This window comes from Rattus rattus, chromosome 11, assembly GCF_011064425.1.
Source record: "Rattus rattus isolate New Zealand chromosome 11, Rrattus_CSIRO_v1, whole genome shotgun sequence".
NCBI classification, from domain to species: Eukaryota; Metazoa; Chordata; class Mammalia; order Rodentia; family Muridae; genus Rattus; species Rattus rattus.
Genome location: NC_046164.1, coordinates 23,108,662 through 23,252,840, shown reverse-complemented (window position 1 = coordinate 23,252,840; position 144,179 = coordinate 23,108,662). Strand labels below are relative to the sequence as shown.

Here is a 144,179-nt window from a genome sequence, read left to right as displayed (position 1 = left end):
GTTCTTTGCATACAATCCATTTAGACCTCCCCTGGGCCATTTAAGAGCAACAACTGCTATGTATCGAAAACATAGTGTGGCTGCAAAAACGTAGTGTGACTGCAGGGAGTAGCTCTGTGGTGGAGGGCTTGTCTAGCAGGTAGGAAGCCCTGGGTTTCAGTCCTCCACAGTAAGGGGGGAAAAGCCTCTGTCTTTCTGCGAGTGTGTGTGTGTTGTTACTCAGTCCTCACAGTGAGCAGACAGGCACTCCCACCAGCAGTAAGTCGAGACTTGGAGAAGATAATTTTAATTCACTAGAGAGGGAACTCACTGTGCTGCTTTGGCTGTGCTGGAGCTTGCTGTGTGGACTAGGTAGACCAGGCCAGTCTTGAGCTAGTAAGTATTCTCCTGCCTCAGCCTCCGGAGGGCTGAGACTAATGACACTGGCCACCACACCTGGCCAAAGGCTATCTTTTTTTTTTTTTTTTTATAGCACCTTTAATCTGTTCCTCATCTGGGTGCAGGCAAAGGAGCCATGGCTTCAGTAGCATGGAATAGTGAGAAGCCACAAAAACCCTACCTCTGTCACATATTAGAAACATGGAGAAATCGCTGATGGCCTCAGTTCCTGAATCTCTGCTCTGGGGAAGTGCAAACGATTTGTGCCTTACCGATCTTGCTCCATACAGTTTTAATCAGCACTGATAATTGGTGTTTCTTTGGAAATGTTGCATACGCGAGTAGATCTTACTAGACTGTGGTTCTCTACAAAGGTCTGAGGCTTGTCTCTTTTAATGAGAACGTCTTGGCACAGCATTGAGCTAAGATTTAAACATGGGAAAGACAATTCTTTGAGAGCCTTGGGGTAGGTGTTTTCCAGGTACCGATTCATAGGAAACAGTGTTTCCTGTCTATTTTCTAAGTGCCAGGAACCGTGCAGAGAATTCACCTTGCCTTTAACCCCTAAAAGTCCAGAGGAGTGGATGTTATCTCACAGATGCAGGAACTGAAGCTCAGAGCAGCTAAGTAGTTTGTGTGGCTTCATTTGTCTCAGAGGTTAAATTGAAATCGAATCTCCCAGTGAACGTGTATAATGTGTGTATGACTGAGCATGTATGTGTGTGCATTTGTGTGCTTGAGCATGTGTGGAGGACAAAGGACAACCCTGGGTGTTGGACCTGGCCTTCTAACTTGTTTGAGACAGAATCTCTCTGTGTGTGGCAGGCCAGCTGGCCCATTAGCTCCCAGGGAGTCCTCTATTCCTGCCTCCTGTCTCATCATAGAAGCACTAGTTCTACATGGGTTTCGTGTGTTCAAACTCACGCAATGAGCGCTAACCACTGAGCAACCTCCCCATCCCGAGTTTCAAATCTTCATGTTCATTTTACTGATTCTGGAACCCTGCCTTGGAGGCAGAATGGGACAGAGGGGCTGGGGGCTAAAATGATTTGGAGTGGGACTTGGTGGGCCTGAAGGTCACCCACAAAACAAATGACAAAGCTTGTATTTATTTTTCCCACAGTCTGTCTTTTGCGTTGTTGTTTTGTTTCCGAGACAGTTTCCTTGCATAGCCTTCGGTTGTTTTAGAACTTGTGCTGTAGACCAGGCTGGCCTCAAACTCATGAAGTCTACCTCCCCAGTACTGGGGTTAAAGTCCTAAGTCACCACCAGGCCCATCAGCTGCCATTTTAAAAGTTTATTTTAGCCAGATGTGGATGCACTGGAGCAGGAGAGTGGCTTAAGTATTTAAGTTCAAGACCAGCCTGGGCAACATAGTGCAACACAGTCTTTCTCACCTCCTTTCCCCTTCCTAAAAACCAACTCACAAAAGAATTATACCCACTTGGAAGCTGGGTGTATCCGTGCGTGTACGCACCCCCATCGCTTGGGAACTAGAGCAGGAGGATAGCAAGTTCCACGACAGCCTGGGCTACTGTGCTGCACTGTTATACAACCGAGTGACAGCAGCCCGCCCAGTTTACTGTGTCAATGGGTAGAATGGGGAAAGAGCACCGAAGGGCAGACAGCAGTTAGCATCTGAGGCAAAGGAACAGACTCAGGAAGCGCTCAGGAAGACTTGCTTCCTGGAGCCTGCGCCTTTCTCAGGGGCTCAGTCCCCAGGTGCAGCTGGCTCTACACCAGCGGCTTCTCCACATTTGCATTCATTTTAGGCCAAGTGCTCAACCACTGGGCTACACCTCTTTCATCTTCCCTCCCTCCTCTCCCTCCTTCCCTCCCTTTCTTCCCGTTGACTTTCTTGCTGGCTTTGACACCTTCCTCGGCTACATCTCTTTGGTCCTTGCTTCTCAAGGCTGGGCCCAGAGCTTCCTATGGAAAAACCCATTTCGAAGTACAGAACCGTGCCTCCTCCAGCTCAGAAAGTCTCTCGGAAACCCGGTTTCCAAGCCGTTTTACAGCTGTGGCGTCTTGGCCGCTACCTAACTGTATCAACCCTAGGAACAGTGCGGAACCCGGAGTCTTTGTGCAGCTTGCGGTTCTCAGGACACGTGTGCACCTATCCTCAGAGACTCGATTTAGAATCCAGAACACGGTTAAACTGGTGTGGCTTGACTTTTGCTGCCTGAAAGATAAAAGATCAAAGATCAAAAGGATGGAGAACTTCAGAATTCCTGGCTGGCTTCAGGAATTACTTTACTAATGGTGGTAAGATTCGACTTTTAGATTAGACCCGAAAGGTCGGCACTCGGAAAAGTTGGACCTGCTCACCTAACCTCTGTATGGACAGTGTCTTCACCTCCAGAATTGGGACAGGCCTGAGGATCCGATTAAGGAAAAGGGTGAAAGGGTTCCTGAGTAATAAAGGCCTCACCATGAAGAGATTAGGATTTCATTTATATGTCAAGTTAAAAGGAAGATAAAGGGCAGACACCAATTTACCCTTTTACCCTTCACTATTCCTTAGTATTGATGATATTTATGAGTTTTCAGACCCCCCCTTTTCTCCCCGCAGATTTCATTGTTATCTATCACTGACGTTAAACCTATGGAGTAACTCGCAGGGTGACAGGGCAGGTCAAGCGCCTAAATCTGAATCAGAATTACACACGTGACACAGACGTTTGGTTTGCACTTCCTGGAATGCAGGGCGAACTCCTCTCCACGTCCCTTGAAGCTTCTACAGAAGACGAAAATCAGTTGCACACCCCTTTACAAAGACTTCGTTTTTCCTTCTCCTTGAAATTGTCCACAGTGAATGTAAAACTCCCATCTTTAGAATCGTCCAGAAACTATAACTTGCGCACAGGCTCACAGATAGCGAGGGCAGATGGGTCTGGAGCCTCCTTCTAAGTGCCTAGAAGAAGGCATAATATATACTAGTAATATCGCTAACAATGGTGGCTAATGCTATGTGCTGATACTCTTTCCAGGTTCCATGTAACTAGATGGGGGGATTAGTTTTGGCTCATTCTTTTAATTAAGTAGCCTACTGTGAAACAGTATTTTTTTTTTTTTCTGTTGCATGACATTGCAACCCGAAATCACAACTTTAGGTTCCTTGTGGTGCCTGCTTCCTCTTCTAGTTTGTTTAGTCACAGAATTCGATTCCTGTTGGCTGATTCGGCGCCTGCAAACAGGCTTAGTGCTCCATTGAAATGCGGGAGGCTCCTTAATTCTTGTATAAACAGGTAACCCGAGGGGTGGGGCGGGGACCGCGGCCCTAGGGTGGGTTTCCTGGGAGTAAGGATAGGGTCTGACCTGGAGCCAGTTCCCCAGTGATCTGAGAGGCAAGGTTAAAGGAGGGCTTGGCTGCAGTTTCTCCATGCACTGTTTTTGTTCCCTTTCTAGAAACCAGCTGTAACACTAGGTCAGAGCGCTTTAAGAATGAGCCACTTTGAACGAGCGGCGCCCAGGCCCCAGGCCCTGCTGTGAAGGCCCCGGCAAAGGTCAGAGCTCGGCCCCGTGACGTGCCTGCCTGTGTTCTCCGAGCCATGCTCAGCCTCAGGTAAGGACAGTCCAGAAGGTCCCGGCTTCCTGCAGGCCCGCGGCGGGGCTCGCTGCCGCCCTACCTGCTCCAGCGCCTTCCTGTCCCGCAAGGCCGGGGGCAGTGGTACTGCTCGCCCGGGAGTCAGGCGCAGGGTCCTTAGTCCTCGATGCAGGCTCAGGGTGGCTTACTCTGAACAGCTACAGGCGACCGGAAGCCACTCTCCTAGATGTCCCCAGGTGGGGCAGGTGCCACTTCTGGGGTCCCTTCTGGATGTCTGAAATGGATGGGACTTTTTGAGCGGCCAAAGTTCCTAAATCTTAATATCGGGGCCAGTTCGATATGATTTTTTTTTAAAAAAGAAAACCTTCAGTTAAGGTATCCGCGCTGCTAAAACAACAGGAATGTTGCACTGGCCTTCGGCCAGCGGAGGCTCAGCGAGCAGGATAAAATTTCAGTGCAGATTTACGGGAAGTTGCCGGTGTTGGGAGTAAAAATCTGGTTTGGTGAGTTTAAGGGAAGGGAGTATACGAGACAACCTTGCTACTGTGAGGCGAATGGCCTCGTCTGGGGGAGGGCAGGAGGCGGAGGGAGGGAACCGGGAAGAGCCGGGATTGCAGAGGCACGGATTGCAGCCGGACTCCGCCGCGCTCCCCGGGATCCGACCCCGTGCCGCTCCGCCCGGGCCGCAGCTGCCCCGCAGCCCGCTCGTACCACCCAGCCCAGCCGGTCGCCGAGCTCCGGGACCCGGAGAAGCTAGGCTCTGGGTCCGGGGGAAGTTTCTCTCCGCTGGTCGCTCAGGTTAAGAAATTGTGACAAACTGGAATTCCCAGAGCCTGGGAGAGTTAAAGCCTAGAGCGATCTGTTGCTTTAAGCCGCACGGTGGGAAGTAGCTTGGAGACTCTTTAATTTGGTTTTCTATTTAAAAGAGGGCGGCCAGCGAAGATGTTGTAGGTGACTTCCTAGCCTTGTAGATTGCTACCGGGCTGTGAATGGTATTAATTTCTGAAGTGGGCGACGCCAAGTACTTACAGAAGGTAAGGTGAACTTTTGGCAGTTCTGATTACTGTCCCCAATCTTCCATAGAGTCCTGATTTTTGAAAAAAAAATTTTTCCCTCTCTCTATATTTCTTTCCCCCTCAGTATTTTTCTCTCATTTGACCGCCTCCCTTCTTTAGTGGGAAGTTAAAGGGTTTATAAAAAGATTTCTTTTTAAAGCGTCAGCTTTTGGAAGAACAGATACTCATACGGTCAGCCGCATCGCGTTTCCTGCAGACTTGAGTCTTTTACCATAGGGGGAAAAGATTCTTTTTTCTCCCCTAGAAAAAACATGATCGGTCTCTTTGAGGCACTGGTGACTAGATGAGGATTATTAGCGTGAGATTTCGGAATTTTGGGTGACTGGGGCGTCTCACTTAAGTGTTAACGAGAACAGAGGGGGGCCTTCCTGTAGACCTTTACCTCTGAAGGCCACACTGGGGGAGTTGGGGGAAGCTTAGCTGTTGTTTCCAGCGGAGAATTCATTCTGGAGAAAAGAGTAGAGTCTACCAAATATAACATCTGATATGCCTGCAGTCACTGGGTGTCTAAGAAATCGGTTAAAATGAATGGAAATGGAAATTTTCAGATAAAGGACTGTTTTAATTAGGTAAAAGTTGACTGGCACTCAAATACTGTCCTAAGGCACTTAGGGATGTGGCTTCCTTATTAAGTCTTATCAAATTGATGAAAAGATATCCTCTAGGTATTTACAAGCCATTTTTGATTTGCTTTTGTTTTCCCCATTACTTAGTGGAGCTAAAAGTCCAACTCTTCTCCCTCCAGTGAGTGCCTTGGTGACTCAGAAGGTTTCCTTAGGAGGATTACAAATTAAGACTGCTCTTCAGGCTGGTGAGGTGGCTTGCCGCCAAACCTGAGGACCTGAGTTCTAGCCTTCCGACTATGCAGTGGTGGAAAGGGAAAACAGTGCCCCAAGTTGTCCTCGGACTTAATTAATTTAAAATTATAGGCTTAGGTCAAGCATGGTGGTTCATACCTTTTATTCTACAAGGAAGAGGCCAAAGGCGGGGGGGCAGGGGAGGGTTGGAAGGGGGTGTTGGAGGGTGTGTGTGTGTGTGGGGGGCTGTTGGAGGGTCCAGGGCAGCTGGAAAGCAGAACTTGATGGCTCACACCTTTAATCCCAGCACTTGAAAGGTAGGGGTAGGAGGGGCCATCCTAGTTCAAGGCCACCCTGGTCTACAAAGCAAATTCCAGGCTAGCTAGAACTGAGACTCTGTCAAAACAAACAAACAAACAAACAAACAAGATAGATAAATAAGTAGTAAGAGTCTTACTATGGAGTCAAACTAAGGAACACAAAGGGGTGGACGGACCTGGAGGGGTCAGACCCGCAGAAGCCATAGCTAAATGGAAAACGTTGTCAGCGTGGAGCAAAGCACTAGCCAAAAGGAGAAGGTAGCATTTTGTGGGGTTCAGGCTTGCTGTTCAGTTACACAGTAGTCTTTCAGAACCCTATGTGATGACTTGGGGGTAGTGCCCACAAAACACAGCTGTCAGAGGGAACCTGGAGGAAGAGGGGAGGGATGGCCTGTGTATTTTTCACATCCACCTTGACCTTCCCCTTGTTCTAACCGGGTCCCTGGAGGCTTCCAACTTTGCAGGGAGCTACATCCTGGGAGAAGGGAGAATAAAAAATGTCAGTAGTGCTGGCTTCATGATGAACTTCACATGAAGACAGGTTGGCATAGCAAAGGCTCCAGTCTACCTTTATCTGACTAGATAGGAAGAAATACACTATTTCTTCAGAGTGTTTGTAGTGCCAGGTTTTAGCGAGCTCCAGCGCCACAAAGGAGAGTGTTGCCATCTGTCCCTACCCGAGGATTGAACTCAGGGAGTCAGGTGTGCTAGGAGAGTTCACTGTCACTACACTCCCAGATCTCTTAAGTCGTCATATATCTATTGAGATAGACTTCCTTTACTTCATCTAGTCTGGCCTAAAACCTGCGAACCACCTGCAGTAGTTCTCTGAACAGCTGGACTTAGAACTCTGTAAGTGTCAGCAAGTTTTGTTTTGAAATCCAAATTCTTAAAATAAACAGACTCCTCTTTCTGTGTATTAATTGCCCTTTCAGAACTGTCTAGGATTCAAAATTAAGCAACATTGTTTTATGGCAATCTCCCTTGATTTCTTAAAAGACATTATCATTATTATCATTATTGTTATTTTGGTTTTTTGAGTCAGGGTTTCTCCATGTAACCCTGGCTATCTGTCCTGAAATTCACTTTGTAGATCAATCTAGCCTCAACCACTCTGTAGACCAGGCTAGCCCCTGCTTCCTGAGTGTTGGGATTAAAGGTGTCTGCCACCACCACCCACTTGGCTAAGACTTTTTTTTTAATTAAAAAACTTTTTGTATGTGTATGAGGTTTTGCCTGAGTGTCTGTGCACCTCATGTGTGTCCGGTGCCTTCAAGGATAGAGGAAGGAGCTGGAACCGGAACTGCAATTACAGAAGGTTGTGAACTCCCATATGGGTGCAAGGGATTGAACCCAGGTTGTCTGGAAGAGCAGCCAATGCTCTTAACCACTGAGCAATTTCCCCAGCCCCAAGACACAGATTATTTTTATTTGGTGTGTGTGCAAATGTGACTGTGCTCTGTGTGTGTGTGTGTGTGTGTGTGTGTGTGTGTGTGTGTGTGTGTAGGCCAGAAGGAACCACCACTTGTGAGCTATCTGATGTGGATGCTGAGATCTAAACTCGGGGTCTTTGGAGGAACAGCAAGAGCTCTTAGCCACCAAGCCTCCTCTTTAGCTAGTGTAGTTTTTTGCTTTTGCCGTGTTTGTGTGCGCATGTGCACAAAAGTGCAGGAACCCGAGGAGTCCAGAAGAATGAGTCAGATTCTCTCAAGCTGAAGTTACAGCTCGCAGTGGTGACCAGCTCGCTGTGGGTGCTGGGAAAGGAACTTGGGTCCTGATCTGCTCTTAACTCCTTAGCCATCTCTCCAGAACTCTCAATAGTGTTTCTTTAAAATAATTTATTATTGTTCCCACGTGTGTGTGTGTGTGTGTGTGTGTGTGTGTGTGTGTGTGTGACGATGTAGGTGTCAGGTGACAACCTTGTGGAGTTAATTCTCTCACCATTTTGTGAGTTCTGAAAATTGAACTTACATCGACAGGATTACACAGCGAGCGTCACTGCCGAGCCGCCTCTCCCACCTGCTGTAGTTTTAACAGTCAACAGTCTGACTTTTTGAGATAGGGTCTCACAATCTAGCCCATGCTGCCTTGCAACTTCTGGTTCTGCCTTCCCCTCCCATATGCTAGAATGACTGGCATGTACAACCACGCTGGGTTATTTAGTCCTTAAAACTCTTATTTATCAGTTTGTCTCTTTGTTCAGGGTGCGGAGTTCTGCTTTGTTGCTAAAGCAGTTGGTGATATTGAGGGCTTAAAAAAAAATCAAGGAAACAATATATCTTTTGGATTTGTGTTCTCTATACTTAGTATGTTTACTTGAGTACTTAGGACTTAGTATTAAGTTCCAGTCTGGACTACATGGTAGTCACAAAACAAAACAAAACAAAACAAATTAAAAGACTATTTCCATTTTCTCATATGATAAGAACATCTTTCATTTGCTAGTACAACCTATTTTAAGTAATGATTTTTTTTTTAAAGGTTAATGGGAATGGAATCGCTCTTCATGATTATCCAGGTTCCGTGCTCTTCACCCGCAGGTGCTGAGGATCTGACCCAGGGCTTGTCCACTGGAGGCCCAGGGCCTGTCCACTGGAGGCCCAGGCCTGTCCTCTGGAGGCAAGTTGCTCTACCCCTGAGCCCCTCCCTCCAGCCTCCAAACTGTCCTTATATTGTGTTTTTTTTTTCTTTTGAAACAAGCTCTCACTATGTAGCTGAGGTTGGCCTCGAATTCCTGTCAGCGTCCTCCCTCAGCTGCTGCTAGCCCAGTTCCCCAACATTGGACTCTTAAGCTCAAGATTAAAAGTAATTCTTGGCCCAGATAATTGAGCTTTGACTGACACCAGAAAACATCTGCTTGTTTGAGACAGCTCCAATCAAGTCTTCTGGCTTTTCTGGATTGCCCAAGAGTTAAAATTTGGACCTAGACCTCCTATTTCTGATAGGATATAATCGTAAGGGATGAAAACCAAAAACTTATCCCCAAATGTGATCCACAGGACTTCGAAAATAGTTTTTTTTTTTTGTTTGTTTTTTTGTTTTTTTTTGCATGAGTGTAGGATGCAACATGGCAGCCCTTTTAATGAATTGACAATGGAAACATTAAACACAGCTTGAAGGGCTTGTCAGAAAGAATCCAAGGTAAAGGTTATATTGGAGCCCTTTGATTTCTGGTCTGATTAAGAGCTTAAGACTTAGGAGCAGTCTCTGTGTCTTATGATGATGTGGACTTCCTGGTTTAATATCATATGAGGTGTGTGTTAGTCAAAGCAACTACTTACTGAAACTAATGGCTTCAGAGAATAGCTAGTTAAGGATTTTCCATAGAGGCAATGTATACATGACTTGGGTTCCAAGGAAGGAGGTCTGGGGGTAGGGGGTGGAGAGGACTGCAGAATTGGTGTGGAAATAAGAGTATTGTTCAGATGTCACCTCTGAGTTGATGGAAATACCCGGACTGAGAGATTCATGAGGAAATGGTACCTGGCCACCTTCTGTGTAGCCCTGAATCCCCATGTTAGTAAAACCTCCCAGAAATGGTCTGACTTCTTATTGGTTCTATTTTTCGATAGTTGCTTCTCCTGTGTCCTGTATATACAAGAGAGGCGGAGGGGAAGGCAGGAGACTTCCCCCTGGATCCCCCTCAGTCCAGGATAGAAAGCCTGGTGCCTTGCTTATGTCAGACAGACCCTCTACGGCTGAGCTACCCCTCAGCTTGTTCTCATTTTATTTGGAAAGGGAGTCTTGGTGAGTTTTCCAGGCTTGCCTTGAACTTACCCAGCTCTCCCTTAGCCCCTCGCAAAGCTGAGATTATAAACCCGCAGATCTAACTTTATATTCTAAAAAATGATGGAGGGGTGGGTGGAATTTTCCACTGAGAGTAGAAAAGCAAAATCCCTGGGGAATGAGTGGCCATGAAACAGGCGATCTCTGCCTATGCTGTAGTGTGGAATGTACCAGGTCACCCGGGGATCACCAGCACCATAAACTGCAGGCTAGTCGGCCTCTATGGAAGATTTGGGTTGCCCTCTCCCATTCGCCTCTCTGCTTGTCTGTCTGTCTGTCTGCCTTTCTCCTTGTTCTTGTTTGATATTGGTTTTTTCCTTTCTTTTTCTTTGTTTTGGATTTTGAGACCGTGCCTCACTCTGTAGCCCAGACACTGGCCTTAAGCTCCCGGCACAAAGCTCCAGTGTCAGCGTCCGGATCCTACACCTGTCTTCCCTCCCCTCTCCCCTACAATTTGAATGTTCCTAGCTTGCTGCCACACACACTGCTTTGAATGAGTCCAGGGTACAACCAGAGAACTGACTGCAAAAAGGCCCAAGTCCTTCCATTAAACTTGCCCATTATAGGGACTTAGATTGTATGAAAATGACATGTGGGTGTGTTAAAATGTATGTGACTAATGCATTTATGAAACAGTATTCAGTAAGTACACGGGTAGGAAATAAGGGGCCGCCTCTAGTGAGTCTTCAAGTGCTTTTAGATACCAGATGTGCAATAACTTGTTGAAGACCAGGTGTTTGTCATTAGAAGACACCCCCCCCCCAAAAAAAAAAAAAACCAAAAAACAAAAACCTGTGTGTACTGGGAATGTAGTGGTGCTTTGGCTTCTTATTTTGAAAATGTGTGTGTTATTTTAAATTATTGTTGGGCACATTAATCAAGAAAACAGGATCCATCCAGTCTCCCCAGCTCCCAGTGTTTGTCTTTGAGGCTGCTCTGTGTGTAGCTTTTATGACTGTGTCAGCACTAACACAGTCCTGGGTATGGTGACTGTCTGGTGGCAGGGTCCCTGGCAGCTGGAGCTTCCCGGTTGAGCCTTCCTTTGTCCCATGGCCAGGTTTGCTCCTACTTACTCCCTGAGTGCCGGTAGGAAAGGATGGGTGATCCTCTCACGGGTGAGCAGTAGTTAACTATGTGTACCAATAGGATGTGGGCGTGCGTGCAAGTACGCAATGAATGCTGCACATTGTGCAACTGAAAATGGGGACAGGGTGCTTATACCTGACGAGGAAATGCCAGCCTGTTAAAATCGCCACAAGAAGTAGCTATCTTCCTCGGGGGTGGGGGTGTTGAACATGTGCTTAGCTGGTGGGAAGCCCGGGTCCCATCCTCTGTGTGTGTATATAGACACTTGGACACACAAATGGTGTCTGTGTGTCTATGTTTCTGCCCACAGTGATCTGTGTCAGAGGGGTGTGTGTGTGTGTGTGTGTGTGTGTGTGTGTGTGTGTGTGTCTTTATGCATGCATGCGGAGACCAGAGTTTGATGTCAGATGTCTTATTCCAACCATCCCCACCTTATGTTTTGAGACGTCTCCCATTGAGCCTGATTCAGCTAGACTATCTGGCCAGCCAACTCCAGGGACGTTCCTGTACCCATCTTCTTCCTATGATCCTGCTGCTCCTGGGTCTTTATGTGGATGCTGGGCATTCAGACTTAGGTCCTCCTGCTTGCATCGCTGGCACCGTGCCTGCTGAGTTAATTTCCTCGGCTTCCGGCTCAGTCATTTAAAAAAGCATTCACAGGTCAAAAGAAAAGAAAAAAATACCACCAGGATGATTGTGCATGGGAGTAAATCTCAGCATTTGGGGGAACAGAGGTACAAGGGTTTGCCATGAATCAGAAGCCAGTCTGTTCTGTGTAGTTTGGAGGCAGCCAGGGATACATAGAAAGACCCTGCCTCAAACAAAATAAAACCTGAACAAAACAAAACAACCTTAAGTAATGAAACAGATTTTTTTTTTTTTTTTTTGAGACAGACTCGTGACCTTGGCTAGCTTGAACTTGCTCTGGATGTCAGACTCGTCTTGAATGAGCAGGGATCCACCTGTCAAGTGCTGGCATTACAAGCGTGTGCCACCACGCCAGGCGAGACTTTTTTTTTGTACTTCCCTTGGGTCAAGCTGGATTCCTGCTAAAATAATATTTCTTTTTGTTCTTTATTTTCAAAAATAATGAAGTGGTTCTTAGGACAGCAAGCCTTTGCCAAGGGTAGGCCCAGCGTCTTGAGACAAAGTTGCCTTTGTAACCACAACTAGGAGGATTTGGTAACCCAGAAAACTCAATGGGGCGCTGCGACTGTATTGACAGCGGATCCCTGTCTACTGTTGTCTTTCTGTGTTCCGCCTACCAGCTAATATTTGTAAGCCATTTCTTATGTATTCTACTGCTTTAGACCGACCTACCCAGGGAAGAAGTCCTGGGTGCTGATTCACTGTGGGATTATCTGGATGATAAAAACCAAAGGGCCTTGAACTTAAGATCCACTCAGCCTCAGGAGGATCGGAAAGCAAAGGCCTGTGCCATGGGGCCTGCCCCTAGCTTTGGATCGTTGTCTCCAAAGAACCCTACTCCAAGAAAGAACTTCCTTTTCTAGTTCGATCCATGGTTCTTCCCTGTGTCACATGCGACTCTCACTGAAAGGCCATTGCTGATGTCTGTAGATCCCGTTGTTGCGTAATTAAACTTCGTACGAGATGCGATACACATCTCCTCTCCTCACCCAGACAGAACCCTTAACAGACTCTCAATACAGATACCACTGAAGTCCAGCTTGGTGACCAATGCGTCTCATTGGCACTACTTACAGGAATATAGGTGAGGGGTTACTGACAGGAGCAGAAATGACTCAAAGACAGCTGCACCGCTCAAGCCCACCCTAGCTAGCATGGGTGACAGACAGGTCACAAAGCTGAGAACCTGGAGCACACCGCACAGCCTGCAGGCAGCTCCAATCCGTTAGTGTCCTTTCCAGGTGCTTCAGTTGCTCTCAACCTCTTCCAGATGCCTCAGCTGGGTTCTTTCCTTCCAGGCGTCTGGTGTACTCTCAAGTCTTCTTTGCTGAGCAGCCTCCTTCAGTCTGAGGGGACTCTGTTTGTACTGTTTATTCTGGCAGGGAGGGGCCGGGTGCATCTGGTCAGTTTCAGGGACTTCCCTGAAGCTCTTTTGAGTTGCTTAAGGAACAGGAGCTTCCAATAGGATAGAATGTTTCAATCTTGCAGGAAATTGTTACATTACACCACTTCTTTTTCCCCATTTTTGTTTTTGTTGGTTTATTTTCGTTTTGCATGTTTTGGTATCATAGTTGTGCTACTTGTGAAGAAAAGAGTGGTTATCTGTTCGTTTATTGTTGAAAGAAAATGGACTCCCTTCTGGAGATGGCTAGTATGAATTAGAAGGTGTGGGTACACAAGACTGTAATACATTAAACTTTTACGGTTTGTATTGGGTCTTATTGCCTGGTATTAAGGATTCACAATCATTATAGGACTTGGTCTGTCACAGCTTGCCTTCTTTTCTCTTGGGACAAGGGGTCAGTGTGTAACCCTGGGTGTCCTAGAACTCACTACATAGGTCAGATTGATCTTGAACTCAGAGATTTGCCTGCCTTTCCTCCAGGGTCTGGGGTAGGGTGGGGGCCACATTTGCTTTTGCTTAAGCTCTTTCCCCATGTAGAGTACACTCCTTGGAAGCAGGGAGCTTTGATGTTTATGTAATATTCACATCCCCCAGGTATTTGGAGTGGCTTAACACAAAAGGCAGGCTCTTCCTCTAAATATATTGTCATCTAAAACAAGATTTTTATATTTCATAGGCATGTGTTATATGCAAATATATAGACTTAATCAGACCCTATCTCTATTTTCTTCCAAAATTTGTCAGAGTCAGTCAGTAGGATGATGCTTTGGTGAACTGAGGCAAGAAGGAGCCTGTAGCAGCTGACCATCTAGAACCATGGCATGATGGGGGTTGGGGGCTGCTATGGCGCTCAGGTGCCCCACCCACCACCTCATTCTGCAGCAGCACTTTTTTAAAAATATCGAATTCATCAAGGTCCGTTTGGTTTTGGTTTGGTTTGGTTTTGCCTTAGCACCCGGTGTGTATGACAGCTAAACCACCACACATCCAGTCACCCACTTCAACCCTCAGCCATACCAGCCGATCACCCACTTCAACCCTCAGCCATACCAGAAGAACGCGTTGAGAAGAGGACATTGCCTCGTTATTAGGTAATGCTTTTAAGATGGTTATTAGGAGAAAGGTAGATTTTTCTCAAAGTCAAGTTGACAAAAGGAAAAAAGAAAATCCCAAAGAGGAAGGTCACTGTGAGGTGACTCTCCCTGCCCTGGAGCCTTGTACCGTGTGGTTTTCTGGTGGGCCTGTGGTGTGACTATCAGAAGGGAGATGAGGAAGAGGGCAGGTTGCTGGGAAGTCCTGGAGCTACCTCTAGTCGTGTGGGCAGAGCAAAAGAAACCAGTCTGAACCAGCTCTCCCCACCAGTGCAAGCTGCAGGTCTATCCAGGGACCTTTGCTTTGCTCTTTGCTCCACACTGTGAGTTCCAGAAGCTCCCTCAGGATGTATGGAGATTTTTTCAGTGAGTAACAGAATCCACCCGCTCAGCTGGTATTAGTGAGCCTTACAGGAAGTGAGCCGGTTGGAACCTTCAGGAGCACCTGGACCCTGGAGCGAAGTGGTGTGACCTACGCTCTCACCTCCCACCCACCGACAGGCCCTTTCCCACCTGGACTGAAGCTAATCTGTTAACTCCTCCCCTGCCTCCTGTACTGCCCTTCCCCCATCCTGACAGACAGGATCACACCTCAGCCTCCCGAGGATTACAGGTGGGTGCCACCAAGTGCATTTTTATGTGTTGCTAGGGACTGAGCTGAGGGCTCTGTGCACGCTAGGCAGGTTGTTTCTTTACCACTGAGCTGCAGTCTGGCTTTGAGACGTATTCTCCGTGCGGTGTTCAGGCCTGCTGCAAATTCCCAGGTTCCAGCAACTCTTCTGCCACACTTCAGCCTATCACCTCGTGTGGCCACATCCCCCTTAGTTAAAATAACAGTTCTGCCTTTCCTGTTGGTTCTCTCCTCTCTTCCTCCTCTACTCCCTGCTCTCTCTCTCCTTCCTACTACTTTAAAGTTTTTGTTTTAATTGTGTACACATGTGTGGGTAAATGTGTGGGTAAATGTGTGGATGTCTGTGCACAGGAATGCAGGCTCGTGGAGTCCAGAGGTATTGTGTCCCCAAGAGCTGGTGTTACAGGTGGATATGAGCTGCCTGGTGTGGGGCTAGAGACCAAAGTTGGGCCTTCTTTAAGAGTGGTATACATCCGTAAGCACTGAGCTCTTCATCCAGCCTCTACTTACCACTTTTTAGCACACAGTGTGCTTGGGTGGTTTATGTAGACTTTCTCCCTGCCTGGAATGCCTACTTTATTCACTGGGCTATCCCAAGCACCTTAGGAGCGGCCTCTGCACCCTGTCGATGATCTGCCGGCATTTGTTGAATGAATGGGTTAAAGAGCCAGGCTTTTTATATAGCACAAAACACGACCCCAGTGTCTTATACCTTATGTGTAGTAATCAGAACACAACCACGGGAACATCTTCTCAATGGACGTGGGTTTTCTCTGAGGCCGCCCTTAGGCTGCCATGTTTTCCATGGTCTCCTTATTTTCTGCATTCACCAGCCTTTCAGGGGACTGGATGACTAAATGACGTCCTAGGCAGAGCCAAGAGCTGGGATGTCACAATGCTTTCGGCACTTCTCTATTTCCAAATCAAAGCCGCCTCTTTGGCAGGCTTCCTGCCGCTTCTGTGGAAGGGCTCCTTTCTGAGCCGCTCTGGTGAATGGAACGTCCCCCGGTTAATTGCGCTCAGCTAACTCTTGTTAACTCTACTTATCACTTCTTTTCCTGCGGTTTAATTTTAATGAATGATCCTTCTGACAGTAACTGTTGACAGCGTTCCTCATTATCTCTTCTGACCTCTGAGGCGCTGCCAAACGCCAACTGCTGCTAATGGATTTTTTCCATTATGGTTTCTTTTTTTCTTTTTCTTTTTAACTGGGGGTGGTGGTGCTGGAGGTCGAACCTGTGTGTGCCAGGCAGGTGCTCTACCACAGCTACCCCCACCCCCTGCAGCCCTTTAACTAACTAGGTATTTGCCTTGACCTAGCATGCAACACAAGGGTTGAAATTTTTAGAATTGCCAAAGAACTGCATGAGACCTTGGCCTTGCCTTTTACTGATGAGCGGTGAACGTCATCCTCCTGGTCTCTCTTAGGTCTTTGTTAGCTCCTCTCTTCCTTCATCTAATTACCCGGGTTTAGTAAGGTCACTTTCTCTGCTAGTCTAGTCCCCTTTGCTTTCCCTTCCTTGTTTAATTCATAACTCACTGAAAGGGTTTCCCCAGTGGTTGGTAGAAGCCTGCGATTCCTGGCTAATTCCTGTGGCTGTCAACTAATATTTGTAGTGTCTTGTTGTTGTTATTGTTTTGAGACAGAGTTTTGCTATGTTGCCCAAACTGGCAATCCTCCTGCCTCAGCTCTTCAGTGCTGGGATTATAGGCACCAGTCTTTATATCTGGCCTTTATTTTTAACTATTTCTGCCACTTATTTTATTTCTGGTCATATATATTGAATGGGATAGCAGAGATAAATATGAATGTGAAATTAGATTTGTTTTTAATAAAATTCTATGCAAAGGCTCTTTAAAAAAACTAAAAGAAAGCTAAAATACAGTGTAAAGGGAACTTATCATGGTTTGCCAACAAATAAGTCAGTATCAAACTAGTTTAAACTAGATACATTGAGAGCACCTGTTTTTCTTCAGCATTTTCCTTTTTGAGGTAGGGCCCCCATGTAGCCCAGGCTAGCCTTGCACTCCTGGTGCTGTTGCTTCCTCTTTCCAAACTCTGGGATTTCAGACACGCAGTCGGCCTCGGAGCCGAAACCCAAGAGTGAAGCTGTGTGCTGGACTCTGGGCACTGTGTAAGCAGGGGGGCATGGAGGTTGTCTGTTTTGAAGGAATTGTCTTTCATGGTGGAAATGGTGAGTGAGTAAGTGTTCTGATGGAACTGAGCGGTCCCTGAAAATAGACAGGGAACTCGTAGGGGCTGTGGTGAGAAGAGGGTGTTCCAGCAGGGCTTGGTGACTCACATCTGTCATACAGTACGTGGGAGACTAAGGCAGGAAGATCATGAGTTTATCTCAAAAACAAGAACAGAAATGAGAAGGAGTGCCAGAGAGATGGCCCAGCCAGTAGTTAGCAGCGTTTGCTGCTCTCAGTTCTCAGCACCCATATCAGGGGCCCAAAACCGTGTAATTTTGGGCTCCAGCAGACCCAGTGCTCATAGGCACACACATACCCACGTAATTAAAAATGATAAAAATAAATCATTAAAAAAAAAGGATGGTGGGGTATCTTTGCTAGTGTGCTAACTTAGTATATAAAGAACCCTGACGTAGATCCCAGCACTAAGCAAACTAGAAATGGTGGAGGTAGGGAGACCAGAAGTTCAAGGTAGTCCTTGGTTACAGAATGAGTTCTAGGCCAGCCTGGGGAAATCACATGCATTTATCAAACACTTCATGGTTATATTGTCTACTTAATGTGCTGATTAGTTTTATATGCCAACTATAGGCAACCAGTAGTCAGCTACGAATATTGTCTGAGGAACCTTCTGATCAGATTGGCTGTGGGCATGCCTTTGAGGAATTGATTTATTTGCTAATTGATGTAGGATGGTCTAGTCCATTGTGGACTGTGCCATTCTTTTTTGTTTGTTTGTTTGTTCTCTATGTAGTCTTGGTTGCTCTGGAATCAGGCTGGCCTTGAACTCCTAGAGATCCGCCTGCCTCTGCTGGTGCCGCCACCACCACCCACAGCTGCTATTCCTATGCAGAGGTGCTGAACAGCACGTGTTGCTGAGAGTAGCCACAGAAAGGAAGGATGCGTGCATTCGGTTCTTGCTGTTCTTCGCTGTGGATGTCTTGTGACATGCTCCTAGTCCCTGCCTTGATTTCCCCTCGGTGATGGACTGGCCTGGAACTACAAGTCTAAAACCTCTTTCTCCCCTACATTGCCTGTGGTCGGGGCATTTTTATTACAGTACAGCAACAGAAACTAGAAATGATAAATATTTTATTTTTAATTATTCATAGATGGATGTGAATATGTGCATATCAATAAAAGTGTCTTCAGAGACCGGAAGAAACTGTCAGATTTCCTTGATGTGGGTACAGGGAATTGAACCCTGGTCCTGGAGAAGAGCAGCCAATGCTCTTAACCACAGAGCCATCTCTCCAGCCCCTTATAAAACTTAATTATATTAATACATATTTATAGTATAATTTGTAGTGATATATATCACTTGTATAATTTATATGGATTTAATACAGGATGTCATTTCAGCCTATGCACTGTTTTATATTGTTTAGTATATATTTAGTTTTACAGCATTAAAGAACATTTCAAAAGCAGGGAAAACTAAGCACGGAGAGTTACATAAGGAAAGACATTTATCCAACATTTCAAGAGACGCAAGAAGTATTGTGGGGTGGAGCAGTGACTACCCTTGTTAATTACAAGGGAACTGCAATTAATTACGATTAACTGAAGGCATGCAGGTCACAAGGCATTTGGGACTTTACTTACTTCATAGAGGGTCTACACACATGTTCACGTGCTAGCTGAAAACCGAGGCTAGTCCAATAGGCTCAGGTATGAGAGGCTGGTGGGAGGCTCTCACAATTCTAGGCTCCATAACAGGCAGTGTTTCATGTAGTCCAGGCTGGCCTTGAATTAGCTGAAGCAGACCTCCTAATTCACTTACCTAGCTCTCCCACCACAGGTATAAACTTAACATACAAGAGTGCAGTTATTTTAAAAGAACAACAGCAAAAAGATACTGTGTTTCCAAATCCATTGTCATAAATGTGTTATACGTTTATGTGGAGCATTAGATAACTGTTTTTAAAGGGGATGTTTTAAGATGTCCCCAGCTATTAGAGCTGGGCTGGGAGGGAGAGAGGTCAGGAATGGCTTTACAATCGTGGCTGTAGAAAGCCTGAGTAGTTGCAGCATGTCCTGTGCCAATGTGGCCTCTGTAGTGATTGAGTTTATCATTGCTCAATTGGGTCAAGTGGCATGGATTCTGCTTTTGTCCAACATGGGTCAATTTCCAAAGCACTTGGTAGGGCCTGGAGTTTTCACAGTCACTTAAAGTCTGTTCCGAATGGTTCCTGTTGAGAAAGCTGGATTAGTGAGTACCTACAGCAAGGACGTGCAGGGACGAGGAGGTTTCGTCTGTGCACCTGAGGGACAGTGATGTACCGAGGTTAAATGAGAGGCTGGCTCGATGATGCAGAACTCTAATGCCGGCCCGGGGCCAAGAGTCTGAGGAAGATACAAGTTTGAGGCCAGCTTGGGTTGCATATCGAGACTGCCTGAAAAGAAGAGAAGGAAAGCTAAGAACAAATAGTAATGTCTACCACTTGCTTAGCACCCATTGTATACCAGGCTTTACCTAACTCGATTAACAAAGTGACTCCCATGTGTCAGCCGTGGGAATGAGGCACTGATGTATTGAGTAACTTGTCCACTGTAAATGCTGGCCAGAACTCAGGCTCCTTGTAAAGCCTCCTAAACCAGGTCAGGTTTGGGAAAACTTGATCCTTGGAGCAAGACCAGGTCTTCTTACCTAGATCTGCTAATCACACAGTGCTAAAACTTTCCTACCCTTCGCCGCCTTATTTTCCCAGTTTGAATCTGTGCTGTTCCTTGGGTCTGCAAGGGGGAGGTGAGCACAGGAGAGGATGGCCCAAGGGAATGGCAAGGTCAGCTGGTTCACTCTAAGTCTCATAGAATTCTTTTAGAGTTGGTTACTAAAACCCAAGCGCTACACAGGATGGTGACACTGCTGGTGTTACCAGGACGGAGGTTTCTTGATATAGAGTTGGTAGAGGCTGGACATGCTGCTACGTATTAGTACTACAGTGACTCGGGAGTTATTCCCAGCAAAGAATTCTCTGTCAGGACTGCTGAGGGCGAGAGCCTGCCTTCCGGGTGAGTCTCCACTCAGGCCACTGCTTAGCAGTGTGTTCCCAGTTCCCTCATTTTTATTCACCTTTTCATTTTTAATGTTTTTAAATTGGGGTTGGGATTTTTTTAAACGGGTGTGTATATGCACACACACGCACACATGCACATGAGTGCAAGTGCCTGTGGAGACCAGAAGAGGGCGTCAGAGTCCCAGGAGCTGAAATTACAGGGATCTGTGAGCAGATCAGACCTGTGCAAGAACAGGATATGGTGTTGACTACTGAGCTATCTCTCCAGCCTGTTTTATATTTATTTATTTACACTGCCGAGTGCATTTGTTACCCCTGCCTTAGTCCCCACCTTAATTTTTCTCTGTCTTCCTCTTCCTCTCCCTCATTTCCTCCACCCCAATCCTCAGGCTAGCCTTTCATTGACTGTGCAGCTCAGTGGCCTCGAGCTTCTGCCTCCTTCAGAATACCCTCATTTTGTGTTTACCAAAATGCCCTTCCTTTCCTTTCCTTTCCTTTCTTTTCCTTTCCTTTCCTTTCCTTAACTTTCCTTTCCTTTCCTTTCCTTTCTTTTCCTTTCCTTTTCTTTCCTTCCTTTCCTTCCCTTCCTTTCCTTCCTTCCTTTTTTCCTTCCTTCCCTTCCCTTCCTTTCCTTTTTCCTTCCTTTCCTTCCCTTTCTTTCCTTTCTTCCTTCCCTTCCTTTATTTCCTTCCCTTCCTTCCCTTCCTTTCTTTTTTATCCCTTCTTTCTCTCTCCTTCCTTCCTTTGCTTCCTTTCCTTCCTTCCTTTCTTTCTATTCCTTCTTTCTCTCCTTCCTTCCTCCCCTTCCTTTATTCCTTCCCTTCCTTTCTTTTCATTCCTTCTTTCTTTCTCTCTTTCCTTTTTTTCATTCCTTCTCTCTTTCCCTCTTTCTGTCTTTTCTTTTTTTATTTGTTTGTTTGGTTGGTTTTGTTTTATTTTCCAAGACAGTGTTTCTCTATAGAGCTCTGGTTGTCCAGTAGACCAGACTGGCCCTGGTCTTCTAAATGTTGAGACTAAAACTGTCAGCCACCATGACAGATTTTTTTCTTTTTTTTTTAATTTTCGAATTCCAAACAGAGGGAGGCTTCACGAAAGAGTTAGGATCTTTTCAGACTTAAAGGACACTTGAAGCTTAAAGGTCTTGAAGGATGAAGTTGTCCTATCAAAGCTCACGATGACTACGTGTAAAATGAAAGAGGTTTGTACAGTGCCGTCAGCTCCGAGGGAGAGGAGCTCCAGTCGATGAGTGGACGGACGCCTGGATGTAGCTGTCTGTCAATATCTTTATGCAAACAGCAAACATTCAAGGATAGCTAGAAACCAACTCTGTGGACTAAGCAGGTAATTTTCCTTTGAAGTAACCTTTTTGGTCAATATTTGATGTCCTGTAGATTTGGCACAAAGAGATGAATACATTTGTCCCTGGCCGTTTGCCTAGTTTCCATAAGAAAAAAAATTGATGATACTCAGTCTCACCATATGCCCATTGCACGCAGGAAGACGGGGGCAAGTTTGAAACAAGTTTGTGCTACACAAACTTGGAGTTCTAGACTAGTTAAAGGCTGTAGCGAGACTCCTATCTCAAAAACCAAAAAACGGGACTAGTAAATGAAAGGCCACTGTCACCAAACCTGAGTCCATATGGCAGAAGAAGAAAGCTGACTTCCCTAAGTTGTTCTCTGGCCATCGCACAGATGTGCATTCATTCACATAACAGCAAATAAGCGTGTGACAAGACAACAACAAACATTATAATCAGTGATGAGACACCAAGGCCCGAGGGATGGGTATTGTCAGGGAATGAGGAGGGATCCTCTGAAAATTATGAAATGCAGCTCTACGAGGTCTTATGTTGCTCTGTGCATAAAATGCCTTCTCTCTCTCTCTCTCTCTCTCTCTCTCTCTCTCTCTCTCTCTCTCTCTCTCTCTCTCTCTGTGTGTGTGTGTGTGTGTGTGTGTGTGTAGGGGTATATGTATGTATCCATTTGGGTGCAAATGTACTCAGATGAGAGATGGAATTTTGGTCTTTTTAAGTGGAACACCACCTTGGTTTTTGGGACAGGGTCTCCCTCCCACAAGTGCTGGGGTTATAGCTGTGTGCTGTATTCCAGTGCGGGGACTTGAACTTGGATCCTCATGCTTGCCTGGCAGGCACTGACAGACTCAGCCATTTTCCTGGTGCCCCTTTAGACCTCACGAATGGGAAAACAGCGTGTACTGAGACTCTGAGTTGTTCTGTCATGCTTTTCTTGTGTTGTGCCGAGTCATTTAAGGTCAGAGCAGTTCACCAGGCTTCTTATTGGATCAGATTAAAAAGCAGCTGGTACTGGTGCGAGCCTCTGGCAGGGTCAGGGTTTGCTTAAACACTGTCATTGATGGAGGTTTTAGCTATGCAAATTTTTGTTAGTTTTTTCAAGACAGGGTTTCTTTCTCTGTGTAGCCCTGGCTGTCCTGGAACTCAATCTGAAGACAAGGCTGGCCAGGAACTCACAGAGATCCACCTGCCTCTGCCTCCCAAGTGCTGGTTAAAGGCGTACACTGCCATCACCTGGCTTTAGCTGTGAAAATTCAATGTCAAATATGGACTTCAGATGCCTTGCTCCCTCCCCACACCAAATCTTACAGGTCGCTGATCACTGAGTTCATTCAGATTTTCTGGGGACATCTTGTTCAAGCAATTCTTATTGTTTGTTCCTTCAAAAATGGCTCTCAGACTTTACAGGTGGATCCTTAACTTGACTCCTGATTCTTCTTCCTATTGCCAAGTATTGAACCTGGACCCTCACGATGTTGGTCAAGGGCTCTGTTGCACTGTTCCCCAGTGGTGACTTTTTATACTTTTTACATTTGGATCTTAGTCCATCTCAGATTTCTTCCTTCCTTTCCTCCTTCCTCCCTCCCCCCTCCCTCCCTCCCTCCCTCCTTCCTTCCTTCCTTTGTTTTTTTGGAGACAGGGTTTCTCTGTGTAGCGCTGACTGTCCCAGAACTCATTTGTAGACCAGGCTGGCCTTGAGCTCAGACTCTCCTGCCTCTACCTCCCCAGTTCTGGGATCGAAGGTGTAAGCCACCACCCGACCCTACCTCAGTTTTCACCCCTCGGTTCTGGAGAGGCCTGAGTCTCCAGTGGACCATGTGCACTCAACACCTGATTAAACTTGAGTTGCTTTTCTCGTGTATCTTGTTGGAGATATTTACATTCATATCTATGAACTGTATCTATAATGGTGTCTTTGGTCTGTTTGTTATTTTATTTTTGTTATTTGAGACAGGGTCTCAGTGCATAGCCCCTGGCTAGCCTGGAACTTGACTGTGTAAACCAGGCTAGCCTCAAACTCACAGAGACCCTCCTTCCTCTCCTTTCTGAGTTCTGGAATAAAGGTGTGCACCACCACAAACAGCATTACTATCTTTCATAAGATGTGACACTTTGTCCCAACTAATCTAAGATGCTCTGTGTTTTTGCCTGGGTCTTGAATACTGACTTTTTAAGTTTGCCACCGAAACTCTTCTGGAAGATTGGAAGATTTTGTGTTTCTCTTTTGGCAGAAATCACTCCAGCCATCTATTCATTGAGTTGATACAGATTCTGACCAGGCATTAGAGATATAAGATGTGCACAGTGGGTGGTAAAGGCACCCATTGTCTTTACCTATGCAACAAACATTCTTTTGTGCCTTCTGTGCTAGAGAACTTGGTTGATGTACTGCACATCCTCTATTTTGCAACTACATTTACCTCTTGGAATAAGAAAAGACGGCCTTTTTTATGGTTGTATTCTACTCCAGAGAGATTGAATACTATCGGATATTCTAGATGCTATGATAGGAGTCTGTAGAATTGGCTTCACCTGAAGAGACATGGCAGGCAGAAGGGTGTCTGGAGGCGCCTGTTTAAAATACGGTGTTTAGTCTACTTTGTTACATGCCTGGTTTTGATCCAAGCGTTTTACACAGGCACTTTTGCCTGTATTTACTTATGCTGTGTGCAACACAAGTTCAAACCGTCCCAGCTACTCTGGAGGCTGAAGCAAGAGGATAAGAAGGAGCCTGGGAATTAGGGGTAGCTTGGGTATCTAAGTTAGACCTTATCTCAAAAGTAGATAGGTGGATAGGTAGGTATTTTTAGGGGATCTCTCTCTCTTTTTTTTTTTTTAACAGATAGGTTAGAGCTTTAGTCTGACCCCTACATTTCCATACCCCATATGACAGCTACCTCAAACATGTCACCTTTTCCCTTGGGCTCATTTTGCTTTTTTAGTACAGTATATTATTCCTCCACTCTTCCCTGCTCCCATCCACTCTTTCATAGAATTGGTTAAATAAGTCCTCCTCTCTTTAGTCTTCCCAGACCCTCTGGGCTCTCAATGTCCCCAGGTCTGTGGCTTTCTTATTAAGTGTATTCCTAGCAGGTCAGGAAGTGATTTGGGGCTGAGGATATTATTTGTCAATGATTAATTAGGGTCAAAGCAGGAGACCTTAAACATGATCATAAATGTTATGAACCAAGGCATTCCAAAAACATGGGATGTTTTGAAACAAATATGCTGATCAGTGACATTTTAAACAAAGCCAAGGGTGGTTTGTACAGAGGTTGTATGGAGTTTAGGCACTGGCTAAAATGCCTGGTGCCAAGAAATCAACCCCTAACCCTGAAGGTAGGCACATCTCAGGACTCAGAAGTTACACTCTCAGGGATGCAAACAGTAGAAAAGTGCCCAGATATTCACCAAAGAAGCTAACAGAGCTCTTAACATCCCATGGGAAAATCAGAAGGAACACAGCCACCCATAGTGGAGGGAAGTCTCATGGCTTGTTCATTCTGTTGGATTCTTACACAGTGAGAATGCACGGGATGACTCTTCAGGCAGAACTGCTCACTGATACCATGTTTAGTGAAAGGAACCAGGACAGTGATGTATTCACAAAAAAAAAAAAAAAAAAAAAGAGCGTCATAAAGACACAAGCCAGATGAGACGACTCTCTGAGTGTGATAGATCCTATGCTCCTTTTCCTTCTTAAAGATTTATTTATTTTATGTATGTGAATACACTGTAGCTGTCTTCAGACACACCAGAAGAGGGCATCACTTCCCATTACAGATGGTTGTGAGCCACCATGTGGTTGCTGGGAACTGAACCAGGACCTCTGGGAGAGCAGTCAGTGCTCTTAACCATGAGCCATCTCTCCTTCCCATGTGTGAACTCTTAAGGACAGATCCAGATCCATAGTTGTAGGCAGTTGTGAGCTGTCTGAGGTGGGTCCTCTGGAAGAGCAGCAAGTGCCCATAACTACTGAGCCATCTCCCCAGTCACATTTTTGAGTGAGTTTCCTAGCCAGTGTTCTATTGCTACAAAAAGATACCGTGACCACAGCAATTCTTATAAAAGAGAGCATTTATCTGGGGCAGGCTTACAGTTTCAGAGGTTCAGTCCATTATCATCATGCAGGAAGCATGGCAGCGTGCAGGCAGACGGGGAGCTGGAGAAGGAGCTGAGAGCTCTACATCTGGATGCATAGGCCATGTGGAGAGAGGCCCTGAGCTTGGCTTGGGCTTTTGAAACCCCAAAGCCTACCCTCGGTGGTGTACTTCCTCCAACATGGCTACACCTACTTCAACGAAGCCACAGCTCCTAATGCTCCTTAGGTAATGTCACTTACTGATGACTAACCATTCAAGTATAGAGTCAATGGGGGCCATTCTTATTTAAACCACCACAGGGTCCATGTAGACCAGGCTGGCCCTGAACTCCCTATAAATAGCTGAGGATGACCTTAAACTCCTGATCCTACCACCTCAGCCTCCGAAGTGCTGGGTTACAGAACTGTACCACCGAGTTTGACTCATTTTTAAAATATTTGCTTTTTATTAAAATACAATTATGGAGAAATAGTCAAGCAGTTTAGAGCACTGATGGCTCTTGCAGAGTTCATCTCTCATCACCAACATGGCGGCTCACAACCATTTGTAATCCCAGTCCTGAGGATAGGACACCTTCTTCTGGCTTTCAAGGGTACTGCGTTGATGTACGGACATACACGAGGAGACAACTATATACATAAAAATTAAAACAATTTAGCCAGGCAGTGGTGGCTCATGCCTTTAATAAACCCCAGCACTTGTGGGGAGGCTGAGGCAGGTGAATCTCTGAGTTCAAGGCCAGCCTCATCCACAGAGTGAGTTCCAGGTTACCCAGAGAAACCCTGTCTCTAAAAACAAAAACAGAAATAAAATATAATTACATCGTTTCCCCCTCCACTTTCTCCCTTTAATCCCTCCCATACTAACTCCTTGCTCACTTTCAAAACCCTTTCTCTTTTTATAAACTTAAAAAACGATTTATTTCTTTTTATTTTACCTGTACTGTGTTTTGCCTACATGTGTCTGTGTGGGGGTGTCAGATTGCTTGGAAGTGAAGTTACAGGCATTTGTGAGCTACCATGTAGGAACTAGGAATCAAACCCAGGTCCTCTGGAAGAACAGCCACTGTTCTCAACCACCGAGCCAGCTCTTCAGCCCCAGCCTCTTTTAATGTGCGTGTGAGTATGCATGTGTATGTGTATATGCTGACTATATATATACCACCTGCTCAGCTCAATTCATGTACTTGTATGTTGTATGTATGTATGCCTGTATGTATGTATGTATGTTTGATTTCAGGGCCGATCACTTGGTGTTGGATAATACTTGTTGGTGGGCTTGGTCTCCGACTCTCAGCATTCCTTAGTTGCCTGTAGTTCTTTGTTTAGGGATGGGGCTACATTAGCTCCCCCCTTCATGTTAGCATTTCTTTTGGTGTCGGACTTTTTCAGGTCTTAGGCAGCCGTACTGTGAAGGCTCCATGCATGAAGCTTTCCTGCTATTTCTAGGAGGTACAGTTTCACAGCAGATTTCCTGTGCTCTGGCTATCACTATCTTTCTGCCCCCCTTCTGCAGTGTTCCCTAAGCCTTAGGTACAGGAGTTGTGTTGTAGCTGTACACTGGGGCTAGACACCCTGCTATTATTTTTTTCTCTGTGTTTTGATTGGTTGTGGTTTTGTTTTAAAGATTTATTTATTTATTATATACACTGTCACTGTCTAAAGACACATCAGAAGAGGGTATTGAATCTCATTACACATGGTTGTGAGCCACCATGTGGTTGCTGGGAATTGAACTCAGAACCTCTGGAAGAACAGTCAGGGCTCTTAACTACTAAGCCAACTCTCCAGTCTGGTTGTGGTTTTCTGTAACAGTTTCTGTCTGTTGTAAAGAGAAATATTTTTGATGAGGGACAAGAACTATATGTATGCGTGCATAAGCATATGCATTTAGACTGCAGCTAGCATTTATTAAAGTTGGCTTTGTCAAGTGGCTGCTGTAGAATCTCTAAGATCCATGATGTCTGTAGCCCCAGCCTGTGGGCTAGGTTTCCAGGATGTGATTAGATCCTAAGTCCAATCAGAGAGCTACTGGTTGGTTACCACCAAGATGTGATGCCACTGGTGCACCCCTGTGGTTCCCTGTGCCATGCTGGATGCCATGACTCAAGACAGTTAGGCTGGGTAGGACTATCGGCTGTTACCTTCCCTCGGATGCACACTACCATAGTACCGGAAGTGCTATGAAGTTAGTTGAAGGCTCACTCTTACCTTCACTCTCTAGATGAGGAAATTAACTTTAACTTTGTCTAGTTAAGGTAATATCTAATTAAAACAATTTCCTCCAAGTCTTACCAGTTGTGGTAACTCAGGATCGCATTGGGTGGGCAGTTACGTTTCAATTATAGGTCCTAGGAACTGAGAGTAGTAAAAAGAGGCTGTCAGTTCAGGCAGAGAACCCCAGAAGAAGCTTTGTAACTTAGATGCCCAATGGGTAAGCAATATGCAGGCCAGTGGCGCTCTCTTAGCATATGAGCTCAACACTGTTCCTTTTCTTTTCCTTTTTGCTTTAAGTGACCACGTTAAGTTAATGAGAATGCTGTTGACTCTTGATTAAGACGTGGTTGGAAGTGCCTCGAGTCGCCGTCAGCGTTGGGTAAACCCCAAATGGCCATGGAGTCAGAGGGCATGTTTTGCAGTTGGGCAGGAACATAGGGGATTTCTGATTTGACATTTCATCCAGGGCAGACAAGCCTCTCCAGCATTAGTGATAGGAAATCTGGTACCTGTGTACATAGCTCCCTGACACTGGCCTTGAACTCATGATTCTCCCGCCCAATCTCCCAAATGTTGGGATTACATACATGCCGCCATCATGCCTGGCTAGAATTTTCTTTATAGCTTTCATTCATGGAGCCTAGTTCTGTCCTCAAGGGTAAAATATCACAGACCTTTTTTGGGATGAAAGTCACCCTTCTAGGAGGAAAGGGTTATATTGGCGTAGTTTCCAGAATGATTCTGGGGCTCCAGATAGCCTTAGTGTCAAGAAACCACCTATTATGGAGATTGGACAACCACAACTTATTGTCTCTCTCTCTCTTTTTTTTTTTTTTTTTTTTTTTTTTTTTTTTTTTCGGAGCTGGGGACCGAACCCAGGGCCTTGTGCTTGCTAGGGCAAGCCCTCTACCACTGAGCTAAATCCCAACCCCCTCAACCTATTGTCTCTTGATGTGGTCTCTCCATGATGTCTTCCCTGTAAGATAGATAAACAATTTTTCCTTTTAAGGTTTGTATGTTTCCTTTTAAAGGTTGTATAGGCACAGACCTTTTAAATTTCATCACTTAGAAGACAGTGGGCAGTAGATCTCTGAGTTTCAGGATGGCTGGTCTTACATAGTGAGTTCTGGTACAGTTAGGGCTAAAGAAACCCTATCTCAAAAAACTGGAAAGAAGAAAGAAAGAAAGAGGAAGAAAGGAAGGAAAAGGGAAGAGAAGGGGAGGGGAGGGAAGGAAAGGAAAGGAAGGGAAAGGAAAGGAAAGGAAAAGAAAAGAAAGGAAAGGAAAGGAAAGGAAGAAAGTAGATTAGTATCATTTCCAGGTCAAAGCAGTCACAGTTCACCTACTTTATCAGAGGGTCCACAGGAGGAACAGCAAGATTAGCCACACACTAAGGATCAAACTAAACATGTCTTTGCTAAACCCACTTTCCTAGGTTGTAATATTTTGTCTTTTAAAGCCCTCTTAGTGAACTATTTGGGGGTCATTTGGACTTTAGAGCTGTCTTTAAAACAACAACACTTAATATGATAAAAAAACATAATTTTGGGGTTGGGGATTTAGCTCAGTGGTAGAGCGCTTGCCTAGCAAGCGCAAGGCCCTGAGTTCGGTCCCCAGCTCCGAAAAAAAAAGAAAAGAAAAAAAAACCATAATTTTTATCAGTGTGAATTACTTGCAGAAGGATGACGAATCCATTTTCCAAGATGGACATGTTTTCCTAAATTGGGCAAGTGCTCTAGCATCTCTGGTGTTTTAAAAGTCGGTTTGAGATAGGGTCTGGATAAGTCATTTTGGGTGTTTTTAAACTCACTGGCCTCTCACCTCAGCTTCCCATAGCCAGGTAGCCTTCTCTGTTTTGTTTTCCCACTAGATGTTGTGTTAATGCATTTGTAGCTTAAAGAGATAAGAGGAGAGGACAGAGTGGAGTATGGCATCACATGCCCTTAATCCCAGCACTCCAGGGACAGAGGCAGGAGGATTTTGTGAGTTTCTATCTACCTAAGTCCCAGGCTACCCTGGGGAGTGAGGGGAGAGTGGTTGGGTATCGTGGAATATAGGCTGCAAATACCCAGTATCAATGAGATTCTTTTATAATTATTCATTATTGAGAAGCATTTGTTATGCTTTAATCATTTCTCCTTTAAAAAAAGATCTTATTAATTACATTTATTTGTTTTTTATAGCGTGTATGTGAGCATCCTCTTGTCACACAGTGTCTGTGGATGGTGTCACAGGACAACTTTCAGGACATTCTCTTCTTCTACTATGTGGGTCTGTGATTGAGTTCAGGTCATCAGGCAATCACTTTTACCTCCTGAGCCATCTTGGTTCTCTGTCTCTGGGACGTAGCACCTCACTCTATAGCCCTGGCTAACATGGAACTTGCTATGTAGAACAACACAGCCTTGAATTTGTACAAATCCCACTGCTCCCTCCCTGGTGCTGGGATTTCAGGCTTGGGTCAGCGTGCTTGGCCTTGATTCTTTAGCATTTTCAAGTATGATTTTGGTCAGTAATAAATGTCCCGTAGGCTTGCTCTATTTCTCAGTAGAAGCTGAGGTGAAACTCAGTGGCTGTGCTCTAGCCGTGTCAGCTGAAGGAGTTAATTATTTCTAATCTTTTGATCCTTGTCACACTCCTGTGCTCTGCCATAATACATTAAAGAATTTTCAGAAAGCGTTGACGACTCCGTGTAGCTCTCTGCCTTAAAATCCATTTTGTGGAGTTTAGCTGGGCTTTGGTATGAACACTGACCCCAAAGTGCTGTTTTAGAAAACAGGAGTCTCTGTGTGCTAAGGGGAAATCGCCATCTTTGGACAGGAGTGGCCACTCCCCTACCCTTGACGACCGATGCCCAGGCTGCTCTGCTTGAACTTCAGTTTATTTGCATCCATGAGCAACTCCTTGGCCTCAAGAGTCCTTTTATTTTTATGATTCTGGGGATTGGGTCCAGGGCTGCCAACAGACTAGATGAGCTCTATCCCTGAGCCACTGCCACAGCTCAGTAAGTTTCCCCATTGGCCTTGAGCTCACTCTGCAGCCCAGGCTAGCCTTGAGCTTGCACCCCTTCTATCTTGGTCTCTGGAGGAGCCAGTATTACAGGCCTGCACCACCACCAAGCTTGCCCTTTTCATTCTTAATAGTTGGAGAAGTAGGTCAAAAGAACAGTCCTCTGACTTGAAAGATCATAGGAAATTCGCAACTTCAGTGTCCATAAATAATTTTTCTCCCATGAGGAACAAGGTTCTTATGTAACCCAGCAGATCTGAGTAGTTCTGATGGAAATGTCTCAAAACAGCCTAAGCTATCTGTGACCAACCACTTGCTAGCATATGGACACATATATGCAGTGGTAATCATGCTGGAGTGAGGGCTATGCAGTCTGGGCCAGGAAGCAGAAGTGGACAGGACTTTCCACTCCCCGCATGGCTTTCCACTCCCCGCATGTGTCTTCCCCAGAACACCACCTCTTGCACTCTATAACTTTTTTCTTTTGCTCTCCTTGTCATGTCTACAAGCCAGCAAGTTCCATCTGTCCTGTCACAGAAAGAATGACTCTAAGGACAGTTACTACACCCCCCCCCCTTGAGACTGCCCCCCTTAGCAATCAGACTTTGCCTGTGTCTCGCATCGGCTCCTTCCAAGCACACGGTGTTCCTGGGCATTTGCCTTGGCTTCCAGTTCTCAGGCCTCTGGCCTATTGAAGGCAGAGCCTGTGTGGACACTGGGCGCAGAAAGAATAGCGTAGAGTAACTGTGCAAATAAACTTTTAAACATAGACTGCAGGAGTCATGTGCACACCGTTAATCCCAGCACTCAGGAGGTAGAGACAGGAGACTCTTTGCAAGTTTGAGGCCAGCCTGATCTACAGAATAAGATCTAGGACAGCCAGAGCTACCTTCCTAGTGAGGCTCCGTCTGCCTGCAGGGGTCTGCAGGAATGGGTGGTTTCAGTTTCTTTTGTAAGTGAATAAGAGCACAGACTCAGTAATACTTCCTTCTGCTACTTAGCTCTGAGTTTTCTGCTGTCCAAAATGAGAATTAAACAGCTGTGGGTATGAGTTCATCTTCCAAGGCTAACTGATAAACCCCGGTGATAAACCCCGGCGATAGTCCACTGGTGAGGTTCATGGGCTTTGGAGTCAGGCTGCACATCTGTGAGTGGTGAGACCTTGGTGTTTGGTTAGCAAAGAAAAGGGCAATGGCTCTTGCATAGACCACTGAGGCGGCTGGGGAGAGATGGGGGGAGGGGGAAAGATGACAAAGACTACAGTAATCCTCAGTCTTTAACCTTCGACCTACTTACAAGCATTTGTAACAGAAGGCTGTGAACACAGAAGATGGGAGATACTACAAGTTGAAAACTCAATATCAAGAGTGATAAAGGTTACACGGAAAGGTATTAGAATGGAGGCAAAACGGGGAGGCAACCTGAAGGACTCCCTGAAGAAGGGATCAAGAAAGTTGCAGACATTTAGAGTACAGTGAAGTGATCTTCTAGGCCCCAGACAGCCCAAGCAGAAGCACCAAGGCAGAGGTGCATCAGACTGTACGTGGGAGGCAGAGAGAGGAGAATGGCGGCTTGCCCACCTACAAAGGGAAGGGCAGAGAGAGGAGGAATGGAGATGGGTAGAAGTCTGGCTTGGCAAGAGGTCTGGCTTGGACCTACAGTTTGCACCCACACATGAAGAGCCTTCGTGGCTGAGCTCTGACCTCAGTTCTGCAAGACTGCTGTGTTACAGAGGCCTTGGCTTCTGCTGGTCCAGTGTCCTCCAGGCAGATTTGCTATCTCGTTACAAAAGATGTCTTACAAAACAGGCAGAAAGAATCACACTGTGCTTCATCCTCTGTCAATTCCGAATCAGGGGAAGTGTCCTGTGCCCTAGCAGAATGTGTGCTCTTCTGTGCTTGTGAGTTTTACTCAGTGGAAGAAAGAGGCCACAGGGGAGACTCCTGACTCTAGTGAGCAGAGTAGGGAGGGGGAGGGTGACTTCCTGAGCTTCCCTTGGACTGTTAGCCATGATGAGCTTAGATGACTTGTGAGGTGGTATCTGTGGGCCTTCCCTCACTCAGGTACTGCTCTGTAAAGCTCTATCATAGAGGGAAAGTTATTTAGTGTTTTTGTTGTAAAGCATGCCCAGATAGTTTTCACTGACACCAAGTTGGATATCAGCTACAGAGTGCCATTTGGGAATCTGCATGAAGGGACAGGAAGGTCACAGTGTGAAACCCCTGCATCAAAATTATACCAGGTTGGTCCTAAACTTTCAAGTTCCCAGCCCAGCCCAGCAGAATACGGATCTGGGTGCAAAGCCTGGGAAGTGTGTGTGTGTGTGTGTGTGTGTGTGTGTGTGTGTGTGTGTGATGCAGATGTGTGTGTGTGATGCGGATGTGTGTGTGAGATGTCTATGTGTGCTTATATGTGTGTGTATACGTGTATACATGTGTGTGTTTGTGAGTGTGTGCGGATGTGTGTGATGTGGATGTGTGAGTGTGAGGTCTATGTGCATGTATATGTGTGTATGTGTGGTGATGTGTGTGTTTGTGTGTGTGTATGTGTGTGCATGTGCATGTGTCACACATACATGTGCCTGGGAACTGAACCTTGTGCGTCCTACACCGGGCTGTACCTCCCAGTCTCTTTTTATGTTTTATTTTGAGACAGGGTCTTAGTTGCCCAGGCTGTCCCTGGACTTCTGTGGTTCAGGGTGTCACTTACTTTGCTGTGATCACTGCAGCCAGGGCAGCTGTTAGAAGGAAGAGGTTCTCATTATTATTTTTTTTTCGGCTTAGAGGTTTCAGAGGGAGAGTCCGTAATGGTGGGAACCCATGGCAGCTGAGGTCATACTCTTCAACCTCAAACATGGAGCGAACTGAAAGCAAGGGCCGGCTATGAACCCCCGAAGCCCACCCCCCAGTGATGCACTTTCTCCAGCAAGGCCACATCATCTCCCAAACAGTGCTGCCATCTGGGACCAAGTGTTCGGATACCTGACCCTTTGGGGGGCATTTTTATTCAAACCACTACACTTTCAGAGTCGTCGAGATATCAGATGTGTGCCACCAGACTCCAGACCTGGCTAGGAGGATCAGCATTTTGACTGCCACCCAAAGGAAAAACTTGTGAAAAAGTTTCTTTTTCTATTGTGATAAAATATACATAACAAAAAAAGCTACCACTTTAATGTTTTATTTGCTGCTCTTCTAGTTCTAGGATAGAACCCAGCACATACCAGGCAAGTACTTCCAGTGGGCTAGATTCCCAGCTCTCTAGCCATTTTTAGTGTTTTTATCAATGTATATTAATTATGCATACTTCTATACCTTTATTTGTGTGTGGGCAAGTGTCAAGCCCTTGTGAAATCTGAAGAGAGCTTGCGGGAGTGAGTCATCCACCTCTACCCTGTGGGTTCCAGGACTGAACTCGGGACATTAGATTTAGTGGCAGCTGCCTTTCCACGCCGAGCCAGCTTGCCGCCTCCGTGTGTTAGCCATGTTTAAGAGTAAAGTTCAGGAGTAGCAAACCTGTTCACCGTATTGTCTAACCACCCATCCCAGAGTGGCTTCGTTTCTCAGACTGAAGCTCCTTAAACCCATCCATCACCCTTGGCAAGGACCACTCTGCTTTCTGTCTTGGGGAGTTTGACAATCTGGTATCTTGTAAGTGAAGTGTTACTTATTCGTTTATCCTTCTCTCTGTCCAATCCTTGATTCTTGTCTGGTTGTCTAGCTCAGGCTGGTTTTGATTTAAGTTCCTTTTGCTCAAGGTTTCTTGACCGCTGGAACTATAGGCTTGAGTCGCTAGTTTAGTATTTGTGTGTGTGTGTGAGTGTGTGTGTGTGTGTGTGTGTGTGTGTGTGTGTGTGTGTGTGTGTGTGTGTGCTTGTGTGAGACTGTTTGCCCCTGGCCTATTTCACTTAGCATAATGCCCTCGGTGTTTATTCACATAGCAGGTGTCCTGACTTCATTCATCTTAAGGCAGAACATTATTGTACTCCATGTGTAGAATACATTTTGTGTCTCCATCCATCCATGATTGGTGTTCTTTATGCTTTTCTGCTTTCTGCATCACAGGCCTGTGAATGCTGGCACCACTGGCTGCTCGAAGGCTCTGGTTCCACTTGTGCAGGCCCTAGTGATAATTCGTTTTAATTTTTTAAAGATGTTTCCCTGCCATTTTCCTCAGTGACTGCTACTTCTTCACATTACCCCTAGCAGGGACCTGCCAAGGGCTCTCATTTCTAGGTACCTTTGCCAACATAGCCCCCCACCTACTCCAATGGCTTTGGGGAACTGATACCTCTCTGTGGCTTGGATTGACACGGTTGACTTGCTTTTGTAAATAGGAAGCTTGATAAGAAAATGCTAGTTTGCTAACGTCTGTCCACTGTCAACCAAGCAGAAGTGTTCAGGTGGTAGAATCCAGATGCATTGTCCGGTAATGACTCAGGGGAGTGACTGACACAGGCAGTGTGGGTGGGAAGAAGATGCTGCCAGTGCAGCTGATGTCAGTGCTGCAGTTTGTAGGGTCCCTGCCTGCACTAAAGCTTGCTCAATCTAGGGGACAGCTAAAAATAAGGGAAAAAATAACCTAAGGGGCTGGGGTCTTCTAATAACAAGCAAGTAATTCATTCACTCACTCATTCACTCACTCACTCACTTACTCACTCACTCACTCACTCATTATTTATTTATTGCTTTGAGACAGGGTTTCTGTGTAGCCCTGACTGTCCTGAAACTTGCTCTGTAGACCAGGCTGGCAGAGAACTTAGAGATCCGTCTGCCTCTGCTTCCCAAGTGCTGGGAATAAAGGTGCAAGCCACCATGCCTGGCCTTTTGCTATGTTTTGTTTTTCTTTTTTTTTTTTTTTTTTTTTTTTTTTTAACAGACAATGTCTCTTTATGTAGACCAATCAGGCCTCATATACAAAGAGATCCACTTGCTATTGCTTCCTGAGTTTTGGAATTAATTATATTTATTATTTGTGTTTGTGTGTGTGTATTTAGAGATAGATAGATAGATAGATAGATAGATAGATAGATAGATAGATAGATAGATAGATAGAACCAAAGTGCTGCCATGTGCCTATAGAATTCAGAAGACCACCTGTAGGAACTGACATAGGAGTCAATACTATTCTTCCTGTGTGGGCCCCAGGAATTGAATTCTGGTCTCCAGGCTTCTGTAGGAATTGCTTTTACCTACTGAAGCTGTCTCATTGGCCAGATGGACCCTTTAAAATGCATTTAAAAAATATTCTCTCTCTCTCTCTCTCTCTCTGGGTGTGTGTGTGTGTTCTCTGTGTGTGTGTGTGTGTGTGTGTGTGTGTGTGTGTGTGTTCTCTCTCTCTCTCTCTCTCTCTCTCTCTCTCTGGATGTGTGTGTGTGTGTGTGCGCGCGCGTGTGTGCACCGTGCGTGCTGTAGAGTCCACAGAGGTGGACTGGTTGCAGATGGTTGGTTGTAAGCCGCCATGTGGCTGTTGGGATCTGAACCCAGGTCCTCTGGAAGAATAGCAAGTGCTCTTAACCACCAAACTGGCTCTCCAGCCCTTAGTGCATTTTGTTTAGGCACACTTTTCCTAAGAATTAAAACGTATTTTGGGAAACAACTCAGTCTGGATTTCTCACAGTGCACATTTCACAGGCATTCACGATGCTCCTACCCTCCGGACAGTGCCATTTTACACACTTACTCAAACCGAGGTCTCCCAGCCACTTCACGCTATGAGCTCTGTCCACTGTATTTTCACAGTATGGACCTTGGAATGGGCAGTCCTTTGTAACTGATCCATCCTTTGGGAACCTTGGTGTTCTAGAAGAACTGACCACTTGTCAAGCTTGACCATCTGAGTTTGATCCCCAGTACACACGTGGTAGCAGTAAAAAGCCAAGTGCCAAGGTGACTGTGAAATTGTTCCCATGCCCATGGCATTCTTGGTTCCCAACCTCCTTCCCTCCCTTCTCTCTCTTCCCATCTCTCCTTTCTTCTCCTTCTCCTCCTCCTTCTTCCTTCTTCCTCTTCCTCTACCTCCTCCTCCTCCTCTTCTCCTTCGTTCTCTTCTTTTTCCTCTACCAGGCTGTGCAGCTGTCCCTTTGATTTCATTCTAGCACACCTTTGTTTAGAACGACATCTGATGTACTCATTGTGTGTGTTGGGTGGTGGTGCTTGTGTCTGGGGCTGTCATGAGGGATGTGTGGAGGTCAAAGGACAACTCACGGGAGCTGCGTCTCTCCTTCCTCCATGTGGGTTTCAAGCTTGACTTGAGCTTCAGTCATGAGTGGTGGTGGTGGAGCCCTTTACCCACTGAGCCATCCTGAAGGCCAGTAGTGCTGACACATTTCTATCACTTACAAAGGATACTATACCCACGTTAAAAAGAAAGTCATTCATTTTCACCTTTCTCCAGCTTCTGGAAACCACTAATAAGCTCTTTGCCTTCAGTGAATATTGCATATTATAGAATTATGGAATATGTGACCCTGCGTGTCTGACCTTTAAAATAGATCTAGTTATTGGGTTTGTGTTGCATGCAGTTGTGCGTGTGTGGAGGTCAGAGACAGCCTGTGGCACTTGGCTCTCTACTTCTACCATAGGGGCCCTGGGGGATCGAACTCAAGCCTGGTGACTGTTCTTTTTGCCCCAGCATCATGTCTTCAAGCTCGTCCATGTTATGGCATAACCAGTACCTCGCTGATACCTGCAGCCATCTTCTCCCTAGGATCTTGGGAACAATGCATTCTTTGGGCATAGCCCAGCTTGCTCTCAAGCCCTCAATCCCACCTTAGCTTCCGAAATGCTGGGTTGTAGGTGTTTATCATTCCTGGCTTCACTTCAGTGACTTTTGTTGTTTAGTTGTTTAGTTTTTTGAGAAAGGTTTGTTATGTAGTTGAGGATGGCTGAGAACTCCTGATCACTCTGCTTCTGTCTCCCAAGTGTGGGTATTATGGTGTGCCTAGTGTCATGGTAATGTCTAGTGTCATTTATAATAAGAACAACAACATTATCATTATATGTAACATGCAATGATATATTTATACATAACACTACATATCTATACACAAAACAATTTAATAATTAAATATTAAAAATGAATGAATAAATATGTTAACTAAACTAATATGCTTTATATAATTATATTGTTATATAATAAGATATAATTATTATAAGTGGTATATTATTATATATCATATGCTTGCTGCTATTATTATTGTTGTTACTATAATTATTAGGATATAGGGTGGGCTGTCTTGAAGCATATCTGTAGCTGAGATTCTGCCTTTTGTTTGGGAACCCTCTTGTCCACTCTCCAGAACATTTTGTGACTCTGTGAATGTCGTGCCTTTGCTCCTTGGAGTTTCGGGTTCTCAGATGCAGCCCTCACCTCAGCAGGTCATTTGACTTTCACACAGGGCATCTTGCCCATTATACAGAGAAAGAAACCAGGAATCAGGGGTTTATGGGCAGTGTTGAAAGTGTGGGCATGCTGCTGCATTGGTGTAATATCAGCCCTGGGGTGGGGGTGGGGGTAAGTCAGGAGACTCAGAGTTCAAGGCCATTCTCTGCTACATACTATACTGAGTTGGAGGCTAGCCTGGGTTGCATCAGACTCTTTCAACAACAATAGTATTAGAAGATCTTTACGTCTGAAGGAATAGAGAACGCTCCATCCTATCCCATTTGCTATCTGTTGGAGATAAACTCTAAAACCTGCTTGGAAGGGAAGGACAGCTCCATGGACTTCATATTTCTAGTGTCTCGATCTGTCTTCCTGTATGTCTCTCCTACCTCTCTAGCATCTCATGCCAGTCAGAAAGTATAGAATAAATGGTTATTGAATAGGTGAGTGTTTGGGACCACGGGGAAAGTTGAGAGGAGGCTTTCTAGTCTCCTCAATGTTACACATCATCCCTGCCCCTGGAGTTCCTCCTGTAGGTCCTGCCTGTGACCTTGGTCTCAAAGGCATCAGAACATCAGAGTTAGGCCCTACAACCCTAAGTCTACCCTTCCAATTAGTAGTGAAGGTCTCCCAAACACATCACATGGATTTCCAAATCCTAGCCTCCATGTCTTCTTCCTCCTCTCTGGGAGGCCCATTCTAGGTGCCTCTATAGGTAGACTCCTTCTTTGAGTACATCGTATATTTGATACTTAGGTTGATAGTTATTGGCCAAGCAGAAATATCCCTTCCAAATCTCCTCTTGGGGCTGGGGCTAAAGCTACGCTGTGATAGAGTAGGGCGTTGAGTCTGTTGGGTAGGTGTGGGTTCTGGGTTCAAGCCCCAGATCCGTTAAACGTACACAATAGATTCTATCCCTCCCCCCCCCTTTTTTTTTTTTTTTTTTTTGACAGATTATTTCTCTGAGTATAGCCCTTGCTGTCCTGGCCAGGCCAGCCTCAAACACAGAGATCTGCCTATCTCTGCCTCCTGAGTGCTGGGATCAAAGGCATATATCACCATTTTCCAGCTCAGATTTGTAGATTAAAAAACTAAACTTGGCTGGAGAGATGGCTCAGTGGTTAAGAGCACTGATTGCTCTTTCCAGAGGTCCTGAGTTCAATTCCCAGCAACCACACAGTGGCTCATAACCATCTGTAACGGGATCTGATGCCCTCTTCTGGTGTGTCTGAACAGCAGCTACAGTATATGCATATGAGTAAAGTAAATAATCCTTAAAAAAAAAAAAAAAAAAAAAAAAAACCAAAAACCCTAAACTCCAAAGATCAGTACAAGATTGTGCATGATGTTATCTAGACTATATGCCTCTTGCTTGCAACAGTCATCCAGATCCCCTCTGCTTACCGCATCATACGGCATCTGCCCTAAAAGGTTGGGGGTGGAGAGAGTCACCAATGTGGCGCCTGGTCTGAGAGCAGCTACCCTTGTTTTTAAAAGGCCCCGTCTCCTTTGATGACTCTCCTAGTGCCCACTGCTCACCACTTGCCTGCCTCTGAACTGATGCTGCAGGGCACCTGAGGAGATGGGGCCAGAGCTGAAGCTAGAGATTGGTTAGCGGGATGAGCCCTTTTCACCCTCGCCTGCATTGGGCGTCTGTCCTCAGTCTGTCTCCTTCCCCCCACCATTGTCTAGGAACACCCTCAAATACGTTATCTTTCTAGAGCCTGATTCCACACCCAGGCGAAGACTCCAAATGGCAGAGCCTCTGTGCCTACTGGTCAAAGGCTCGTCTTTTAGAATTCTTTCTAGTTTGAGGAACGTCTTTTCAGAGCAACAACATGGGTAACAGCAGGGAGACAGCTTTCAGAAAGACACATAACACCACACAGCTCAGTGAGGTTCTTCTCAGTGCACATTAACTGGGTAATAATAGGTTTTAGCATCACAGAATCACACAGGTATATGAAGAACCTCCCTCCACTGGTTCCCTTCCAGAGATCCCTCTTTTACTTACATGTGTTTTCTTTTAAAATCTGGAATCTATATGTGATAGAATGTAATGTTTTAAACTTTTGGAGTCTGGCTTATTTCATGTAACATGAAGTCCAGTTTCATGTGTTTTCTTCCTTTTTTTTTTCTTTTTAAATAGGATTTCTTTGAGTAACAGCTCTGGCCTGGAAATTTATTTATTTTATTACATATAAGTACACTGTAGCTGTCTTCAGACACACCAGAAGAGAGCCACCATGTGGTTGCTGGGAATTGAACTCAGGACCTGGGGAAGAGCAGTCAGTGCTCTTAACCACTGAACCATCTCTCCAGCCCTCCATCTGTTTTCTTGAAAATGGCAAAATTTTGTTTTTGAGAGTAGAATAATACTCCTTTGTATGTTTGTGTATACACAGATATGCATACATGTATATGTACACATACATGTATATACACACATATATTCATGTGCATATATACATGTACAAATACATATGCACAATATTTACATGTACATATATACACATGCATACACAGAGACACACCCACATGGATGAATGGAGATAATATATATACATACATATATATAATATATATTATATACACACATATTATATATATAATATATATAATATATATATATATATATATGGCTTATTCTATAGTGTACTTTACGCCAAGCCTCCAAAAGCAAAGCCTTCCAGAATACAGTGCAGCTGTAGGCCATTCAACACACACTTCAGAGGAGAGGGATTGGGACCTCCCTGGCCTCTCTTAAACATGCTAATTTTTTAGAAGTTCACCTAGGCATTTAGCACAGGGCTCCTGTGGTGTGGGAAGAAGAGAATGTCACCTGGCCTGTCCCTTTCCACCCCAGCAAAGAGTACCACTCTGCTTCTCCTCCCTGGGTGTATTCATATACTCCTTCCGTCTGGAGTGCCTGCGCTTTGCAGCAAACACCTGCCGTCCCGGAGTCATGCTTGGATGATGACCTGTCAGGGTCTCAGCTGTCAGAGGTAGTTAATGCTTTTGGGCGATCATCTGCTGCACTGCCTCGGTCTCGTGGAGGAGTCCGAGATTGGTTTTGATGTAGCGAGTGGATGTTGAGGCGAGTTTGGGCCTGAAAAGCAACAGCATTGTGGTTTCTCTGGTTAAGCATGACGGCCACGGGAGGCGAGGTAATCACCTGCCTCGTCGGCCTTTTCTTTACACGGGTCTTTAAAGATCAGTTTATTAGAGTCTAATGAAACAATTAGAAATGAAAATGGAGTAATTGTGTTATTTCCTAACTTGGGCAGTAAAACTCATTGTTCCCGACAATTGCAGCCCTGTTCTGAAATGGGTCAGAGAGGAACTTGGTCTGGCCCCTTCTCTCTCGTCATCTGGCACATGAATTCCATTCCAAACTAACTACCCCTTCAATACCCAGCTAAGTAAACACGAGAAACTCTGTGTTCCCCAGTTTAACTAACATGGAAACGTCTAATCCTCTTACCTTCCTTGATTTTGCAAACAAAGGTTTGTTGACATAAAAATCTTTAAGCAGCTGGTCACGTGGACCAGGTATCCGTGTAGTGACCCTCAAGTGAAATCTGCTAGAACAGCCAATCAGTGGCTTAAGACCGTCTCCCACACTGGCTTGCTTGGCTAATCTTCAACTACAGGTTGAGCAACTTTAATGGAAACAGTGAAGGCAGACAATCGCAGTACGGAGGGAACAGGCACTTCGAGTTGTTACTTAATGCTCTGCTCAGCTTTCAGATCCCACTATTTTTAGCCTGTGAGAGAAAATTAACCCCAAAAGCCATAGAGTGTCCAGTATATTAGCCACTTATCATTGTGGCCCCTGACATATTACAGGATGGCTAAAGTGACTGCGGCAGTTTAAATTTATATTAATTTCTGTTTCTTTCCTTTCCCTTTCTTTTTCTCTATCTTTCTTCCTTTCCTGATTGTTTTCGTTGTTTTGGTTTTGTTTCTTTTTTTGAGACAGGGTTTCACTTGCTGTCCTGGAACTCACTGTGTAGACCAGGCTGTCCTGGAACTCACTGTATAGACCAGGCTGGCTTCAAATGCAGAGATCCTCCTATTTCTGCCTCCCACTGACAGCACTGCCTGGCGCCACCACTAACCGGCAAGAAATGGTCTTTGTTTTTAAATATATAATTGATTTTTAATTTTATGTTCTTGGTGTTTTGACTGCATGTATATCTGTGTAAATGTGTCAGACGCCCTGGGACTGGAGTCACAATGTGAGCTACCATGTAGGTGCTGGAGCCTCTGGAAGAGCAGCCAGTGCTCTTAACTAATGAGCTATCTCTCCAGCCCCCAACTTATATTAAGGAAGGGTCTGGGTTTGGTGGCATACATCTGGAGCCAGAGGCAGGCGTAGCTCTGGATCCTAGGCCAGCCTAGTCTCCATAGAGAGTACCAGGAGAGCTAGGGCCACAAAGTGAGGCTATGTCTCAAGAAACCAAACAAATGACCAAATCTGAGATGCGTTTAACTACTTCATGCTATTAGCACCCCACAATTATGTTTAAAGGCTAGGATTAGAGTCGAGCGCATTTGTTCTCGTATGCCAGGCCTTCTGTTTTCTATATTTGACCTTGGACCTATTTTTTTAAATTTGTTAAGCTTTGGTTTTCTTGCCTGTGTAGGGGCTGAAGAGATAGATGGCTCATCAGTTAAGAGAGACTGACTGTTCTTCTAAACTACCCAGGTTGATTCTCAGCACACACAGCAGGTCACAACGGGCCGTGACTCCACTTTCAGGGAACCTGACTCCTCCTCCTAACTTCTACAGGCATTAGGCACATTACCGCTATGTAGACGAAACACATATTCTAAGTTGGGGCTGGAGAAATGACTCCGTGGTTTTAAGAATGTCTGCTGCTCTGGGAAACTGTGGGAGTTCTGATCCCAGCGCGCATGTCAGGTAGCTAACAATTGCCTGTAACTCCAGCTCCAGTGGATTGGACACCCCTTCTGGTCCACCTGTACTCACACACTCATACATTCTAAGAAAAATCTTTTGCTTTTTAAAAATTGTATTATCTATCTATCTATCTATCTATCTATCTATCTATCTATCTATCTATCTATCTATCTATTTATGTGCATACACTGTAGTTGTCTTTAGAAAACCAGAAGAGGGCATCAGATCCCATTACAGATGGTTGTGAGCCACCGTGTGGTTGCTGGAATTGAACTCAGGACCTCTGAAGGAACAGTCCTTAACCACTGAGCCATCTCTCCAGCCCAAGTGGGGGGAATCTTTAAAAAAATTCCTAGTGCATATTCTTCTTGTGGTCAAGCCTGATGACCTGCACTATTTACCTTGCTTTAATATCCTTTACCACTATCTGTCTCCATTCCCCATTAGCCTGCAACCTGAATTTGCTTTTTTTTCTCATGTTTTTTTCCTGAACTTGGTGTTACTGTAGCCAGGGATTTGAGCTCTTAGGAAAGTACTGAGGCCTAGCTGAAGAGTTGCAACAAAGGCGTTTGTGCTGGGGAGAGAATCCAGCGAAAGGAGCCAAAATTTAACCGGAAGTCCACTTTCCCAGCGGAGCCATAGTTCCAGGATGGATGCCTTATAGGTTTCTGTCAGAGCTCTTTGTGGACGTGGGTTTTATGGGTGGGAGTCGGGGTGCTCTGGTGTGAACAACCTTCAGGGGAGAGGCGTCCATTTTCCTCAGGTATCTTAAGTTTGATAAGCCAGGTCCTAAGGCACATTATTTTAACAGGTTATACAGAGACTTTTACCTCCTTAGAGACTCTGAACTAGTGGCTCCCACATGTAATGTAGAATGTTCCCACCCAGAGGTGCATAGTGAGAACCTGTCTCAAAAATGGATGGATGTTAGTTTGAATAAATAAGTGAAAAAAAATCGTCTGCCACTGTCCCCAGACTGTTTTCTAGAAGCCCTGTTTTCACAGTGGCTGGCTCCTGTTGAGTCTGCACAGATGTCGAGGAGAACCCTCGGGAGTGGCAGTCATTTGAGGAAGTACCATCTGCTCTGCTTTACTCAGTACGGAGGGAGGAGGGAGCTGACTGTGGAAGCCCGGGAGCCAGGAAGCCAGGGCTCTCTGCCTCCTCCCGGAACTGAAGCTGCTGTGGGGCTCAGCTCTGCTGGAGGAAGCTGTTTCAGAAAGCGAGCCGTAAGGAACTGAGCAGTCACGTGTTCATGAGCAAGCTACTTACGGCTTCTTCCCTATCACGTGACCCTCAGGCCACCAAATGGGTGCTGGGCCGGGAGTCAGCAATTCATGACCTTTCCAAGGGGACTTATTCGAGCAACTCTTTTCTTTTCTTCCTTCTGGTCAAATCCAGTGTAGTCTGAGCCTAATAGCCACCAGCTCTTTGACACTGGGAGAATTTATTTCATGGCAGTCTACCTCAGTTTCTCCTTCAGTAAATGGACACCATATCACCTATCAGGATTAATACTTCTTACTTATCATCATCATCTTTCTGTGTGCGTGTGGGGACACACGTAACTGCATGTATGTGGAGGTCAGGGGGCTGCTTCCATGGAGTTTATTCTGTCTTTACGTGAGCTTCAGGGATTAAACTCCGATCACCGGGCTTTTGTGGGAAATGCCATTATTTGCCGAGCCATTTTACTGGTCCCTTCAAAGGATGTGGATACCATGTGATAACACATGCTAGACATATATAATAATGCCTGACACATGGCGATCACTGATGTTTAGCAAAATAAGGTTAGGACTGAGGTTGGGGCTCCAGGAATTCCTTCACTATCCTCTGACTATCCTCTAGGAGGCTCAGCCTCTCAGTCAGTGATGCGGGCCTCTGAGCAGATGGCCCCACCCCCTTAGGGTGGGAACCTAGCAAGGCGAAGTATTGACAACAGACTTCCCAGAGGCACAGCGCACTTCCCGGGGTGTTGGTCAGGGGAGGCCATCAGCCTGTCCTGTTTCAGCTCCCATGGCCTCTGGGAGCTCAGCTGTTCCTCTTCCACCTGGAATGGGACTTCGGGAACTTGGTACTATGAGCAAAACAGAGAAAACCAGGAAGGAACTAGTCGTGTCTCTTCATGTGATCAAACGGCTTCATGCGTCTCTTCAGTGCTAAACCATAACTATCCCAAGCCGCTGGTATAAACTGGCCCTTGGTCCCAAAGTAGACCTGATCGAACTGGTTGTGGGGGATTAAGGACAAAGCCATTGAAGATTGAAATCCTAAGGCTGTGTGGCTCTTCCTAAGAGAGCACTTTCGGTGGTATAACCTTCCCCTAGTGAGCTATGGTGTGAGTTGAGCGCCTATGCGGGGCTGTAGTGTTTGGAGTTAGGATAATTCAGTCTCAGTAGGCACAGTCGATGCTCTGGACAGTGTGTGAAGGTTCTCTGGCACTATACAAAGTGGAGCTCCGCCCTTGGCCACCACCCACAAGAACACACACCACCAAAAACAACTTCAGGCATCACCAAGTAACTTCTGGGAGTCCTCTGTGGCTCCCAGATGACCTCCATCACTCTGAGAACCTTAAAGACGGCCACGGTTTAGGGGATGACAGAGTTTTGTTACCTTTACATCTCAGGTTTTTACTGCTTGAATTTCGTCCCTTCTAATGCGTGTTTGAAAACCCATCTTCTTAAGAGCTTTGGATCATTTACAAAATTAAACAAATGCCTACAGAACACAGATCTGTCTGTGATTTTCTGGAGAGAGTCATTCCATTGCTTTTGTTTGTCGATTGTGTTTGGTTGTTGTTAATCTGAATTCTTCCTTTTAACTTTTCAATTTGTCCTCTTAGTCCCCCTCTAAGCAAGTAATTAAATATCCTCATTTCTTAGAATAACTAATTAAACTTGATCTTCTTACTAGAGATTTCCTTCCCTTTCATGGTGCTAACTTTGCCCAGGCTATTTCTAAATAATGAATTTGTGTTTTGTGTAAAAAAAATATTAGTTTCTTCTTTTGGAGAATAGCTTAAATCCCCAAAGTCTGATGACATACAGTCCCCACAGAGAGGCTGAAGAGCAATCTGGATTTGTCTATCTTGTGGTGATCACCACCATCTTTCTTCTGAAAAGCATTCGAAACACTGCTCTGTAACTGCTGTGGGTCTGTGGCAGGTGACCTGACCTAACATTCAGCGTTGAACAAAGGATAGTATTTTAATACTTTGCAGAACGAGAAGGCCGTATTTCTGTAAACTTTACATTATTGTTTTAAGAAAAGATTTAGCTCATCAATTATTTATTAGTTATCTTTTATGTGGATATTTTGTCAGTATGTGTGTGTCCCAAGTATGTGACAGGTGTCACAAAGACCAGAAGAGGGCATCAGAGTCCCTGGGAATGGAGTTATAGGTAATCGAGAGCCGCTGTGTGGGTGCTAGGAACTGAACCCTGGTCCTCTTCAGAGCGGCCAGAGCTTTTAATGTCTGAGCCATCTCTCCAGTCCTCTTTCCCAATCTTTAATTGTCCTTAAGGTTAAGTGTTCTCCCTTTTCCTAACCACGGAAGATAATTTCTCTTTAAAATTTTACATCTTCCTTACAACGAATTCCAATCTCATTCTAATCACAGACTCATTATAAGAACCATAGGGCATAAAGGAGGAAACAGAACTCATCTGAAGTAACCATTTGGAGAAATTATAGCTCATGGTTGTTTGTCCACTACGGAGTTCGTCATTCTTCCAGCACGTGTTAAGCCAGGAAGATGTGCTAACTCAGAGTGGGATCGAAAGCCGAGTGATTTGCATACACTTGAAAGTGACTGATAATCTCTTAGTGACGTTGTCCCCATGGCTGCCACCATAGTTTTTCCAACACGATGCAGAGCTTCCATAGGTCAAGAATGAGTGCTGCACTTGACCCACAGACCTAGTTTTGGATGGTAATTTATATGAGAGCATTGCACTTGACTAGAAAAACCTTTCTGTAAACACAGAGTAGCTTCTTGTAGCTTCTTGCATGGCGTGTGTGTGTGTGTGTGTGTGTGTGTGTGTGTGTGTGTGCGCGCACTCGGGTGTGTGCACTCACTCACTGGAATGGAGGAACACTCCCCTGAGAACCATGTCTCACCAAAGCCTCAGGTGGTAGTCAGCACTGGTCCTCCTGCCGCTACCCACTACAGCACCGGGGTCATCCCTGGATTTTCACATTGGTGCCAGTGGGGATTATTCCAATTGAGTCCTCATATTTGTGTAGCAAGCACTAAGATTTGAGCCTAGGTCTGCTTGAAAATCTGCACATCCCACGAGGCCTTTTAAATAGTTTCATACATGGCACAGCCTAGTTGGATGTTAAATATTAAAATCCTTCATCCCCCTTGGGCAGTTGCTCCATGTGTTGCCTGCATATCTGCTAGCAGCAGTCTGAAGCTGCCTCTCACATGCTAGGTGAGATTTCAAGCATGTGTTGCCACACACCATACCCAACTCAGGTTTTTGAGATCACGTTTTGAGGTCAAGCTGGCCTCAAACTTGCAATCCTCCTGCTGCAGTCTCTTGAGTACTGGATTACACACAAAACTCAGCTTAGTCTTTTTCAGCAGAGAATATTCATGTCTGTCTGAAGACTACAGAGCAGCCCAGAGGAGAGTGTACAGCAGTGTTTCTGTGGGCCGGATTACGTCCCATCCTAGTGATTACATCACTTCCTCCCTCCCCACTGCTAGAGCAAACTCTAATCCTTGCTGGGATGTGGAAACTGGCCTAGCTGTGGACCACCGATGAGGTGACTTTTAACAACTGTTTTTTTCACAGCTTCCAAATATTTTGGGCAGTTGTCCTTCCATAGTGCCCTTCTGAAGGGTGTACCCATAAAATTCTGTTTACAATTCCTTTTCAATTTTAAGAGGAAAGTTTGGAGGTTTCTAGAGAGTAAGGAAAAGACAACTGCATACATAACCCGCAGTAACACACAAACACATGCAGACACACACACACACACACACACACACCACACATATACATTACACATACACAAACACACACAGACACACACACACAAACACACACATACACACACAACACACACATATACACCACATATACAGACACACACAGACACAAACACACACACTCACACAGACATACACATACTCACAGACATACACACACCACACACATACATCACACACACACACACACACAGACACACACACATACACATACACCACATACACAGACACACACAGACACAAACACACATACTCACAGACACACACACTCCTCACACACACACTCCTCATACACAGACACACACACACCACACACATACATCACACACACACAGAAAGACACACACACACACACACACACACACACACACACTTTTTGTTTTGAGACAGGATCTCTGTATAGGCCTGGCAAGTCTGGGAGTTCCTACATAGACCAGGATGGCCTTCACCTCACAGCGGTAAGCCTGTGATAACCAATCCACGAAAGAAAAGAAAAAAGAAACAGGCAGTTTCTGTGGTGTCACATTTGCTTGCTGGTGAGCAAGGTCGAGGTTGCTGGCTGCACTGAAATGCACTTCTGGTTTTATAAAAGGCATAAAAATGCCACTCCACTGTAATAAGGATGACTCTGCAATGCTTTATGTACATATTTGCTTTTACTGTGATACTGGTGCTCAAACCCAGGGGCTTTTCCTCTGAGCCATGACTCCAGCCCCTGGCTACGTCTAGGCAGCTGTCCAGTTATCCACGGGCCTTCTGGGATAGCGTTTGACTAATCACACTCACTACGTCCACCTCTCATCGCTGTGAGCAGATGCTTCACGGCTGACATCTCTGCTAGGAGAAGGTTGTGTTCGAGCAGCTCCAGATATTTCTGCTGTCAGGGGATTCGGTTTCTAGGAAGTCATGGTAGTTGTGCATAGGGAGGAAACTTGTTGTGGACAGTGTGTACGTGTGCCTGCTACCTGGAAAACAGTGCATTTTGTTCATAAACATATCTACAGACCCTGGCAGGAAAAGACCCCAGCTGAACTGTAGGAAAATGCACAGCTCATTCACTCAAGATACTCCCCACACTGAGGATTGCTCTTAATTATCATCGTTTGACGTGGCTCCTGACATTAATTGAACTTCTGAAATTCTGTGCCGTATGAGGTGTCAGTGAGGCAGGATTTGAGGCTCTGTGACTTTATTTGGTGGGTTCGGTTTTGTCTGTCTTGATTTGTGTTGGGAACCAGGTGTCACTTAGCTCAGGCTGACCTGAACTAGCTAGGTAACTGAGGATAACTTTCGTCTCCTGCCCTTCCTGCCTCCTCCTTGAAGGTGGTCTTGGAGGATCAAGAGTTCAAGGTCAGCATTAACTATAAAGTTTTGAGGCTAGCCTGAGCTACATGAGACCCTGTCTCAAACTCAACACAATACAAAACAAAAAAAGAGAAGACACTCACTTTGGGAAAACAAACCTGTATGTCAACCTGACACAAGCTAAAGTCATTGGAGAGGAGAGAGCCTCAGTTGAGAAAGTGTCTCCATAAGACTGGGCCTCGGGCAGGTCTTAGGGCGTTTTCTTAACTAGTGGTTGATGGGAAGGCAACCATGGGTGCTGTCACAGCTGGGCTGGTGGTCCTGGGTTCTATAATAAAGCAGGCTGAACAAGCCATGGGCGGCAAACCAGTAAGCAGCAGCCCTCCGGGACCTCAGCTCCTGTCCCTACCTTCTGCCCAGTTTCAGTCCCTGCCTTGGCTTCCCTCCGTAGGCCACTGTCACGCCAGACACGGAAGTCGTATAACCCTCTCACCTGTGAGTTGCTTTTAGTCATGATGTTTCATCACAGCAGTAGTGACCCTACCTAAGACAGATGGGGAGAGCCAAGAATCCTCCTGGGTGAGAACAGAAGTAGTCCTGGCAGGAGAAGGGCCCTATAATGTAATGGTACCTGCCTCATAGCCTGAGCTAACCCAGTACTTCACAGTAGAGGGATCTTGGTTTTGGCATGGAACCTTCTAGAAGCTTTTCCTGTCTGTGTTCCTATAGACTCCTCCCCTCCCCCAAGTTCTGCTTCTGGGGTGGGATTGCCCCCTTTTTTCTTTAGTCACCCTAGTCCCTCAGTCTAGTCTCCGTCCTTTGCCTCTGGTCCTCGAGTCAGGGAGACAAGGTGACCTTTGTATTGATTTAGCATATCTTTAAATATGGTGCATTTTGCCAATTATCTTTGAAGGAACTTGATTACAGAGTGTAAAACATGCTGGCGATTTAATGATAGTTTCTAAAATGAATCAAGAGGCCCATGGGTTATTTGAGAAATGTTAAAATGTGTAAAAGGGTGTACTGTAGAGTAGAAGAAATGGATTTAATTTTTTATTTATTGCCATGGCAAAAAAGAATTCTTAGAGGTACTTAAATCCTTTTGGCATTATACAGTTGTCTAAAAATAAGGGATCTGGGTGCTAGCCTCCTGTCCTCAGGGAAGAGTTAGTAGATACACCCATTGGAGACGGCTCTGTCCATACAGTGTCTACCATGTAAGTCATATTTGAATCCCTTGAATTAACCCCCTGCTGATGTCCAAAAGCCAAATATGCTGGCATGTCCCTCTGTCCCTAGCCTTAGGAGGTAGAGGGACAGAGATAGGCAGATCCTTGGAGTTTAATGTCTAGCCAGCCTATCTGAACCAATAAACTTTACGTTCATTGAGAGACCCAAAAACAAAAAGGCACAGAGTGGAAAATGGTACTCAGCATTGACCTCCAGCACACACACACACACACACGCACGCACACACACACACACACACACACACACACACACTCACACACACTCACACACACACACATACACACACACACACACACACACTCACACACACACACACACACACACACACACACTCACACACACTCACACACACTCACACACACGACACACACCACACACACATGCACTCACACACTCACACACATCACACTCACACACATTACACACACACTCACACATGCGTGCACACACACGCACGCACTCACACTCACACACATCACACATGCACACGCACACACACACACACAGGCTCACACACACACACTCTCACTCACTCACGGCACTGGGCTGTCAGGTCATCCTTGGGAGAGCAGGGACAACGTGTGCTGTCATCTGAGTTCTGGGTATCTTTTACATGGAGCTTGGAGAGGGTGGTTGGAATTCTTTATGTGAGAGGAGATAAAGTCTCCAGGCAGTGTGGATCCTCACTCTCTAGAAACATCTGCACTGGGGAAGGGGGAGCTGATTGCAACCCAGAACATCTGCATTTTTGGTCTTGCTCTTTAGCTGGTACTAACTTGGAAGAAGCCCACGCTGAAGACCGTCCTTCCTCATGCTAGAATTTGCCAGAATTAGGCATGTACTGCCACGCCTGGCTGCATCGATCTTGTATTTTAAAGTCGATCGTAGGAAGCTCTGGCTGCACTTAGAGGGAGCGCAGGGTTCTGCATTTTCCTTCCCCTCCTTTCTCCTCCCTCCTCTTCTTTCTTCCCTGCCCCTTCGAGCTGGCTTTGAACTCACTAGCTCTGTGCCTCCGTGCGAGGTTCCTTGTAGGGCTGCGGTTGGAGCGCGAAGCTTCAATCACTCTGTAGATTGAGCTACATTCTCAAACCGGTTGTGCGTTTTCTGCGTGGTGAATGCAGATTCTGTCTAATGCTGGTGAAACGTCTGACCGTCAGACTCTGGCCCTGTTAGGAAATTCCTAGTGATTGTGCAAACTGTGTGAGTGCCTTGGGTGTTTGGACAACAGTGCTTTGGCTGACTCATCATGGTTTTAACTGTTATGGCTCTATGAGAGTCTGGAGGAAAATTAGAGAGAAGGTAATGTTCCCAAAGTGTGTGCTTGTGAGCTACTGAGTGGGCAGTGTTCCCGCAGTAAGTGTGTGGTTGTGAGCTAGTGGGTGGGCAGTGTTCCCACAGTAAGTGTGTGGTTGTGAGTGATTTTACGGGTCTTCTTCTCATGGCTGCCCCGTTATAAGTAAATTTGAGGGGAAAAAAAAGATAAATATCAAAACTTACTTAAAATCAGAAAGAACACAAGGTTCCAATTTGTGCTTTGTTGTGCACAGGCCTCAGACTGGGGCATTTTTTTGTGCCAGCAGACAGAACTGGGAACTAAGGAGTCACAAGCAAGTGTTCTTTCTACCCCACCATAGAAGCTGACTGAGCAGAACAGCACAAGCCCTCCCTTTCTCCTAGCAGCTCTTCCTGATTTGGGTAGCGCTCTGAAAGATGCTTAGGGTGATAACTAGTGACCCTCAGAAGAGTTCTGCTGAGTCAAGACTTTGCCTGCCCTGGTCATCCATGGCGAACTGCAAAATAGGATCGCCTGGGAACTGCTTTACAATTCGGGCTGGGAGACATTTGTGTGACCCTGGCCTATCCCAACCCCTGGTGGTGGTGGTGGTGGTGGTGGTGGTGGTGGTGGTGGTGGTGGTGGTGGTGGTGGTGGTGGTGGTTGTTGTTGTTGTTATTGTTCCTCCTCCTCCTCCTCTTCCTCTTCCTCCTCCTCCTCCCCTCCTCCTCCTCCCCCCTCCTCCTTCTTTTAAAGATTATTACAATTAAACTTCATTGTATAAATTCTGGTTTTGGTTTTGCTTGTGTTTTCTTTTTTTCCCTTAGTGTCCAAAACAATGTTACTTTTCCTTTCTGTAGACAGAATCTCATCTAACCCAGGATGGACTTGAACTCTTGATCTTCCTGCCTCTACCCTCGAAAGCCAGGATTGTAGTGGGAGGAGGAGATGTGCATTGCTATGCCTGGCAATAGAGGATTCATGCAACGCTTTCGTATTACATGTCACTGTACTTTGTTCACTTCTGCTCACGGCCCCTTCTCTCTCCCCAGATAGTCTTGTGTTTCGCTTGCTTGCCTCTCACGTTCCATACACTAGAGAAGATGACGTGTTTGTCTTTGAGTCTGGCTCACTTTAATTAGCATCACTATCCCTGGTTCCATCCATCTTCTCCAAGTGGCATTTGTTTCTTTCTCTGTTGACTGCATGCATGCCCTTCTCCTATGGATTTGTCTGTTGATGGGCATCTAGGTTGACTCTATCCTTTGGCTGTTATGCATAGTGGCACAACAGAAACCTATGTGCAAGAAGCTCTACAGCATGTTGACCCCGATGCCTTCTGTGTAGCTAAGCATGCTGCACAAGGATGGTATGGTCTTTCTGTGTAGCTAAGCATGCTGCACAAGGACGGTGTGGTCTTTCTGTGTAGCTAAGCATGCTGCACAAGGACGGTGTGGTCTTTCTGTGTAGCTAAGCATGCTGCACAAGGATGGTGTGGTCTTTCTGTGTAGCTAAGCATGCTGCACAAGGACGGTGTGGTCTTTCTGTGTAGCTAAGCATGCTGCACAAGGACGGTGTGGTCTTTCTGCTTCACATGGTGGCCATAACACTTTTCATGCTCGTTGGCTTTCTAATGTGATCTTGAGCTACTAGGTTGGGCCTCCCCTCCCCTGTGCTCTACCTCGGATGCGGGGGGTGGGGGGTGAACAGAGACAACAACCCTGTCGCCATGGAGACTACATCTGGGGATAACTGAACACCAACCAATCTTGGCCAGTATTTAATTACGACCTGTGATAAGTACTGGGAGAGGGGGTGGGAGAAGAAGAGGGGATCTCTGCACTTGAGGCCGGGAGGACAGGCACCGTGGAGGAATTGGCATTAGACTGAGACTGGAGGAATGACGTTGGCTCTGACTACTTGTGAGACAGAACCCTGCTGGCCTCGCGTAAGCAGCATCTTTCACTTCTACAAATGATTAGCTTAGAGGATAGAAATAAATTGGCGTTGCTCTAAATGACAGACAGTGGTGGAAAGCAGTCATCTTCCCTTTTCCCTTCTCCTTCCTCCCCTTGTTTTGATCAGAGGCTTTCTAGTTCTTCAAACTCTCTATCCTCTTGCCTCCACGCCAAGTGCTGGGGTTACAGGCATGCACCTCAACACCTGGTATTTTCCCAAGGAGTTTCTATGTGGGGCTATTTGAACCATGGGAGAATACAACAGCAGGATGCACTGTTGTGCCAAATATGTGGTCAAATTGTACTTAAAAGGAAGAAGTGGCAGGTTGGACTTGACATTCCCAGTCCTCGGCCAGTCAAGGCAGAATTCAAGATCACACCAGGTTGGAAGCCAATCTCGCTTACATGAGCCATGTTCTCTCAAAAAACCAACAACGACAAAACATACAGCACCACTCACCAACAAAGAAAGAGACAAGAAAGGCAGGAGCTGGTGCCTGGGAGTGCCTGTCAGATTGTGGGACTGTTCTCCCTAAGGTAACAATGACGGGGGTCACGGGGCCCTCAGGGTAGGACTGAAGCCCAGCACTTATCTTACAAGATCATTCTTTGCAGCATAAACCTTGCCAGGTCTTTAGTTCGCGTAGACGCACCTCTATCTTGTTTTGACACAAGGTCTGGTGTTGTAGCCTGGCCTCTGCGCATTTCTCAGCTGAGCCTTCCACAGATTGTATTGTGTATCACTGCGCCTGCGCAGAACCAAACCTTTAAGCTCTTGGAACAGCTCTGCTGAAATCCATTGTTTCTGTGTAAACCCAGAGACACTAGATCTCTCATACACCTGCATTCTCAGCTTCAGAACAAAAGGCCCCCCTCCTTTACCACCAGTCTCTGGTCTCAACGACTTGCTTGTGGAGGTTGTTTGCCTACCTTGGTCGCCCTGGGATTTGAGCAAACATCTGAGCTTTTGTTCATAGAAGAAGGACTTGAGGTAGACCTAAGGAAGGACTCGAGGATGTTATTGAAACTAATTCGGTTAAAGGATCATTGTCTGACAGAGTGGGAGTGTTTCATAGACCACCGACTTCAGGGTGGATCTGTTGAAGGAGGTAGGTAGGTGGATGCTATAAAGGGTTAAAGATGGATGTGTGTTCATATTTCGGTGTAAGAAGTGAAGAAAGGAAAGGAGTTTATTGCTGATTAGTGGTCTCTTTTAAACAGAGCAGTCAGAAGCCAGCATGGTGGCTCACACTTCCATGTGTGAGTGCCAACATGCTTGTGGGAGTCACTGGACAGAGCTTGCCTTCCACCATGGGCTCTGGGAATGCAGACGAGGCCTTCAGTCTTGCACAGCAAGCAGTTTTGCTCTTGGAGCCTTCTCCCCTGTCCTTCCCTTATGAAACAGGCCTCCTGTTTAGGACCGTCCACTTCCCTCCATTGCTGACACTGCAGTCTGAGCAGTTAGAATCTATGTCTATTTTGTGATAGAAAAATTGTTAGGGGGCTGTAGAGATGAAGACCTCTGGCTGCTCTTCCAGAGGACCTGGGTTTGATTCTCAGTACCTACACGCCAAATAAATGCAGGTGGTTACAACCATCTGTAACTCCAGTCTCTGGGAAGCTGATATTCTCTCCTGGTGTACCTGGGCACCAGACACGCATGGTGTACACCTACATATATTCAGGCAAAGTACTCATACAAATAAAAATTAACGAAACCTTTTTAAAAGTTGTTCAGTTGGGCATGCTGGGCAAACCTATTATCGCAGTACTTGGGAGGTAGAGGCAAGAGGGTCAGGAGCTCACACATCTTCACACATCAGGATCTTCAGCCACACGTCCAACCCAAGTCCGGCCTAGGCTACGCACACAAGACCTTTTATTTTGGGTATATCTTTTGTTTTATGTCTGTGTGTTTGTTTAGGGTGCATTCTTTAGAAAGATGAGCAATTTGAACCCCTTCTCCTGCCTTTCCATCTCTTTGCATTTGTGTGTATTTATTTTTTGTTTTGTTTTTAGCAACCTGGGTTTCCTGTAGCCCAGGCTGGTCTCAGCTCTGTACCTGGTGAAAAGCTCACCCGATTCCCCTCTACCTTCTCAATGTTGAGGTTTAGTTAGGCCTGGGACACCAAAGGGCCTCCATCTTTTCCTTCCTAAACAAATGCTAAGTATTTCTTGACACCTGGATTTCCCCATGTCTGTGTTATTTCAAGAACAAAGTTCAGTACCCCTTGGTTACTTCTGCATTGGTGCAAAGATACCACGGGTCTCCTGAGTCACACTCACAGAATGTGAGCCTGCAACTCTGCTTTCTCGGCACTGACGGGTGAGATCTCTGCTTGCTTTTGATAGGCTGGCTGGCTCCCCCTTGCCAAAGAAAAAGTAGGCACTAGGATATTCAAGTTAAGTAGCTGTCAAGATTGAGATTAAATCACTCATTGAATTTGTCAGTCTCAAACCATATTATTTTGTGGCAACCCAATTTTCATAGTGACTTAAAGCTGTGCCCCTAACGGGTGCTGGTCGTGTCCCCTGTCACATTGTGGCTTCTATGACATCTCCTGATGGGCATTGTTGGACACGCTGGGCTCTCTGCCTGCTTTTGTGTTCAGGAACCACCAGAGGGCAGCTTGTCCAGGGAACTTAGGAAAGAAAGGACTGTTCTAGGACAGTGGAGACTTTGGACTTTTTCAAAACTTTCTTGCATAAAGAAAGAAGCCTTTTCACATCCCAAACTTTATCCACACCAAGAGGGGGATATGTTCAGGATAATTTTCAGAAGAGTTCTTTCCTGCACATATTTCCCCTGTCCTTTGGAATATCCATTTCCTCACATGGCAGTCTATCTTCTCTGCTTCAGTGTTTATTGTAGTAAGTACACTTGGTACATTTCAGTGTGCGTGTGTGTGAGTGAGTGTATCTGTATATGTGTGTATGTATGTCTACATGTCAGTGTGTGTATGTGTGTATGTGAGTGTGTTTGTATGTGTGAGTATGTGTATATGAGTGTGTATGTGAATGAGTATATGTGTGTGAGTGTGTGTGTCTATGTGAGTGTGCATGTGAGTTGAATGTATGTATGTGTGTGAGTGTATGTGTATATATGAGTTGAGTGTGTATATTCGAGTGGGTGTATGTGTGTGTGTATATGAGTGTGCATGTGGGTCTATATGTGAGTGAGTATGTGAGTTGAATGTTGTATGTGTATGAGTGTGTGTATGTGTGTATGTATGTGTGTATGTGAGTTGAGTGTGTATATTCGAGTGGGTGTATATGTGTGTATGTATATGAGTGTGCATGTGGGTATATGTGTGAGTGTGTGAGTGTGTGAGTGTGTGTGTGTGTGTGTGTGTGTGTTCTGTGTGTGTGTGTTCTGTGTGTTTGTACCTGTGCTGTCAGGCTTACTATCCACCTCATTTTTGGTGCCTCTCTCACTGCCTACAGTGAAGTGCTCTGTTGACTAGATTGACTGGTCAGTGTTCTCTCCTACTCTCCCATGTCCCTTTCAGCCCTCCCCCATGTCTGAAGGTTACTAGTGTGTGTGGCCTTTTATGTAAGTGTTGGGAGTTGAAATTTGCTTGAAGCTTTCCATGTAGCCCAGGCTGGTCTTAAATTCACTGTTTCCTTCCTGACTCAGCCTTCTAAATGCTTGGCTGATAGGTGCCAGAATTCTATGTTTATTCATAAATATTATTTTTCTACACTTGATCTTAGCCAAACGCTGAGAGGGCATTTACTGTGGTCCGTTCCTGTGTGAGAGCCTGGGAGAGAGCCAAGGACAGCAAACCCAGCCCATCTCCAGACAAGGGTGTAGGTTTTAACCCTTCGTTGTCTTGTTTATCGTGTTAGTCTGGCGCTTGTTCACCGAGGAGCAGTTTTTAATTACACAATCATTAGTTTCTCATTTGTTTTTTAATGTTTATTTCTGTTTTAATTAGCATTCATTGCACTTAGACATTTAGACTAATTAGCTCAAGGAATCCTCCCTCTGAAAGGAAGTGCTGCTTAGCCCTACAAATTGGCGGATCCGTGAGGAAAGTGAGCAGTGACAGGAAGAGCTTCAGTGACAGGAAGAAGGAGCACTGCTTTCTGATGGCTCCAGTTTTTAAAGAAACACATCTTCTCACATGGTTAAATGACTACAATCTCAGCCCTTAAGACGGGGGAATCTCCCCAGGCAGAGAGATCATGGACTCAAGGTCATCCTCAACTATATAGTTCTAGCCTGGGCTAATGACCAAAATAGTTCCCCTGTTTATTTCCTTCTCTCCCTTTCTTCCTCCTTTCTATTTCTTTTCTTTCTCCCCTCCTCTAGAACGCAGTGCTCCCACTTTGTCAATGTTGCCCTACAGGCAATGTCCTCATCGGCCTTGGCTGAACACAGTGACCATTCTAGTTCCACATCCCTGACTCTGACCCAGGCATCCCTGTCCATGTCCCTCAGCTCTTAGCCCTCCTCCGCATCCGGGCTAGGGTGCTCCTCCATTCGATTCCTTCCTGATTAGATGTCCTCAGCAGCTCCCTGTGCCATCAGATATGAATTCCGGTTCCTCTGCTCATTAGCCTCAGGTCCTGCCCACTCTCCATCTCCCTTGCCAAACTGAATACTGTACCCTTCATGTCTCTTCCCTCCCCATGAACTCTGGACAATGTCTCCTCTTCATCGCTGTCCGTTGGACACACGGACGCATCCCTCACCCCTTAGTTCTCATCTTTCTTCCCTGATTAGTCTAGATGGAGAAATCCCTGCCTTCCTGGTTCCCATTGCTCCTTGCACATGCTAGTTGGCATCCCAGCGGTTATAATGGTCTCCCTGCAATTAACAGCTCTCTGCCCCCACTTCGAAGGCAGTGGCTTTTGTCTTCTTTCTACAGTAGGTCCCTGGATCATAACTATCACAGCTATAGAAAATATATTCATTTGAGCCACAATGGCTGTTCCCTGCATTTGGCAAAAGGGCCTGGTATACAGTGGTGCATAAAATGGTGTTCATTTAATATGTGTTGAAAGCATAAATGGTGGATGTTTTTAAATGTCCCGTACTGGTTTAGGCCAAGGGCTATCACCATAACCATTTAGGCCTTATTTTATATGACCTTATGGTACCATAGAGTTTCTATAATAATAGTAATAATTATAGATAGAGCGTCTGTGCCCATCTACTTCTCACTGTCCATTCTTGTCCTTAATTGTGTACAGAGCCACCTCTGCTCATCTTTGGCACACTGGCCCTGAGACATGGTGTGGATGTGGGAAGTTTGAGAAGCCATAAGAGAACAATACCACAGACCAGCAGCTTCTGTGGGGTACGCTGATGTCACTGTAGTTGTAGAAGCCGTCATTCAAGATCAGGGTATCTGCGGATGGCTCCTTCTTTTTAACAATTTTAACACGTACTTATTTATTCCTGGGTGGCAGGGCATGCATGGAGGTCAGAGGAGAACTCTCCTTCCACCACGCGGCTCCCAGGGATCAAACTAAGGTCAGGTGGCAAGGACCTTGGTGGCAAGGACCTTGGTGGCAAGGACCTTGGTGGCAAGGACCTTGAACCATCTCGATGCCTCGGGCGACTCTCTTCTTGCTGTGTCATCTCTTGTCTGCGTCCTCATACGCTTTCCTTCTAAGGACTCCAACATACCATGGCAGGACCCAACAGGACCCATCCCTGTGGTCTCGTGTAAGGTGGATCACTGCTCTGAAGATGTGATCTAAATACAGTCCCGTTCTGAGTCCCTGAGGGCCGGGACTTCAGCATACGAAGGCAGCGGGACTATGTATGCTGTGCAGGGCAGGGGCGTGGACTCTCAACACCTGTGGTTTCTTCCTTGTGTCCAGTTCCTGCTTTATAACCTGTCAATAAAAAGGAGCCCAGGAACCTTCAGGGAGAACACAGTGTCTTCCAGTCAAGTGATCTCCCCGCCGAACGCTTTGATCTTGGTAATCTTAGGTAACTGGTGCTCCAAAATGCCAGGTAGAACTTCGGTGTTCTTCTGTCTAGAAATCTGTCCCCTTCGATTTGATCATTTGGAATGCTGACCTACGGGCTACAGGCTTCCTTTGTGGAGGGTTTGGTGGACATGGAGAGAGGTGACATGGCACCACCTCCGTTTGCTGTAAGCAAACAGTCGGGTTCTTTATTGCCCTTGAGATGGCCACTCCTGACCCAGGTTGGACTCAGTGAGGCAAAGCCAAATGTCTGTGGGTCAAAGTTCCCTCGCCATATGCTAATCAGAAATTCAAGCTCAGTTAGCCTGGCCGTTGCGTAGGGGAGAACTTTGGAACAAATGCTAACAGAGTTGGACACCAGGGGCTCTCACAACTCATAATCCTTTTCAAGAGACAGTCTGTGGTCTGTCTTGGTAGGGGCAGCAGGGAGGAGGCTCCTGTCACAGTTTGATTCATTCTCTGTGGAGTGTTATATATAATAAAATCTGCTGTACAGAACCTGGCTCCTCAAAAGTGGTTTAGAGATCATAAAGCCAAACAGTTAAGGAGGCCTGGCTATGTAAGCAGAAAGGACAGTTGTAGAGGGCACCCAAAGGTGAAGGACTGTGTCCTTAACATGCCCCATCATGGTGTCTCTTACTTGGGAGCTAGAGACAGGAAGATTGGGAGTTCAAGGCCAGCCTCACCACATGGTATCTTCAAGGCTAGCCTGTGCTACATGGGACCCTGTCACAAAGCAAAACAAAATAAAACGAAGTCATGCCTAGATGACCCAGCTTGCAGGCAGTGGAGCTGAGTTTCGTCCTCTTGTTGAGTCTAAGGTTTTGCTCTCTAGTCTTCCTCCTCTCCTAGTTAGAGTGAGGTGGTTTTCCGGTTGCATGGCATTAGCTAAGATAGTAGCACTGTAAAGCCGTCAAGGATGTCTCAGCTCTTTCCCCAGTGTACCAGTGGAGATTCCTCATGATGCTTGCTTACATGCCCTTAGAGGCATGACAGCATCACGTTTCTCTTCCCGCCTCTCCTCTGCCATTCTCAGAAGCGCAGTTCTTTTTAAAAACAAAACAAAAGAAAAGAAAACAAAACCTTCCTGCGACATTTATTTATCTATCTTGCGTGTGTGTGTGATGGTTGGTAAGGTTGTGGCACGCATGGGGAGATCAGAGGACAGTTTGTAGGTGTCGGTTCTCTCCTTCCACCCCATCAGGACCGACTGCAGTTCTCATGGTTGTTGGCCGGTGCCTCTATCTGCTCTCCGAGTTTACTGGCTGAGCCATCTTGCTGGCACCTGTCAGTCGTTCTTTTTGTTTGTTTGTTTGTTTGTTTGTTTGTTTGTTTGAGACAGGGTTTCTCTACTTAACAGAGCCCTGGCTCTCCTAGACTTGATCGGTAGACTAGGCTGACCTCAAACTCACAGAGATGCTCCTGCCTCTGCCTCCCAAATGCTCAGCTAGGCATGCACCACCACTATGCACTCTCAGAGGTTCTTAATGGCAGACTCCTCCTTAGCAGTTTTTGGGTTACTAATGGTGTCTTTTCCTTTTCACGGCTCAGGTAACAAACAAGTTAGAAGGACAGCCTGCGCCCTGCCACCCAGCCTCACTAGCAGCTCCCCGCTCACTGAAGTTTGGTAAGTTAAGGCGGCTTCATCTTGACCACTGCTCAGATGAACACCATATAGGCATTCAGACCATTACATAGCAAGTTCCACAGGCAAATCACTACCCTTCCTCGTTATTTTCATCTTAAAGATTGTTGCTCTTAGGTACATGCACATATATCTTGTGAGTATATGCCATGTGTATGTTGTGCCCAGGGAGGCCAGAATAGGAGTCAAAGCTGCTGGAACCACAGTTACAGATGGTTGTGAGCCACCTGGTATGGGTGGTGGTCCCCTGAAAGAGCAGCAAGTGCTCTTAACTGCTGAGCCATCTCTCAGTCCCTTATTATTTTATTAAAAAACAAGCAAACGCCACCCAAAACAATACTACCTTGTTTGGTTTTGTTTAACATACCAGGCAGAGTGCCCTGTATGTTTGTAAGCACCAGTGTTCCCATAAGAATGGAAATAGAATGGAAAAAAAAGAATAATTTGTTTTTGGGGTTTTGGGGTTGGTTTTGTTGTTGTTGTTGTGGGTCATTGTTGTTGTTCTAGTACTGATCGTAGTGGGCGTATTTGGTGGTGTGTTAGTACTTGGCTTTCATTGAATTATCTGAATCTCTGCAATGCCACCTTCGGCATCTCCCCACCAATCAACAGTGATTTAAGGTGCCTGCAGTTGGGGTGTATCTCATGGAGACTTGGATTCTGGTAATTCTTAAATAGCACACACAATGTTCACAGAGTTCAGCACATTTCCTTTGGGGGGGTAGATTATTGAATTTTTAAGAGGAGACAAGCATGTCCTGTGTGAACTAATAGGAACCCTGTGCTTGCCCAGTGAAAAATTTAAGCTCCTATTACTGAAAGAGAAACCTGTGCTAAGTTACCTGTGCTGCAGCTGAATTAGTGCTGTAGGCTAAGTGCCCCTTCCAAATCACATGGCCTTGCACACATGTACCACACCTGTGTTCCCACACACTTGACCACAATACCATGTACACACCTGCTTGCAGAACACACACTCACACACACACACACACACACACACACACACACAAAGATACACAAAAATGGAGGTAGGAGAGAGAGAGAGAGAGAGAGAGAGAGAGAGAGAGAGACAGAGAGAGAGACAGAGAGAGAGAGACAGACAGAGAGAGAGACAGAGAGAGGTTTAGATATTGTCCAGAGTCAGGCATTAACCACCAGGGAAGGAGGGGCCTGGAACTTGAGTGACATTATGATCTCAGAAGGGAAATAATGGCTTAGTAGGCAGAAATGGGCTGGAGACAGGTGATACTGACAGGGGACAGCCATTTGAGGGTTCTAGCATAATCCACAAGTGTCAGTGGCAAGGAATAGCACACACCTGATGGGCCCAGGTGGAGAAGACTGGCTTCGGGTGTAGAACAAGGACTGGGTTATGTTCTGGAAGAACCTTTGACATTCTTGAGGAGGTGGCTTTCAAGCTGGTGGGCAGATCTGTGGTTGTTGCAACCAGCTTCTGGTAAGAGGTCTGCCCCACCAGCCACATGCTCGTTTCTGTCTTATTCCTTCCTAGTGTAATCAGGCAAGGGTTCTTATTACCTTAGCCCACGTATCCCCCACCAAAGGCTGTGTGTAAACCGTGGGCGTGGAGCACCCACGCTGACTGAGTTTCAGCCTTAGTGTTCTGTGTGGATAGCGTCCTTCCAGAGTACTGTGGAAGTCAGTGTTGTTGTATATGACTGTGACCCAAGCACTTCACGGCCACCCTCAATTATATAACCAGTGTGAGCTGTGTGAAACCCTGTGTCAAAAAAAAAGGATTGTGTGTGTGTGTGTGTGTGTGTGTGTGTGTGTGTGTGTCTGTGTCTGTGTCTGTGTCTGTGTCTGTGTGTGTCCTGACCCTTTTTGACTAATTATCCCCATTCCAAGCAAGTTCATGGATTAGGAAGTGGGTAATCTCCTAGTTGAAAACGGAAGTTGTGTTTGAAATGGAAAAAAAAGTGAGCATGTGAGACAGGTTCTTTTTTGTTTTGTTTTCAATTTTGTTTTGTTTATTAATAAGAACACTGAGCCAGAGTTCATTTATTTATTTAATGTGTGTATACATTTGTAGGGTGATGTGCATGTCCTGTGGATGGAAGTCAGAGAACAATTTTGGGAAGTTGTTTTCTGGGTCTCAGGGATTGAACTCAGGTCCTCTGGTTTGGTGGCAAGCCAGGTCAAAAAGGATGATGTCTGTTGTTGGTGGCTACTGTTAAGTGGCTGTTCCTGGTCCTGAACTAAAGCTCAACCAATGAGACTCCAGGTTTCTCATGAGACCAGCTTCCCATGCACCCCTAAAATTTGCTGGAGAAATTTTCAGAAACAGCCCTCTCTTCTTCTCATCCCAAGACGGCAGCTGCAGGTGAAGGCCTTCGAGTTGCACAGCTTGCCAGCCTGTATGAGGGAAACTGGCTAAGAGCAAATACAACCAAAGGTCAGACAGATAAGCCAAGCAGACTCTCTTTTCTTTAGTCATGTGCTACAGGGCCTGTCACAAAATGACCCTAGCTTGCTCAAAACAATCCCAGAGGTTCTAGAAGCAGCTTTCTGTCTTCTGTCTTTAACAGAATAGTTGTTTTCTTAACACACATTAGTAATATTTACTATATATAGTGTAACGTTAGTACAAAGAAAGTGAGGAAGAGAGAGTCACTGCCCAGGGCCACTGTAAAAGATTCTAGGGTCTGTGCATGAAGGGCAAAAAATTATCCCAGTACAACAAGGTCTCTACAGTGCGGTCCAAGAATGAAACCACAGTTAATAGGAAATACTGACATTAATATTAACAGCTCCACCAAATAAATATTAATAGTGTTCACAGTTCACCATTGGCAAGGTGCTTGCTTGGCACAAATGAAGTCCCTAGTTTTCATCCTGTGGTGGTTTGACTAGGAATGGCCTCCCACAGACTCATATGTTGAATGCTTGGCCAGAGGGAGTGGCACTGTGAGGAGGTGTGGCCTTGTTGGAGTAGGTGTGGTCTTGTTAGAGTAGGTGTGGCCTTATTGGAGTAGGTGTGGCCTTGTTGGAGTAGGTGTGGCCTTGTTGGAGTAGGTGTGGCCTTGTTGGAGTAGGTGTGGCCTTGTTGGAGTAAGTGTGGCCTTGTTGGAGTAGGTGTGGCCTTGTTGGAGTAGGTGTGGCCTTGTTGGAGTAGGTGTGTCACTGTTGCGGGCGGGCTTTGAGGTCTCCTATGTTTAAGCTGCACTCAGTGTGCTCTACAGTCTCCTGCTGCATGCAGTTCAAGATGCAGAACTCTCAGCTCCTTCTCCAGCACCGTGTCTGCTGTATGCCTCCATGCTTCCTGCCATGACAACGATGGACTAACCCTTCAAAACTATCAGCCAGACCCAATTAAATGTGTTCCTTTATAAGAATTGCCATGGTCATGGTATCTCTTCACAGCAATCAACCCTAAGGCACATCCATAACATCTCATAAAATTGGATGTGGTGATGCATTGTCTGTAATACCAGCACTTGGGTGGTGGAAGCAAGAGAGTCAGAAGTCCAGTGTCATTCTTGGCTACATATGGAGTTTGAGACCAGCCTGGGGCATGAAGATCCGATTTTGTTAAAAGTTATCCACAAAAGTGTCATAGCTTCTGTAGCTCATTGGGCTGCCCCTTGCTTCCAAGTGGGATAACCAGTTTTCAAAATGAAAAAGGTAGAAGGTAGATGTGAGTCATGGCTTAACCAATAATGTGGGAGACAAGTAGATGTTTGCCTACAGAGAAAGTCTGGCTACTGTAAGGAAGAGGTTTACTCCCACTGCACAAGGAAAACTCAATCTCAAACCATGTGTCCTTTGGCAGAGTAGCAGCAGCTCAATGGTGGCTCCATGCTTTGTAAAAGGCATTTAATGGTTTGGAAAGAAGGAAACTACTCCCAAGTTCTAAGGCTGAATTACTCAGCTAAGGTCAGCATGGAACCTCTAGGCAGGTTTTGTAGGTGACATTCAAATGTTAGCTAAGTGGTAGAAGTTGCCTAGAATGCACCAGGCTCTGGGTTCAATCCCCACCACACAAGTGTCAGCCCAGAAGCTACCAGGAACGGTATCCTCCAGCCGGTCAGTAGCTGTGCCACTGAAGTCAAAGCTTCCTGCAAGGCTTCACGATGCTCAAAACCAGGTCGCTCCCAGATGTGTTCGTAGCTGCTACACCAAGGACAGACAAACAGAACACCCGACCTTCACTTCAGCCACTCTCAGTGGTGTCTGGGCAAGAATCAGAGGCAAATAAAACAAAACAAAAAACCATGACAGCAACGGAACGGCCATGCGGATTTCATCCAGAAATTAAAAACTTCTGTGTTTAGAGATAGATAGAGTATTGTTGAAACTAAGACCAAAGCCATCAGCATCCAAGGCACTCCTGAAGCAAAGAGTGAGCAGCTTGGCCTTGGGTCCCTGTAGTGAATGGCTGTTCCCCCCAGTCAGGCCCTTAGACCTAAGTTGGTGCTTACTGAGTGCTTTCCTCTCCACATACATAGTCCATCACCAAGTGATTAATCTTCCAAGTATTGGAGTTAGAAGGAGCCCTAGAGATGGTGAGACCAACTGAAATCAGTGTTCATGGAGTGCTTATGATGTGCTAGACACAAGATACACACTTATATATACATGTGTATAGAGTGTTTATGTATATATGCACAGCCTTATACTTGGCTAGAGTCATTCTATATTTATAATAATCCCACCAAGAAAGTTAGGAACCTGGGCATGCTGACACATGCATGTAAGGCCAATACTAGGGATCCGGAGGCAGGAGGACTAGGAATCAAAGCCTGCCTGAGCTATGCAGTGAGACTGCATCTCGGCAAAACAAAACAAACACCGGGTTTACTGGTTTGTCTGTGATTCCAATGCACTGAGGGTGGGGGGGCAAGTGCATCAGGAGTTCATGGCCAGCCTTGGCTACTTAGGATTTCAAGACTAGCCTGAGCTATATGAAACCCTGTTTTAAGCCCCTTTACCTCTTCAAAAAACATTTTTGAACCATGAATTCTAGGAACATACTCAAAGCATAGTACATACCAAGAGTGACTGAAGCCAGATCTTCCTCCCTTTCCCTCCAAAATCCCACAAAGAGTTAACACAAATTTGGGTTGACTTTAAGTTGGGTTTGGGGGAAGAGACATCCTCTAGAGTCCATCTCACCTACAATTAAATATAGAAGGGTAACACCTTTGTGCAGACCAGCTCATTGATTAAAAAATCAAGAAACTAAGACCAAGACCCAGTGGACTGGCCAAGCTTTGGACTCAGGTCCGTTGACGCTATAATCACCTTCCTAGTCAATTTATAGTTTTAGTCTCACATTACTACAATAGAAAACACTGAAAGAGGGTACCCCAAATGTCAACATATATGAGTGTGGATGGGAGTTGTCTGGCCTCAACATCTGCATGTGTGTATTTGATTTATCATTGCTGTGTGTGTTTGTGAACATGGCTCTGCATGCCTGTGTGTGCAGGTGAGTAAAGTCCAAGGGAGGTTGTCCAGCTCCCTCCCTGTCACTTTCCACCTTATTCCTTTGAGACAGAAACTCGAGCTTAGGCTGTCAGTTGCAAGTCCCAGTGGTCCTTCTGTCTCTGGCCCACATAGCACAGCCCAGGTCTTCATAGTTGTCCGTCAAATGCTCTCAAACACTGAGCCATCTTCTAGCCCCCTGAGTTGTTGTGTGTTTTTAAAATTATTTTCTCTCTGTGTGTGTATGTATATATATATATGATGTGTGTGTGTGTGTGTATGATGTGTGTATGTACACATGTTCATGCATGAGTGCACATATGCGTGAGCCACGGTGTGCATATAGAGGTCATATTCTATTCTGGTTTTCATCTTCCACTTTGTTTGAGACGGGGTCTGTTTGGTTGTATGCAGTTAGCTGGCCCCCAAGCTTCCGGGGACTCTTCTGCCCTGCCCCCTATGACTGTAGGAGTTCTGGGGTTCTAGAGGGTGTTACTGTGCTCAGTTTTACCCAGGTCTGGGGATTTGAACTCAGATTCTCACATTTGGGTGGCAACCACTGAACTATCTTCCCAGCCTGTTTTACATGTTGGTTGAGTTCGGAAAGAAGGAAATAAATTGTGCAAGAGAAACTGGGTGACCTGCAGAACCCTAAACTAGTTCCCATTAGCCTCTTAGCAGAGAAGGCATTTGCTGTGACGTGGCCCACGTTGATGCCCTGGTTGCTGTTGTGGCTGTTCACATTTTGAGACAAGGTCTCATTCTATGGAGCTGGGAACTCATTATGTAGCCCAGGTTGGCCTCAAACTTGTCACAGTCCTCCTGTCTCTGCTTCCTGAGTGCTGGAGTTATGGAATGGGCTGCCACACTAAACTAATACTGGCCACTTTCCAGGACAGATCTATATTTTGTGGGGGAGGTGGTGGCGGCAGCAGGGAGGGGGTGGGGGTGGTATATGGACAGTGAGGCTAGCACACAGTTAAAGCTCTGTGTTCTCTGCACTTCAGACAATACTGACAGCAATCAAAGGCACAAGCCTGATGGGTGAGAACAGGAACACGGGGACCTGTCACCTCAGTATGTGAAGACTGGGAAGGGGGGTGTGTGTGGAAAGTGAGGCTAGAGACTGTGCTCTTGGCTTGAGAATTTGATGAGTCACAGTTTCTGGCAGCCCCCAAAATCAATCCTGAAGTCACGTTGAAGGAGAAAGGTGAGATAGCCCAGGGTTGTGTAGAGTCGCCAAAGAGGGAGCTCAGCCTGCCCCATGCCTTTCAACACTGGGGGATCTTGATCGACTGAACAGATTGGGGCCTCTTGGGGAGGCCAGGCACAAGGGCAGATCTGAGCTAGGGTCTGCACTCAGGTAGCAATACTGCCAGTCTGTCCCAGATGCTTTCTCTTAATGACTTGCACTTTTCTCTCCGTGCCTTGAGTGTCCTCTCTCTCTCTGGGACCAGTAAGCCATATGTCCGGAGCCTTTCGATATACCCAAACTTCTTTTTTTTTTTTTTTCGGAGCTGGGGACCGAACCCAGGGCCTTGCACTCCCCTAGGCAAGCGCTCTACCGCTGAGCTAAATCCCCAACCCATACCCAAACTTCTTTCTCCTTAAACCTGCTTTCTCCTGTGGTATCAAGTGTTCCCTTCTAAAACATTCTCCTTCATTAAGATTCCAGTTTGGGCTTCTGCTCCCCAAAAGCTTTTTTTTTTTTTTTTTTTTTTTTTTTTTTTAAATTTTTTTTTTTTTTTTTACACTGAGCACACTGTAGCTGTCTTCAGACACCAGAAGAGGGCACCAGATCTAAGATGGTTGTGAGCCACCATGTGGATGCTGGGAATTGAACTCGGGACCTCTGGAAGAGCAGTCAGTGCTCTTAACCCCTGAGCCATCTCTCCAGCCCTCCATAAGCTTTTTTCTCTCATCTTTGCCACATCCATCTAAACTTCTGTGTCTACAACTACTGTTAGCATAATCCAACCTGCCTTACCTCCGATAAGACTCCACAGTCACGATAAACCGAACAGATAACACGCACGCACGCACACATGCACGCGCGCACACACACACACACACACACACACATACACACACACACACAAGGAAGGAAGAAAGGAAGGAGACAGAATCAGATAGGAAAGAAGGAAGGGGGGAGGGAAGGAAAGAAGGAAGGAAAATACAGTCAGAAGGAAAGAAGGAGGAAGAAAAGACAGACGGAACAGAGGAGTCAGGCCTGGAGGCGCTGCTCAGGACTTAAGAACCTGTTGCTCTTGTAAAGGACTGAGGTTCGGGTCCCAGCACCCACATGGTAACTCACAACCCCTCAGTTCTAGAAGATCTGACACCTTCTTCTGACTCCTCAGGCACCAGGCACCCATACCTACACGTACGCAAAATGCTCATGTGCATAAAACAAGCCTGAAAAAAGAGAAAAGAAAGTTGACTCGCCTTTGTTATAGGAAATCTTTGCCAAGTGAAAGAGGGGCCACCTCTCCTGGGTGCTGTTTCCTGCACTCTATTGTAGGGGTTGGTACCGGGAGGTCGCCCTTTCTCCTTGGCCACTGGCCAATCTATTTCTTTTAGATTTTGTTAATCATGTATCATTAAAAAACAAAACAAACAAGCAAAAAAAAAAAACAAGCCTTTCCCTAATTTGTTTGCTACTTATTAAGTATACCCAGGGGCCAGGGTCATGCTGATGTGGAAACAGGACTTTGGTTTATAACAATGCTCGTGTTTGCTTTGGTTTGCCTGCACCAATTTGGAAAAATTCCCAACTCACTCCCAAGGCTGATACTAGGCTGAGCTTAGGCTCCTAGTAGCTTCCCAGCAAGGAAGCAGCAGCAGCAGCAGCAGCAGCAGCAGCAGCAGCAGCAGCAGCAGCAGCAGCAGCAGCACTGTTCCTGCAGACTCCCTACCCAGAACAAGACAATCATCATGCACAGGGAAGCATTGCTTAGCAAAGTCTGCCCGCAGTCTTTGTGTTTGTGGCAGCTTTGGTAGCTAGTTACACATGCACACGCACACTCTAGAGTTTTACCGTTTCTCCTCGCAGAGAGCACAGCTCTGGGATAGCAGGTGAGCAACAGAAGTTGATTCACTGAAATTTGAGACACCAACCATTTTGGGGAACCTGTATTTTTCAGAAGACCAGAGAAGCCTAATGGCTACAAGCTGAGATTTTGACATCTGAGTGGGTAGTAGGTTCCAATCTTCCTTTACCCCAGTCAGTGGTTTTACTTGGCTTCTTTGGGGTCCCATTTTCTCATTTGGATGAGGAAATCAGAGTTGTCATTGGACTCACCACAGAGGACTTGGGGGGCTGGCATTTGTCTAGAATGTACTTCTAGGCATACTGGGTCATTTCTGTAATCCCACCACCCAGGAAGCAAAGGCAGGCCAATCACCAGGAGTTCCAGACTAGCCTGGGCTACAAAGTGAAGCTGTGCCCCACCACCAATCCAACCCAACCCAACCCAAAATAAATAAATAAATAAAAAGGAATTATAGCAAATGGTCAGCCCTGAAAAACCATGCATGTGAACCTGTACGTACGTGTGTGTGTGTGTGTGTGTGTGTGTGTGTGTGTGTGTGTGTGTGTTTTAAAAAGAGGCCATACATTTGTGTTTTGGGGGTGAGGAGTGTTGCATGGGACACTTTGGAGAGAGGAAAGGGAAGGGGAGAAATGATATAATTAGATTATCTCAAAAATAAAAATACTATGTACAAAACTAATAAAAGAAGAATTTAGCCTCTCTGTAATCCCAGCACTTGGAAGGTGGAGGCAGGAGTTCAGTCCTTGGCTAAGTAGCAAGTTCTAGACCATCCTGGACTATGTGAAGCCCTGCCTGGAGGAAAAAAAAGTTGTTAGTGTTTAGCATAGTTGTGAGAAGCATAGTTTAAGTAGGCATTTCTCAGTGTTTTTGTCTTTGCACATCTTGAAAGCAGATAAAGTGTAATAGGATGCCTAATTCCTTAGGAAGATCTTGTAATTAGAGTTGTTTTTAGTATAACTATGTCCCCAAATACTGCACAGAATGTATTATACTATACTGACATAGCCGTTTATTTGCTTCATCTGTTGATTCTTTGTTCTTTAAAACCACGGGGACCAAACATGATTTTATTTTTGAGACGGTGTCTTGCTACGTAGCTCCGACTTTTCAGAAATCTGTGAAGATTTTGTTCTGTTTTGCTCTGATTCAGCAGATACTCAACCTCTGAGCTGTAACTCAAGCCCTCATTTAAGGTGGTTTTTTTTCTTTTTCTTTTTAGAAGACTCATTTTTACTTGTGTATTTCAGTGTCTTTGGGCTGTCAAATATTTTCCCATGAGGCCAGGTGCCTGTAGAGGCTGGAAGAGGACATTGTATTCCTGGAGCTGGAGTTGCAGGGTTTTGGGAACCAAAGTTTGGTCACCTGGAAGAGCAGTGTGTGCTCTTAAATCCTGAACCATCTCCAGTCCTTTGTTAAATAGAGAGAGATTATCAGTCTCTGAAGTCACTGTAGCTTAGACTGCCCTACATCTGTCATCTTCTGACTCTCCTGAGTAGTCGGGATTGTAAATCTTGCGGATGAGCATCTCTTGTGAGGGGTGTGTGTGTGTGTGTGTGTGTGTGTGTGTGTGTGTGTGTGTGTGTGATGTTTGTAGATGCATTCACCTGTGCATATACGTGTGGAGGTCAGAGGTTGATCTCGGGGTGTCTTCTTCCGTTAGTTTTTACCCTATACAGGATCTCTCATTCATCCTGGGACCCAATAAGTCTGCTCTAATGGCTGGAGTAGAATGGCCAGGGGGTGCCTGGGGTCTAACTGTGTCCATTCCAGCACTGGTGTGGTACCTTTCACCATGCTTGGCTTCTGCATAGGTTCTGAGGATCCAAACTCAGATCCTCATGCTTGCATTTTAGCCACAGACACACATAGACAGACACGCACGCATGCACACACACACACACACACACACACACACACACACACACACACACACGAAACTGGTCCTTATAGATTTTGAACTTAATATCAAAATGCTTGGGGACAAGGGGTAGGGTGTGTGTGTGTGTGTGTTCCTAGGACTCAAACCCAGAGATGTTTCCCATGCTAGACAAGTGCTCTACCATTGACCTACATTCCCAGCATGAAAGTTGTAGTTTCCTAAAGCTAGTTACATTGCGGAATTTCTAAACACATCAATGAAAATTTTATGCTTTGTAATATTGAAGTTCTTGGACTAGCTCGAACTCTCATAGGGCGATGCTAAGTCGCCATGGTCATTTGGAAAATATTGGTTCACTTATTTGTAAAACACTGGCATATGTTTTATTATGTAGCATGCATTGAAATGTGTTGCTGTCACAACTGATATTCCTAAAGCAGCCTTTAATTATTGGCAGGCTGTCAAGTCCATGGTAGCAGATGCAAGGTCCCCACGATTTTAACTTTACTTTGACAGCTGGAATTAGAAACAGCTGTGCCTTTGACGGGACAAGGATACTTTGTTGATTATTTTGCTAGAAAGCCTCTGCCAAAAGCCCAAAGCTGAAGAACTATGTTGGTTCTCTCATACAAATGGCTTTCTAGGTGGGAAGTGGCAAGTCCCTGGTGCAGCTCTGTCACACAAGTGATTCCCCTTGGGACTGCTGTGACAACTAGGTATCAAAACAGGCACTTTACGGGGTGAGTTCCCTGGGGTTCCTGAAACCTCACTTTGAGAACTGTGGGTCTGGTGACTGAAGTTCCAGCGGAAGCCAGCCCCAGAAGGTGCAGACTCATCGCGTGCCTATTGGAGCCTCCCCTTTCCTGGATAATTTGGGAAAACAACAAAAGCTACTGGGACTTCTTTAGGGTGTAGGTTGAGGCCAGCATGGGTGATAGGCAGTTTCCAAAGCCGCATGCACCAAGCTTCTTGAAGCTCTCTTCTGAGCTTTAAAGGAATTAGAGTGACACGGGGACCCGATCTTCCATGTTTCGTCCCACCCACCTCTCTTTCTTCTCTGTACCCTCATGTTTCAGAACTCAAAACTTTCAAAAATCTGAAAGCATTCTACAGGGTAAATATACATGAGGGTCACATATATTCAGGGCAGAACTAGGCCTCCAAAGTTCACAGGTGTTTTGGAAGTGAGCAGCAATCTCTCAATATCGAATACTCTGCCCTTTCAGAATTCTGCAGTTGAAATCTCCAGGGAGAGCTCTTCAGAAGCAGAGGAATTAGGGCCTCTGAAACTTCAAGGCCAGCTGGGTCCACATATCCAGACCATGTCTTTAAAAACAAACAAAAAGACCAAGGCCTCCATTGTACTATTGTGCTGAGGACCTCAGGGCAAAACCTTGACCTGGAATTGTTAGAAATGGGGGTTTGGAATGGGATGATGGGATGTATGGGGCTAGGGATAGAGTGGGACCCTAAATCAACAAATCAAAGAACCAACCAAACAAGAAAACAAGTACTGTCCAGAAAGCACTGACCTCCCTCAGGGACACAAGTCAATCTGTGACCAGCATGAGACAGCATATTTAAATCATAGCATGCCTAGTACTAGGGAGAATCCAGCTTTCTCTGCGGTGAGCATGCAGGGCTTCAATGTCAAGTTTGTTAACACTGTGCGTGCGCGCGCGAGTGTGTGTGTGTGTGTGTGTGTGTGTGTGTGTGTGTGCGCGTGCGTGCGTGTGTACGCGTGTGTGTGTGTGTGCGTGTGTGTGTTGAGGGGAGTAGGAATGGAATTTGTATCGTTTGGTTGGGTTTCATGATCAAATGAGAACCCCTCCCCAGTTGTAGTTTTTCTGATCTTCAGGCAAGAAAGAACGTGTCGAGGTGTGGGAGAGAAGAAAGGAACGAAGAACGGTCTAATGGGTTCTGATCATAGAGGGGCCAGAAGTAGAGGAGTCTGTGTAAGCAGTAGGCATGCTACTAGGGAAATAGACTACAGTGTGCATGGGGTGCAAGTGGGACTCGGGGATCAGGGGCTTAGATGGAGACTGGTGATTCTCTGCTCTGCCCTCAGTACAGGGGTCTGCCCCCCCATGCTGCCTCTCAGCTGTCGTCCCCTAAGTCCTGAACTAAGAGAGATCTCGTGGTCAAGTGCCTAGAATTGTAGACAATAAGTGATGCTTGAAACTTGTTTTGGGGGCAAAGCCCATCACTGAAGATGCTATGGCAGAAGGATGGCGAAACACAGCAATATTATGTCTTTTTTTTTCCTTTTTTTTTTTTTTTTTTTTTTTTTTTTTTTTTTTTTGGAGCTGGGGACCCGAACCCAGGGCCTTGCGCTTCCTAGGCAAGCGCTCTACCACTGAGCTAAATCCCCAACCCCCATATTATGTCTTCTTAAAAACAGCATATTAATTATTATTGGACATTTGTCTGATTGATTAGTTAGTACGTGTGTGTGTTTGCACGTGTGTGGCACGGCACACATGTGGAGATGAGAACACATGGGAGTCAGCTCTCTTCCTTTTCACTGTTTGAGTCCTGTGGATTAAGCTCAGGTCAGGCATGGTCAGGCATGGTAACCTCCTTAGCCATCTCTCCAGCAGAAGACTATGTCTTAAAAAATAATTTGTAGGGCTGGAGAGATGACTCAGTGGCTAAAAACACTGACTGCTCTTCCAGAGGTCTGGAGTTCAATTCCCAGCAACCACATGGTGGCTCACAACCACCTGTAATGAGATCTGATGCCCTCTTCTGGTGTCTGAAGACAGTGACAGTGTGCTCACATATATAAATAAATAAATCTTAAAAAATAATAATTTGTAGTCCTGGAAATGGCTCAGTGCTTAAGGACACTCGCCTTCCCACAGGACCTGGGTTTGATCCCGGCCCCCACGTGACTGCTCATAACCATCTGTCATCCCAGTTCTAGGGCACCTGACACTGTCTCTGGTCATCTCGGATACTGCACATGCACAGTGCACATGACACATGGCAGGACAATCACCCATAGATGAAGTTATACTGCACATGCACAGTGCACACGACACATGGCAGGACAATCACCCATGAGATGAAGCTCAGTTTGGGATTTGGTTTCTTTGGCATAGAGTCACCGTATATGTCTCAGTCTGATTTTAGCCCCTAGCAATCTTCCTGCTTCAGCTTCCTGAGTGCTGGGATTACAGACATACATCACTATACCTTTTCTTTGGGTATTTACTTTTTTGGTTTTTGAGACAAGTCTCAAAGCCCAGGCTAGACCATCCATCCTTGGCAACCATCCTCCCACGTCAGTCTCCTAAGCCTGGCTTGATGCTTGTCTCATTTGCTATCATTCCTTCACACTTTGATGGTTTAAGATGTTCATAAGATCACGTATGAAATGAAACAATATCTTGCCAAGTGTGGCCTTTTTTTATACTAGGATTTAACCAACAGAGCATTCCTTTGCATTTAGACATTTTCACATTTTTGCTCCTCAGAATTCGATTATAACAGAGCACAATCACCACACTTGGGCGGTTGAGGTGGGATTGCTGAGAATTTCAGTGAATCCGGGCTGTTCATGTAACTGAGCTGTGGGCCAGTGTAGGCTAAAACCCTGTTCAACAACAACAACAACAACAACAGAGCTACAAACACCTCCAGAAGTTCAAGTACTTTCCCACACAGACCTCGGACTGGCTCAATGTTAGGGGTACAGTGCTACATGTTCCTCTAGAATCCATGAACACCAGAGTGGAAGGGGGTACTCTAGTGAGGGGTATGTAGAAGAGACCCCCTGGGAAGGAGAAAACATCCCGAATTGTGAAGTTGACCTTGTTACACATTGGATTTCCTTGGGATGCCTGAAGTGTGAACGTCCAGGAGAAGCATCTCATGTGATGGGAAGAAGCAGGAAACTGAGACTGGCAGCCAGAGTGAGGGATAGAGAAGACTGACTAGGAGGCACAGACCATGGGAGGAGCACCACGGCAGGAGGCCAGGAGGCCGTGGTAGAGAGATCACAAGTTCAAGGCCTGCCTGTGCTGAGGAATCCATGTTCTTCAACACAGCACAGTGTGCTTAGGACAGTGAGGTAGAGAAGAAGAGAGGGACCGCAGAGGCCGGGCTGGAGTGGTTGTGCGGTCCGGTTAGCTAATTGTGTTAGAGGGCAGTGCGCACAGACTGTTGTGTAAGCTGGAGGAGACTGCCCTGGCTGGCCGGCCCTGTTGCCACGCCTCTGAGCAGTCAGATAGAAGAGTGAAACCCACCCAGAACTGATTAGTCATTCCAACCCCAGAGAAGGGAAACTGAAGCCTCTGTTGATGAAATGGAAAATAAGACAGGGTTCATACACAAAATGGGAGGAGACAGTTGTGACAGCACTGCAGACCATGCTTTGAAGGTCTAAAGAAACACTTGATTAGAGAGCTGTTCCCATTGAGAGTCTTCCTGGCTTGAAGATGGTTGTTTGTTTGTTTGATATACATCAAGAAACAGTCTTAGAAAGGTAGAAGTACTAGCCCAAGGTCAAATAGCCAGAGTATTTAAAAAGAAAAAAAAAAAAGCTTCCGGTTCCGCAATCAGTTTTCCACACTTCTACTCAAAAGTACCAACTGCGGAATTCTGAGTACTCTTGGGGACTGAGGTGGGGGTGGGGGACAGAAAGGGAGAGGGGCATTTTATTTGCCTAACCTGTCTGCCAAAGCAAACTTGCTTCTCTGGATGGGTTTGCTCTTCCTTTAGGCTCGTAGGTAACGAAATACTCAACCTTCCTCACTGTCTAACTCAGAGCGCCAAGAGCAGGTATGTGCGCGTCGCCTGCATGGGCTTGGGACAGAGGTTCTCTGGACCAGGCTGCCCAAGGACCGCTCTGTCCCTCCTCTGTTTGGTTAACCCTGCTTCTAAGAAGCACCTGACGTGCTGTGGGTGCCGGTCACCCGGTGCCAGCAAGTTTCTGTTGTCCTTCAGTTATAATTGTTAACCTGAATGGAATGCCAAACTTCTGGTTCAGAGCAAGTTGCTGTTTAACTGTGACTAACTTGTGGGCTATGGAAAACGGGGTGTATGTCCTGTTATTGCGGAAGCTACCTTTTCCAGGCACCATTTCCACAATAGCTAGAAATAAGTGCCCCATAAATACGTGGGTGCTGCTGTGTCTGCAGTTGGCCAGGGAGTTCTACCCTTCATCTCCCCTTATTAACTCTTAATTTAGACACCTTTCAGTCGACAAGTCAAGACTTGCTTGGGGATTAGAACAAGGTGATCGTAAGGCCACCTTCAAAACAAAGCAGAAAAACCTCTAAAGCCCCTAGGGTCGAGTTCTATTTCTAGAAGCTTTGCCCACGAACTCCCAACTTCAGATTTGGGTTTGTTCCCTGTCTTACAGGGAAGTGTGGAGACCGGCTTGCTCAATGACATTATTGTACATCACAGGATCGCTTTGCTACCATTATATTGTGTTCTCTCAATGGTGTTTGCTCTGAGGGTGGGTCGAAAGGCTGTTCAGTGTCTCGTAAAACATTTACCAAAAGCACTGAGCCATGGTTTTGAAGGGCATTCTGTTGCCAGAGCGTGGGAGGCGAGGACGGGCAGGGGAAAGCGAGCACCAGGTGTTTGGCAGGTACTGGTTTCATACTTTGGTATTTATTAATATTTAAAACTGTGGATTGCATAGGCCTTGCCCCCCCCCACCCCCTTCTCCTGCAGGCGTGGGGATGGTGATGGGGAAATATGCGGGTTGAGCAAGCAGAAAGAATTTTTTGGTAAATCCTAGTTTCTCAGTGGCTGGAAGTTCCTAAGGAATTGTGACCTTCTTGCTGTTCTCGGTCGTACGAGGGGGCTGAGCCTGTCATGGAGAGGTGTGTGAGAGGTGGCCTGAGCTTTTGCTCTGTACGTGGACTTCCGCAAAGATCTGGGCCTGTGGGTTCTGTGAGGCCAACCAAGTGTCACCTTGTGACTTGTACCTGGTGACTCACTCAATTGAAAGCTTTTGCTAAAAGGCGGCTCTGATTTCTTGAAAATTTTCTCCACCTCACCCCACCCCCCTTCCTCTTGTGTTACGTTTAGACGAGATAAGTACAAATTAGAGGTCATGGTGGAAGCGGTTCTTATCTGCAGATCTAGGTTTAGGCACAGCAACTTTAGAGTCTCTTTGCATTCTTGGCCGTGACCTTGGGGGATTGCTGGGTTAATTAATGTGCATTGGGAAGACTGAGTATTTATTTACACCCCCCCCCCCGACTCCTTTGGTAGAAAATTTGAGCGCAGGTGAACAAGAGGGAGCCTGAACTATTTATTTTTGACCAATTATTATTATCAGCTTTCATGGTGATTATGCTGGACACAGAAACCTATCCATAGTTGTGGCTAAAACCTAAACAGGAAATCAGAAACTCTGAAAAAATACAAGCTTCTTAAAGTGGGGCCCATTCCTGGCCAGTGGTGTCACAGTGTGATGTAGAAAGCACAGCATATGGAATCTTTGGGCCTTTCGTGGCAGTAGACAGAAGCGTGAGGTTGGTATTAATGGTTGAGAAGGCCATCGATCCTGCCAGAGGGAATCTGGCAGTTTCTGCGTCTTTGAACGGTTTCTAATCACTGTAAAGGTGCTAGCGTTCGGAGTTGGAGGAAACGTCTTCTCTGCTAAACCTTCCGGGTTGGGTCCTGTGCCTGGGTGGATAGGACTCCATCTCACAACTGGAGTTCAGGATGTGAGAAGGGCGGCATGTCGAGAGCTTAGTTTTGTGGACTAATAAATGGAGCAGTGGTTTAACTGCTTTGACCACTAAGAGGTTACGAAATTTTCAAAGAGTGAATTAACCTTTTCTTATCCCCCTTGAGATTTCAAGACTAGCTAGGCATGGTAGCGCATGCCTTAAATGCCTGCAGAGGCAGTCCTCCGAGTGCAAGGCCAGTCTGGTCTATATAGAGCAAGTTCCAGGACCCTGTTTTGAAAAAAAAAATTTTTTTTCTCTAAAATTTGGCTTGTCACACAGGTGCACGAGATTGTGCAAGATGTGCAGTTAGACCATCTGAAGTCCTCTGAAAGTCCAAAAGGGAGACTTTGGTTAGTGGAGGAGTCTGACTCTCTGAAGGAGGTAGTTAATGTTAGCCAAATCTGAAACATGATCAGGGGAACAGAAAGGCTCTGAGAAGGGGGTCTTTAGTTTCTAGAGACTTCGAGATCTTCCTTTGCCCTTGTCTCATGGGAGAAGTGCCTTCCTTTCAATTTTTCTAGATTTCAATCCCCCAGATGTGTGGGTATGAGTACCAGCGGTTATTTTATACCCTGTAGGGGATCCTTACCGTTTCACCATAGTTTGTTGATTGACAAATTTTGTTTTTATTAAATGGGGTGAGAATGCTTTTATGTCAGGTTGCTGCCCTCTCTACAAAAGACTGGTAGTGTTCTTTTGAGACAAACTCTGTAGCTGAGGCTGACCTTGAACTCCTGTATCAGTGTGTGGAATGCTAGGCCGGGCTCGTATCTTCCTTTCTGAAGTGTTATCTATGGCTGGCCTGCGGCCTACTGTATAATTAAGCTGGCCTGGAACTAAAGGAGACCCACCTGTCTCTGCCTTGGAAGTGAGGGGATAAAGGCATGGGCCAGCACACCCAGCCCTTTGTTTTGAGAGAGGTTGTCCCATCCAAGCTCCAGCTGGTCTAGAAATTACTGTGCAGCCCAGGTTCACTGCCAACTCCATTAATCCTCCTGCCTTAGACTCCCAAGCACTGGGATTACAGGGATGAGTAACCAACCACTTTTTGATTGTATTTAATCTCACCCCATGAGGTGGACCCCATACCATACACTGAGAAGGTGGTTAAGAACCTGAGATAACAGGTCATGGTCACTAGGAGAAAACCTACAATTATTCTGCTAAAGGGACATAGTACCCAATGGTGTGTTGCTATACCCATAGGTCGCAGCATCATTAAATCCTCTTTACTTAATATTGTCTCAGCTTTCAATAACATTTCTGGTTGTCAGACCCATCCATCCTTTAACTGTTTATTGAAAGTCCATTCTGGGATGTGTTCTCATCTCTCAGTTCTTTTTTCCTGAGTTTTGAGGCAGGGTCCTCACTGTGTACACAGGCTGGCTTTGAACTCGTGGCAGTCTTCCTCAGTCCCCAGTTCGGAGACTCCAGGTGTTTGCCCTTTGCCTGGTTTCATTTTTCAGTTCTTCAACATGACTTCTTGTATGTCCTCCTCCTACCTATCACCACAGGTCAGCTTTGGCTGTCTTAATAAATATGGAGTCTTGCAGTCTATGCTCCTGTGCCTGGCTGTCCTCACTTGGCACTTCCGTGGTATTCGGCCAGGCGGTTACGTGCAGCTCTAATTGATTTGCACATTTGCTACCGAGTTCTGCTTTGTAGGAAGAGACCACAATTTTTAAAAAATTACTTCAGGATTTAAAAACATGAGTGTGAGCTAAAAGGCCATGCCTCTGTGTGTCAGCTCTTCAAAGTTGGGTGACCTCATAAAGGGTGGGATAGAAATGTTATCACCTGAGAGAGCAGAAGGAGAGCCTGTCTCAGGGAGTGTGTTTGCTAAGCGCTCCACATGGGCCATTTATTTAACGGAAGCAGTTGTCTCAGGAGCAACTGCAGCTGTCTTATATGAGGAGCCCAGCCCGAGAAGCTTCGTGAGTCTACAGTGGAGCCTGACTCAAGGTGAAAATCGCTTACCACACTAGAGAGCAATCTTGTCTTGGAGAAGACAGTTGGGGCCCTGCCGCCACTATTTCCCAAGACTCCCTCCCCTACCCACTTCAGTGCTAGTGGTTGAATCCAGGGCTTGGCAAGGGACTGAGCTTCTGAGCTGTATATCCCAGCCCAAGGCAGCCTTACAGAGTACTGGGAATAGGCGTGTCCTCTGTGAGAAAGCCAGTCGTCGGCTTGGGCTTTCTCTTTCCCTTTGTAAGTCACTTGTTTGGAAGATAAGACTTTCTGGGTTCTAACTTGTTTGTTTTGCTTATAAATTTTTCTTTAAGATTCTTTTTTTTTTTTAAACTGTATTCATTTATTTTGGGGGTGGGGGGTTGGGCAGGCACACGCCACAGCCCCTGTGTGTGTGTGTGGAGTTGAAGGTCAGAGGGCAACTGGAGTTGGTTCACTTCTTCCTCCACACGAGTCCCAAGGACTTGATCTCGGGTCTCAGGGTTGACGGTAAAAACCTTTAAGCTGGAGTCGTATCACCAGCCTTAGCTTGGAACTTTTTCGTCCTCGATAAATAGATTCTCAGCCCAGAATTCAGCAGCTTTGAAGTTTTTCCCTAAGTTCAAGCTTTGGTAAGCTTGGGTAAGGAGTACCCATCATAAGAGGGCTGAGCGAATTAAGTCTAGGAGTCAAAGGTCCCGCGCTTTAAAGTGGAATCAGAGGACGTTCTTACAGCAGGAGCTCATCAAAGGCTGGGTTTGTACAGCTCATGCTCAGGGAGAAGAGTTCAAGGAAGTGAACGTTCTGGGGAAAATGTCACCGGACTCTTGTCCAGAAGGTCCTTTCTTAGAATAATAATAAAAGGGCCGTGTGCACCTTCACCGTATTTCCTCCTAGCTGCGAATGGTGGAATTCTGTTTTAAACTTTGCGTGAATGTAGAAAGAGCCCGCGTGACCGAGTGACCTTTTCAGTGAGGCCTGGTGGCTGCGTGGGCCGCTGTCTCCCCAGTGGCATCTGTGAAACTACCCTGAGTGCCTCAGTCGAATATCTCAAGTCTCTTCTAGAAAGAGCAAGGGTTCCTGCTTTCTGTGTAACCCGGGTTTGTCATGTCATGCACCCCTACCCTCACCCCCCTCCCCACTGGTAGAGAGCCTTTCATAGGACACTACTTTTAAAAAAATATCAACTTGCCCTGAATTAATCCTCTCTTTAACGCTATGAACAACCACCAGAACAACATCTTGTAATTGTAGGGTTAAAAAGAAGAAAAGGAAAACCCACTTTCTTGGCTTGGAGACATTGTTCAGTGGCCCTTTTAAAGGACCCAAGTTTAGCTGGCAGTACTTTCATGCGGGCTCACCACAGCCTGTAATTCCAGCCCCAGGACAGCCTCTTCCGGCCTCCACAGGCACCCAGACCCCGTGCACTCCCCTCACCCTAGACACACCTGTAAACACAATTTAAAAATAAAACACACCTTTAAAAACAATCCTTTCTCAAATAATCTCCATGTTCAACATCACCGTTAGTCTTGCGATGTTAAATGAGAACGTTGAAATAAAGGATATGATGATCACAGATCTGGCCAGAAGAGCTGACGTGAGGACTTTTCCGCCTCCGTGTAGCCCGGCTCTCCTCTCTGGCCCCACTCCTGCCACCCGCACAGTGTGTGGTGACCTGTGTCAGCATTACCTTTGGTCTACGGGGCCTCTCAGAACACAGGCTTCCTGGTGTGCCTTCCATGAGTGAGACACTGTACCAAACGATTTATGGTTCCATCCCTGTTCCCACACAACTTTGCTAGCTCAGAATCCTTCACCCTTCTCACAAGAGGGAAACCAAGGCAACGAGCAGTCAGATAATTTGCACAAAGCCGTATGCTTGCTTGGTCTCCAGCTTTCGCTTTGTTCAACCCGTAAACCACCACAGGTCTGAAGCAGTGCCTTTCCCATATCTTCTTCCTCACAATTGAGCTCAATGCAAGAGGCCTTAAACAATTGTTTTCCCTCATAAGTCTTGACTTATCCACACCATGCCCTCCTGGTGAACAGATGCTGCCTAGGTAACTAGACATAGATGGGTTAGATTCAGTTTTAAAATGAGCCTTTAACCTTCAGAGCTGTAAAATCCAGGGTCAGGCTGGAGATATGGTTCAGTGGTTAAGAGTGGTTCAGAGGTCTTAAGTTCAAATCTCAACCATCTGTAATGGGATCCGATGCACCCTTCTGGTGTGTCTGAAGATAGCTACAGTGTACTCATATAAATGAATGAATGAATGAATGAATGAATGAATGAATGAATGAATCTAAGAAAGACAGACAGACAGACTAGGGTCAGGGGCTATGAGGTTAATGGCCCTGCTCATCATTAGGATTGGTGACCTCTTTGAGGGGAATCCTGGAAAAGGCAGCTCCTTTGGCAGGAAATTGGTCAGATGACTCCCAAGAGCACACACAGGCGTGCTCTCTCTCTCTCTCTCTCTCTCTCTCTCTCTCTCTCTCCCTCCTCTCTCTCTCTCTCTCTCTGTGTGTGTGTGTGTGTGTGTGTGTGTGTGTGTGTGTGTGTGTGTGTGTTTATAAAGGCCAGGGTGGAGAAGGCATGGCAACAGGCGGTTATGGTGGCAGAAGCAGGAAGCTGCCGCTCATGTTTCTTCTCGCACAGGAAGCAGAGAGAGGAAAGGGACAGGAAGTGGGGTCCGACTATTAACCTCAAAACCAGGCTGAGGAGCACTTAGGAGCACTTGCTGTCCTTGCAGAGGACTCTGCACCGTGTGGTAACTCACAAGTGTGCATAGCTCTGGTTCCAGGGGATCCAGCACCCTTTCCAGTCTCTGGGCGTTCAGACGGCACACATACATATTCAGGAAAAACAAGCATATAAACATCAGAGGGACAATCTGGGGACAACCTTAAAGCCTCTCTTACTTACCCCCAGTGACATACTTCCTCTTAAAAGTTCCACAGCCCTCTTGAGACAGGGCTACCACCTAGGAAGTGAGTGTTCAAACACATGAACCTACGGGTGACATTTCTAATTCAAACCACCATGTAGGGCTTCTGGGTCTGGCTGACAATGCTAGGCTTGTAGACCTGTGAGCTCCAGGGGTCCTTACTCTCCAGGGGAAGGATTCCAAATATTCACCACCACTGTCCTAAAACATGACTTCTGGTGGTGATCGCTTGAGTTCATGTAAGAACAGCGCATTTCACAGAGCTGCCTGCCAGTGCCTTGCTTGTTTGAAAGATTTATTTATTTTTATGTTATAGGCATGATTGTGTAGCCTGCATGAATGTCTGTGCACCATGTTTGTGTTGGTACCAAGGAGGCCAGAAAGAGGTCATCTGAAGTTACAGACAGTTTTGAGCTGCACTAGAGGTGCTGAACACAGACTCCATTAGAGCCCTAAGAGTGCCCAGTGCTGGAGTTAGGGATTTAGCTCAGTGGTAGAGCACTTGCCTAGCATGTGCAAGGCCCTGGGTTCGGTCCCCAGCTCCGAAAAAAAGAAACAAAAAAGGAAGACATGTTATTGGGGTTGGGGATTTAGCTCAGTGGTAGAGCGCTTGCCTAGGGAAGCATTAAGGCCCCTGGGTTGGTCCCCAGCTCCAAAAAAGAAAAAAGAAAAAAAAAAAAAAAAAAAAGAGAGTACCCAGTGCTCTTAATTGTTGAGCATCTCTCCAGCCCCTTGTTTTGTTATTCCGAGACAAGTTTTTGCTACATAACTCCTGCTGGTCTAGAAGCTGCTATGTAATTGAGGTTGACCTTTAACTCGTGACAATCCTACCTCTGCCCCCGGAAGGTGGGATTGCAGGTGTGCACTACCACGCCTGATTGCCTAGAGTTCTTTTATTCTCAGTATTCTTGTGAAGGAAATTGCAGAGACTGTCCAAATTGTTACTGGTTTGACTCTGTGAGTCATTGTTCTCCTGCCTGGGATAACGGGAGAAGTGGAATCAAGGGGTGGTCTGAATGGTTTCCAAGCGTTCAGGCAACCAGACAGATACCTTGGATGTCAGAGGGTCTAGCAACCATCATCCTGATTGACCTCCTGCCCCTCTAGTCTGGGTTTCCTACTGAAAGAGCTGGATAGCAGCCGGGCCCTTTTCCCTGCCTAGCACAGTGACCTGTTTGAGACTAAGCTTCTTCCGTAGGAATGCCAACACCGGGTGGGTTCTGAGCCTCATTTCTGAGGTAGGGTTCTGTGTGTCAGAGTCTGGCACCCACTGGAGTCCAGTAATTCTCGCCGGCCTTCCTTTCCAACAGGATTCCTAGATGGAATTTTGTGCCCACGAATGAACCTTGACTCCCAAGGAGGAGTTCAAGACTGAATGATACTCCGTGTGACTTCCCCCCCATTTAAGGATTGTGAAACCCCAACATTTAAATCAACCATTGTTTAAATGACTGTCCTCCCTGTGTCTGCTGGCTGCATATGCAAACTCCGGAAGAAACCAAACAAAGATCTCATTCTCTTTTTCTAATAATGACTTCTTACTGTAGGGACCTAGGAAACACCTGCTTGCACACGCTGTAGTCTCACTCACTCTGTAACTCAGGAACTAACTTACATATAGCCCGGGATGGCTTCAAACTCACAATCCTCCTGCCTTAGCCTCCCAAGTGTTAGAGATTAGTATCTTTCGTTATTTAAATAGAAAATTAGAGCCATTTGACTACATTTTCTGCTATTGTTTGACATGTTTGTCTGGGAAAACAATAAGCAGTCCCTCACGGAGACAGCAGACTGAAAAAACGCCCTCCTGTGGCTAGAATCCCACTTCGTGTACAATAAGAACTGTTTGTGCTGCGTAAGAATTTGAATGTAGGAAACGGCCAGGGAGTGGCTTCTGAGGAAGGAACACAGACCTGGATGAGGGACCGGACTCACCTCTGCCCCTTGGTTTCCCAGGCCGTGTGATTTAGAGAACCCTTTATCCATTCTCCCCTGCTCTCTGGTTACCCTTCTCAGGAGCACTCCCCTTTGTACCATAGGAAAAATAGATTTGTTTTAAGTAGGAAACAGAGATTTGGATAGTGTGTTTTTAAGAGAGAAATTAGATATTGGGAGATGCTGGCTTATGAATGGTAGTGGGACATTTTTCTCACCCCCTCCCCTTTAGACAGGGTCTCATTATACATAGCTGGCCTCAGACTCACAAAGATCCACCTGCCTCTGCCTCCCGAGGGCTGGAAAAAGGGTGTGTGTCACCATACCCGGAAGTCCAGTATTGTTTAAAAATAGAGTCTTAGCCAGACTTTGGCTTCATGCCTGTGATCCCAGCACTTGGGATACTGAGGCAGTTACTGTAAGGTTACTGTAAGATCAAGGCTAACCTGGGCTAAAAAGTGAGATTGCCTCAGGAAAACAGAGGAAAGAGAGGGGGAAGGAAAGGAATTTTTATCTTATTCTTAAAAACATTTCATTTTCACCATTTTCATTTAGAAATAAGCACTCATTGATCAATCCTAAGCAGAGTCTTTGGTAAATAATGGTCTATTTTTGAGTCGTATAAGAATTGTGACTAATGGACACTACTTGCTCTTACCAAGAACCCACCGCCCACATGGTGGCTCACAAGTCTTTGTTTCAAGGGATCCAATGACATCCTGCCATCTCTGCATAAAGGCACACAAGTGATATTCATAGGCATCCACACATATACATAAAATAAAAATAAATCAATCTTTAAGGAAATTAAATGAATGTGCGATATTTTGGGTGGGGGAGATTGTCAATCCAATTCATTTAAGTAATCTAATCCTGTTCATTTGTTATGGGTTTTATTTGTTTTTGTCAGTTTTGTTGTATTTTGAGACTCACTATGGAGTCCTGGGTAACCTAGACTCTTCTTTGTAGACCAGGCTAACCTCCAACCCACAGAAACCTGCCTACTCTGCTGCCCAGGCGCTGGCTTGCACCACCATGCCCTGCCCAGTTTGAGTTCTGCCAAGACCTTATCACAAAATTGAGGGAGAGAAGCAGAGGAGGAAGTGTAAACAGTCTAATTCGCTAAAGAAAACTTGTGGGTTGCAACTGAAGGGAGAAAACTGTCACCTATTTCCTGCTGTGGATGAACCCGGTTTGCTTTTGCTTTCCCTACGCCGTGCCACCTTGCACATACGCACTCTGTATGGACAGTGTACATGAGGCAGTGAATGTCAATCTTACAAACGGGAGCTAGAGAGATGGTTCAGTAGTTAAGAGCAGAGGATCCTGGTTTCATCCCAACACCCACATGGCAGCTCAACCAGATTTGGGGTATCTTGACACCCCCTTTTGACCTCAGTGGACACCAGGCAGGAAAGTAGTACACAGATATACATCCAGGCACAACACCCTTACACATAAAAATAAAACAAAAAATGAGATTAAATGAGAAAAGATGGCTAATACTTAATTCAAGAATCTCATTGTGGGAGTGTGTTCTAAAGACAGGGTGCAAAATCACAGAACCTCTTCAGAGAATCTGAAAACCTGAATTCCTCCCCATCCATCACAAGATGGATCATAGATGATCGGCTTTCAAACTTCCTGTTTCCACCTCTTTCATTACCCTGTAGTAAGTAGCTGCTAGCCGTGTGTGTGTGTGTGTGTGTGTGTGTGTGTGTGTGTGTGTGTGAGAGAGAGAGAGAGAGAGAGACAGACAGACAGACAGACAGACAGACAGACAGACAGACAGACAAAGAGAGGTACCCAACACTTCATTTTGTCTTTTGAGTTCTATGGCTAACAGAATTGCCGATGTTATTAAAATGCTCCTGCTTGTAAACCTGTCAGACAGTCACTAAGCGCCAAGCTGAAGGACAGCATCAGATGCCCTAGAACAGGATACCGATGGTCGTGAGCTGTCCTGTGGGTGCTGGAAATGGGAAGACTTTTGACCACCTAGTTGTAGCTCACTGGTGGGAATTTTCAACCCCCCGAATTCTCTTTAGCTTTTCCGGGCTCGTACTGTTCACCACTGCCCTGGGCTCTCCCTTCCTTCAAAGGCAAACCTGAAAGTCACTGCCCCATCTCATCTACCTTTAGAAGAATGTTTGCTTTTCATAGTACCCATAACCCAGAGCACCAGCCTTAGGTCAGTGACCTTAGGTCTGTGACCACCTTCTTCTGTCTTGAGCCCACCTTTGGGGAAAGAACCCCTGGCCTAGAAAGAGCCTCTTTACTGTAGTATCCTTGCTTTTCCCTCCCTGGTTTTTAGTTATTCATAGTTCATATTTCAAAAATTGATAGAAGAAAATGCTGGATATTAGTCACTGGCTCCAAATCTAAGATAAAATGTATGTCCAATCTTAACGAATCCGACCATTGTCGGGGTCTGTGCCACCAGAGGGCTTCTCACTCAGGTACAGCCATTGGCTTCTCTACTCTCTCCACCCTCCCGGCCAGCCACTCAGAAAAGCACAGGCTTAGCCAGGTCAAACATTTCTTAGCAATACAGGGGGTGGGGGTGGGGTTCAGTTCACTTCCTCCTCATGCTTGACTTCCCCTCAATTCAGAGCAGGCTTGATTCATCCAGTGAAGTTCTGTACTCCTTTCTCTGGACAAAGCAGCCAGGACATATCAGATTTGCCGTGGGAAATGTGTCCGAATGATTACAGTACAACAGGTGGTGTGGCCGATATGGAGCATTCACCCCTGTAACCCAATATGCAAGGCAGGCGACATCACCTCCCGTGGTATCGGGACACCTATAAAATGCATGTGACCTTGGCGTAAAGGTGTGGTGACTGCACAGCGTCAGGACTTTTCCTTCAACCATTTATAGGCTGAAGATTGTATGATGAAATCTAAGCTAGGGGAAGCAGGGGTCGGGGTGGAGAGAGAAGGGAAAGGAGAGAGAATGGCCGCTCTTGCACACTGAGCCATCCCCGGTGTGCGTGTATGTAGCAGCTGGAACGACTCTGGCTGAGTAATGAGAAAATCTGAAAGTGCTCCTGTCCCTGGAGGAGAAGAGCTAAATGACTGAAAAAAAAGGTCAGTGTAGTAATTTCATTCTTATATGACCATTAATTGAATCTTTTAAAACATGTTGTAAAGACTTTGTATTTAATTACACGCACACGTGTGTTTGAGCCTGTGCGTGTAGGTGCCCGAGTGACCAGAAGAGGTCGTCAGACCCCCCTCTGGAGCTGCTGGAGTTACAGTGAGCCGCCTGATGTGGGTGCTGGGAACCGAACTCTGATCCTCTGAAAGAGCAGGATACACCGCTCTGAACTACGGAGCCACCCATATAGTTTCCACTGGCTGAACTGTAAGAAAAGCCAGCTATTCTAACAGTGTGCTAAATGGCGCTTGGAGGCATGTTCTTCCCACAGAAATAGATGTTGGTTGTTCCAGCTCCTCTACCAGAGCTGATCCAGTGTTTGTAACTCTGCCCAGGATCTCCTGGCAATGTTCCCCTGTTCAATCTAGATTTACATTGTCCAGTGTGATGGCCAGGGGTCGCAGGCAGTACACTTTCCAGCCTCTGCTGGGGTTAAAGGCGTGTGCCATCACACCTGGCCATTGCTATTGAAATAGTTTAGCTTGTGTTACCCAGGCAGGCTCTGAACCCCAGTCTTCCTGCCTCACTCAACCTCTTGAGAGCTAGATAAGGACTTATCAAATGCCCAGCGTCATGCAGAGTGTTAATAGAATAGTACTGTTCTCTGCCTCGGGTTTGCCAAAAGGAAACTCAGGCCTGCTAGCAGTCTCAGGATCGTCACCAAGTTTGGGGAACTTGTATCCTGGGAAATGATTTCAGAGAGGTTTTTTTTTTTTTTTTTAATTTTGTGGCCCCAACCCATTGTATATGACCAGACTAAGCAAGACTGGCTTAGCAGAGATTTCAAAGTACTTTCTAGAATTACTTTTACAAATTAATTACTCAATACTTATATATATATGAAGCCTTATTTTTCTTTTTAAAAGAATTTTATTTGTGTGATGTGTGTGTGTGTGTGTGTGTGTGTGTGTGTGTGGTCTCAGACTATGAGCCAACATCAACCTTTCCTCCCTTAAGTAGCTTCAAATCACATGTCATCCGGTCACAGCAACCAGAAAAATAGCCAACATATTTACCAGGGTCGGTAAATGCTCTCGAAGCCCAGAGGATTGTCTGAAGCTGGCTCTGCTGCTGCCTTGGTTTGTGGGTGAGCAGGGTTGTAGGCCTGTGCACCAGGCCAGACTTCTATCTGTTCCCAGAGCACGTACGTGTGTCCTTGCTTGCTTGGTATTGTACATGCTGGCGCAGTGTTTGTGGTTTCCAGGCATGGGAAGAGGTGGGGGAGATAGCAGGTGTAAGCTGCCCCCTCGAGGTTCCTCTGTGCCGGTGCTGCTGATCTCTGGTTTAGGAATCTTCTTATATTCCACCCTGGTCCTGGCCCTATCTATCCCGACAGTGCTGGCTCCAGGATTCTGTGAATACGGATAATCATTTTCTGAGGGGAGAGACTGCATCCTTACTTGAGTAAGTTTTTTGCTCTGAGGACAGAGTATTTGACTAGTCTCTCCTGAGAAACTATCATTTCTTACTCTCACCTGGGGAGAAAACCCACTATGAATATCTCTTGAAATGAACAGCAGAGTCCTGGAGAAAGCTGGTCAGGAAGAAACCACTATCATCTAGGTTATACACCGAGTCCCTCTGAACGCAGGGAAAGCCCTTGTGGCAGTGGCATGTGTAATCCCAGCACGTGGCCAGTGGACTTAGGCCAGCCTGAGCTATCTGAGCCCCTGTGTCATATAAACCTAGCCAAACAACAACAAAACTCCCAAACTTCCAGCAGTGGTCATTCTGTTCTGCCTAGTGAGGACCCGTCCTTGTATATAGTCCAGTCGGGTGTAAGCTCGTGTGTGCTGAGGGTATCTGTGGCTGTAACCTCGGAGCACATAAAGGAGGGTCGGTAATTAGGTGTCAACCAAAGGCATCCTGTGGACACTCTGAGGCCTTTCATCTCCTCAGGAGAGTCTATGCATCCTCTGTGGTGCCATGGGACCTTCATCTTCACTACTAGGCCACATATTGCTGTCTCCAACCATTGCGTGATCATATGTGTGATTCAGGGGTTGCTCTCAGTATTCAGCTCTTACTGGTAACCCTAGGATTGTTAGGAGGCTCGCGTGGTCTTTGTTGGATAGCTCTGACATCAGAAGTTTACCCAAGGTAGCTAAGTGGTAAGGGATGGGGTTAGGGTTTGAACTCACTTTCTACCATACTCCAAAGCCTGTGGGTTTTTTTTGTTTGTTTGTTTTGTTTTTTGTTTTTTTTTTTTGTTGTTGTTGTTTTTGGTTTTTTTCCTGAGACTTGACCATGGGTTTGCTCTGTGTAGGTGGTCTCTTGTGAATATCAGAGAGCAGCATTGGTGTGGAGATTAGAAGACAGAGAAATAACTGGAAGGAAAAGAAGAGGCAGGCAGAGGCTGAGTGAGGCTCAAACCAGAGGCTAATTAATTACTGCAGCAGTGCCCTGGCCCTGGGCTCCCATCCCCACCTCAGCACAGTCACATAGGCACAGACACCGTGAGGGAAAGGTCACACAGGGGCTGCTGAGTGAACACGGACCAGAGAAAGCCTTTTGTTGTACTTCTATTCACTATGAGAATGACAGAGCTGGGACACTTAGCCGTTCACCCAGATGTAAAAATGGTGTCAAAATGGAGACATCTCTGATGTTCTTCTGCATGGTAAGCATTTTCTTATAAATGTCTGAGTCTGAAATGAGACTGGGGGAGAAACATATAACCTGAACCTTCCAGCTTACAGAGCATGGGGAAGTTTTATTCCTTAAAAAAGAACAGAAAGGGATGGGTGGGAAGAGGAAGTCTAGACACGGCCCTGAAAAGCTCCCTTTGGAGAGTAGGTGATGAACGGAGACTGCCCGCTTTTCTCCTACTTGCTCAAGTTGTTATTACAACTTTTTAAAGTGACAGCTTTACTGGGACGTGGTGTGCCTGTTTAATGTGGGCTTTCAGGGGGCTTTCGGAAGTCCTCACTGCTGTGTAACCACCTTTCAGGGCATGGTCAACACCTTAAAAATCCCCAGTGTCCATTACCAGCCACTTCTGCTTTCTCGCCCATCTGCCTTCTGACTCATAAACATGTTTCATATGGATGTTTTACAATGTGGATTTATATCATGGTGCCTTCTTTCACTTAGTATGCTATCTTTTTAAAAATATTATTTACCCAGGGGGCCCCTACCTGCTTAGAGGGGGGTAGATTGTGGGAGGGGGTGACTGGGAGGGGACAGTGAGCAGGATGTAAAGTGAATAATTACCAATAATAATAAAAATAACTTACAAATATTATTTAAAAAACTTTTTAAAATTTTCCTTAAAATGCGGTATATATCGATCATAGTCTTTCCCCCCCAGGTTCTTCCCCACCTCCTATCCACCCCAAATATTTACTTTTAGCTTTCTGCTTACCTGAATAATTCGATCACTGCATGGGGGGACCAGGGACAGGAGCATGGTGGCCTGAGAGGCTGTCGAATCCCCTGCGGCTGGAGTTATAAGAGGTTGAGCCCCTGGCTGTGGATGCTGGGGACTGAACTGATGAGATCCTTTGGGAAAGCAACCACTGCCCTTGAAAGAGTGAGCTGTCTCCCCAGCCCCTCAAGATCCGTGTGTATCATGGCATACATACGTAAGCTTTTCATTGTAAAGCGGCGTTCTGTTGTATGAATATATCCCATTTGTCTTTATACATTTGAGGGAAGAAATAGTGCTGCTACAGCCTTTAGGTTTTGTGAGTGTGTGTGTTCTCACACGTAAGGTGATATAGGGGTGTGCAGAGGCCTGAAGTCAGCATCTCCCCTCACTCTCTGCCTTATCTTGAGACAGTCTCTTGTGGAACCTGGAGTTTCCCGTTTCTGCCTGACTGGCTGGACAGGGAGCGGCCCACCCCACCATCGGCCTGCCTGGATCACAGGTGTATGCTGGGTCATGCACTGTTTGTCCTTTTTTAGAAAGTAATTAATTTACTTATTCACTTTACATCCCAGTCTCTCACTGTCTCTTCATTGTTCCCTCCCTCCTCTCTCTCTCTCTCCCTCTCTCTCTCTCTCTCTCTCTCTCACACACACACACACACACACACACACACACACACACACACACACACACACACATCAGTCACTGCAGGACTAGGGGCTTCCTCTCTCACTGGAGCCTATTTTGTCTTTTGATGGTAGCCATTCCAGTAAGCATAGAATGACTGTGATGTCACCGTGCATTTTCCTGATGACAATGACAGCATGTGTTTATCCAGCCTCCTGCGCTTCGTGGCCATGCATGAGTCTTTGGAGAAATGTCTTCATCTATTCTTAGATTAGTTTGTCTTTTTTATTATTAATTTTTCTATTTTAAAGATGTATTTTATGTCTGTAAGTACACTGTAGCTATCTTCAGACACACCAGAAGAGGGCATCAGATCCCTTCACAGATGGTTGTGAGCCACCATGTGGGTGTTGGGATTCAAACTCAGGACCTGGAAGAGCAGTCAGTGCCCTTAACCACTGAGCCATCTCTCCAGCCCCCTTTTATTATTAATTTATGGTAGTTCTTTACATATTCTAGATAAAAGCTATCAACAGAAATGTGCTTTGCAAACGTTTTCTCCCATTTTACTGTCTTTTTAATTATTTGTTTTGTTTTTTGTTTGTTTGAGAAGTTAAAAGAAATCAGGTAGAAGAAATTTCTGTTTTATTTGCTGATTATTACAACACAACCCCAACCCATAGTATGTATTTGTGGGACAGGTACGTGTCACCTCATTTGCTTGGAGGTGAGAGCACGGCTTGCATGAGATGGTTCTCCCCTTCGATCCCTTGGCTACTGTAGTTTCTTACTGTAGACGGCTTCCTAAGTGTGTGCACATGCACTGGGGGCTGCCTTGTGTGGGCTGGGAACTGCAGAGTGTTGAGCACACTTTTCTCCGAGTTGATCTATGGCTAGTTTTACTTCTGAGCTTCCTGTGTGCATAATCAGTGTTTCTTTTCTTTGCCTAACTGCCTTGGTTGGAGCCTCCTGTACAGCATTGAACAAAATGCATTTTTTTTTTCTTATTCCCAATCTGGGGAAGGGAAGGTGGTGAGTCTTTTACAATTAAATTGTTGTAAGATTTTATTGTTTTTTTGTTTGTTTGTTTGTTATAATTATGAAAGTTGGTGGATTGTGTCATGTATTTCCATATTACTTTGATAATAATGTAGATCCATCTTTGTTACTATTGTGTGTTTCTCTGGTTGTTTTTCCTGTGGTAAGCCCATGGGATAAGTCATACTGGGTCATGGTACATAATACTTTTTAAAATTGGTTTGACTTCGACTTTTTAAAAAACTGTGTGTTGCCATGGAGGTCATGTTTGCGGAGGTCAGAGGGTAACCTGAAAGTATCAGTTTACTCCTTCCAACATATAGGTTCTGGGGAACAAATGCAGGGTCTTTCAAATGCAGCCTTTCCCGCACCAGCATCTTCTACCCATTCAATTACCTTTCCTGTCCCCTTTGGTTGGAGACACAGTGGTCTCATGTGGTCAACTTTAAACTCTTGATCTGCCTGGTTTGTGTGAGTTACTTTTAGTTGTTATAAAATATCACAACCAAAAGCAACTTACTTATGAGTTTATTACGGCTTATGGTTCTAGAGGGAGAGTCCGTAATGACCGAGGGAGGCATGGCAGCAGGCAGTCAGAGCAGGACACTGACTCGTCACAGGTGCCTGAGGCTGCCAGGTGAGGGCATCAGATCTGGAGCTGGTCACAGGGGCGGTGAGCGGCTTGGTGCAGGAACTGAACTTGAGTCCTCTGGGAAAGCATCATGTGATCCCACCTGCTGAGCCATCTCTCTAGCTCCAGATCTCCTGTTTCTTATTCTTGGAGTTTATTTTCTCAGAAATGTATCTATTACACCTGGGTGATGGAGCTAACCAGTGCACACTGTTCATGACGTCTCTCTGATCCTTCTGTTGCTTTGTGTCACTAGTGATATCTCCTGTTCTCCTGAATTTAGTAAGTTGAGTTTTCTCTCCTCCTTGCCCTTTTGCTACAAGTTTGTCAATGTTGTTGGTTTTCTTAAAAACAAAACAAGAGCCTAACTTTTTTGGATTTTATTGTTTTTCCGTTTTCGTAATTTTTAGTTGTTTGAAAATTTGGCATGATGAGATTTCACTCGCTTACTCCCTAAATACTCACGATTACTCCCTCCCCCAAACCCCCCTCCCCCAGATCCATCCCTTCCTTCTCTACCCACCCACTCTTGTGCCTTTGTTTTTTCCCACCCATCAAGTCCAGTCTGAGCTTCCCCTGTACTCATGGCCATGTGGTCTTCGCCTGGAGCTTGCATTCTGCTTTGAGATAAGGCCTTACTATGTGCCCTTGGCTGGCCTGGCACTTGCTGTTTTGCCCAGGGTGCCCTTGAACTCCCCAACAGTGTGTGTGCTCTTGCGTTGACCTCCTGAGTGCCTCAGAGCCCAGCTCCTGTTGATTTTCTAGCAGCTCTACATGCTGCTTGTGATCAGTTGCCTTTCTCTTCTGTTAGATCATTTCGAATTCCACCGCTGTCTCCACTCTCCAAACTACAGTGTATACGCTCGCCGTGTGCGAACAGCAGATGCTAACGCCGAGAACCTGCAGGCTTCCCTTTGCACGCTGTGTGGGAGAACTGAGTGCATGAAGGTGAACAAAGAGACCGGCCCTGGTCTCTCACCCCTCTGTGATGAAGTCCATGCCGCTTGGTGGTTCCAGGGCCAAGGCATAGGTTGTGGGGTCTTGTTGACTGGGTGTGACTTCTCTCTCTGCCACTCTCAACTGTGAGATATTGAGCAATGTATTTAGGTCCTCAGAGCCACACTTTTCACATGCGTGGAATAAATAAGGTAGTCACTATGTTAGTGTGAGGGTCACAGAAGACTAACACGTGCGATACATCGAGCCCAAAGTTGGTGCAAGGCTTAAGTATTTAGTTCTGGCTAGCACCTCTCTCGCTTACTGTCACTGTCACACAGGAGCCTGGAGTCATGATTCCGTTGGTTACCACATCTCTGTCACCATCCATTTACCCTCTGGGTGAGACACCTCCAGCAGCAGCCTGGTAGCCCCCTAAGGGCCTGGATCTTGGCCTATTCATCGCTCATCCATAACGTAACACTGATGTAGCAAAGCAGGAGATGGATTTTCCTAAACAAATCTGGAACAAGCTGAGGGGTGAGGTCCATAAATTATGAAAATGGTACATTAAAAAATTCTAATTTAAGTCTCTAGTGCTTGTAATTCCCCTTCTGAGAAGGATGCTAATGCCCTTCTGAACTCTCCAGGCAGACGCTGTTAAAGCCCCGTTGTGTGAGGGTATGTGGCTATTCTGTGCTTTCTCAGAATTGCTTTAAAATGCATACAATTTTATTCTCACCCCGTAGCCAAACAATCATCATATTGTTACAACAAGGAAAAAAAGGTATCTGGATTATTCCGTATTGTGAAACCTTCAGATAGTCTCCTTCAAAGTTAAAATGTACCTGGGTTTGGTATGTGCACATGTAATCTAGCCACTCGGGGATGTGACAGTGGATTAGTGAGTTTGAGGCCAGCCTGGGCTACATAGAGTATACCCCTGTCTCAAAAACCCAATAATAAGCAAAAGAATTCATTAGTTACAAAGTAAATGGCATCATTTCCCTGAATCCTGGTAAATACATAAGATGGATTTTGGTTTTGAGGGTAGGATTAATGTTTTGAAAGTTTTCAGAGTAAATAATTAAAGGCAGATGCTGGGAACTGAACTCAGGTCTTCTGCAAAAGCAGCGCCCTCTTTCTGAGCCATCTCTTCAGCCTCCTGGCTTTCACTCCCCAATAACCCATTCCTGCCTTCTGCGATTGTACCACCTAGGTTCACATTAGATAGCTACTACTATGTAAACAGCAAGCATTTGTGAGTTAAATAAATCTTCACATGCTTCCATAAATGGCATTTTCCATGAGAAGATAAACGCATGTGATATATTCACATTATATGCTTCAGGTCACTGTTTGTGGGTTTTGGTTTTTTGGGTTTGTTGTATTTTGATTTTTTTTGTTGTTGTTTGGTCGGTTGGTCGGTATGAGGTTTCTCTGTGTAGTCCTGGCTGTCCTGGAACTTGCTCTGTAGACCGGGCTGGCCTCAAACTCAGAGATCCACCTGCCTCTGCTTCCCAAGGGCTGGGATTAAAGGCGTGCACCACCACCAATTGTCCGTTGTCCTGTTTTTGAGACAGGGTCTCACACTTTAGGCTTTGTCCCATGCTTGCCTCAAACTTGTAACAAGCCTCTTGCCTTCCAAGTGCTGGGACTCCAGGTAACTAGGCCTGGCCCAGGTCTTAGTTTGTATGACCAGTAACTCGGACAGCTTCTTTCCGGGGGAGTCCGAGGACCTGCTGACACAGGTCCTCACTCCTGCTCTCTTGCTCTGCCGGTTTCCTCCTGACCTTGCACAGCCCAACATAACGATTGTGCTGTCGGGTACCTTGCTCACTGTTTTCCCTACGAGATTATAAAGTGTGTAAAGGTGATACTTTGGTGGTTTTCCGTGACACTTATAACCCCCTTGCCTAGAACTGTTCCTGCCAGTTAGAACAAATGAACTCTGTAAATGGTAGTTGGTATTAACTACTATTTTACCCTTTAAAGAATTGAAATGTCTTTGGTTCCCCTCCCCCCTTTAAAAATCAGTCTTAAGTTCAGAGACTTTTCAGTTGGACAACAGGTTTTAATTTTAGTCTATTTTGAGACTATTTTAAGTCTCGTGTAGCCCAGGCTGGCTTTGACTCCCTTTGTAGCCCAAGAGGGCTTTGAACTCCCAATCCTCCTGCCTTCACCTTCCAAGTACTTAGATTCCAGGCATAGGCTACTGTGTTCATTAAATTCCATCAATTTGACACAAAGTCGTGTCACCTGGGAAGAGGGATCCTCAATATGGGAACTGCCTCTGTCGGATTGGTCTGAGAACATGTCTGTAGGAGGCCTTTTTCTTGATTGGCTGTTCTAAGGTACGTTTCTATTGCTGTGAAGACACACCATGGCCAAGGCAACTTATAAAAGAAGACATTGAATTGGGGACTTGCTTTTCGTTTCAGAGGGTTATCAGCTCATGATCGCCGTGAGGGAGTGTGGCAGCAGGTGTGGTGCTGGAGGAGGAGCTGAGAGCCCATACCTGATCCACAAGCACAAAGCAGAGAAGGAAGCTAACTGGGAACGGCTTCACCTCAAAATCCACCCTGAAGTGACCACTCCCTGTCAAGGCCACACCTGATCCTTCCTAAACAGTTCCACCAACTGGGGACTGAGCATTCGTATAGGAAACGGCCTTTGGGAGACGTTCTCATTCAAATAGCCACGATAATGTGCGAGGCCCAGCCCACTGTGGTGATATCACTTCTTGGCTGGTGGTCCTGAATTGTACAGGAACGCAGGCTGAGCAGGCCCATCATGGAAAACAAGCCAGTCAGCAGCATCCCTTTGTGGGCTCTGCCTCAGGCTCTGCTTCCAGACTCTTAAGTTCTTGCCCTGACATCCATCAATAATGGTCTGTGGCATGGACATGGAAACCAGGTAAACCCCTTCCTCCACAAGTTAATGTTGGTGTTTATCGCAGCAACAAAAAACAAGCCAGAACAGCTAGTCTGCCTGGCTAGAGCTTTAGTTTTTATACAAATCCACCCAGTGTGATGTAATGATTTTAGAGGATCACCTTTGGGATCAAAGCTCCCCTATACCTTTGTCTGTTTGCTGTGCTCAAGCTCTAAACCAGGGCTTTGATCATGCTAAGCAAGCAATATCCCCCATTTTTAAATTTTAAGATAAAATATCTCAGACTTTATTTATTCTTTACCCCAATATGTATGATACTATGTTAAGTGCTATAATGGAGCGTTTGCCAATCTAACCAGGGGAATGGTAGTCGGGTGCCTTTGTTCATTCAGGTGTGTGGGAACTTCTGTGTAGCCCATCTCCTTTCCAGTGAGCTATAATTAGGTTCATGGCCGACTATTGCTAACACTATTAACACTGCTCTGTGGCTTCAGTACTGATGTTTGGCACAGGCTAACACTTCAGTGCTGTGTGTGCATGTGTGCACCTATATGAGCAGTTTCTTTCTCTTACATGTTAGCCATGCACTGATGCAAACAGTAATTTTAGCAAAGCTTTCGGAATTCAGAATAGCACCAAATGAGATGCTGAAGTGGCACTTGCCACCAAGCTTGATGACATGACTCAGAAACCTCATGGTGGAAGGAGGGAACTGACTTCTGCAAGCTGTCCACTGATCTCTACACACTTATGCCCACCCCTCCGCAAATAATTAAATATTACCAAGTGTATTTCTAGAAACAGTATATTACTATTATAAGTAAAGGCAAATGCATACTGGTATGGTCTTTACATTGGTTTTATTTTAACTTATAGATGAATTGAAATTTAAAAATAATACTTAGGTTTGATTTGGCCTGATCAGATATCCCCTGTATTTAAAATAGCCTATGAAGGGCTGGGAATACAGGTCAGTCAGTACAGTGTTTGTCTGGTAAAGTCCCCAAGATCACAGTGATTCACACTGGCAAGTGGACATTATGGTTCACACCTATATCCCATCCCATGGAAAATGAGAGGAGGATCAGGAGTTCAAGGTCATCTTCAGGTACAGAGCAAGTCTGAATCCAGCTTTCAATATATTAGGCCCAGTCTCAGAAAAACAGCAAAGAGTAAGATATTTGCCACCCAAGCCAGCTGACCCAAGTTCAGCCCCCAGGACCCACACAAACATAGACAGAGAATACACCTCAACAAACATGTCCTCCGGTCTCTGCCCCAATGTGGCTCATACATACATTCCCTCACTCAATTATCATACACACACACCCCGTAATAAAATTTACCTGAAGTAAGTAAAACTAGTCAATGTAACTTCGTAATGTCTATGCCTTCCTTCCCCCACTAGTCTCAAGTTTGTTTCTCTCCTTTACACAACCAAGTCTGCCTTAGGGCTTCCATGCTTTGCTGGTACCTTCTGCTTCTCTACCTGCCACTGCCTGGGACTCTAAAACAAAGGAGTTTTGTGCAGACTGAGGACCAGCTCTTCAGACAGGGTTTGCTGCTTGCTACAAGCCTGTTGGACCCAGAGTGGCTTGCATCACATCTGTGTGCTCACGGAGGGGCTGCTAGGAGTCGGGGACAAGGTCTATGTAATCGAGGGAGGTAACTTCTTGGTTTTTCTGCATTACTTGAATTTATTAAAGCCAACTTTGTTCGAAGCCACAGCAGGAAGATTTCACTTGTTTTCATGTTGAAGGCAGGCTATAATTGTCATAATCACTGCTTTTACATCTACTGTGAAAAGCTATTTGCTCTTAGCGCCCAACTCTTGTGTGTTTTAAAGCCGGGGCTCAGCGCATGCCAATTAAGCACTTATACCTGCCCCCTGAAGGGCCCTCACCCTCAGGCCCTCCTCTACCTTGAAACTCACAACCCTCGAATGTTTTTTGTCAAGATTTTGCACTTTAGGGCAGTGTTTATCATAAGAACATACACATACACATACACACATTCTTACAAAAAGCCCCCAGACCTGAAATACTAATGTTCAAAATATTCTGTAAACACAGGAATTTTTTCTTAAAACTAGCTTTTTTAAAGCGTACTTAGTCTCATTTATGTGTATGGGTGTTTCACCTGCATATCTATCTTTTGCACCGTGGGCTTGTAGTGCCCACTGAAGCCAGAAGGCAGCATCAGATCTTGTAGAGGGTGAGCCTCCATGCGGATGTAGAGAACTTAACCCTGGTCTTCTGCAAGGACAGCATGTACTCTTACCTTCCGGGCCAGAGAAGAACGCTCAGCATGTAAAGGCTCCTGCCACCAAATTTGTTAACCAGAGTCTGACTCCTGGGACCCTCTTGGTAAAAGGAGACAGTCACCTGTCCTCTGATCGGATGGTCACTGAGGCACACGAGACACCCTAAGTAAATAGATATTTTTAAAAAGTTTCTAGGTCCTATTTGTAGTTAAGGAATTATATGTAGATCAGGCTGGCCTCACACTCAGAGATCTGCCTGCCTCTGCCTCCCAAGTGCTGGGATTAAAGGTGTGCACTGCTACCACTACCCCCAAGCTTAAAATATATATTTTAAAATACTGGCTTAGTCTCTATGACTCTTCGTTTTCCTTCAATTAGCCTGGGAGTTTGGTTTCATGTAATAGTTAACAGTTTATAATCTTAGATTTTTTTTTTCTTTTGGATTTCTACCCTACATTAAGTATCTAATATTTCTCAGTATTTATCATTTTATTTAGATGTCATAAAACTTTATTTTATAAAATATGGATAGAAGAATAGACTGGAAACATACTTGCCCCTCTGGTCTTTTAACAGTCTACTTTAAAAAAATCTTATAATTCAATGAAGTGAACGAAGGGAAAACTTGAGGTCACGGCCTTGTCGGTTGGTTGGTATTTTAGGATGTGACCTCATGTGATTCAGGCTGGCCTTGAACCGGCTATGTAGTTAAAGGCGACTTTGAACTCCTGACCACCTCCCCAGCACTGGGATTGCAGAGGTGCATCAGCAAACCCAGCTTCCCTACTCCTACCTTGGGGTGCGACTCAGGGCCTTGAATGTGCTAGGCACACACAGTACCACTGCTCTGTGTCCCGGTCCGAAATGTTACCCTAGGAAGACTGACAGGTTTTCACTTCTGTATAGGCTGTGGAGGTCACTTTCATACTTGTTGAGAGAGTACCACGCGGGTGTCACATGGTGTCAAGACCTAACCCCCCCCCCCACCCCCGCCTCAGTCTCTCCCGCGCCCCCCCCCCGTCTGATATCCTACTTCCAGAGGAATCTTGTAGGAGGCTCCACCTCAGGTGAGATGGAGTGTGTGACTCCGAAGTGCTTTGGATCGTCTTCCCCACGTGTTGTCTTTATTACCACAAAGCTCCTCTTATCAAACTATGTCTGTGTGGCACACCACTTGTGTCAGCTTCTCACAGGTTCAAATTAACCAACACGTTCATGGGGGATTTTTGCATATTTTTATCATATTTATAAACATGGTTTTGGTAGTGTTTGGATGGGAGAGTGCCCAACAATTCAAGTTATCTAGCCTAGTTACGATAAAGGTGGGGTAGGGGGAAGTTTACTAAAACTTAAGCATTTCCAAGAAGTCATGGTAATACCTTGTTTTTTCTTTAAGGCTTTTGAGGCAGTCTTACCAGGTAGATTATACTGACTTGATATGTCGAACCTCCAAGTGCAGTCCCCCAAATTCTGGGATTAGAACTGTCACCTTGTCTAATACCTCACAGTGTCTAATAAAGTCGCAGAGTGTCGCTTTTTGGTATTTGCCAGACAACTTTCTGCTCACTTAAATGTGTTTATTTAACCCCCACAACACCCCACATGAAGCAGGGATTAGTACTTTTCTTATTTATATTAAGCTGTTTAAGAGCAGTGGGCACCCACGTGATTCTCCGAGGTGAGTGGAAAGAAAACCATTGATTTCCTTCTGGTCACGACTAAAATATTTCCATCAAATTTCCTTTCTGTGCAATGTCAGTGTCTTCTTGGGATTTCCCCAGTCGTCTCTGTTAGAATAGGATTCGCACTTATCTTTGTATGGCTACTAAGCTTTTCCCCTGGACAGCTGTGGCCCCTCCCTGCGTTCTGAGCCACGCCTTCAAACTCATTCCAGGTGTCCTTAGCGAATGACTCCCAAGGCTAAAAGCCATTGGCCAATGCAGAGCCTGGAGCCACGTAGGGCAGAGTCACGCTCTTCCTGGGGTTAGGGGCAAAGGTTGCTGAAGCCAAGCCGGGCTGTGGTCGCAATTAGCCTGTGCATCCAGATTCAAGCCTGGAAAGGTAGGGAGACCTTATTTACTTCCATTGAGGTGTAGAGAAGATGGTTGTGTTTGGTTAAGGCAGTTTAGCGCCGGTCTATCGAACAATCTGTTTTGGTTTTGTTTTAATTAAAAGCGGTGTATACATCTATAAGTTCTGGAGAATTTTAAACACTGCTCTATTTGCCTCCAGTTCTCTAGTTATGGGTAGGATTTTTTTTTTTTTTAAAGACGTTGTTCAGTCTTACAGCTTTCTACTGCATATACTTGAAAAATTCTAGATTATTACAAATATACCTTAAGAGTTTTGCCTTTTAAGCCATACAATATAAGCAAGGATTTGTCAATGGTGTCGTATACTTAGGTGGTCTTTAGGGAAGAAAATGGTAGTATGATAATATGTAAAACTGTAGCCCTGGTACTTCCTCTTGGGTGCTCTACTCGAGTCATTCTTCATCAAACTGACAATAGCTTTAAAAAGTGAGTTTAACTTATAGGCTCTGTGCTCATTACTTTAACTACAATATTTAGGTCTACTTTACACGCTCTGTTCTAATGTTAACCACAACGACCAGAAAGCAGTGTCTTTTTTACCCATCTACCTAAAAATGAAGCAATTTGCATAGCTGTCAAAGCTGGTCGAGTGAAGAATCTCTCTGGTCTTAGGAGCCCTCCTCCATCATGGTAGGAGACCCCTTGTTGCCATCATCAGTCAGGGTTGGCACAGAGCATTAGATGAACCTGTCACTCGTCAGCCTGTAGTGTCAGCCGGCTCTCACGGCTACTCACCCGAGCGTTCTCATGTCAGTATCAAAGGTAAAAACTTGTCTGTAGTGTCTGTAACTAGTTTTCCACTTTGTTCCCAAAGTGGCTTAGCGTGGGTTTGTAACAGAATAGATTGGGCATTTATTTAAGGGCTGAGACAAGAGAATGTGTTACTGTGGTTGTCACTGGATATTAAAGGTGCGTGCACACATACGTGGCGTGTGTATGTATATATGGGTGCTCTCGTGCGTGCGTGCGTGTGTGTTCATGCCGTGGTGTACTGACTAGGTCGGAGGACAGCTGGTGTGGAATATGTTCTCTCCTGCCTTTTCCTGGTCTGTGGGGACCCGGCCAGGTTGTCGGGGTGGCTGGCACAGTAACTGCTTTCCTGACTGAGCCTTCTTCCCAGCACCATTCCATTTTTCTTAGTCTGATGTATTTATTTTAAGAGATTTCCATCCTGAAATATCCTGTTTTCACTAGATTGGCCCAAAATGCCTTTTTTCCTTCCTAAAGTTCACTCTCAATGGCGCCCTCCAATGCCTCTCGCTCTCACTGATCTGAGGATCAGGCTTTCAGAACAAGCAATGGCGTTAACTATTTACCTAGCTTCGGAGGATAATTACTAACCATCTTCTCGCTGTTTCTCAATCCCAAGCCGAGGTTCAAAGGTTCAGATGAACCTTGCAGATCAGAGGTCAGACACGAATTGCTGCAATTTGCTGCTGAATTCTGCCGATATGACAGAAATTCACAGCTATGAGGATCACTCGGCCCACTCCTGCACACAGGCCGGGCCAGGCAGTTAACAGTGTCATTTGTACAACTCAGCCTTTGGCACCCAAGTTTAATAAGTAACTAACTGGTGCCTTAGGTTTCCCTGGTACAAGGTGCATGTTATAAAAAGGGTCAGATGTCAACGTGCAAAGATGAAGGCGGTGAGGAGCGGCCATCTCGTGGCTACCACCCATGAGCTATACATAAAGACTCAGTAGTCTGCTTGGTTCGAATTTCTACGGTGTAAATTTTAACACACTCATTTTCTTGGTCTGAAAGAGATGTGTCCTTTTGTAAAAGGTTCGTGAGAAAGAGCTGTCTGATTAGGGATCATTAGCCAAGAAGTAGAAACCAAAGCCGTAGATTTCACTTAGTCATTTCACAGGATCTTTGATTTCTCAAAACCTTTCCAAAATGGGGTGGCTTTTTTAAGAATTTGGGGACTAAGAGGCGGTGGCTCAAGCCATGTGATCCTAGCACTAAGAGAGCTGAGGCATGAAGATTGCTGAGTTTGGGGTCAGCCGTGGTCTTTTAGAGGTTACAGGTCACGACTGATTGACTCGGTTGCTTTAGGCCTGTGACAAGGACACATACCATGGTGCATGATGGAGCCAACATGCTTCCCTCATAACCAAGAAGTATAAAAGCAGAGCCTGGGGTCCCACATCTCTGTCAGGTCACTCTCAAGCAATGACCTAAGATTTCCTATGAGGTCCCACCTCTTACTGCTCCCCCAAGCCTTTTGAAACATAGGCCTTTGAAGGGAACCTAAGATTTATAGCAGTTTGTCCTTTTTTTTCTTTTCTTTCTTCTTTTTTTAATAGTGCAATTGGAATTTTCAACTCTCCCAAACTGGGACCTATTGGGCTCTCTTACAGCGCGTACTAATTTAGAGCTCGGATTCTCAACCCCTCTGGGTTTGAATCTCAGCTTCTCCATGTCCAATCAATTGAACTTAGTCTCTGGTCAGTCTCTCACATGAGTAGAATTATAGTGCTTGCTTCCTGTGACTGGAGCAGCAGTCAAGTGGATGACGTCACTCCAGGGATGCTCAGCACAAGTGCCTGATGTACAGTGAGGATTCGAGCAAGGACTGAGCTGTGCTGCTGCTGTCACTGCCTCCAAGCTGGGGACTTAGCCTTGCCTATCCTATGTCTCAGCCTGGTGTGACTTCCCTAGGGTCTCTTCATTTCAGGAGAGGTAGACACAGAAGTGCACAGTTGGATTCGATGATGGGAGCAGGGGGGGTGGGGTTCAGGAATCATTCTTTGAATATCAGGCAAAAGCGTGGTTCAAAATGTCCATTTCAGGTCTACCTCTCTCTGTTTTTGGACGCTGCATTTCCTGTGCCAATTGCTGTCACGTGGAAAAAGCAATTAGCTCCAAACTACCTTGTTTCCCTCACAGTGAGCAGTGAGAAGCACTCGAGGCTTAAAAGCAGTTCCTATGGGATGCCTTACAGATAAATGCTGGGTCCTATCTGTAAGGGATATGTGCATTATGTAATGGGAATATACATTATGTTGTTACTGATTTCAAAATGGTGTTCTCATTTCTGTCATAGGTCAGGACCTGGTCCTCAGAACTTTTGCAAAAATGTCAGATGTGGAAATATCACCTTTGGGTTTATTCATTCCGTTTCTTTACTCTTTTCAAATTCAGTACCTTGTGGATAAAGACAGGGTTTGAATGACCAGGGACAATGTTAAAATTCGGTACTTGGTATTAAGAAAAGTCACAATGACATCTCACATTAATTAAAGTTAAGCACTGGCGCTGGGCCAGGACTGAGCCTTGGATTGGGGTTTAGATGTGAATCAGAACAGATTCTGCCCTAGTAAAGTTTTAATTTGGCAGACAATGGGCTCAGTCACTAACAGCTACTGTAAGCTTAAGCCACATGTCAAAATCCTACCATGTTTGTCCTGCAATATGCCAATTTCCTAGTGTCACACAGAGTGCTAGATGATGCTGGGGGCACGTTGAGTTGTCTCCCCACACTGCTTCACGGAGGAATGAAATTTATGACTGAGCTCAGGTAGCCGTGGAGGGAATCTGGGAGGATCTGATGCACCGTGAACAACCTGTAAGGGGAACTGCGTTGGGAGACGGAGCTGGATGAGAACTAAGACTCCTCTGGTCTTTTGAGGATATTGACTTTATCCTAAAGACAGTGGCGAGATCCAGCAATAGGCTGATAGGACCCCATGGTTGGATTTTAAAGGCCACTGTGAATTTATTGTCATGTGCAGGAGTGACTGGGATGAAGGCAGTCCAGGAGGCTACTGAAGTTACACACTGGTGGTTTATAGCATGCTCCAAAGGTGGGCTCTTTAATTCATGGAGTGATTCTCGAGCTCGGGACACAAGTAACCCATGACAATCGGCTGTTAAAAAAAAATGTATTAGTTTATAAAGTTTTTGTTTGTTTGATTTTTAATATTAGTGTATCCTGTCTCATTCCAAACAATGAATTTGAAGCAACTTTAAAAACCATATCTAGAGGGCACTGGAGAGATGGGTCCTTGATGCTTGTGTAGAGGACCTGGGTTCAGTCCCCAGCACCCATGTGATGGCTCTCACCCATCTCTAACCACAGTCCCCAAGTTCCCGCACCCTCATCTGTCCTCCATGGCTGCTTCCTGAACAAGATGCCCCTACTTACTACAGCAAAACACTCATATACATAAATAAAAATAAATAAGAGAATTAAATCTTTTAAAAGGAAGCTTTTAGTTTAAAAGAAAGGAACAATTGTAAAGCTCTTGCTTTTTAAAGAGGTGGGCTGTGCTCTGCCTCAGCTGGTGACTGCTCTTGCTGCCCAATGAAGCCAACCTGCCTACCAGATTCCAACTCAAGGAAACCATCTGGAGGTGGGAGGAGAGAATTTCACAAAGTGCCCTACATGCACCCATCATACAGATGCACACAATAACAATAATAATAATATAGCAATAATAATAGCAATAATAATAATGATTCAAAAAAGAAGCCAAGTATGGCAGCCAGACACAGTGACTTTATAGACTTCACATTCATGAGTCTGAGGCAGGAGGTTTACCATGAATTCCAGGCGTGGGATACAGAGTGATAACCTGCCTCAAAAACAAGTTCCAACCAAGCACTACACTAAAACCAACAAAGACTGTCTGTACTCTGACGAGACACAGAAAGGGGCCAAAACAAAATCAGGGGAGACAATAAAAATGGAGACATCCTGCGTCAGCTGATCCCAGCATGTTTGGATTTTTGCTTTGTTTGTTTTATTTTGGATAGCCTTGTGTGTCCTGGAATTCACTCTGTAGACCAGGCTGGCCTTGGTTGAATCAGATATCTACGGGCCTCTGCCTCCTGAGTGCTGGGATTAAAGGTGTGCACCACCACACCAGCTTTCACAACATTTGCTGGGAGCCGGGGGCAGCTATAAGATTCACTTCATGCAAAAAAAAGAAAGAAAGAAAGAAAAAAAGGAAGAAGGAAAGAAAGAAGGAAGGAAGGAAGGAAGGAAGGAAGGAAGGAAGGAAGGAAGGAAGGAAAAAGGAAAAGATGAATAGATCCAAGCTTACGGGTTTTATTTTGAAATTTTTCTGGGAACAATCAGAATAGTAAATATTGAAGTTTCTATGAAATAAATTCTATTTTGATTTATTGTGGGAAGTCAGAATTTTCTGGAAATGTATCTTGAGCCTACACGTTGTACTTGAAGGGATTTTGTTAGTTACAAGCTACGACTGCCCCCTCGGTGAACCTTCTTTGCCTAAGTATAGCATAAAACTGAAACCTGTTTCATTATATGTTAGTAATTTGCTTTCATTTTATGGAGTGTACATGGCCACTGCTGAGCTGTTACATTGCTAAGGGGGAACACTTACTAACACACGCAGTTGGCAACCTCAAAGTTCGTACAAGTTCGTCACATTTCCTATGAAGGCTCTCCCCTCGAGAAGGCTGAGTGCAGCCAGGAGTGTGGTCCAGGAGTCTACATTTTATTCTATAGCCCTGGTGCTGCGATTAACTTCGAGACACAGCTCATAGTTTGCTTTAATGTTTGCGGTTTTGTCAGACTGTGGCATTGGAGTGGTGGTTGGCCAGCAGCTGACACGCAGAGCTATGTTTTCAGGGTTAGGTTAAAGTCTGCGTGCATCAAGAGTGCACATGCTTATTGACTGCAGCTCTCTCGGGCTTTGACCTCTTTCCCCCCTGAGGAAATTTTTTTTTTTCTGAGGCATTTTGGATACCTTTGTTGTTTTATACATGACTAGGATTTGCGGTTATTCCTTGTGTTCTAGTAAAGACATGGATCCCTCAGAACACCAGCCATTCCAACAGAGATGTAGTGAAACGAGTTTGTGTTTTAACTGGCTTTAGAGTCCAGTTGGTCCAGAAGATTCCAAAGTGTGCTCAGACCCCGAAAGGTCCTACAGTGTCCCCATGAAGCCACTGGCTTTGTTTTCTTGGTCTAATCTCTCTGCCTGGCTAAGTTTTTGGTGGAAGAATGCCTGAAGCCAACCAAAAATGAACAACAGTGGCAAAACCAGCTGTTTAAAAACTAGCAGTTCAGCTATATCATTACTTCAAATAAGCGAAGGGGTTTGCATAAAATCAGAGACCAGAGGGAAAGACATGGTGGCACATGCCTGGGACCCCTAGCACTTAAGAGGCAGAGGCAGGAGAATTACCAATTTCAGGCCATTCTGGGGTATATAGCATGTCTGTGTCTCAGGCCAGGACATGGTCATGAAGGCGTTGGGAATCTAATCTTCCAGCCCGCACTCTAGTGCTGCACTCATGGCACCATACTGGATGTAAGAAATTTGGACGCACAAGCCATTTGGCTCTCCAGGTCTGTTGATAGTTGTAAAGACTGGGTAGAGTGTGTCTCCAGATATCTCACATGTCTGTGCTCGTGTCTTGAACATTTTAATTTGATTTTGTATTCCTTTCATTTGAATATTTTATACTAGTAGGATTTCTAACACTAACTTAAGACCTGAACTGATACTTTTCATTTTTTCATAATCCTCTCCTTGAAAAAAAAAAAAAACCCTCAAGAAATCTTGACTGTGACTTTAGGGCCGAGGCAGTCACTCTCAAGCCAACTCTGATTAATTGCAGGTGGATTGCTCAGCCTTGTCCCTGTGGCCTTGGGGACAGGCTGTGGATGAGGTCAGGCACTAGTAATGATTTGTTAGTGATGTGTAACATAACTCCACAAGCCATGTAGGAGACCTCGAGCTAGATATTTTTATCTCGGTATATAAGAAGGTAGGTCTTTTTGTGAGTCTCTGGACTACAACTGTAATTTTCCTAAGCAGTATGCACATCTCTAAGTCATGGCTGCTCTAAAGGTCAAACCACACCAAATGAAAGAGAATGCTCCTGTTCCTGTCTCATTTCCCCATTTCTTCAAGGATAAGATAATGAGTTACGTTTCTTGCTTTCTAGAGGACATAAGAATAATGGTTTCTTGAGTAATCAGAGTAAAGATAGTTCATTTTGGGAAGAAAATATCCTCAATTTCTAGGCCCATGTGAAACATGTTGAAATGAAGAAAATCAAAACATTCCTAACATTTTCTTCACTGCTTTAGGGTTTGCCTCAAAGAATACTTCAAGAACTGAACAGAGAAATCCCAAGTGAGCTGCCTGAATCTTCGCGAATTCTCTTGTTCTACCTTCCATAGAAAGACCAATCGAATTGCTGACTTTTGGTGAGTGCACCTCCCAGAATCCTTTTCTTCCCTATTTAAGTAAGAACATAATTCCCCTTCCTATCCAACAGGACACCTGTGAGGTGATGTGTGCCTTGAGTGTTTACATGGTGAATTAGTGGAATGTTACACAGGACAATGAGTTTCTTTGAGACCGCACTACAAATCCTTATTTATCTGTGCATATCACATCTGAGTGGCTTGAAAGGACACATCTCTTCCTGTAGAAAGAGACTGGAGTAACCTGGACTGCTCACAGTCTACCTCTGACATCTCAAACAACATTAGTCTGTCTGTCTTTCTTTCTTTCTTTTTTTCTTTCTTCCTTCCTTCCTTCCTTCCTTCCTTCCTTCCTTTCTTGTTGTGTCTATTGGGTTTTTTAAATTTTATTCACTATATCCTGATCACTGTCCCCCTCCCACAACCTCTCCCCCTCATTGTTATGTTTTTAAGAAACAGTCTCTTGTAGTCCAAGGTAGTTTTGAACTTTTGATCTTCCCACCTCCGTCCAGCAAATGCTAAGATTATGGGTAGGCACCACCACAACCTGTAGTCATCAGTATTTTGACATCTTTCAATGCCTGGTACGCAAGGAAGGGTCTCTGTACAAGACAGACAGAAGATTTGGTATGATGGTATTTGATTTGGGAGCTGTCCCCATAGCTTCTGCAAATTGGCCTTCTTGCTTGTTATTTAAAGCAGAAGTAGCTGTCACTTCAAACTTTCTGATGCATGACCCTTTGTTCTTTCTTTCATAACCAGCTTGCTTCACAAAGCACGTCTTCAGGGTTCATAGAAGGGTTTAATTGTAGGGCTGAATAATATTCTATTGTAAGACATGGACCAGGTTTTGTTAATTCTTATCCATCAGCAGACATCAGGGTATTCCCTGGTTTTGACTACTGTGAATAATATGCCCAAGAACACCTGAGTCCTGCTTTTATTTTAGATTTACATCCAGCAGTAGGAGATGGTAAATCAAAGTATTTACAGGCTTTCTTTCTTTTTTTCCCTGAAGTATCAGCAGATTGTTTTCCACCCTAATTTTTTACACTGTTGCCATCACTGTACAAAGAGTCTACCTAACTGGCCACAGTGTAGGGGCTTGTCTTGACAATCGACATTATAATAAGGGTAAAGTGGCATATCGGCTTTTTTCTGGCCCCTAAGGATTAACGATGCTTGTATCTTGAAGAAATGCGTGTTCAAGGCATCCACCCATGTTAATCAAGTTGCTGCCTGCTTTACAGCTGAGTCTGTGATTCTTTCTGGCTTCTGGGCATTGGTTCTTCATCTTAAGTGAAGGCATAGCCCAGGCAGAAGTTGCTAAGAAGCCACAGATGCGTTCAGCCTTCGTCTGCATCGTTTCTTGCAGACTAAAGTTGCTTGTCCCACAGGTAGTCGAGAGAAAGTTTGGGGAAACAGATACAGCTCATGCAACTAGCATACAGTAGTGAAATCTGTTAGTCTTTTGGCTTCATGAAATCCCGACACAAGAACACAACAAGCTAATAGTATTTTAAGCTTGCTTGTGCACATCTGTGTGCGTGTCTAAGGATATTTATTTGGAAACAGAGGGAACGAGAGAGGACATGCTCAATGTGGTTGGGAGTGGGGAGTTTTAGGTAGATGACTGCATCATTCACAGAAAAGTCAATTGTTCCTCATGCCACATCGGAGAAACTAAGCTAGCCTACCCACAGTACCAGGGGTTTTTCCAGAAGTTTCCCTAGAGCTGGTTTTTTGTTTTTTTGTGGACAGAGCCTATGTATGATTCCAATATAAAATATGAAATCTTTCCAGCCCCTTTCCTGGCAGACTTGTGAGAAGGAGGAAGAAACTCCTGGCTGTGTATGCTGCCCCTCCTAGTACCAAAGGTCTACAGTGAGCTGGCTGCTCTCTGTCGGGCCTGAGATAACAGCAGGGCTGCATTTATGCAACCATAGTTACAGGATTTTCTGTCAGAACAAGATTCAGTTAGACTTTCAACATCAGAACGCTCGGCGTGGGGAGTCAGTGTCCAAATTCCAGATCAGTTAGTGCTCAATCTGTTAACATAATCTTCAGGACAGAGTTTACCAGGTCCGCCCTCCCCTGCTTTACACCGGGTTTGGTTTATAAGGAGAAACTCTGTTGGCCATTGTGGGCCACTCTCATTCTAGCTTTACCATAAGTGGGGATTTGGGGAAAAGTAGAAATGACTAAGTGAATCACATTTTCTGATATTAGATGGCACGCGATAACCTATACTTTCTAAAAATAATTTGTGAGGTTCGAGTAGTGCATTTCCCTTGACGATCTCTTCACATTCGGTCACCTTGCTGTCCATGTGAGCTTGAGAATAAATAGTTAGCTCACTTCCAGGCTGTTTTTATTCATGCATTAGGGCTCAACTGAAATATTAACTCCACATGTGCATGGTGAAAGCAGAGAGAATAAGAGAAATGACATCAATTCAACCCCACCACCCATTTCCATCCCTGACGGATGACCTATTTCTTGATATTTTCTGTTTACTTGCACCAATCTACTGAGTACATTTCATGAACTTCTTTAATATTGTTTTGCTTTCTTGAACTGTTAACATAGTCAGTTGTCAATCCAAGCAACTACTGCCTAGCCAAGCTGTAGAGGCTCTCATTAGCCCTCTCTTCCCTTCTCACCTCCTCATAACTTCCATTTTCATAGAGGTAAACAAAGCAAGTCATTTGTTCCAAATAACACGCTCATTCCACCTTCAACTCTCATTTATAGACAAATGAACATTTCAGTTTTTCACAACCAAGCTCTCCTCTCTTTCCTGATCACAACTGCACTGGTGGGAATTATTCAAACAGGTTCTAAAAGCAAGGAGCGATCAGATAGCTGCATACCTTGATTCCCACTTGTTACAGTGGGTACTTATTAACCAAGGCGATTACAGTTGGGAGTCAGAGATAGCAAATGGAGGTCTAAGACCAGAGAAAGGCACATTAGCAAGAAGGGAAAGCAAAGGCAAACGAGGAAGGAAGATGATGGGCTGCAGGAGGACATGGTTGTTCCAACCTGGGTTCCCTCAGCTTTGCCCAGAGTGTTCTCTTCTGTATGGAATGAGGATCACGAGACTGATGTGAGGCTGAGGACCTTGGAGTTTGTGTGCTTCTGAATCACGTGGTTAGTATCAGATTAACCCGAGAGCCCCTTTCACAGGACCCCCCACTATGTTGCAGAGACCTCCCCAGCAGAAGCAGTATTCCTGGGAAGGTTGGAATACTGACCTCCTGCCAGGTCTTTCCCATTGTCTTTCACTAGAACATTCTTTTCCCCATATTTTCTTTTTCACAGAGGCTATAGTTGTAGTGCTCTATAATACAATGAAAGCATTTGAAAGTGTGTGAGTGTTTTGCCCGCATGCGTGTCTGGTGCCCATAAAGATGGTGAGGGTGTTGGGACTGGAGTGTCATGGCTGGCTTCCACCACCGTGTGGGTGCTGGGAACCAACCCTGGATCCTCTACAAAACACTAAGTGCTCTTATGCCTTGAGCCATCTCTCTAGCTAGCCCCTTTTTAAAAAAATGCTTTCAATTTTTAAAATGTATGTATTTTCTTAGTTAAATGTGGGTGTGTTCTACCCAAATGTATGTACATACACTGCATTGACTGCCTAGTATCCACACATCCTCCAGTATTCTCACTGGAGGTCGGAAGAGGGCACTGGAACTGGAGTTACAGAGCCGTGAGCAGACAGTGGGTGCTGGGACTTGAACCTGCGTCTTCAACAAGAGCATTAAGTGCTCTTGACTACTGGGCCATTTTCAACTTCTAAATACCTCACATTCAGTTTAAACACAATTTTTGTTTGAGCATTTCACATGTAACTCTTATATTTACATCATTTCCACCCATCCCTCCCTGCCTCAAATGCCTCCTCTGTCCTCTCCCACTTCCTCTTCCTTAATCATGGTTATTACCTACGTAAGCCCTGAGTCCAGGCTGTGCTCATCAACATGCTTGGGATTCATGACCTATTGGTGTTATTCTGAGCCTGAAGAAAAGCTGATTCTCCCTCGAGGCCTCATCGATTGCCTGTAGTTCTCGGGCGGGACCTTGTGAGATTTCCCTTGTCCAAACTGGCACTGACTGCCGTTTGTATTGTGAAGGTCTTGTTCAGGCCACCATGTTGAGATTTCACGGCTATGGTGCTTCCCAGGCGTAATAAGATGGCACTGTCAGTCCCGGTCCTCTGCCTCTCACTGTTTTTCTTCCCCTTTTTGCATTTCTCTGAGCCCTGGGTCAGGTTTGTGAATCCCCAATCTCTCTGCAGTTTGGCCAGCTAGTGATCTCTCTAGGAGCCTCCAACTACTGTTTAAAAACCAAAAGCTTCATGTATACCCACACACATATGAAAATCATCCTGGGCTTATTCCCCTTCGTAGGGAGAGTTCCTGGGGTAATTCTCTTTCACCTTAAGGTCTAAGGTCGTTGAAATGCAAGGGCATCCACATTGAACAGGATCTGTGTCACCCCTGCTCCAATGGGAGCAGATCTCGTTTCATAGCTGTAACTGGAATGACTAATGTTAATCAAACAAAATCAGGTCACACCTAAAACTGAAGCTAATGTTTGACTGTGTCGATCCAGCCCGCAGCCTTTGTCTCAGGGCAGGCAAGTGGTCATGTTCCTTACAAAGAGACCTGTGAGAGTCTTGTAAACTTATTTCGCATGTCCCACCACCGGGTCATCCTAGGACAAGCCCCAGCGAGCATGTGTTCATGGATCGTGGGATTCTAGTATTCCATGTTTTCACAGTGCACCTGATTTTGCTGCCTAGTAATGTAGTTGGAAGCGGGAGGACAGGGCGCCCCTCATGCACATCACAGTGACCGCTAAAGTTTATATTGGGGGAAGTTCTCTTTCTTCATCTCTCGAAAGATTGATTCAAAAAACTTAAAAAGCATTTTTTTTCTTTCGAGTATATTCTTTCTTAAAATACATTTTGCACGCCAGTTTTAGATTTTTTTTAAATAATTTGTTTTTAATTTTTATGTACATTTGGTGCTTTCCCTGCATGTGAGAGGGAGTCAGATCCCCTAGACAGGGGTTATAGGTTGCTGTGAACTGCCATGTAGGTGCTGGGAATTGAACCTGGGTCCTCTGGAGGAGCAGTCAGTGCTCTTAACCACTGAGCCATCTCTCCAGCCCCCAGTTTTAGAATTTTAAAGTGATTTGTTTGTTTCTTTTTCTTTTTTTAAAGACAGGGTTTCTCTGTGTAGCCCTGGCTGTCCTGAAACTCACTAGGTAGACCAGGCTGGCCTTGAACTCACAGAGATCCACCTGCTCTTCCTCCCAGTGATGGGATTAAAGGTGTGAGCTACCACTGCCCAGCTTCCGTTTTAGAATTTTTAAAACAACATGAGTCTATTACTTTTGGACTGTCTGGATATACAAACATAAGATTCTATTACCTCCAAAAAAATTATCCACCTTTATTGAATTATAATTCCCTCTTAGTCGTGTAGCTCAGTGTTAGAGCGTTTGCTTGCCATACTTAAGAGCCTAGGCTCTACCCCCAACACCATGTTTAAAAAAATTCTTTTTTTCCAAATTTACCACAGCGCATCATGACTTTGTGCTAAGCTTGTGAACACACTTATATTTCATGACTTCTTTAAAGAATTAATTCTTTAATTAATTAATAATAGTACTGTCAGCATTTTATAGCGAAACTGCAGTTGGGATGGAGGGATGCTATGTGAATGTATGAGGGAACCTTTGTTTCTCAAGGGCAGAGCACGGGTGGCAAAGGCACTTAACTCACAGTCTAGAGGTGCAGCCCCCATCCACACTCCACGGTGTGCACCCCGTATCCCCACTCTGAAAGTTAGGTCAGGAGAATGGATTCCATTTAAGCCAGACGATTGGTGACATCTGTGTCCTGGCACTCTGGAAGTAGAGGAATATAGATCAGGAGTTCAAGACCACCCTTGGTTACATAGTGAGTTCAAGGCCAACCTGGGTTACTTGAGACCCTGCCATTAAAAAAAAAAAAAAAAAAGTTAACTCCATGAGTTGTTGATTTTAGAGTAGAGCTGGATACCACTTCACACACGGCTGGAGTAGCTGTGGTACATTGTGCTGAACTCTGGGGTCTGGAAAGCAAAGTGGGGTATTACAGTGTAGCGAGGAATGGTTTCCCCAATTGTTTATCATGGAGCTGGGGTTTTATCGTCTTTTATCTGTGTTGACCTAGGCCCATTCCCCACTGATCGTGATTTTATTACATTTACACTGGCCAGAACTAACAGCATATGTGAGGAAGAAGCAAAGAAAGCGTATCCTGTTGGAGAGCATGATTTTGCCATCAGATTGGGAGGGCTATCTGACTCTCTCAATTTTCCGTCCTTCAAAAAGGAGAGCACCAATAGCTCGCGCTTATCAGACATGGTTGTGGTGTGGGCACTTGGCACATGATGTCCTGTTCATGATCTTTAAGATATAGATCACTGCGGCCTTTGCTCACTTTGTAAGAGAGGGTGATGAGGAGCCAAGACTCTGGATACCTTAACGACACCCTATAACAATGTTGTTGTTTTGGGGGGGGACTCTCAAACTCAGGGAATCAGGGTTTTTAGAGTTTGCCAGACCACGTTAAGAAAATTTAAATTTGTCTTTTCCTCCTAGAATGACAACTCTGAGACTAACTATCAAATGCCTAGGCCATAAGCTTTGGCTCCATCCCCTGACTAGCTCGGAACTTATTTAAACTGTTCTATGTGTTCCACACGGTTAATGGCCTCTCCTTCAGTCCCAACCCACTTCTTCCTTTGTGCCTTCCTCAGCATCTTGTTCAAATCTCTCTCACATTGATTGCTGCCTCTCTCTCTGCATCTCCTTTTATTCTCTCACTATTTTCCAGAATTTTCTCTTCCTGTCAGTGTCCCACCCCCTATTTCCTACCTCTCAGCTCATTGGCCATTGGTTTTTTTTATTGACAGGTGATGGTTATAGGAGATTCTCTCTACAGGGTCAGGCTGTCAGCCATTTTGGCTTTGCAAATCTTCCATTCTCTGCCATTGTAATTTAACCCTACCTTTGTTGCATAAGAGCAACCATAGATAGACAGGACTAACGCCTTGTTCATGGCTGAGTTGCAGTAAAACTGTAAAAATATCCAGAAAGACAAGGTTAGCATGGCGGCCCTGGTTTGCTGTTTTCTTCTCCAGGGCACTACTACTCACAGAAATGTCAAGAATTAAGGAATTTCCATGAGATGTCTTATACTCATAAATTCAAGGGCTATAAGCTCACCGGCCAGAGCGCTTGGTCACTCTACTTTTAAGATACTTCTAGAAATTATTTCCAGCCTGTCTCCTTTCTTGCAAGGATTACCTGTAAGCTATCTCTGTCTTTTCTCTTTCATTGCTGCCCTGTCCTCTGTACATGAGCTAACCACACCATTTCTCCCGAAATGCTCAACATATGGAAGGAAGCATGGGGCTAAATGGTTTGGTCATAAAATGGGAGTTGCTTTTCATGAGTTTAATGGATTCTATAAAGCCCTTACAAGGACATTTATAGTAATATAATCTATGATAACATAGTTCTGAGGATAACAGGACAAGGAAGGAGTCTGTCTCCATAATTAACCAGAGGTATGGAAAGTTCTAGGCCTTTCTGCATGTGATAGCTGGATCATTCCTTGGGTTTGACCGTTGGTTATCTACATTATTGAGCTAGCCTTAGCTTCTAACGCAATAAACGTTTACTCAACTGGTATGTGACCGCCTAGTCCTGAGTACTCTTGTGCCTTTGTGGCTACCACCTCACCCTGCTGCACTGTCCCCAGCACAGCGCTTTGTGCAAAAACACATTGATTGCTACTGGTTAGCTTGTTGAGTTAGAAATTACAACCTTTCCCTTTAACAAATATGCATTGTCTTTTATTTTCCAAACTTTGAGGGTCAGGAACAGGCACAGACTCTGTCCTCTTAGAGAAAGACAGAGGGAAAATGATGGTAGTTGCAGCATGTCTGAAAGGGGACAAGGACAGCGAGTCATAGGTTTGGTCTATCTGACACTAACCATGGCTGGCAAGACAGAAACCCTCAGGTTTGTCTTGTGCCATTCATTCTGAGGTTCTAGATCGCCTGTCTTCTTATAAATGTCACTCATTTGTCCTGGGCACTTAGAGTACTTCCTAAATGCATTGATCAAATCCTGAGCAGAACCATTGTGCAAGAACCACGCCCTTTGCACCTGCAGATTCATCTGAGGCCTCCTAGCCATGTCTTCTGCCTTCGGTTTCCCGTTGTCTCCACACAGAATAAGGAGTGGGTTTCAGCCCAGCTCCATTTGCCTTCTGAGCCTCTTCTGTCCCTTTTACACCTCTTGGCATTTCAGCCACTCTAGACAATTCCAACAGACTTGCAAATGTTCCCCTTTGCTTATAGGGCTCCTCAGCTCTTTCCTCCTTCCTGCTAGACTAGGAACACAAAGACTGAGCAGTGGCTGCATGCTGAAGCACTCTTAGCACAGCCTAGTACACAGCAAGTGCCCAGTGAGTGAATGAGAAAACGAGGGCGTGACTATTGTTTCCTGGTCTACGCCATCACAGCATTGCCACTGGAGGATGAAGCTGACTTCAGTACCAATGAATTGTTCCAAGACCACATTCTCAGTGACTGTCCGTAGTATGCCTTAAATAATGTGACTCTTGTGAGGTGAGGCTTATTATGTTATTACAGAAGTCATAAGTGGAATTTAAAAGTGACCCACGTCTTGAGAACCAGATTGCCAGCAGTTCCCATGTGTCCCGGAAGCGGGGGTTCTCAATTTAAATGACACACTGTGATAGCAGGGCAGGTCATTAGCCAGGTTTCAGAAGTCCCATTTGTGGCCTGTCAGTCAGCCTGTGGTGCAGATTAGTAGTCAAGACCCCAAAATGTGATAGTAATATATGATGATAATTGTTGCACATGAAAAATAAAAGCAGTAACATCTCTGCCACATTATTAATAAGGTGTCTGGTATCTCAGACACTGACCTGTCCCTTGAACAACACTGCCCGTGTCAAAGCTGGAACGCAGAACTGTTGGCCTGGTTGGGTGGTACATGCCTGTAATCTTAATACTCAGGAGAAAGAGGTAGGAAGACTAGTGAGTTCTAGGCCAACTTGGACTACAGATCCTTTGTAGTCTCTAGGGGGACCTGGGGGAGGGGGGGTGAGGAAGAGTTCAAAAGAAAGAATACAAAACACCAGACTTCCGTTGAGGGGAGATACATGAAATAACGCGTGTTAATTACTTATTATATACCATCTTGGCAACTCCAGTGGATTACAGCGGCAGTTCTCCACAAAGGGACACGCTGTACATCCCCCATCCCACAAACTCTGCACTGTCTCTGGTTGTCACAATGTAGGATCACGTGTTTGTGCATCCCGTGGGTAGAGGAGCAGGGATGCTTTCAAACTTCTTACAATGCCAAGACCATCCCCTCACAACATCCAGAATGCTGACAGCTACGGAAGGTTCGAAATCCTGCGTTAAATGTTGCCTTGGGTCCCCGTGCAGCTCAGAATCTGGGACTCTGTGAAATGAGATCATGTGGGTAGGGAAAAAAAATCTAAAATGCAAACCACTGCGTCTCTTTAAGACAGAAACCTCAGCAGCTGCTTTCTCTATCCAGGCATCTGCCTGCCTTCCAGTTAGACTTTCTGTTCTGTCCCAGATCTCTCAATGGCTCAGGCCAGCAGAGCCAGAATAAGGAGGGAACCGATAGATCCCTCCTACTGTATGCTGGTGGTGTGTTTGGGGTCTGCTTAGGTGTTTGTTTCCAGTACCAATGAACTTGTTAAGTGTTAAGTGTTGTAATGCTTATAAAAGGGACAAGACATTCATGGACTGTCAAACGCTGGGGCAGAAATTCCCTCTACTTTACCCACTTTTTGGCAAGTAGTTTCACCCCTCTTGGGATGTATGACTGGTATCCCCGGGAACCCACAGCAAAGCCTCCCTTTCAGGGTCGTGTTGATAGAAGTGCCTGGGAAAATTAAGCCTCTTGGCTCTTCTGTTGATCAAACACGGCCATCCATTGGGCGATGTCCTTTACCATAACAGACTGTGTTACCAGCATCAACATGGCTGAGCCCTCCTACACGAACTATTACTCAGTCTAGAGCATCTAAAGTAGAAAAAGGCCAGAATGTCATTGTCTTCTATCTCTAAAATTTTGCTTATAGCAAGGAGACTCACAGAAAGGCTTTTTTATGTGTCCAGAGGGCAATTAGTGTTGGCGGGGTGAGGGTGGGGTGAGGGGTACCGGGTGAGCCCGTGTTCCCTTCCTTGCTTATTGTTTGAGCTCCTGGGTAAATTCCTAGTCCTATGGCCTGACTTCCAGTGGGAATCCTTTTACTCTTTCAGTCTTAGTTCTGACAGACATGCCCCAATGCGACCAGAGCCCCAAGAGCCGGAGCAGCCCTCCCTGATGTTTATTCAAGTAGGTGGTGGTGACTTGGCACTGGGCGAAACACTAAATGCCACGTGTTAGAAACCCTCTGCAGAAGCTGATCTTTCTTTCCTGGTTTCTTCCTGATTTGTGGTGAGCTCTTTCTTCACACAGAATATCTCTGTAATCCACGAGGTTATTCACAACCTTAGTGACAAAGCTTTCCCTAAAATGTGAACCCTGGTCGTAAAGCGATCCCCCTTTCCTCTTCTCTTTTCCTTGCAAACCCATACCCTCCCCCTCCCCCAGCACCCTGTCTCTGCCATCCATATTAACTTGGAACTCTTAACAGTTTTTCTTCCTCAGCCTCCTAAGTGCTGGGTTTATAAGCATAAACCACTTAATCCAGCTTAAGTAACAGTCTTTAAAACAAGAATAGCCATTGCTAACCTTTCTAGCTTATTGTGAGTCAGGTGTCTTCAAGTGTCACTGAATCCTCTCACGGGACAGGGTTAGAAAGTGGGATTCGAATTTGAATTCCTCCTCCTTCCCCCCCTCCCAACACACATCAGAACTATGAACCAAAATTAACTGACAATCCAAGTAATTTTAGAATAAACTCATACACGCCTTTGATAAGGACTGGTTTTTTAAACACTAGAAATAGTTCTAAGTATATTGGCAACCAGTTAAAAAGTAAAATCTGAATGAAAGATACTGTGAACCATACTAAGACCAGGATTCAAATCTGAGGATTTGTGCTGTGAGCTTACCTTGTCAGTGCAAATGTAACCTACAACAAAAATTCCACCAGAACCCAGGAGAGCAGTAGCTCTGCTTGAAAGTACATTTTCATACAGTAGCATATGCTAAGCTGAAAGATTGAATTCCTTCAAATACCCCGCCATGCCCACTTGATGTTGGCACCCCTCAGTGAGGAGTGTGCACAGAGAGAGCATGTGCTGGGAGGGTCCCGCCTTCAGACATCTGGCACCCCCGGGACACTTGGACCATTTGCAGAGTGTGGCAGGTCTCTACAGGTTCTTTCTGGAACCCCCTCTGCAAAGTGCTCAAGCCAAGGTTTGATGAGAATCAGATTTGTGCTTGGATGTCTAAGCCACAACACCAGAGAAGAATGACAGCCAGCCAGCTTACCTGTGGCATGGCACCTAGGAGGCTGACACACCAGCCTCCACCAGTACTCACCAGCTACTTCTGTGTCGACTGGTTTGAAGCTGGCCCTGAGAACCTTTTGCTTGCTTTCCTGTAAACACAAGAACCTTACATAGAGCCAGGATTCTTGTCTCATGTTCAAGTTCAGTTTTCTTATAGTGACATTCCTTGATCCCTTCTTTTGAGGTTTTGGCCCAGGAGCCCCTCACTTGTCGTTTCTTGTAATCCTCACGCTGTGAGGAGGATCAGCTGCAGCTGCTGTGGTGTGAACTCTGAGTCAGGCTGGCACCGCCTCTGATGCTCATTCCCCGAGCTTCTACTTAATTGCTCTGTAGGGTAGGGACCCTAATAATACCCCTTCCCCAGAGTATGCATCCAGATAAACAGAGCATAGTACTGCCCGTTACATTGCAGTCTGTGAAGCCTCAAAGATTTCTCTCATGGTTCACCACTGGAGAAGTCAAGACCATCCTTGCTCTCTCCGACTCTGAAGTCTGAGGTGCTCTGCCTGGTCCTGAAAGATTGTTTCCTGCCTTGTAAATAAACTGAGAACGTCTATGCTGTGTGCCTGCATTCTTGTTTTACTCATAGACAAGGACCAACTTCATCCACCCGTCTACCTTAAGCAGGGATCTTGGCGTTCAGTTTTGGTATCAGACACTTCCCTGCACAGCATGCTGTTGTGTGAGAATATTCTAGGCTAGTCTAGAAGGCATGGTCGACCCAATCCTCTTCCTCACCCTTCTGAGAGCTGAGATTGCAATTGCTTGCCGCCACGCCCAGTCCAAGGCTCATTTTTAATCCCTTCTTTTTCAATGTGGGATGGAGTTTCCCCTTGTAGACCTCCCTGGCTGTCCTGGAGCCAGCTCTGTAGACCAGGCTGACCTTGGACTCTGACTGCCTCTGCCTCCCTAGTGCTGGGATTAAAGGTGTGCCCCAGCACCACCCGGCTAATCTCAGGGCCTTGTGGCAGGTAGGCAAATAGTCCACCACTGAGCTATGTTCCTTAGGAGTTTTGCTTTCTGAAGATCAAGGCTAGCCTGGAACCTGATACATTGCTGAGCATGACCTCAAACCCCCGTTCCTTTGGCATCTGCTTCCCTAAAAGCTAGGGTGACCAGCTTGTGATGTCATACCAGACCTCCAAGGCTAATTTTATGTCTATTTGTTTATTTGCTTATTTATGTGAGTGTGTATATGTGTGTGAATGTGACTGTGTGAATGTGACTCTGTGTGTGCGTGCGTGTATCTGAGTGTGTCTGTGTGAGTGGATATACACATATCCGGGTGAAGAGGTGGCTTCCTTGGAACTGGAGTTATACATGTTTACAGGATACCCAGCTTGTTGTGTGAGTGTTTGGATCTGAACTCCAGCTCACACGAGTGCGCAGCAAACACCCCTAACCACTGAGCCATCTCTCTAGCTTCCTGGGGCTAATTTTTTTCCTTCCTTAAATATAATTTTTAATTATGATATAATTACGCCTTTTCCCCCCTCTTTACTTTTCTCCTTCTAATCCCTTCCATGTACTCAGCCCTCCTTGATCTCCCCCAAATTCAAGACTGGTTTTTAGATTCTGAGGTGGCTGGGCACTGACCTTGAGGACTGTAACCTTTTAGGAACAGATTGTTAAGAATTAAAGCCTGACCCTTTGAAGCAGTTCCTGGTCAGTAAGCACACATGTAAAGAACCTTAGACTTCAACTTCCTTGTGTCTAAGCATAATCCAGCTTGCTGGGAGGTGAGCGCCACAAGGAGAAGGCCTTCCTGCAGCTAACACAGGACACACGGGTATGGTTACTCAAAAACAATTGGGTGGGTGGGTGAGTGAGTGGGTAGATAGGTAAAGAAGAAAACAACCTCTGTCTCTTAAACTATCACTTACATGTGTTTGTCAGGAACTGTGTTATACCCGCTCATAAATACTGCACTGCTGCTTTGAGTAAGAGCCTGAGATGGGTCTGTGACTCTGGGATATATGTTAATCTGTGTGTGAAACTATCAGAGGGTGATAATGAATGCCTGAAATGCTAGCACTTAGGAGGCAGAGCAAGGTGATTTCTGTGAGCTGCTGGCTAACCTGGGAGAGGCAGGCCAACCTGTTCAAAGAAAACAAAGGCTAGGAGAAGGCTCACTCAGCAAGGTGCTCAGAAGCACGCAGGGGAAGCTGGGCATGGCAATGCATGGCTACAACACCAGTGCTACATGGGATTTGGTGGGCAGAGAATGGGGGATCCCTGAAACTTACTGGCCAGCCTGGCCAGCCAAATCAGTAAGCTCCCGGCTCAGCGAGCACTCCTGCTTCAGAAAATAAGGAGGCAACAGTGGAGGAAGGCATCCTACATAGAACTCTAGCTTCTACACACAAAGTGGACACACATAGACAGAAAGTCAAAATGTTAGGTTTTTTTGTTGTTGATTTTTTTTTTTTGTTTTTGTTTTTTTGTTTTTTTTTTTTGCAATGGTCCTGAATTTAAGCCATTATTCAGCCTGGGACACAGAAGAGTGTGAATAGGCTTTCCGAGTCAAATCTACATTACTCAGCTTCACTTAGTCAGCACACTCTGACAGTTTCACCAGAACCAGGCTAGAGAGAAAGCATTGTAGGCTGTGTAGGCCATACTGCCTATATTCCAAGTGGTGGACCATATGTGGTCCTGTAGTTGTTCCAAGTCCCGTCCGCTATTGGTTTGGAGAGAAGTGATATGTCAGCCCCATAATGGCCTTTTAAAAGACACTATGTAAATGATTTCCTTTTTATATAACTTATTTAACTGTGGCAGGATGATAAGGAGAATGGAGCTTGTAGACTATAAGATTTTCATAAACATACTCAACGGATCCAGCATCTCATCTGTCTGTCTGCCTGTCTGTCTGCAAGGCTGAGGATAAGACACAAGACTTGTATATTATAAGCAAGTATAACATTTTGAAAGGCTTACCATTCAGGAAGCTGGAGAAATGGCTCAGTGTGAGGACTTACTGCTCTCCTAGAGGATCCAAGTTCAGTTCCCAGCACACACATTTGGTGACTCACAACTGCCTGTTAGGCCAGCTCCAGGGGATCTGACGCCCTCATCTGGCCTCCGCAGACACCCACACGCAAGTACACATACATACACAGGTAAAGAATTTTTAAAGGCATGTCATTTTTAAGGGCCTATGTAGAAATCCCAGTTTTGTTCACTTTTTCGTATTCTTTTCTGTTTTTCTGAAATGAGAGTGGGGAGAGCAGGGGGCTGTGGTACTCTAAGGCCTAAGGTCTACTCCTGTGACCATACAGGACATCGTGTTTACTGTTATGAAACACAGAGTCTCCCTGGATCATGTATTTGCCATCCTCCATTGCAAGTCTCCTAAGCTACACCTGCTCATCTTCCATAGGGAAGGAGACAGACATTGACACTCAATGCTGGCACTGAAATTAGAGGAACTAATGCATCGTTCCAAACGGACACTCAGAAAACGTTTATAAGGAGCTGGTTCTAGCTGACTTACAAGCACTGAAGCATGAGGAAAACAAGATAAATGACCAGAAGGAAACCCCATCCAAAGATACATTTTAAACTTTTTATTACGTTCATTTGTGTAGGTGGGGAGCGGGCGTGTGTGTGGAAGTCCGAAGAGAGCTTGCAGGATTTGATCTTCACCGTAGAGGACCTAATGTTGTCAGGCTTGGTGGCAAGCGCCCTTACCCACTGAACCATCTAAAAACCACTCTAAAGTTTAAATGATTGGTCTGAGTTTTCACCAGAATTTGAATCAAAAGTGATCTTGCCTTCCCTGAGCTGTTGCAGTGTTTTAGGCATAGGTGAAGGTGTCTTATTCAAGTTGGGCGAGGTTGAGCATACCTGTGTACCGTAATCTCAGCCCAGAGGAAGCTGGGGTAGGAGGAACATGAGTTCAAAACCAGCCTGGACTCCAAGTGGGAATGTCTATATTGGTTATTTTCTGTCCTTGTGATAAGATAACATTACCAAGCAACTTGCGAAAACAAAGCCTTATCGTTCCTGGGGGTTGGAATCCACAATTGCTGGAGCGGACAGCAGCCTAGGAGGCTGGAGCAGGCAGCTGAGAACGCACATCTTGAACCTTAGCACTAAGCAAAGAGGGCGCTTTTTGTTGGCTTCTTTGTTGTGCTAAAATCAGTGCTGTCCTTAGGATTCCCATTTACGGGTAGGGGAACTGATTCCTATAGTAGCTAAGTGTCCTCCTTCTAAGTCATACAACTGGGAAGGGTTACCGAGGACTCAGGCAGCCATGCTGTCTGGCTTCAGCAGCCCTACACTCTATTGCTCTTGTCATGGCGGATGAGTCAGAAGAGGACTGCTTGGCTAAGTGGCAACACATGTCTCTGTTGTGCATGTCAGTATAGATTTGAGGTTCGTTTTCCTTTATGACACCAGCTGTTCTGTATGTTAACCTCAAACCCACAATCCTCTTGCCTCTGCCTTGTGAGTACTGGAATTACAGATGTGTGATACCATACTTCGCTTTCTTTTCTCTTTTTCTTTTATTTGTGATACTGGGTATTGAACCCAGGACCTGTCATGCCCACTATGCCAGCACATCCTCAGCCACCTTGCTAGTCCTTGAATTTTTGCTGAATAGTCTCATGCACAATTCATAATTCTATGTTTTAAAAGTAAACTTTTCCTGGTTATAGTTAAGTGGTGAAACCTTAGGCCACCATTAAAGTTATTTTTTACAAATAGTGAGAAGGTATCTGTATGTTTCTAAAATATGAAGCCGCAAAGAGGAAGAAGCCACACCGCAGACACTAACCCACAAAAGAGAAAAAAGATAGAGAAAGTTTTATGGTAGTTATCACAAGTAACACTTGTTTCTGTTTTGCTACTATTTTATTTTATGTGTATGACTGTTTTACCTGCATGTATGTATGTGTGTATGTGTGTATGTATATGTATGTGCATTATGTATGTATGTATATGTATGTGTGTATGTGTATGTATATATGTATGTGTGTATGTATATGTATGTGTATGTATATATGTACGTGTGTATGTATATGTGTGTGTATGTGTGTATGTATATGTATGTGTATGTATGTGCATATGTGTATATGTATGTGTGTATGTGTATGTGTATGCATATGTGTAAGTATATGTATGTGTATGATGTGTGAATGTATGTGTATGTGTGTATGTGTGTATATATATATATGTATATGTATGTGTGTATGTATGTATGTATGCATGCATGCATGTACCACATTCTTGTCTAGTGCCCGAGGAGCCCAAAAGAGGGTTTTAGATCTAGAACTTGAGTTACAGACAGTCATGAGATTCCATATGGGTACTAAGAATCAAATTTGGATCCTTTAGAAAGAAGATCAGCCAGTACTTTTAACTGCTGGGCCATCTCTCCAACCCGTCTTGATTTTCTATAGAATTCATTTGCCCAATAATAAGGTCTACTTCATTCTTTAAAAAAATTCATCCAGATGCTGGATGGTGGCCACACACACCTTTCATTAAAGCAGTCATGAGGCAGAGTCAAGCAGATCTCTGAGTTCAGGGTCAGCCTGGTCTAGAGTAGTTTCCAGGGCTACACAGAGAAACCCTGTCTTAAAACAAATGGAAAAGAAAGGAAAGAGAAAGAAGAAAGAGTTCATTCAAAACCTTTTCATTACAAGCATCGTATGTAACTTTTAATGACATCCTTACTCTCTGCTCGCTCTCAGAATAAAGGTGGACACCATTCAGACCAGACACCCATGGCTACTTAATTTAAACAAATTTTAGTTCTGTTTCTTGCTCCCTTAAGCACCATTAGCTACAGTGGCAGCTTTCCTCTCATCTCCTCCAAAATTGTACTGAGCCAAGCGTGGTGACGCCAAGGGCAGGAAGGTTGTGTGAGTTCAAGGCCACACTAAGCTACTTACTTACGAGGACCTGGTCTTTAAACAGAACAAAATAAACGAAGAGTTGGGGGCTGGAGAGATGGCTCAGAGGTTAAGAGCACTGTCTGCTCTTCCAGAGGTCCTGAGTTCAATTCCCAGCAACCACATGGTGGCTCACAACCATCTGTAATGGGATTCAATGCTCTGTTCTGGTGTGTCAGTGACAGAATGTTCATATACATTAAATAAATAAATCTTTAATGAAAAAAAAAAGAGTTGGACTTGGTTGGTAGCTCACATCTGTAATCCCAGTGCTTGGGAAGCTGGGATAGGAGAATTACCCTGAGATCCAGACATGACCTGGGTAGAGAATTGAGTTCCAGGTTATCTATGACTAGAATGATCGAGACCCTGCCTAAATAAATAAATAGATGTTTTGAACCACACAGTTCTGGGAAAAAAAGAAAAAAAAAAAAAGAATATGGAATCTGGAACCAAAGCCTAGGTTCCTATGTGAACTGGGGCAATTTACCCAACTCCCGAGTCTCTTTCCCCACAAGCAAGCTGAGTTGAATGTTAGTATACAAAGGTGAGCTGAGAATGCAGATGACATTTCTTTGAAACCTGTGGTGTCTTTTTTTCCCCACAGAAATATTGCTTCACAGCTCCCTGAGATAACCTGGCTCTTTATGGACTAAGTCCAAATCTGAATGGTTCACAAACTTTAGCCTGAATGTTATAAAACCTCTGACTCGTTAGGACCACTGCACACCAGTTGAGACAATCCCATTTCCTGTTGAAAACTTCAGTGCACAGCTCAGTAGCTGTAGGAAAACACCTCCTTGAAGTTTACGCTAATAAACACGTTGCTGTAGGTCTGGAGATAGAACTTAGTGGTAGAACGCTGGCCTAACATGCAAAAGGCCCTAGGTTCTACCGCCCAAGGACTCACACCACAATGGGAGACAATTATGTCCTTCCCTTTCTATTAGTGTAATGGAAAGATCTACCATTAAATAAACAAAATAAACAGGCTGTGTGTGCCAAAGAAACAAATTTGCAATGTGCTGTAGTGAAATGATACTAGAGTCCAAAGTGCAGGAATGAAACAAAAATTGTTTACTACAAGAACTAAGACTTTCCCCAAAGATGACAGTAGGTTCTCACAGTTTGACTATTTAAAGGGCACCTGCATTTCCACAGCGACCTCCCCAATCTAACATCTCAATTCAGCACCCCACGACCTATCTGTTTACAAGAATGCATCACCCAAGAGTGAGCAGAAACACAGGAAGTGAGCTTAGATTGACGTCCTTGCCCGGTTCCCCACTCACACTCTTCCTTTCTCTTTTGCAGGTTTCCTCCAGCTGTGGATGCCTTTGACATTATGACTGCAGAAGATTCCACCACAGCCATGAACAGCGATCCAACAGTGGGGTCCTCCACCAAGGTACCGGAGGGTGTGGCGGGTGCACCCAATGAGGCTGCACTGTTGGCACTGATGGAGCGCACCGGTTACAACATGGTACAGGAGAATGGGCAGCGCAAGTATGGTGGACCCCCGCCCGGCTGGGAGGGCCCGCATCCCCAGCGTGGCTGTGAGGTCTTCGTGGGCAAGATCCCACGTGACGTGTACGAAGATGAGCTGGTGCCTGTGTTTGAGACGGTAGGTCGCATCTACGAGCTGCGCCTCATGATGGATTTCGATGGCAAGAACCGCGGCTATGCCTTCGTGATGTACTGCCACAAGCACGAGGCCAAGCGAGCTGTTCGTGAGCTCAACAACTATGAGATCCGCCCCGGTCGTCTGCTGGGAGTGTGCTGCAGTGTGGACAACTGTCGCCTCTTCATCGGTGGCATCCCCAAGATGAAGAAGCGTGGGGAGATTCTGGAGGAGATCGCCAAGGTCACCGAGGGCGTGCTCAACGTGATTGTGTATGCCAGTGCAGCAGACAAGATGAAAAACCGAGGCTTCGCCTTTGTGGAATATGAGAGCCATCGGGCCGCAGCAATGGCCCGTCGCAAGCTCATGCCCGGTCGTATCCAGCTGTGGGGCCACCAGATAGCCGTGGACTGGGCCGAGCCAGAGATTGATGTAGATGAGGATGTGATGCAGACCGTGAAGATCCTCTACGTGCGCAACCTCATGATCGAGACCACCGAGGAGACCATCAAGAGGAGCTTTGGCCAGTTCAACCCAGGCTGTGTGGAAAGAGTCAAGAAGATCCGTGACTACGCCTTCGTGCACTTCACTAGCCGCGAGGACGCTGTGCACGCTATGAACAACCTCAATGGCACAGAGCTGGAGGGTTCCTGCTTAGAAGTCACGCTGGCCAAGCCTGTGGACAAGGAGCAGTACTCTCGCTACCAGAAGGCAGCCAAGGGTGGTGGTGGCTCAGCTGAGGCAGTGGCACAACAGCCCAGCTACGTATACTCCTGTGACCCCTACACGCTGGCCTACTATGGCTACCCCTACAACGCGCTCATCGGGCCCAACCGGGACTACTTCGTGAAAAGTTAGTGGAGACTTGAGGGCCCCATGGGTGTTCAGCCCCCTAGACAAGGGTGTTAGATTGAGCGTGGCTGAAAGTTCCTAGGCCCTACCCATTTAGGTTGAGGTTCTGAGCACTAACTCATAGTCACAGTTGCAGTATGGAGAGAAACGTCCCTCTGAGTGAGCAGTCACATCATCAGGACACTTCGACTTTTGCTAGGCCCTAACCCATGTAGAGCAAGCCTGCTTATCCTTTGGAGGTTATGTTACAGTCTGATTCTGAGCCATGCCAACATGCTAAAGGGTGAGGCTAGAGGACTCCTAGTTTGAGGGGAGCCTGGGTTACCACTTCCGAAATTAAATCTTAAGGTGCTGGTTAGCGAAGTCTTGGTTTCTTAGAGTCACTAAGGATATAAGACCAAGCATGAGACTAGAACTGACTCATGACATATATTCAAGAACACTGTCCTGTTCACTGGGTCTGAGTTAATATCCTCTCCCCACCTCCAACCCCCTTTTTTTTTAGCACAAAATGAGGAAGGAAGATGGGCACATCACTTTCCAGATCTAACTTTTTTTAAAAAAAAAAAAATTTATTTATTTATTATATATAAGTACACTGTCGTCGTCTTCAGACACACCAGAAGAGGGCATCAGATCCCATTACAGGTTTGTGAGCCACCATGTGGTTGCTGGGAATTGAACTCAGGACCTCTGGAAGAGCAGTCAGTACTCCTAACCACTGAGCGGTCTCTTCAGCCCCCCTCCCCCACCCCAGATCTAACTTTTATAAACTCTAAAATTGAAGTTGCAGTTACAATCCTGGGAACTCACCTTGGACTAAGCCTGCAGATTAGCATGTTAAAGTGGCCCAAAACAAGTCATCGGGAGCATCTTATTAGCCCATTTTAGTGGCTCTGGACCATCCCTGTTGCTGGCTCACCCTTTTCTGTGTTGTTACTTTCAGCAGGCAGCATAAGAGGCCGAGGGCGCGGTGCAGCTGGGAACAGAACCCCGGGGCCCAGGGGTTCCTACCTGGGAGGGTATTCTGCCGGCCGTGGCATATATAGCCGATATCACGAAGGCAAGGGCAAACAGCCGGAGAAAGGATACGAGCTCGTGCCGAACCTGGAAATCTCTGCCGTCAACCCAGTGGCCATCAAACCTGGCACAGGTCAGTACAAACCAGAGCAAATGCGTCACCAGTTCCTCATGCCCAACCCTCTCTCTCTCCAGTGCGTCCCAGTCGTCATGGCCCTTAGATCTTACACAGATCCCTCTGCCCTTCTGTAAAAAAAAGAGCCGCCCCTATCCTGACCTTATCTAGCTAGGATTTAGGGGAACGGTCTGGTTCGGGTCCTGTTCACAGTAGACTGTCAGGGCATTTTTCAGACAGGTCACCATGCTATTTCTCTGTCTGTGACCAAGTCGGCAGAGACGAGAGTGAGGAAGGGGGAGAAGGGTATGAGACTCCCCGACTCTCCTGTCATCTAGAACCTGTCTGTTCCATGAGAATGTCCATAAACACTCCATCACCGAGCCACCTCCCAGCTGTTTCAGTCAGCAGAAAGCGAAGGGCACGGGGATACCAGTTTTGAGAGAAAGTAGAAACTTCTTTTCCAGAGCCAACAGTGCCAGTTTTCCTGAGATGGACAGACGGTACAGACAACGGTGAAGAGTTTTACAGCTGTATTCTACAATCTGTAGATTCAGAACGGAGATGCCCAATCCTTTGAGCCAAGGACCTTGAACTTTGATGTTACCACCAGGCCCCACAAACTTATCTGCCAGTATTGTTGGCCAAATGATCACCCACAGTGAGGGAGGATAAGATTCTTTAACTGTGTTTGGTGAGTTTGGCAAACCCATTGTCTGCAGACTCCCCACACGCTAACCTCTGAACCCAATGGCGAGTTCCTCCTGTGGATGATTATGCACTCCCTGGCGTCCTGGCCTCACTGAGGGGAGTGGGAGAGCTTGTGAAGGGCATCTGCTTCCTTTCTGGTTGCACACTCCTTCTCCTAAAGAATAGGCAAGGAAGTGGTGTGTTTGGAACATAGGTTTAAAGCCCTACCACCTCCGAAATACTGTGGCTTCTGGTACTCAGGTGCCCTATAAACGCCATTGACACGGAACAGTCTTCAGCCATGTGACGTCCTGTGCGGTGGGTAGCGTCCTGTAGGCTGGTGGCCAGAACAGGGCAGTTACTCTGTGCAGCCCCCATGTGGCTTCAACCAGTAGCCCAGTCTGGACCCCGCTTGGCCTTTTCTGTTCATTTAAAGTTGCAACTTTGTCCTTCTAAGAGAAAGGTACCAGGGCAGTAGTATTTGGGCACAAGACCAGTGGAAGATTTGGCTAGAAAGGAAGCTAACAGGCATTTGGTTATGATGTAGATTTTTTAGTTTTAACTGAATGGCCGAGCCATTGTTTATCTTATGAACACTTCTGCCCCTTCACCTTTGATCGCATCCATCTCTGTGGAAGGAGAAATGTGCTTAGAGTTGGAGAGAAAGCACAAAGGAAAGGACTCTTGGTGTGGACGGCTCGTGCTCCTCCTTATTCTTTCAACACGCACAGCATGCACACGCATGAGCTCCCCCAGACTGGGTCAAGCATCTCTTCCTTTTGATCTCTTGATACTGCACATTGACGCTGAGTAACTCTATCTGTTTGAGTCTCTGCTTGAAGCCGTTCCTTTGGACTCTGCTCACAGAAATTATTTGAGTTGGCAGGTTGGAGTGAAAAGCCAATCACCCACTGCCTCAGTTCTATAAATGGATGTTAGCACACGGGAGGCTTTTCCATTTCCTACTCAACCCCCTCACACACACCACACACACACACACACACACACACACACACACACACACACTACACATATACACACAATGCACACACCCCCAGCTGGATCAGTGTTACTAACACAAAATACAAGGTGGGGATGATGTCCTCACATCTCCAAGCTGTCAGAATGATACCTTACTCAACCTACTTCTCAGTAGGTTGTGAACGTGCAAAGGACACCATCGGTGGTGAGCAACGTGAGAATAAGCGGAGCTCACACTCGCATGTTAGGAAGTGTCAGTGCGGACGCCTCACTGGGTATGCTCCTGCTGCAGTGCGCTGTGGAGAAATGCCATTCTGAGGTGTCACCAAGCCAAGCAGAGCAATGTGAATATGCTGCTAACTCAGGAATGCTAACCTGGATTTAAAAACGTAGGCAGCAAGTGAAGGATCCTCCGGGGTGGTGGCAAGTAATGCACCGGTCTTACTCCTGCTTCTCTTGCAGTGGCCATCCCTGCCATTGGTGCCCAGTACTCCATGTTCCAGGCAGCCCCAGCCCCTAAAATAATTGAAGATGGCAAGATCCACACAATGGAACACATGATCAGCCCCATTGCGGTGCAGCCGGACCCGGCCACTGCTGCTGCCGCCGCCGCTGCCGCTGCTGCTGCTGCTGTCATTCCTGCGGTATCCACACCGCCACCTTTCCAGGTAGAGTTCTTGGCATAGCCAGGAATTTCTATATGGAGCCTCTCGGAGTTCTTGCTGTGGCCACTATCATTTATATACGGAGCCTCTCTCCATCATAGACTCATTTAGTAGTCAGCTCTGAGAATATATTTGGTGCAATGATATTTTAAAATATGTGGGGTTTTTTTCAGGGCAGGAGATCAAACTTGGGGTGTTATACATGTTAGGCAAATATCCCCCCACTGTGATGGCCTCCTAGCTCTTAAAAAAAAAATATTTACTGAGCTGGAGAGATGGCCCATGGTTAAGAGCAATGACTGCTCTTCCAGAGGTCCTGAGTTCAAGTCCCAGCAACCACATTATGGCTCACAATCATCTGTAATGGGGACCTGATGCCTTCTTCTGGTGTGTCTGAAGACAGAGACAGTGTACTTACATACAATAAATCTTTAAAAAAATATTTACTGTGAAATAGCAAAATGTTAGCTCTATGAAGATTGTTTTTAAGTTTATTATTTTTAAATGTGTATATATTATATAAGTGTGTTATTATATAAGTGTGTGTTTGCATATGTGTGTACACACACACACACCCAATATGGCTTAGCTGGTAAATATGCTTGCTTCCAAATATGACCTGAGTTTAATACCCAGTACCCACTTGGTATAGGAGAGAGCCAACTCTAACCTCCCTCTATGTGTGGACTGTGATATACCCCTGACCACCACCCCCATACACACACAGAGGCCCAAAGCATGCCTGTATGGACATGTGATTCATGAAAGTTCTTTTTAATGGAGTAGACGCAGAGGCTTCTCCTCCCCTCCAGCTACGACTCAGACTGTGATTGCCCTGTCTTTCCAAATTTATCTCGTCTTTCTGCACTTTCACCCTGGTTAGCTCTTGGGATCTGACCTTTCCCTTCATCTCTTCTGTCCACCCCCCTCCCCAACCCTCCCACCTGCTCAAATATCCTCTCCTGGACCTGTTGTTAATACATTATGCTGTGACTTACAATGGCCAGTTTGTTCTTTCTTGAACAAGAATTATCCAGGATGTGTGTTTTGAAAAACAAAAGTTCCTGTCTCCAAGAGCCCTGAGGATGGTCATTTGGGCTGGGCTGGGGTTCTAGGCCTGCTGTGTATAGGTATCGTGGGTGATTTTCCAATGGCCAGGCATCTGAATTGTTATAGCTAGTCACCTCCCTTTTCTATATACCTTCTCTATACCAAGCCTCAACTGCTTTATTCAGAAAGGGTTAAACCTTTTGCCATTGCTCACACATCAACCTGTTACTAAGTAAATGTTATCTTCAGTTCAGGGCCCTTGTGTTTGTTATCTTTTGCTTTTGAGATATAGTCTAGATATGTAGCCCAGACTCACCCACAACTCAATACCTCTTACAAAATAACTTTTTGAAACGTCCCACGCTGTATAAGACTTAAGTTTAGATGGCTCAACAGTTAGAATACTCTGCTCTACCGAGGACCCAGGTTTGGTTCCCAGAAACCACAACTGCCTGTAACTCCAGCCCCGGGTTAATACAGGGATTCCTTGTAGCCCTGGCTGGCCTCAAATGCACTCGATAGAACAGGCTGGAATTCACAGAGATCTGCCTGACTCTTCCTCCTGAGTGCTGGATTAAAAGTGTGCACCACCATTGCTAGGCCTTGATTGAGGGTTTTGATGACTTATTAAAATCATACAAATAAAGCTCCTGGAAGACCGGAGTCTCTCGGTTATGTGTGTTATCATCATTGCCATAGTTATTGGTAAGTTAGATAAAAATTCTTCTGAACGTAGTTTTGTGAGTCTGATTTCTAGATTTTGTGATAGAGACAACCTTGTCCTTGATTGGAATCTCAGAATCCCAGTAGTTGGGAGGTAGAGGCAGGAAGGCCGGGACTTGAGGATTGTCACTGAGGTGTAGTTCACTGGAAGCCCAACTGTGCTATATCAGAGTCTGTCCAATGGAAGCAGACACCTCCGTGGCACAGACCCGTAATCCTAGTTACTTGGGAGACCAAAGCAGGAAGGTGGAAAGTTCAAGGCTTTTCTGGTTAACAGAGCAAGTTCAAAGCTAGTCTGGGCAACTTAGATCCTATCTCAAAATAAAAGGTTAATTTATTATTATTATTATTATTATTATTATTATTATTATTATTATTATTATTATTAAGCACAGGCACTGAAGCACATTTGCCTAATATGTGTGAGGTGTCCTAGGTTCAATTCACACCATTTTTCAATAGAAAAAGCCACCTATGAAGACCTTGCCTTTAAATGTAGTTTTCCATTTCATATATCTTAGCTTACTTATTCTGAATTTAGAGTAAGGTGCAGGAAAGATACCAGCGTTTGGTTTCAGGCCATTCTGTGGAACATAAGACACACCAAATACTTTATTATTCCTTGTGTGGTGTTTTATTGTTTCCCCCCAATCCAAAACTAAATCCATGGTTCTTAGAGATATGTGGGGCTTGCCCCACCCCCACGCCCCTTTTGTTACTGGAACTTGGGTGTACTTCACTTTCAAAGAGAAAGGAGGATACCCAGAACGGCTTAAAAGTGTTCTTAAGCAGATTCCCAGCCCCCTCACTACCTCTCTTTGTGGCTTTAACTGACCAAACAGAATGACCGATCGAAGATTTCAGTGTATAACAACCCTGGCTCAGCCTGCTGCCTCTCGCTTTGGCACACGTCTGAGCACTGAATTTGAGCACACGCCCTCCGATGACATTTTGCTCATCCATTCTCTTTCTCCTGTACTAAGTGTCCCTCACCTGCCTCCTTACCTAGATGTCTTCTCTCCTTGCCCACTGAGCTGCTCATTATTCGAATAGATAATATTCAAATAATGCTCAGGAAGGACTTCTGTTTGTCTGTTTGTCTCTCAGGGCCGTCCAATAACTCCTGTGTACACCGTGGCACCAAATGTTCCAAGAATCCCCACCGCCGGCATCTACGGGGCCAGCTACGTCCCCTTTGCTGCTCCGGCCACTGCCACAATCGCCACACTACAGAAGAACGCTGCGGCCGCCGTGTACGGGGGCTATGCGGGCTACATACCTCAGGCCTTCCCTGCTGCTCTCCAGGTGCCCATCCACGACGTCTACCAGACTTACTGAGACCGGGGACCAGAAAGGCAAGCCACCAAACCCCGCCGAAGGAACACTTTATTATTTATGAAGAAAGAACGTGTCGGGTTGACACACGTGCAAAACCTGCAAGTGAAGAAGAATGTTATCAAATAGCACACTGAAATATTTTATATCCATGAAGTTTTCACTCATGTTTTTTGAAAATGACTTTTCAATTTAGCAGGCCCGCGTTCATACATTTCTAAGAGACTTGCGACGCCTCATGCCTTAACATCATCTTTTAAAGTTTGTATGCTCTACTGTGTTTGTACAGAGGTTTGGTTTTGTTTTTTAAGGATATATTTTCAGTATGAAGGTTATTTTCTTAACTTCTGCACTCCAGAGTTTTCTATTTTGTAGAACCTTTCAAAATATATCAGCTCTCTCTATATATATGTATATCCAAAAAAAAAGAGCACGCCCGGGCATCTAGGGAACTATTTTGAAAACTATATTCAATATTTAAAGACACAAACTGTAGTGTTCTGAAGTGCTACGCAAAACATTTTATTTTTAAGGTGATGCTGGAAAGTGCAATTTTAAAATGAGGAAAAAAAGGTCTCTACTGTGTTTCTACTGGCATTAAGGGTTGACGATATTGCCATATATTCTTGTCATGTTTTCTGGGTTTATGGGGGTTTGGGTTTGGTTTGTTTGTTTGTTTTAATAACAGTCTGTTCTTAAGCCAACATGGAAAAGACTCCTCACACCCAGAGTCCCAACACTGGAAAGCTCTGAGCTGCCCTCAGTACCCTGGGCTCACCGTGTATCTCTACTGTTATCTGCCTCGCCCCACCCTCTTCCTTTCTGCCTCCTTCCCTGGCTCCCGGGCAGCTTTGAGGTTTGGCATATCTAAGAAAAGTGGGTAATCGAATGGAGAGGACAACTGATGCCTTTTATGCTTCTTCCTGGGATTGTGTTGGGGTCTTTTTATATTTAATTTTGGATTGTCTGGGGAGGTATTTTCTTCTCTACGTGTTTTCAGTAGCAGAATGCACCCGAGGGCAAGATTTTACCTCGTTTGCCTAAGGCATCTTTGCATAGCTATTTGTTCAGTATGGAACTTCACTTCAACTTTCTAATCCTTTGGTTTTTTTGGCGGTTTTTTTTTTTTTGAAGTCTGAGTTTTTAGAGACCAAGAATGTATGTGACTATAGACAAGACCTTCAAGACTTGTCAACAGGAAGTTTAGCTTCTCGCTGCCTTTCTGCGTTTCCTACAGAATGCCTGTTGTCATCAGAGATGTTAGAAGCACTGTGTGTGTTTAACAGGGTTTCTCTCGGTCGCCCTGCATTTGGTAGGCGAACAGGGGGCATACCCATCCAAGAGGAGGACCTGTAGGAGTTAAGGGAGTTTGTAAATAATTTCTGATGCTTGCTTGTACACCTGTGTTGCCAAAGCTTGTGGCCTGTAGTGTAATGCGAAATGCAGCCATTTTATTTCAATGTTATTAAAAGTGTTGCTTTTGGGGGGGGGGGGGGAGTAAATGCACAGAGGCAGGGTTAGGGTTTTGTGCCTGTTTTAAGGCTTTTATTTGGCAGTGAATGTAAAATACAGTGAAATGATACTATCGTCATCTCTTTTATGAATTACATCAACTTGCATCTTTTTAAAAGGCTTGGTCCAGGATGTGAAGTGAGCGATAAGGTAACAGAGGCATGGTTGTATTTTATGGCATAACAGAGTCCATCAGATTTTTCTTCCCTCCAGAGTTTTGCTAATAGGCTTAACTCTTATTTCTGGATTAATAGTAGGATCATGCCCTTAGCAAATAATTTTCTGTTTTTAAATTAAGAGATTCCCAAATGTCTTTCCCCCACCTTATCTTGATGGGATGGATTTTTATATATAAGAAATATTTATTTAACTATTCTGTAAAATTATCTAGTGCCTGCTAAGGCCTTTGAGCACCCCTCCATCCTGTTGCGTGGCATAAAGCAGCAGCTGTACGGTGTTCTGAGGGCTCACTCAGAAGCTGCACCCACTCGGGCCTGTGGGGATGAGGGACCTCATCAAAGGTATCAGGTTCTCATCCCTTGACTTGTGTGAGGAAAAAAGTGCTTTCCTTCCTGCCACCACGGACATGGAAGTCTTCAGATGGAATGCTGACCCCATGTTCTTACTGTATTTTACAAGTGCCTGGAAAAAAATATTTTCAAAAACAATACTAGTAATAATAAAAGGAAAAAATATGCACTAACTTAACATGGCAACTACCTTAACAACAGGCGTTGGTGGCAGCCAGTGGCCCTGCTGTCTGTGATCTTACCTGTTCCTCTTGTTTCTCAACCATTTCACGCGTACACTACTGAGGTAAGTTTATAACTTGAAATGTGAACTTTTTTTTTTTTTTTAGGAATAAGAACAAACTAATATAAATGTTTTTAAATGTTTTAGAGTTTGGGTTTTAGACATGCTACTAGTTTAGTTTTTAGCTTCATATTTGAAAAGCTTTTTAGATCTCACTTCATCTACATACAGTGCATTCTTAAAATGTATGTGGTAAATAAAGCTTTCTTGAAAGCAGTTTCAAGACTTTCTTTTCCTTTAAAAATAAAGTTAGGAAAACTTTTGCAACATGGAGGGATTGACAAATTCAGTCTTTGAAGTTGGGGAAAATGGCCACTGGTCGGAAATGCCGCTGGAAGGTGGTTACAATGTTGAATTATGGAAGGTGGTTACAAGGTCTAATTATCTATCAGTATCCTCAGAACTTCAGTACCCTCAAACACCGCCCAACATTTGGATTCAAGTGAGACATGACCGAACCTGTCACTGCTTCCAGTGGTGATTCCTGATGCTTCCCAGTCAGAAGGAGACTTGAAGGCAGCTGTGATGTGTAATTACCAGTGAGTTCACAAAAGTACTGGCTGACCTCCATGTTGGGCTTGGAAGGCAAAGCCTTGTGTTTCTCCTTTCCATAATTCTTGGGAATGTTATCAGAACACTCCCCGAGAATGTCACTAAATTCAGACAATGTCTCCTAGCAAAGGCTCGCAAGTAACTGCAGACAAAATGACAAGTTGTCAGAATTGTCAGACTTCTCAGAGCTACTCCACCTGGCTCTGTGGTTGTGGTAATAACTGCTTGTTTGTTTTAATAATTTCATTTTATTTCATGTGCATTGGTATTTTGCCAGCATGTATGACTGTCTGTAAGAGGGTATTGCATCCTGGAGTTACAGACAGTTGTGAGCTGCCATTTGAGTCTAGGAATTGAACCCAGGGTCCTCTGGAAGAGCAGTCAGTGCTTTTAACCGCTGAGCTATTTCTCCAGCCCAGGAGATTTTGTTTTTGTTTTTGTCTTTGTCTTTGTTTTGGGGGTTGGAGTGTTGGGACAAGGTCCTGCTGTGTGTATTCTAGGCTCAGTTCCTACCTTAGCCTCCCAAGTTCTGGGCCACTGTGCCAGCTGAATTTTTACCTCATTAATTTGAACTAAGGTCATGACCTCTCATCATACATTTCCTGGAATTCTCCTTAGTAATGTATCTAAGGGAGTAACCAGGGTGGGACACTTCTCAAGAAAATAGACCATTGGGCAAAGCAGAATTCTGGTTTGGTTTGGTTTTATAGAGATTTGTTTCTATCTGTGTAGGTGTAGGCTACATATATGTCACTAGTATGTGGGTGCCCACAGAAGCTAGAAGAGAGCATCTTGTCCACTGGAGCTAGAGTGATAGGCAGTTGTGAGCTATGAATGTTGGGAACTGAACTCAGGTCTTCTGCAAATGTACCAACCATGCTCTTAACCATTGAGTCATCTCCCAACCCCGTGACTGCTACTCGTTAAAAATTCTTTTCCTTGTTTGTTTAAGACAGGCTCTTGTGTCGACAAAGCTGGGCTTGAACTCTTGATCCTCTTTCTTCTGCTCCCTCAGAGTTCAGATTAACATCATGTTTGGTATAAGCAGTGTTTTTAACTAAGACCCACTCTGCTCTTGTTCAGGGAGGAAAGTGCTATACTCACACTCAAGTTCTGCTAGGAATAGCTCAGATCCATGCAGACCAACACCTCTCCTAGGTACAGGCTTGATTGGAGCAGCTGCACCCTTGCTCCCTCACGAGCTTGGGGCTGCCCTTCCTGGGGGACAAGACAGAACCAGCAGCACATCCGGTGAGAATAGATATGATTGTGTGCCCCACGAGCCAGCCCCATTGTCTTCATGATAAACATTTAGGTGGGACAGATAGGGACTAGACAAGGTCACCGAGCCAATGAACAACCTAGACTCCACTTTAGGCCCAGGTTCTCTCTGACAGCCCAGTAGAAATGAGTCCTTCTAGTCTATTGGGAAAAGATAAGAAAAGGCCGTCTGTTTTCGCCTTGTATTGTGTTTCCAAGTGCAGGTGAGAGAGTCCCTGTGACCTGCATAGGCCCAGGATAGAAGACGGAATGTTTGGAAGTTCTGTTTCTCTAAAAAAGACGGATAAAACTTGACAAGATTCAAGGAATTCTAGCCGCAAGCCATCCCAAAGACTCTGGGGGAGATTTGCCACAGTTTAGTAGGAAATCAGCTTCCCCTTGTCTGATTATGTGATAATAGTGATGAAGCTCAGGGCCACACATACCCTAAGCACATCCTCCACCTCTGCCATCCAGTCTTCAACCTCGTCCTGATTGGGGTTTGTTTTGGTTTGAGGTTTTTGGGTTTGTTTTTTTTGTTTTTTGTTTTTTTTTTTTCAGTCTTTTAGGTGTTTTGTTTTTTGTTTTTTGTTTCTTCGTTTTGGCATTTGGGAGATGTGGAGATGTTGTTGTTCAAGACACTAGGAGTCTCAAAAAGTAGACAGAGCAAGCTGAACTGCCTAAGCCCAGGCTGGCCTCAAACTTACTATTCTCCTGCTTCAGCCTCCTGCATGCTGGGATCATAGGGGAAGACCACCACGCATGGCTCCTCTCTGCTTCCTCAATAAAATCAGTATTCTCGGGGCTGGAGAGATGATTCAACAGTTAAGAGCTCTGAGCACGGGGACGCAGTGGAGGACTTAGAGAAAGCACCGAAGGAACTGAAGGGGTTTGCAACCCCATAGGAAGAACCAGAATACGAACCAACCAGAGCTCCCAGGGCTTCAGCCACATGTGAGCAGAGGATCGCCTTGTGGGCACCAGTGGGAGGAGAGGTCCTTGTCCTTTGAAGGCTCCATTCCACAGTGTAGGGGATGCCAGGGCCTGGAGGCCAGAGTGGGTGAGAGGGAGGGAGAGCATCCTCAGAAGCCGGGGGAGGAGGAGGAAGGTGGATAACATTTGATAAATACATAAAATATCCAACAAAAAAAAAGAGCTCGGGTTGGGGATTTAGCTCAGTGGTAGAGCGCTTGCCTAGCAAGCACAAGGCCCTGGGTTCGGTTCCCAGCTCTGAAAAAAAAAAAAAAAAGAAAAGAAAAAAAAAAAAAAGAGCTCTTGCTGTTCTTCCGGAGGATCCAAGTTCAGTTCTCAGCAGCCATGTTTGGTGGCCCACAACTGAGCTCTCAGGGATCTGGTGTCCCTTTCTGGCCTCTGAGGGCACCCACACACAGGTGACATTATATTCACACAGACACATAAATAAAAAAGTTTTAAAAATAGGAAGCTGGGGTTGGGGATTTGGCTCAGTGGTAGAGCACTTGCCTAGCAAGCGCAAGGCCCTGGGTTCAGTCCCCAGCTCCGAAAAAAAGAAAAAGAAAAAAAAAAGAAAGAAAAAGAATTAGGAAGCTGGAGTGACAATTTGGTGGTTAGGGGCATAAATTTTTTTTAAAAGAATAGATATTATAAATATATGTTAAACAACATACACAAGAACTCATTTAGGGAGCTGGAGAGATGGCTCAGTGGTTAAGAACACTGACTGCTCTTCCGGAGGTCCTGAGTTCAAATCCCAGCAACCACATGGTGGCTCACAAACCATCTGTAATGAGATCTGGCGCCCTCTTCTGGTGTGTGTGAAGACAGCAACAGTGTACTCATAATAGTAGTGTATACATATATGAAATAAATAAATTAAAAAAGACAACTCATTTAGTTAAAAGTCAGGATAATTAGAATTTCTGGTTTCTCTTATACATATAACCTCAACTGCTATGTGATAGTATTTTTATTGGAAAGTTTTCTCAGTTTTCTATTAAATTTTTATTTTATTGAGGGATGGAAGGTGTTGAGACAGGATTCTCTGAAGCCCTGGCTGTCCTGGAACTTGCTCTATAGACCAGGCTGGCTTCTAACTCAGAAACCCACCTGCCTCTACCTCCCCATTGCTGGGATTAAAGGCATGTGCCTTTAATTTCATTTTCTGATGGTGAGAAGGGTGACATTTTTGGCATGGCTGGTTCAATGAAATGGTATCTTAAAATTTTTATTTATCTTAATTTATTTTCTATGTACGGGTGTTGTGCCTACATGGATCCACTCATGCCTGGTGTCTGAGGAGAACAGAAGAGGAAGTCAGTTCATCTGGAGCTGAAGTTATAAGCAATGTGATCAGTCATGTGGGTGCTGGGAATTGAACCCATGTCCTCTAGAAGAGCAGCCAGCGCTCTAAACTGCTGAGCCAACTCTGTAGCCTAAAATGGCATTTAAAAAAAAAGAGTAACTATATGTGTTAGTGTTTGTATGTATGTATGTATGTATGTATGTATGTATGTATGTATGTATGCCTGCATGCACACTGTACACATGCTCGATGCATAGGAGGGCATCGGATCCCCTGGAACTGGAGTTATAGATGGTTGTAAGCTCCGTGTAGAAGCTTGGAACTGAACCTGGGTCCTCAGGAAAAGCAGCAAGTGATCTTATCTGCTTTTCCCCATCGTACCTCCCCAGCCCCCCCTGAAATGACATCTTGACATTGTCACCTCTTTTATTAACAAATCGTATCTCCAGCTTTCTCAGGCATCACCAAGTAAGAGGACTCAGACATTCTTGCTGTGTCCTACTTTTGGCATATATCCCAATTCTGACCCTCAAAATCAAAGGGAAGTTCAAGCTTAACAAAGAAAACAACTTACGATATCTACAGAGTGCTTTCCTTTAGCATTGGTTCTCAATGGTGTATTTTATGAAAAGGAAGAGAAGCCAGGGATATGTTTGGAGGTGCATTATTGTGTGGGGAAAGGGAGTGCCTCCAGGCCCCATGGTGAGGCATCCCTTCCCCCTGAGGGACCAGCCATAGACGGTATAGTGTAGAGTTTATTTAGGACATGGGGAGGGGAATTGAGAGAGTAGACACATAGAAAGGCAGAGAGGGAGAAGAGCCGGCCACGGGCATGGGGAGTGAGGGGGAGGGGAATGGAAGGCAGGGGAGAGAGGGTAAGTGAGCAAGAGACTGAGGAAGAGTGAGCCGCCCCTTTTATAGGGAGGCAGGCACACCTGATTTGCCAGGTAACTGTGGGCGGAGCCTGGACAAAACGCCAACACTCGACCTGTGGGGTTTTGACCCCTTCGGCAAACATCCATCTCCAAAATATACTGATTCATAACAGCAAAATTACAGTTATAAAGCAGCACCACTGAGGATGTGTATTGAAGGATCTCAGTGTTAGGAAGGTTGAGAACCACTGGATCACCACACAGGATCCTTTTTCTTCCCTTGTACCCTTCTCTTGCTAGTGCCTAGGACAGCTCCATTTTCTAATTCCTCATGCTACTAAAATAGAAAAATGATTTCTCCGACACTTCCCTTTATAAGGGAGGCCAAGAGTCCCACAGAACAGCTTGGGTTCCTAATCAGAATGGGGGGACTTCCAGCTTTGCTTCTTAGCAGTCACATGACCTTGAAGAACAAAAATCCTTCCAGTCATGTGATCTGGAAAAACAAGGTCGGCTGACTTCAAGGTTATAATGAGTTCAAGAATCTTAAAAGCCTGATATATTGTGGGCATGTTTTCATATGATTTTGCATTCTTGACCCCATCGCTCCCCACCCCTCCCCCATGCACACACCGCACCCCCAGAACCCAGGGCCTCACTGAATGTTAAGCGCTCATTCTCTCTTTAAGAAGATGGTCTGTAAGTGGCACAAGCTGGCCTTGAACTTGCTCAGTATTCCAGACAAGTCTTAGATTTTTCAATTCCCTGCCTCGGACTCCCCAGTATCTAAGGTTACAGGTCTGAGTCCTGACATGAACATATTCCTCTGTCTGTCATCCCTTAAGCCTTCCCATCTGAAGCTCAAATTGTTTCTTGTTTTTGTTTTGTGCCC

General features: G+C 45.4%; 1 protein-coding gene across 3 annotated transcripts; it reads left to right on the top strand.

Annotated features, from left to right (window-relative positions):
• Nucleotides 1–61,227: 61,227 nt before the first annotated feature.
• On the top strand, nucleotides 61,228–138,536 carry Rbm47 (RNA binding motif protein 47). 3 transcript variants are annotated; one of them, XM_032916404.1, is made up of 6 exons: nucleotides 61,228–61,299; nucleotides 109,320–109,439; nucleotides 128,257–129,416; nucleotides 130,362–130,568; nucleotides 132,684–132,889; nucleotides 135,767–138,536. In XM_032916404.1, the coding sequence occupies exons 3-6, from the start codon at nucleotides 128,288–128,290 to the stop codon at nucleotides 135,995–135,997; spliced, it is 1,773 nt and encodes a 590-aa protein (XP_032772295.1). In that variant the 5' UTR covers nucleotides 61,228–61,299; nucleotides 109,320–109,439; nucleotides 128,257–128,287; the 3' UTR covers nucleotides 135,998–138,536. The 3 variants fall into 3 exon arrangements, with proteins under 3 accessions (XP_032772295.1, XP_032772292.1, XP_032772293.1); XM_032916401.1 differs by lacking the exon at nucleotides 61,228–61,299 and adding an exon at nucleotides 77,221–77,299; XM_032916402.1 differs by lacking the exon at nucleotides 61,228–61,299 and adding an exon at nucleotides 102,103–102,209.
• Nucleotides 138,537–144,179: the final 5,643 nt, after the last annotated feature.

Bases quoted from the DNA above. Each gene is read 5' to 3' on its own strand.
- Rbm47 (XM_032916404.1), top strand. From the start codon at position 128,288: ATGACTGCAGAAGATTCCACCACAGCCATGAACAGCGATCCAACAGTG. The intron at 129,417-130,361 runs GTTAGTGGAGAC...TGTTACTTTCAG, and splicing joins CCGGGACTACTTCGTGAAAA to CAGGCAGCATAAGAGGCCGA. The intron at 132,890-135,766 runs GTAGAGTTCTTG...TTTGTCTCTCAG, and splicing joins CCACACCGCCACCTTTCCAG to GGCCGTCCAATAACTCCTGT.